At 42.2% G+C, this 144,025-nt stretch overlaps 1 protein-coding gene across 3 annotated transcripts; it reads right to left on the reverse strand.

Annotated features, from left to right (window-relative positions):
- Positions 1 to 15,074: 15,074 nt before the first annotated feature.
- On the reverse strand, positions 15,075 to 104,905 carry MYH11 (myosin heavy chain 11). Of its 3 annotated transcripts, XM_066576231.1 has the most exons (43): positions 104,800 to 104,905; positions 101,400 to 101,755; positions 90,639 to 90,795; positions 62,635 to 62,662; positions 53,452 to 53,554; positions 50,127 to 50,147; positions 47,426 to 47,518; positions 46,455 to 46,518; positions 45,101 to 45,199; positions 43,684 to 43,827; positions 42,910 to 43,005; positions 42,512 to 42,630; positions 41,332 to 41,484; positions 41,000 to 41,173; positions 40,735 to 40,908; positions 40,522 to 40,636; positions 40,159 to 40,352; positions 38,879 to 39,000; positions 38,301 to 38,370; positions 37,332 to 37,492; positions 35,843 to 35,951; positions 35,573 to 35,704; positions 35,241 to 35,447; positions 34,878 to 35,015; positions 34,665 to 34,788; positions 34,286 to 34,457; positions 33,794 to 34,006; positions 32,927 to 33,071; positions 32,635 to 32,841; positions 32,438 to 32,542; positions 31,663 to 31,815; positions 31,095 to 31,343; positions 30,798 to 31,010; positions 30,433 to 30,645; positions 30,064 to 30,225; positions 29,767 to 29,895; positions 29,587 to 29,675; positions 28,165 to 28,292; positions 27,886 to 28,090; positions 26,857 to 26,965; positions 26,485 to 26,657; positions 23,139 to 23,171; positions 15,945 to 16,080 (listed from the first exon to the last, which is right to left on the reverse strand). In XM_066576231.1, exons 2-42 carry the CDS (start codon positions 101,736 to 101,738, stop codon positions 23,147 to 23,149), a joined length of 5,826 nt encoding a protein of 1,941 aa, XP_066432328.1. In that variant the 5' UTR covers positions 101,739 to 101,755; positions 104,800 to 104,905; the 3' UTR covers positions 15,945 to 16,080; positions 23,139 to 23,146. The 3 variants fall into 3 exon arrangements, with proteins under 3 accessions (XP_066432326.1, XP_066432327.1, XP_066432328.1); XM_066576229.1 differs by lacking the exon at positions 23,139 to 23,171 and having other exon boundaries at positions 15,075 to 16,080; XM_066576230.1 differs by lacking the exons at positions 23,139 to 23,171; positions 50,127 to 50,147 and having other exon boundaries at positions 15,075 to 16,080.
- Between the last annotated feature and the right edge of the window lie 39,120 nt (positions 104,906 to 144,025).

Raw genomic sequence — 144,025 nt, forward strand, 5'->3', positions numbered from 1 at the left:
GCCAGAAGGGCAGTCTGGGTAAAGGAGTGGTTGGGGGACTTAACATCCAAAAACAAGCTGTGTACCCTACCCTTTCGGGGCGCACGCATTTTTGGACCGGACCTGGATCGCCTGCTGGAAAAAGCAGCTGACAAGAACCAGGGACTGCCAGCCATCAGACCGCCCAAGAGACCCTTCACTCCACGTCCCTCGTCTACATATGCTGGAAAAGGGAAGACCGGAAGATGGTCTTATCCGAAGGGTGGAAGGGGTAAGACTCTTATTGTTGTCCCTCAGCCCGCATCTTCGTGCCCGGTCGGCGGTAGACTGGCTCGTTTTGCCACTAGTTGGCGTAACATAACGACTAACGAGTGGGTGCTACACCTGGTGGCAGAACTAGAATCTCGCCCCCCTGACAGATTTATTGTAACCTCAATCCAGTCTCCAGGCCTAGAGCAGGCTCTGTTGAGAGGTGTACAGAACCTGCTGGATCTTGGCGCGGTTATCCCCGTCCCCAAGAAGGAACGGGGGAAGGGATTTTATTCCCCCCCCTTTTTCTGGTTCCCACCGCACAATAATTAACCTCAAAGAACTGAATAAATTCATTGAGTATAGGAAATTTAAAATGGAGACTATCAGAACTGCAACTCCCCTAATTGCCAGGGATAATGTAATGGCTACAATTGACCTAAAGGATGCTTACTTTCACATCCCTATTTACGCCAACTCGCAAAAGTTCCTGAGGTTTGCGCTGAGAATGGAAGGGGAAATCTGTCACTTTCAATTTATTTGCCTCCCATTTGGAATTTCCTCTGCTCCGCGGATTTTTTCCAAGGTGGTGATAGAAATGGTTGCCTTTTTGCGCAATCGTGGGATTATTATCGTCCCCTCCTTGGACGACTTCCTATTGGTGGCAGATTCCCCGACTATTCTGAGGTCACACTTGGGTTCCACTCTTCAACTGTTTAAGGACCTGGGTTGGATTATTAATGATTAGAGATGAGCGAACACGTTCGGCCCCGCCCCTTTTTCGCCCGAACACCGAACTTTGCGAACACTTCAGTGTTCGGGCGAAAAAGTTCGGGGGCCGCCGTGGCAGCGCGGGGGGGTGCGGCGGGGAGTGGGGGGGAGAGGGAGAGAGAGAGGGCTCCCCCCTGTTCCCCGCTACTGCCGCCCGCGCCGCCGCGCATCTCCCCGCCCCCCGGCGGCACCCGAACTTTTTCGCCCGAACACTGAAGTGTTCGGAAAGTTCGGTGTTCGGACGAAAAAGGGGCGGGGCCGAACGTGTTCGCTCATCTCTATTAATGATCTAAAATCCAACATGGAACCAGAAACCAGGAAAAAATTCCTGGGAGTCATTCTGGATTCCAGTCTCCAAAATTCGTCCCTTCCTCCTCTAAGGAAACAGCTTATTTTAGAGGAATGTTCCACTCTCTATAAAAAATCTAGAGTAACAGTAAGAGACGCAATGCGGGGGGGCGGAGCCTGACCGGAGATGTGAGCGGCCGCAATACAACACAGCTCCGACAGTAATCCGGAAAGTATCCTGACACCGGGACCCAGAACACAACAAAACGGCACTTAACATCAGGGGAGAGCAGCGGAGACTGACAGGAGCGGAGGCGGCATCAGCGGAGGTCATGGTACGCGGCAGAGACAGAGGAAAGGGGGAGGAAGCGAGTGGCCGGCAAAACCAAGATGGCGCCGGAGGGAGCCGAGGACACTCATACCGCGGCCCCTCGCAGGCAGCGCTGACACAGCAAGAAAACTGGCAAAGTATGCCAGGGGGGAGAGGGACAGAAACGAGGGAACATCAAGCCCCAGGCAGCAGAAGGGAGACATAGAGGAGCAGGAGGACCCACAAGCAGGCACACAAACTACAGGCACAGGAGGGGAGGAGGAAGTGCCATATACAGTAATACCAGCAGGAGAAAAGGGCAAAGACCCTAATGAATGTATGCAAGATGGCAGAAAAAACACCAGTGGTCATAATAAAAATGCACAAGACACAAACACTGCAAGAGACCCTAATAAATGCAGGCAAGATGGCGTAAATAACGCCAGTGGCCAACACAAAAGCGCACAAGATGGCATAAATACTGCAAGCGGCCCTAACAAATGCGCACAAGATGGCATAAATACTGCAAGCGGCCCTAACAAATGCGCACAAGATGGCATAAATAAAGCGAGTAGTCACAACAAATGCGCACAAGATGGCATAAATATGGCAAGTGGCTCTAACAAAGGCGCACAAGATGGCATAAATAATGCAAATGATCCACATAGATGCGGGCAAGATGATCCAAGCAGTGCAAGAGAGCCCACGCTGAAAGATATATTTGGCGAAATCACTAAATGCAGCGCATCTTTGAGAACCCTGAATACGCAAATGGGCTCAATGCAAACCAATGTGAATCTACTACGACACGATGTGCAAAAGATATCAGAGCGCCTAACAGAAACTGAACAACGCATAAGTGACGTGGAAGACGTGATACAGCCACTGCAGCGAGATATCGAAAGAAGTCTACATAATGCGCAAATCATGCAGAATAAAATAGACGATTTGGAGAATCGTTCAAGACGAAACAATGTGCGGATTGTGGGCCTCCCAGAGAAGGCGGAGGGGGGCAACCCCCCAGAATTCTTCGAAACCTGGCTGCCCGGGCTGTTTGGGAGACATACTTTTACAACAATGTTCGCAATCGAAAGGGCCCACCGCGTGCCTACACGACCCCTCCCCCCTGCACGGCCAATACTCATTAAGCTACTACACTTCAGAGACCGCGATGCAATACTTCAAAAAGCCCGTGAAAAGGGAGAAATCCGATTCAACGGAGCTAGAGTGTCTTTCTTCCCAGATTTTTCTACAGATCTACAAAAAAGGCGTGCAACATTCATCGAAATAAAGAGACGACTGAGAAACCTGCAAGTACCATATGCGATGCTATACCCCGCCAAACTGAGAGTTGCAGCACTAGGAATAACACACTTCTTTGACAACCCAAAAGAAGCTACCTCCTGGCTAGACCGCAACGAGGAGCGGATCCGAATGGGAAGATCACCACGTGAATCACCATGCAGAGAGGACAACACCTAAAGAAAACGCAAGTGCAAACGCCTATTCTGTGGGGACCGGGATCATAAAAGGAGCTTCTGAGAAGGGAAGTACAGACTGATTGTACCTGAAGAACAAGCCACATCTCCTAGGAGAATGGAGGACTGGTACCCCGATCCGATTGGAATACAACGGATTCGTGAGTTCTATGTTGGGATTGGTTTGTGTTTGGTCTCTCTCTCCTATGTTGGGGTAATGTTAAGTAATTTACGAGTAGAGGGGATAATGTTATACAGTAGGAATATTGTTCATAGAGGGGGGGGAGGGAATGGTAATACAAATGTACAGATGAGGTGTTCGGTGATAGTAACGGGAAAATGTAGAAGACAGGAGGACGAACAGATACGTATATGGTTAATGTGTAATAGATTAAAATTGTGTGGGTGTGGCTTCCCGCCGAGTCCGAGCATCACTATGCATTTGTATTTCCTAATTAATAGCAAGGTGCAGATGGCGGAGATCGTGATGTCAACGGATGAGGTGGGGAGAGACACTGACAAATATGTAATGGGTGGCGACTTGTGCAGTATTGGTACAGAGACGCGGACCCTCCCAGTGCGACTCACTCACACATATAGGGTCAGATGGAAGTCCCTAAAAAATATGAATCCTGGGGAATGTAATAAACAAAGAAAATGAGTGGAAAGGTTAGGATTATTTCATGGAATGTGAGAGGAATGGGCGACCCGCCCAAACGCTCAGCGATATTACAGATAATCAAAGAGCAAGGCCTGTCTATAGTCTGTCTGCAAGAAACTCATCTATCAAAAGAAACCGCAGATACATTTAAGGTAGGGGGGATGGGACTTAGTTTCCATTCCACACATACGAGATGTTCTAGGGGGGTCAGTATAGTAGTGCACAGAAATATACCATTTAAATGTTTCACACAGAAAATCGACCCAGAGGGCCGATTTATATGCCTACACTGTAAAATTTATAATTACACATGTGTTCTTATCTCAGTATACATCCCACCTCCATATAATAGCGCAGTAGTGCGACAGGCATTGGAATTTGCGGCGGAAACACCGGACATCCCAATCCTTATAATAGGTGACTTTAATTTGGTTATTAACCCCACACAGGACAGGTTGCGGGTGGAAAATATTAGTGGGGAAGGGGATTTGACACCGCTAGGCCGGCTATTAGACGAAATGTTATTGATAGATATATGGCGAACACGATACCCCACAAACAATACTCATGTTATTCGACCACATGTGAATCGTTATCCAGAATAGACCTAGCAGTGGGAAATACTAAATTATATAGTGATACAATATCAGTTGAATATCTACCAAGAGTAATATCGGACCACTCCATGCTAAGGTTGGACATACAACACTGTAATAATGATAGTTATATCCATAAAAGATGGAAATTAAATCCGCACTGGCTAAATATACTAAATAAAGAAAAAACCTAAAAACAACTCTAATGGAATATTTTGATTTAAATGAAGAAACAACAAATTCGACAGTTTGCTGGGAGGCCATGAAAGCATATATGAGGGGAGTATATATACAACCAATTACCCAGGCGAAGAATAGACATAGAGAAACGGGACAAAGGCTGCAGGAAAGTCTGAAAGAGACTGAGGCCAAATTTGTAAAAGAGGGTAACATAGCAGCGCTAAATATGTGGAAAAAGGCCCAAGAAGCACTCAATAAATATTCGTTAAAGACAGCGGCCACCAAGAATGGGTTCCGAAAACAGTCATACTATGAGGAGGGGGAAAGAACGGGACATATGCTAGCAGTTATTGCCGGGAGCAAAATAGCTCCACGTATATTATAGAACTAAAAAATAAGCAGGGCAACATTGTCAGGGATACACCCTCCATTAGGGAGACTGCCCGGGAGTTTTACTCCTCCCTGTACTCCTCCAGATTGGATAAATCAGCGGAACAGATTGAGGGGTATTTAACAGGAATAACAACACGTAAACTGACAGAAGAACAGAGGGAGTTTCTTGACGCACCATTGGATCTGGAGGAGATGCAAGAGGCAGTAAAGGATATGCAAAACAACAAGGCCCCGGGGGAAGATGGCTTCCCGATAGAATTTTATATGCAGTACGCGGATATTTTACTACCGCGTCTCCTGGACACAGTGGTGGAGGCAGAGAGACTAGGTGAATTACCGCAGACAATGAGAAAGGCAAAGAGAACAATCTTACTAAAACCAGAAAAGGACCCCCTGTTGATGGACTCGTATAGACCAATCTCGCTGTTGAATGCAGACGTTAAAATAATAGCTAAGGTCCTGGCAAATAGACTATCCAAAGTGGTGTCCACTTTGGTACACCCAGACCAGAGTGGGTTTATACCGGCGAGATCAACGGCAGCGAATATCCGTAGACTATTTCTAAATCTGCAAATACCGGTAGATAATCCCGGAGATAGAATTATATGCTCCTTAGATGCCGCTAAGGCATTTGATAGTGTCGAGTGGCAATACCTGTGGAAAGTATTAGAAAAAATGGGATGTTGACCGACATTTGTGCGATTGGTAAAACTGCTATATACTGGAGTAGGGGCGGATGTGTTCATCAACGGGGGGTCCTCGGATGCGTTCCCACTGTACAGGGGGACAAGACAGGGGTGTCCACTATCACCACTTCTGTTTGCTCTGGCAATAGAGCCCCTTGCATGCAGAATACGAGCGCACCAGGGAATAGTGGGCTTCCAAAGAGGAAATATGGAAGAAAAAAATCGCTCTATACGCAGACGATATACTGCTGTTTCTGGGGGATGCAGAAAAATCACTGGAACTAACTATGCAGATAATTAAGGAGTTTGGGGCCTTTTCGGGACTATCCATTAACTGGTCTAAATCGGTGATAATGCCAATAGATATCCCTGAAATGCAAATCACTAATAGAGAAATATCCATGAAATGTACCACAATATTCAAATATTTGGGAGTCAATATTACTAGAAAGGTCAGTGAATTTGGGAAAATAAATTTAGAACCACTCCTCACTAAATGGAAACAAAAACTTCATATATGGCGTAAACTTCCATTAACCGTTATAGGAAGGGTGAATCTTATAAAAATGATATGGATGCCGCAATTATTATATCTGATACATAATTCTCCCCACTGGATAATACAGAGATTTTTTTTATAAAGTCAATGGATTGTTTAGAGAGCTCATATGGGGAGGAAAGGCCCCTCGGATTAAACTGGAGGTGCTGTGCAACCCCAAAGAGAAGGGCGGTTTAGCCCTACCCAACCCAATGTCATACTTCGTGGCCTCCCAGCTGCAACATTTTAGGGGTTGGGAGACAGAAGAGACGCAGGATGCCAGCTTTAGGATCCTTAAGGGTTACTTCGCCGGGGCGCATCTATTTGAAACTCTAGAGCAAGGCGCATTTAAAAGAAATGGTCAGACTACCCCCACACTACTACTCATCCATAAAATATGGTGGAAGACCAGAACTATGTTAGGTATAACGAGTTGTACACAACACACCCCAATATGGAATAACCCATGTCTACCAGAAATTTACAAATTACAAGACTTCCAGGGATGGAAAGATAAGGGCATTACAAGAATAACCCAAATAGTAGAAGAAGGGGGAATGAAAACTTTTGAACAACTAAGGCAGAATCACGATATACCCAACAGTGAATTTTATAGGTATCTACGGCTCAGGCACGCACTGCAAGCGGAAATGGGCACAGCGGAAGTAACAGTGACAACAAATATAGTAGCAGATATAATAGGAAATGCTAACACCACGGCTGGGAAAATATCACAACTATACTGCTATGTACAAGACACTGTGAATGCACGTAACCCGATTCTAACCAAAGCAAAATGGGAGGCAGACATTGGCCCTATTGAGGAGTCGCACTGGGAGGAAATCCTACAAATGACACCTAGATTATCTCTGAGCGAATCGCACAGATTGTCACAACTATTTCTGATACATAGAGTGTACCGTACGCCGGCTTTCTTACACAGTATTGGAATAAGAACCTCTCCTATATGTGCGCGATGCAAGACCCACACGGCAGACCTAATCCATATGCTGTGGAGATGCCCAAAACTGCACAGATACTGGGCGGAAATACGGGATACAATAAATACAGTATTTGGTATAGACATGGACCTCACGCCATTTGTATGCATATTGGGCTATACACAGGATCTAGCACTGGATGAACACGAGAAGCTGGCGGTAGTCAGACTGTTATATCTGGCTAGAAAAACAATAACTCAGCACTGGCTGGATGAGGCCCCACCCACAATAGGTGAATTCAAGAATAAAGTTAACCAGATCCTCCCATGGGAAAAAAACATATATGTCAAACGCAAGACTGGCCAAAAATATTATGACATATGGCTAAGATGGCTACATGCCCAGGGCCAGATAGTGAGCTATGGAACAAATACATAGAGTGTGGTGTGGAAAGCCATGTGGGTCGGCATCTGCAAAACAGGGATTTAATTCAGTAAGAGAGGGGTAGAAATAAAAAGTCCCAAAAAAAGAAGTTATGTGCTATAAATAAGGTTTATTAAGCAAGAAAAAGACAAATAAAACAGTGATTTGATGAAAGTACATCAAAGGGGACACTATGTAGAGATGGGAAAGGCGTAGTACGGAGAGAGAGAGAGACCAAACAACTAAAAGAGATATCTATCCGCCATATGAACACAGCAAGATTAGCTTTATCTGTACCGGAATGATGAAAGAAAGGAAAACAGAAGAAGAAGACTACCATGGAGCTTAAAATGAACACGTAGGGTGCCCACCCACTAGCGTTTTTTTTCACTGCGAAATTCGCAGGTTTTTTTTTTCTGCAGGGGGTCTATGGGACTTGTAATGTAAAAATCGCGATATCGCGATTTTGCGCGATCGCGATTTTAGCTTTGCATGTCCCATAGCCCAAAGACCCCTGCAGAAAAAAAAACCGCTGCGAATTTCGCAGTAAAAAAACGCTAGTGGGTGGGCACCCCTATTGTGGAAACCCTCATTAACAGTTATGGCGCAGTCAAAATACAAGACAGAATGTGAAAATCTAGAGACTGTCTATACTGCGGACTGAATGTTGGGAGAGAGACCTAGGGGGGGAGGGAAAAGGGTGGACATGGGGGGGAAACCGTTTTGTACAAAAATGTTGAATGATATGCTTAAAGTATGTAAGGAAAAAGTTGAAAAATGTTTAATAAAAAAGCATTTAATCAAAAAAAAAGAGACGCAATGCGGATCCTGGGGCTAATGACTTCGTGTATTGGTGTGGTTCCCTGTGCCCAGTTCCATAGTCGCAGTCTCCAGTCACTAATCCTTCAGAATTGGGACAAGTTACAGTCCTCACTTGACCAGACGATCTCTATTTCTGCTAAAGCCAGATCTTCACTTCGCTGGTGGTTGTCATCGGACAACCTGTCACGGGCATCCGAATGGAACTTGGACTCTACAATAATAATCACAACAGATGCTAGCGCCAAAGGGTGGGGGGCCCACTTTGAAGGCAGTCATATACAGGGTACTTGGGACGCTCATGAGAGATCTGGTTCATCTAACTTTAGAGAACTTAATGCAGTGTGGAAATCCCTACGTAGCCTGCAATCGCTCTTAGGGATGAAGCATGTGAGGATCTTTTCAGATAATATGACGACAGTGTCACTCATTCGCCACCAGGGTACCACCAGGAATCCTCTACTGCAGCAGTTGGCAGGAAGGATCCTACAGTGGGCGGAACTCACAACCAAGTCACTGTCGGCCTTTCACATAAAAGGAGCCGAGAATTCAGCCGCGAACTTTCTAAGCAGGAAGAAAGTGGACCCAGGAGAGTGGGAACTCCATCCCGAGGTGTTCAGCCTGCTTGTGACGAAATAGGGGGTACCAGAAATAGACCTGTTTGTGTCAAGCGCAAATACCAAGTGCCGGCTTTTCTTTTCCCGAGGTGCAGAGAAACAGGCCTTGGGCACGGACGCTCTCTCTCACCCCTGGGTTTGGGACTTAGCGTACGCTTTTCCCCCTTTACCATTAATTCCGCTCCTACTAAGGAAATTACTGCGGTCAAGCCTCTCAGTAATTCTGGTAGCACCTTATTGGCCGAAAAGACCTTGGTTTCCCCTCCTGAGATCTCTGTCAGTAGGAGAGCCTTTCCACCTTCCACCAAGACCGGACCTATTGCTGCAGGGCCCTCTTCTTTACCCGGAGGTTCACAAGTTCAGGCTTACGGCCTGGATCTTGAACGGGTAAAATTCTTGGGGAAGGGTCTTTCTCCTAACGTAATTTCCACTATTAGCGAGATCCTTAAACCCTCGACAAAAAAGATCTATTCCAAAGTCTGGAAAAAATTCTCGGAGTGGATGGGCCAGGACATCCAGCAGTTAGATCAGCCAGACATCCGTAAAATCCTAGATTTTCTCCAGGCGGGCCTAGATAAAGGGTTGAGTCCGAATACCCTCAAAGTCCAAGTTCCGGCTTTGGGGGCATTCTTTGATCTCGCGCTTGCGGAGCACAGGTGGATTAGGAGATTTCTTAGAGGGGCAAGTAGATTGCATCCATTTACAAGGCTTACAGCACCCCCCTGGGATCTGACCATAATCCTTTAGGCCTTCTGCGATCCCCCATTTGAACCTATTAAAGATCTATCCATCGCCTTGCTGACGTATAAGGTAGCCCTCCTTGTGGCAGTCACGTCGGTGAGATGCGTGGGTGAAATCCAGGCCCTCAGACAAAATAGTATTTTCTTTAGACCTGTCCTTTCAGCCTAAAGTCTTGTCGGATTTCCACAGAGGCCAGCCAATAGTTATTCCAGCCATCTGCCAAGATTTCAAAAAAGAAAAGGAGCAGAAGCTCCATAATCTAGATGTCAAAAGAGCTGTACTAGCGTACCTTGAGGCAACGGAAAGTTTCAGAAAGACTGATAAACTTTTCGTTCAATTTCATGGGCAGGCCAAAGGAAGGGCCGCTTCTAAAGATGTGATCGCCCGGTGGCTCAGGAGAGCTGTCCAGGAGGCTTACAAGGCCAAGGGCATCCCTCCTCCAGAAGGATTCAAGGCCCACTCGACGAGAGCGGTGGCATCCTCTTGGGCAGAAAGAGCGCACGCGTCAATCGAGCAGATTTGTAACGCAGCCACGTGGACTTCTGGCCATACTTTTATTAAACACTACAGGCTGGACTTTAAATGTAGTCAGGACGCAACCTTTGGTAGGAAGGTACTCCAAGCAGTAATCCCTCCCTTAAAAAGCCCATGCCAGTTATTTGGTATTCCTCCAGATGTATGCTATCATGATGTCGAAGGGAAAACGGGAATTTTTCTTACCGATAATTCCCTTTCTTGAAGGCATCATGACAGCATACGGGCTTTTTCCCCCCCCCTACCGAAATGGTTACCCTTGTTTTGTCTAACACATGAGGTAATGTGTATGCTTATGTTTCTTTGTCTGAGGTGTGTGATGACAATAAAAACACACCTTCTGGTTAAGTATTCAGTCACTGTGGTTATTTGGAACGCACTGGTGTTTGGTGGGGGGGGGGGAGGTTTCTTTTATGCTCTGCCTTTTCCTGTCCCATCAGGTCAGCAGGTGAGCAACCTCCAGGTGTATGCTGTCATGATGCCTTCAAGAAAGGGAATTATCGGTAAGAAAAATTCCCGTTATTACATGGGATTGCACCCTAGAAGCTCCAAAATATTCACACCTATTCAGACTTGCTTCTCTGTAGTAATGTTGTCTCACTCTTAGGGCTCTTTCACACTTGTGTTTTTCTTGTGCGTTTGTTTTCACACATTATCGCTGCATTTCTTTCACGTGAATGTCAGTGGAACTTTCTAATGTTAAAAATGCATTGCAAGTTGGTGCTTTGCAATTTTTAACATTAGAAAGTCCCATTAACATTCGTGTAAAAAAAACACGCAAGAAAACCGCAAGTGTGCAAGAGCCTTTAGGGTGCCTTTACACTTGCGATGAAATCGCACAATTTCCCAGCGCTGCGAGAAATCGCTAAATTATGAAGCCAATGACTACATTCACATGGGCCATGTTTTAATGCTTGCGATACAAAATCGCATCATGTCCTATCTTTTTGCTATCCTGCCCATTGTTTCCAATTAGGTCTGCGGCAGCAGCGCCGGCCCCATTGAAATTGATGGAGCATGAATGCTAAAGGAATCGCCTGCTGCAGCTGTGGATCCTGATGTTCTCAATGGGGCCTCCCTGCAATGAGGATTTTGAAAGCTTGAAGTATAAGCCCTACCCTGAAAATAATCCCTGGCTGTAGAGAAAAAAAAATGCAATGCCTTAGAAGCACTGTCATTCCTGATGCGGCTTCTAGCAGGTTCCCGGCAATCTTCTTCAGCTTCTCTTCTGGCTGGGGATTGAAAAATCCCTGCCTCCTGAAAGTGCTGCCTCTAATTGGTTACAGCGCTCAGGTGACTTTTTTCCCCTACAGTTAGGAATTTTCAGCACCCTCCTCCACAATTCTCACCACGGGGAGTCCCCTGCCACTACTGTCACAGCAGTGGCAGAGGATCGAGCTAATCTCCCTTTGATTTTAATGAGGCCGGTTCTGCTGCTGCTGCCATTATTGAGGTTAATGGGAGAACATCAGGATCCACTGCTGCACCAGGGGATTCTCTCAGTGATCATGTCACATTGATTTCAAGGATGGTGCTGCTGCTGGCCCCATTGAAAAGGGGAAAGATCACTATCTCCTGCCGTGGCTGTGACAGCCACAGCAGGAGATTCCTTCAGCCCTGCTGGGATGGGAGGCTGTTTCCCTGCGAAAATGCCTCACATCCAGGGCTTCAGAAGGACTGCGAGAGCGATATCGCTTTCGCCAGTGTGCAGGAGCCCTTATTTGCTCAATATTTCTTCTGACATCAAAGACTACATCCACTCAACACACCAAGGAGGTCTCCAAGGATACCCAGCAAGGCTGAGCAACTGTGACCTCTTTGGAACAATTATTATGATGGACACAATAGAAGCAGCAGGTGGCCCTATTTTAGCATAAGTCCTGGTATAGCTTTGGATAAAAAGTGTTTTACAGGCCTAATATAACTATTCACACTTTTTTTGGGGGGGACACAACCCCTTTAAGCGGGAGTATTTAAGGAACAGCCTGTAGTGCATCATGTTCAAAGAGCGTTAGTGAATGCATAGGGAAGTAGAGCGAGAGCACACCTGTTGTGAGCAGGATTCATGGTTGGAGTAGGATCTGCTGAGGGTCTCTGACGGGGTGGCTGCTCGCTAACAGTGAGTCAGCTCTGGACTACTGTGACTGAACAGCCAAGCTGGAAGGAGCATCTATTAATCCAAGAGGCCCTGGATAATGCATGGGGTTGCAGATTGCTTCTAGACCATGTACTAAGTGATACGCAAATCCTGAGAACGGCTAATGCGAGTTTCTGTGCCTGCTGCCAAGCGGCTATTCCCATTACAATTAGCAACTGTTGGAGTTATGCATTTAGAGACTGTTCCCTTGCTCCTGATGACGCCAAACTTGAGTACCCTTTGAGACTTAAACTTCATAGTTACCCACAGTATTGTGGTTAGTGTCCCCAGAGACAAAACATATGCTTGTTGCTTCAACTCAAGTGAACTGCTGTTCAAGTTAAACCTTGCAAAGTCCACGTGAGTCACGGCACCATCCTCCAATGGGGCCCTGTAGTAAGGGTCATAATGTATTTGTGTACGTACTAATATTGATCATGAATTATAGATGTCCAGTTTTTAGACTTTATGAACTGGTTTTAACCCCTTAAATACAACTTACTCCACCTACAAAGGCAACCCCTTTCTACATAAAACCACCAGCCAGGTTGAGTGCACTAATTTAGTGGCACAAATCACAGCAAGACCAACACTTGTAACACCTATACCGCAAACCAATTAATCGACCCACATACCTCAGATGGGAGAGTTACCATCCTAAGCACATCAAAATGTCCATTGTCTACAGCCTGGCCATCAGATATTAACCGGATCTGATCCCACACAACAGATAGGGAGGAACATTTGCACAATCTCAAAAAGACATTTTTAAAATGCGGTCTTCCATCCCACCTCAATGACCAAATCATCAGAGCTACCAGGATACCCAGAAATCAACTACTCCAATACAAAAGAGAAGAGAAAGAAAAAACAGACCTACAATTCACAACTAGAGGTACTAAGGAAGACTGCAAAGAAACTCCATCATACCCTACACAAGGATGACCATCTGAAAACCATATTCCCGGACCCTCCCTTCCTATGTTACAGGCAACCACCTAATTTGAGGAATTTTATAATCAGGAGTGCATTGCCCTCGGACACACAATGGAACTTATCCATGTAATGTAAGGAGCTGCAAGACCTGCTCACATGTAGTGATTGCGAACAGGATACGGATTCCCAACACACAGCAGGACTATAAGATCCCTGGGACATTCACATGGTCCACGTCCAACGTTGTGTACCTGATCCGGTGCAGTAAATGTCCTGTTGGGGGAAGAGGGGGTTGTATCGGGGAAACAGGACAAAAACTGAGAGCCAGGATGAAATTTCATTGCCGCTCAATTGGAGAGGAAAAGATGGAATTTCCTGTGGCAAAACATTTTGGGTCACAGACATAGCATAGACCAGATGAGAGTTATCATACTGAAGGGCAACTTCAACTCGCAGTGTCACAGAAGAATTCGGGAGTATAAATTTATGGCCATGTAATACCCTCAAGAATGGAATGAATCTCAGCCCAGGATTCTTGCATAAGTGGAGAATATGAGAGGTCTGAAGCAGGTCAAGATGGGTGTCCTCTTCCCAATCATTGCTGGTTTGTTTTTTCATTAAAAATTTTGACATTTATTGTAAGAATGTTGCCATCCAATAATTGGTGCTGCAAAGATAGTGTTTCCATTCTTCTATGTGCAGTTTGTAAGTAGAGATAACAGACATAAAACTGCTCCATTCCTCAGCTCAGTAGACTATTTATCTCTTTGCTCAGATTGTCTGGTGTTATTTTAAGTCTCGAATTTTTGTGTGCAAACATTTATTTAGATCAACAGGGGTGTCCCCCCGCCCCTCTGCATTTGTATGGTTATATTTGTGTCCCATCCAAACCAATTTCATTTTAGCCTGATGAAGCATCGATAAGAAGAACCCGAAAGCTTGCTGTATCATGTAGTTTTGTTAGCCATTAAAAGGTATCATATCTACAAGATTACTTGGTTTCTCTTAACTTGAAATCACACAACTACTGGCTAGCACGGTACCAAACCTTTTTTTTCATATTGTAACACCCAAACATGGGTAATAATAGAGTGTGAGCTTGTAGCTTTGTGTCCATTTTAGAAGTTTGCATTTATTTCCAGCATTTGTCTCAGACACAATAGCATAGTTGACAATGGTATTTTTTTTTCATTAAGACCGTAAAATGAGCAGAAATGTTTAAATGGAGACCAAAGCCTGCAGCTTTGGTCTTTATTTTCGCAATGACAAACTATGGGTTGCAGAGAATGGCGCTAGATGGAACCAAACACCCAGGACAGAGCCTGAAATGCTATGTGAATTGAGCCTTAGTAGGCTTTTGTATTTTGTCCATGTAATGCCAGCAGAGTCACTAGAGAAATGTATAATGTTTGGATACTTCAGTGGCAAAAGAGGACCTGGCCGCCAAAGGACACAATGGCTGATACTGGCATGGATATCACACAACTGAAAGAAGCAGTGCAAAACCGAAAAACACAGAGGGAGCCTTTCGGGTCGCCAAGGGCCGTAAATGACTAAACTGCTAACAACAATGCTTTGTATATATGAAGCCCCCCAATGAAAAGCATTGGAAAAAGAAAAAAAAACTTCAGGACGCAAGATCAATTTGATGAAATGTATTCGTTAAAAAAGCCAAAAATGAAACATTTCAGAGGACAAACTACTTTGTGTTTAACCACGCCAGTGACACGCTCTCCTTTTTCCTTTTTGTGTTTGTCTCTTTCATGTAAATGTTATTTCACCAACTAGACCAACCAATAAAGTTTGCAATAAAACGGAATTTTATTAGAGAAGCCAAATCGAAAGTTATTGCATTTAAATAGACATTAGTAACACAAGGGGGTGGATTAAGAGTCCACTGCTGTTCAAACCAAGGAATCTCTCAAATAATCCTACCCCTAAGAATATAAGCAACTAATACAGAAGGTCGCTATGTAATCTTGTGCTGTATAATTTTGAGTGGATGTGGCTTTAGCTCGATCAGGGTGCACAAGTAAACAGTGTAATACATCTGATTTTATTTTAAAACAAATATTTAATACTGGTGAACAGAAAGGCACTTGGTGCATGAAAAAATAGGATCTCGAAAGAATACACAATAGGTTGCACACTGTATCATTAAAGGATGGAGAATTGAGAAAGCGAGAACATTTCCTTTAGTGTCAACCAGTAAGCAAAGGGGGTCAAATGGGTAATTTTAAACCTTACAGAAATCTCAACTGGATCTCACGAGTCGCACATTACCATCAATGTATCAATCTATACTGGGCAGACAATAGTTGGCTCTACTCAATGGTGATTAACAAGTTTAGCTCCTCTTCACTATTAGAAAGTACACCTTCATCTTAGACACCGAAATGCAAGTTTTTACAGGTGATAATCTCATGAATTCACTGTGACAGCTGTTGTGTGGAAGTAGAGGTCTTCATTTTAGGAGTGGTTGGACCTTCTGCATGGCTTCTGTGCTTCAGTAATCGGACGCCATGTTGGTGCATGTGCAATAGAGAGAATTTGCTTCATTGCCAGGGCAGCCTGGAACACTTGCAGGCATCTCATGGATTGAAGGGGGATAAATAAGGTTGTGATACAGTCCAAAGGCACGTGATGTGATAAGGAGTAGGATTATTCACTTGCTTTTGTTCCGTTATAATCTGCGTCTCGTGATTCGGCATCCTCCTCAGACCCGTCAGCTGCATTTTCTACAGCTCTTCTGTTTCCGGCAGATCGTCTAGGTGGGGCAAACGATGCGGGTTCATTCCCCCTCCTGCCAGATGCAAGAACAACTGTTAGACCTCTTTTATAATGGCAGATGGTCATTTTATTCTTTAGGTTTACCATATCTGGGTCACTGACCAGTAATCAAATATTTAAAGGGATGTCAAAATGTGTTCGTGGATTTTGCTGATCATAAAAAATATGGAGCCAATTAAAGGCTTGTGTGTATAATATCTTATATAAATCTGGCCATATACGGTTTTGGTGTACATTAACATTTTTTGTATTTCAAAAGGGTATTCCGGATTTTGCAAATAAAAGGTTATTCTTTGTATAATGAAAAGTTAGAGACTTCTCCAATATACTTTCAGTATCAATGCCTGGTAGTTTTCAAGATCATACTGTCATTCTGTAGGAGCCTCCATTGTTTTTCTAAATGCTAAAAATCTGTCCTGGCGAAGTGATGAACACATAAATCCTCAGCTTGGTACAAGACAGCTCTGATATCAGTACTGTAAGGCTTTGTTCAAACAGGTCTACCCATGTTGCGCCTGAGAAACTCTAAGTCTATGGGCATCCATCCCTGTGTTGTCCAATCTTCATATCAGATTCTCGATTGTGAACACAGTTGAGAATATGACATGCAGTGATTTTTTTGGCATAGGGACCACAAAGGGGTCTAGCCTCAGACTATAATGGGCCCACATACTGAACTTAGAATACACGGACAGCACACAGACCCAAAATACAGCTGTCTTAATTGACCTTTTCTGTAAGACCTCTTGCGTGTCCATCAGATGACCAAGACGCATTTTTCGAGATCTTTAAACTGAGAAACCGGTATGGAAAGCATATTGCAAAAAATTGAATACCTTTTCATTTTAAAAAGAAAACATTTGCTAAAACCGTAATTAGCCTTTTAAAAGACTCATTTGGTAGGCAAGTGGTCCTTATGAATGACCAAGGTTTGGCTTCTTTGGACCAGTTGAACAGGAAGATAACTGTTCACTGGGAAGGTACACCTGGCATTTCGAAAACAATGCCCTCTTGATTGAAACATCTTCCAAGGTGCTATATTTGATGGCTACATGTATGTGTAAAATCGTTATGTATCCATTATGAATATATTTTTTATGGTAGACATATCCTTTAAATATACGTATCTGTAATAGAGACAAAAGAAAACAGATACATTACATAAACATCATATGCGATTGTCCTGTAATAAGAAGTGGATTAGTGTGGAACTGAATGCATGGTGGACTATGACCGTATGTTATAATGATTTAGTCCAGTAAGTTACGGCCATGTCTCTAAATTCATGTTTTGCATGCATATGGTCTTTGACCTTAGTCATATTATTACATTGACCATGCAAAGTCTCTTTGATGCATTTAACAATACAAGCCTGAGTTGATGTAAAGGAGGGTGTACAGAGTTATTTGCAAGTGATCTTCCCAATTTGAAACTCGAACTCACATATACGGACACTCGAATACATAAATTTTATATCAATGGAAACAAACTAAAAAAATTTTGTTGCACAACATCAAAAATTCCACATCAGAGGTGATCAATGTGAGCCGCTTTGTCTCGACACATCAAGCCTGTAATCAAAGTTCCTGCCATACACATTGTAGCGTATCATGATTAATGTAATGGCTTCTGTGATGCGTCCTCACAGATCATGCATAATGAGTGGTAAGGGTGGTTGGTAGACCATTTTTTATCACGAGGCATAAGGTCCGGGAACGTGGAGACCAAGGAAGTTGTTCACCATCGTCACAACCTGCACGGCCAATACATCTGTTTGGTAGTTGCCTATTGAGCTACTTTCCAACTTCCTTGTGAAAATAGGGGGTGCCCTGGCCTGTTGGAAGATGAAACCTGGAATTTTCTGTTCCAGATATGGCAGAAGCCGTATCTGTAGCATGTCCAGGTGTGAGATCACTGTGATGAGTTGAGCATATGCTCCACATAGCCGTATAAGAAAAGGAATCCCACTGCACCACTTTCAATGCCCAATTATGGGTAAGAAATCTCTGCAAAGCCGATCAATAAAGGTGGACCAACCTTTGTATATCATTAAACTTTAAATGTGAAGAGGATCCGCAGCAGACCAGGAGATGATGTAAAAAGTGATCTTTTATTCCATTTCCATAAAAATAGGCGATACAAGCAGCGACGTTTCGACCATTGCTGGTCTTTATCATGCTTGATAAAGACCAGCCATGGTTGAACCGTTGCTCCACATAGCCGTGGGTTTTCCCTCGCCAAGATTCTGACATTGCTTTTGTTAACTCTGCCAAAAAGGTGGAAGGCGGCTCCATCACTAAACATTAAAAACTGGTTTCCATTAAAGGTTGCACACTCACAGAAAGAAGGTCACCGCACTTTGTCGTCCGGTTTCAGGGCCTGTTACACTTGCAACCAGTAGGGGTAACATTGAAAATGTTTATGCAGAATCTTCCAGACAGTCAGCTGCAGGATGTCTCTACTTGCTTTGACAGTGGATTTCTGAGGATTTCATATGAAACGCGTGAACACACTCCACTGTCTTCATGCTTACTAGTGGATGGCTGGATGAATTTTGCGTATAGATTCAACCTTTTTCCTTAAAATTGGAGTTCCACTTAGGAATTGTGTGCCAGCTGAGTGAATCTTCACCAAACTGTTCAAAAATGGTGTTGAACACCAAGAATAGTAGATGTGAAAATGAAGGACCAAAAAAACCTCATTACCAACCATTTGGTCTCATATCCCCCATCGTGAGGACAGCAGAAGATATTTTGGGTGTCATTTAGCAAAACTGTTTAAGACCGTCCTTGTTGCCCCATAGCAACCAATCACAGCAGCTTAAGTAAAAGCTGCACTGCCATTGGTTGCTATGGGGCAACAAGAACAGTCTGTTAGATAGTTTTGCCAAATGAAGATTTTTGTTTCCACTGATATCAAATTTATGTATATGAGGGTCATTAAACAGGAGTTCTGATTGTTTCAAATCTGGAAGATCATTTGTCATAACCCTGTACTTTATTCTTGATTATCACCCATTACCCAAAGCAAAGAGCAGCGCTCTCTCTCGAGGGCCCAGCCAGTTTATGCATACGACTGGGCTCACACAGGCAGATTCCAATTGCGGAATCAGTGATCAGCATCTGTGTGGAGGATCCACGGCAAAACGCAGGCGTTGAAAGGCATGCACTTTCGCTTTTCCACTCACACTCGCGGATACGAATTGCGTATTCCATGAGCGGAGGAAAAATTACAGCATGCTTTATTTTGCTGCAGACTCCACGCAGACAGCCTCCATTGAAATCAATAGAGGCCATCCAACCCGCGTCATCACTTAGCGACGGTGCAGGAAATACAAATAATGAAAAAAAACAAGAAAACTGTACTGCGCATGACTGATGGCGAGCTGTCACGATCATCCGTAATACAGGAAGATAAGGTATGCAGGGTCGCCGACGCGGGTTAACAGCCGGAATCAGCTGCGGGCCTCCCGTATGCAGAATCCGCTGCCTGGCTTACTACAGCTAACCCTGATTTCAAAAGGCAATACTTAATTACCCATGGTGCTACTGCTGGGTAAGTAAACTGCTAGGCCCCTTTGCAGACTACAAATGACTGCTAGGGTTCCAGCCGCAGAATGCTCTGTGATAAGCTTGTGGTCCTGTTACACCACCCAAAAAATGTAAACTCCTTTGATGCAATTTTTAAAATGCCTAACAAATATGTTTTATCCTTTATATATGTATAGACTGTTTTAAGAAACACACCCGATCCTTTAAAAGATTAATATAAAAATTGTATCAGAAATCAGGGTATCTTGATAATATCAATGTGTAATTGAAATAAGGGTAACCTAAAAAGACAGTTTTCCTAATATAAAATAAAGTCCAGTTAATGCTGACATATAGTGCTTATCATGCATGATGGACACATTCCACATGACAATGGAGAAATTGAAGTGTGTAAAGTTAGTTAAGTGCAATATAATGTCTACAGTATGTCCTTATGGGTGGAGAACGTTAGTTTTTTAAAATTCGCTCAGTCTTCTCTCATGAATTAGACTATATCCATACATAAATGTCCAAGCCTTCAGATTTTGCAGGAAAAGGGTGGATGTTTGAAGACACATTGTATGTTTCATACTGCCAAATGTTTGGTTTCCATTTTATTACATATATTTTTTTTTTATTGTATACCGTATATACCGCCGTATAAGACGACCTTTGAGCCCAGCAAAATCTTTGCAAAAGCCGGGGGTCGTCTTATACGGCGAGTACTAAAAATTCCTGCACTAAAAGCTGCAGTAGAATCAGCGGTCGGCGTACGGCAGAACTTACCATGCTGTACGGAGCCGGCTCGGGCACGAGAGAATGACAGTCAGCCCCCCCTGATGTTGCCGCGGAGGACTTCTGCTGACTCTTGTGCGCCGGCAGCCTCCTCATCCCCGCCCCTCGTCTGTAGTCTCAGCGCTTGACAGCTGGACTCTCCGCTCTGTGGGACCCCGCTGAGAGCGAAAACATCGCGGCAAGGAAGCGCAGGCGATGCGGACTAATGGTAAGTCTCCCCGGGGTCTTTGTGGAACTTCCGATGGGCGGGACGGGCGGGACGCTATCGGAGGTTGCTGGGTGACCGGAGTGGAGGGACCGCATATTACCGGCAGCAGTTTCTGCTTAGGTTAAGCAGCGCTGCTGATTAGAGCCACCTGATTGGTGCACACTGTGCAGTCACGTGGTGCCGAAGAGCCAATCAGGTGGCTCTAATCAGCAGCGCTGCTTAACCTAAGCAGAAACTGCTACCGGTAATATGCGGAGGGACCCATGGTGCTCCTGGTGACCCGCGGCGCTATAAGGTACCGTATTTGGACCCATAATGTATTTAGATGCATAGCAATATGGCAATAGTCTTAGAGACAGGGAGGGCTGGGCAGGCAGGGAGCTGAGCAATCCAAGCAGGCTTTGTATACAACAACCAGCCAATCGCCGGTAAGGTACCGTACATCGCTTGCTGTGATTGGCTGGTTGTTGTATACCACATACAGCACCACTATCTGTACCTGTTTATTCAGCATAGCACCATTATCCAGTACATATCATACAGTACAGTATACGGTACACATGTCCAACAGTCAAAACCCTGTCATGGCTCCAGATCCACCAGCAAGAAGAAAGAAGTATGAAGCCAGTTTCAAACTTAAAGTTGTAAAGTTTGCCATGGAACATAATAACTGCGCTGCTGCCAGACAATATGGAGTAACAGAGAAGATGGTTCGGGACTGGAAAGCAAATGAAAAAGCATTAATGAGTATGCCAAGGGGTAAGTGTGCATTAAGAAGAGGCACCCCACATTGGCCAGAACTTGAAAACCATGTAGAAGACATGGTGAATGAGCATCGCCAAAGCGGTTTTGTAGTGACCCGAAATAAAATACGTTTGTTTGCACTTCAGTGGGCCAAATCTAACCCAGATCACAGCAACAGATTTAAGGCCACTGCATCCTGGTGTACTAGATTCATGGGAAGGCATAATCTGGTACTGAGGCAAAAGACGAAAATTGCGCAAAAATTACCGCCAGAGCTTGATAGCAAAATAAATAGTTTCCATCAATACGTAATAAAGCAGCGCATTAAACATGGCTATGCGTTAAGTAATATTGGAAATATGGATGAAACTCCAATGAATTTTGATATGGTTGGAAATACAACTGTCCATCAAAAAGGTGAAAAAACAATTTTAATTAAAACAACAGGCCATGAGAAGTCCAGTTTTACGGTGGTACTAGGATGCACAGCTGATGGCGCCAAACTGAGACCAATGATTATTTTTAAAAGAAAAACAATGCCAAAACTCAAGTTCCCTGTTGGTTGTTTTGTACATGTGCATGAAAAAGGCTGGATGGATGAAGAAGTTGTACAGCTATGGCTTGATAACGTATGGAGCAGGCGACCAGGTGGACTTGTTCAAAAACGTAGTCTACTGGTGTGGGATATGTTCAGGGCTCATTTAACTCCCAGCACCAAGCAAAGGCTTGTAAGACTAAACACAGATATGGCAGTTATTCCTGCAGGATTGACATCGTTGGTACAGCCACTGGATGTGTGCCTAAACAAGCCATTTAAAGATCGCATTCGAGAACAGTGGAATGAATGGATGGTTAGCGGCGAAAAATCATTCACAAAAGGAGGAAACATGCGTGCGCCACAGTTGGATGTTTTGTGCGAGTTTGTCATAAAAGCCTGGAATGATATTGATGCAGAATCAGTAATCAAGTCTTTCAAGAAGTGTGGCATATCAAATTCATTAGATGGTATGGAGGACGACTACTTGTGGCAAGATGAAGATGAAGCCGAAGCTGAGACCACACCATCTGATACGGAATTCGATCCATACGATGACTGCCTCACAAATGTACCACAAGATGTCATTGATGTACTTATGGTATCAGATGACGAACAGGAGGATTTTGAAGGGTTTTAAAGGGAAACTCACGGCAGCAAAACCTGCAAAAATACCATACCTTGCAGTTATGGTGGGCGTTGCCAGGCACTTTCTATTCTTTGTTATCATCAGTTCCAGTTTGGTTGACAGGTTAGAAAACAAACAGCATGGCGGCTCCCATGGGTTTACTGTCCTATCCTTCCTTTCAGCTTTAGAGTGATTTATGAAAAGTTTACGTTAATCCACTTGCACTGTTTTATGTTTACCGTACATGTTTGATGACAAACAGCCTTATGTTTATAAGTGACAGTTTTCCTGCTAAGTACCTGCATGTCATAAGCATGTCAATTAAAATTACCACATTGAAATCAAATTTGATGTTTTTTGGTGCGCCTGGAAAGAGGGGTAGTCTTATACGGCGAGTATATCTCAAACTCTAGATTTTAACTGCAAAAGTTGGGGGTCGTCTTATACGCCCAGTCGTCTTATACGCCGGTATATACGGTACTTTGTTCTTGTTCTCAGTCCAGACATATGTTATGTGGTCTCTTAGATAGAATTTGAGACATTCAATGTGTCTTTAAAAAGGGGAAAAAATAGATTAAAAGTTAGAAATATGCCCATCTAAGACGAGCTGCAAAATTGAAGGCGTTGGTACCTGCTTAGTCATTGCGTAGTATCCTGTGTCCCTCTGAAACAGAAAGTCTGCAGCTGTTATACCAGCACACCATAACAAGATACATTAAAGTCAAAAAGGTGTCAACATAAGAATGGTATCTTTCCGATGTGGTGAACTCTTCAAAAAGTTAGTGTACCAAAAACATCTGACCTGTCATAGTAACTTGTTGGAAGCCTTGAACAGACAGGATGCTGTTGTAGACCCCCTACTAATCAATGGAGCTAATGGTGAGAACCATTCGACTGACTGTGCCCCTTTGGCTCTGATACAGTCTGACTCTCATTGGAGATCTGAGAAGGTCTGTGGTCCCTTCACGTCTAAAAGAGCTAAAAGGGGTGCGGTGCCAAGCTGAGAGCTTCTGCCTTTTCCTTTCAGTGATCGCTGGGGGCCAAAGTACTTGAACATCCATCAAAAGATCTAACATATCACCATGACATGTCAAAAGTCTTATAAAACCACAGTGATCATTTTAAAAGGCTATGCACACATCTGCATGCTTTTGTAATTGGTTTTCATTAAAAATTTCAGATTTGCTTTCTATGCTTCTATTGTTTTCCAAAGTACAGCAGACTGGAGGACTGAAATGTTAGCAAATTCTGTCAGAGTTAAGGCCTCTTTCACACGGAATATAAAATATTGCTACAAAAACACATGTATGTGTGGCTGCATCCGCATGGGCTACAAAATCTTGCTACAAAACATCGCTCATGTGGAAAAAAAACTCATTGGAAACCATGGGCTTCAGACTGCAGCAATGATTTTGTAGCCCATATGAATGAGGCCTAATTCAACATCTCTTCCCCTAGCCTGCTATCCTGTTGTGATCATGCATTCACTGCCTTTCCACTACACTATTACAGAGGGCTGTATGACAGTGCTGGGGGAATATGGAGGAAATCAGGAGGACAGAGAGCAGAGAAAGTTACAATTACAGAGGGTTGTAATTAACTCTGGGTAAATTTTCAACTCTTATTAGTAGTGAGGGCGAACAGACCAACAACTACTCAGAGTATGAGGGATCACTATATATTCTTGAGTGTGTTTGGTTATGCTACACAGAATCTAGAAGAAGGGGGGGGGGGGGGTGAACTGAGCTTGTGCAGATTCATATGAGAGACAAGCTGATCAATGCTGAGAATGCCCTGAGCCAGAAATTTGAATGCAGGAGAACATGTAAACCAAGTATGAGGCTTTCTAAATGCATGAGAAGGAAAACTCAATGCAAAAAAAAAAAACACACATAAGTGCATCATTTTTTTCTAAAGACACTTAAGCTATCCATTGATTTTTTTCGTGCCCAAAGGTTTCTATAGCTTTTAAGGAATAATGCTGTCTTCCAATAAATGGAATTTTCAAGGCTAACTAAAGTAATTTTTTTTGGATTTGTTGTTGTCCTAGACCAATCAATTGCCACAAGTCCGTATCTACTTGGATGTAAGAACTGAATTGATTTGAATAAGTCAGTCTCATGCTCTAGTCCCAAAGAAGTTCTCCAAGTTTACAACCAGCTCTTTTTCAACTAACATTGTGATCTTTCCAGTGTTATTGATGTTAATTAAGCAGTGACATCCGAAAAATTACTTTCTAGTTGCATGTAAATCTTTTGTATAATTTCTTTCAACAGACATTCTTCACTAGTTTTAAAGCTTAATGTCTTTACCATACAAGGTAATGTAAATGACAAGATGTTAGATAACTTTGGCACAGCATACTGGCAGGCTGAACTCCATGATAATGTGTTCTAATAAGGGAATTGAGTGGTCAAAGCTTGGAACAACAAATAAATATAGCCTTAAATACCTCACTGCTGATTATTTACTATGGGGAATCTTTCATCCCTGCTCCCATACTACTCATAAATGTGTCAAAGATAAATATTAATGTGTATCATTATTGTGGCATATCTCTACTGGATAACACAACACCAGCAAAGCTCATTATAGGGCACTCATTAACAAAAGAGTAATTTGAAGCTATTGTAGTTTAATGCAAAAGCGGCAACCTACATACCATCTGCCATTTATGATAATGCTGTATTGTTATATGGAAGAAGGGCCTAAGGGCGCCCACCCACCTACAGCTACAAGCACCGGCCACTACATGGGAGGTTGGCGCGGAGGCTTTTACTCCGACCTCTGTTGTTGCAGCGCTGTCATCAATAGTATTTCCACGGGAAACCTCTTTAAGGGCGCCCACCCACTGGCGTTTTTTTTTCCCTGCGAAATTCGCAGCATTTTTTTTCTGCAAGGGTCTATGGGACTTGTAATGTTAAAATCGCGATCGCGCAAAATCGCAATTTACCGCGAATCGCCGGCTACAACACAGAGGTCTCCTCGGAAGCTTCCGCTTCGACCCCAGTTATTGCGGCGCTGACAGCATGCATCCCGCACAGCTGATCAGTCGGGGTCCTGAGCAACGGACCTCAGCTGCTCAACTATTGATGGCCTATCCTGAGGATAGGTCAACAATGGTATTTCCATGGAAAATCCTCCTCTGGCAGCAGGAACGCATGGGCTGCTCTCTCTACCCCAGGCACATAAGTGTATTTTTTTGAATTTCCTTTGTTCCAGTCCCACCAACCACTTCACAGCCATGGTGACACCACAAAACGGCATGTCATTTCCATTCTTGGATAAATAGATATCGGGAGCAGTGCAACTATAGTAATTTTATACCAATTTCATTGTTGGGTGTCGTCCACCCCCGACCTTTCTAGATCTATTTCTATAAGTTTAGCCATGTTGTTGTCACACCCGTACCTCAAAGTGTGAACATGTATGCATTTTGGTCCGAGTTGACTGAAACTTAAATTATGAGCACCTTGTAGTAAAACTAAAAAGATATCTATAGGAAATGCTAGGAAAAGAACTTCAGCCATCTTTATTGATAGACTTCTCAATGAGGTTATTTTACACAGGAGTACCCAGATGCCAGTGAATCAGTATTATGAGTTTGACCAAAATCTCCACTGTTCTGAGATTTTACGTGAGGCCCAGTGTAGGGTGTGTGGGCATGAAAATCTCAAAAACTACTTTTAACCCGTCACTAAACTACACATTTCTCAGAAAGATCTGCCTCATTTGGAGGCCGTTTTTGTCAACAGGTTACAAATTAAGTCGTACAATCTTGTGTTGCTCCTTTTTTTTTCAACTCAGTTCCATGTACAACTCTTAACAGTGTCTTGCTTTAACTCTAAACTTCTATCATGCACTCAGTTTTGATCTGTTTCACATAGAAATCTTGACTGACCATCTGCAGTACCCGTTTTTCAGAATTCAATTTTCATATATATTTATTCTTTAGACCCAGCACATAATGACCTTACCGGAGTTTGTTTTTAAGTCCACCGAGCTCTCTGGTCAGTCCCTCATTACTCTCAGTGGCCTCATCCAGCTCTCTCTGCAATTTCCTGCGGCTCGCATTGAGACGTTGCGTTTCTTCTTCAGCCTCCTCCACCTGCCGCTTCAATTGCTTCTGCTTTACAGCTCCCTTTTCGGCCTAAGAAGAATACATATTATATATATAATTATTGCCTGCAGAACATGTTCCAACTTCTATATGAGGCTTATACAAAAGGCTCTACATAATATGGAAACTTAGATCGTAAACTTGCCTGGGTTACCCCAGGTGGAGTTGCAAAAGTGAAAAACGTAGCTCTGTGCTAGAAAGTATTGTCAAGGTGTTAAAATGATCTTACCTGCTCCTTGAACTGCTCAGCTTGCTTTCTTTCATCTTCAACTTGCATAAGAGCTTCTTTAAGCTTTTTGTCTTTTTGTTTTAATGATTTCAATGATGCCTGTTTGTCTCTGAAAATTGATGAAATAAACAACGATGGTAAATGTGCATAACACCGAGTCGGAGAGAAAAGGTCAATGGCTACTGTTACAGTTTTAGTCTACTAGGTGGTTGTAAAATAAACTACCTTTGCTAGAAAAGAATGCAGTCTCGGAACTTTATGGAATTAATACAAGTATATGTAGACTGAATGGTTCCTTTATTAGAGACACCAACCCTTTTCACAACTGCAGCTTCCCAGTATGAAAATTAGACACTTGACCCTGAAGTGCAGCATGAAATCAAGAGAGCAATTTTTGGGTGGATCAAGTAGAACAATTTCAATTGTAGAATGGTTATCGGTGCTAGACTAGCCGAGCCAGTATTTCAAACACAACCAATTTTTATGGTGTTTTCTTGTAGAATAGTGCAGAGAATATAAAGAGAATGGAGTGATCAAGGAACATACAGTGAAAAGGAATCGGGCCACGTAAGTAAACTTGGTAACAAAAGAACAAAAGGGGTCAGAGTGCCATTGATGTCTAACAGAAACAGAAAGACAAGACTCCAGTGGGCAAAATCTGAATCACTGAGCAGTGGAAAAACATTCCCTGGTCAGATGAATCCAGATTTCTGTTGCACAATGCACATGGGAGGTCAGAATTTGGCACAAGTAGCATGAATTGATGAACCCTTTCTGTCAGGTGGTAACCGTTCACGCTGGTGGAGGTGAAGTGTGAGAAACGATTTCTTGGCACATGGATCTCAATAGCTGTAGATGATCATCATGATAAATTGCTGCAGTTATAAAGCCCAAAGGAGATCCAACATGCTACTACGTAGGTGTCTCTATTAAAGTGGCAATTCAATCTATATGTGCCCTCATTTAAGAACACTGTGTGAGATTAAAAGGACACAGATATCCTTCAAAGATGATTGATAAACTGCATACCTGGCTTCTTGTTCTAACTGTTCCTCAAGCTGAGCGATCTTAGCTTCCATTGCAGAGATAGTGGACTTGAATTTGGACTTGACAGTGCCCTCCATTTCTTGCAGTTTGCTCTTGAGTTCTTTGTTCTGCCTCTCCAGCTGTTGACGGGCACTCTCGTTCTTCTGTGTGGTGCTGCGCTCAGCTGCCAGTTCATTGTTAAGTTGTTCTGTCTGTAAAGCAGATGGACAAGACTTATTAAAGCCAGTTCCACTATCATAATGTAAACCATAAGCCTGATACCTGCCTGCTGCACTGCTTTCCTCATTCTCTCACTCATGCCCTCAATGTTGCTCTGTTCCTCCTCCAATTCCTCCTCCAGCTGTGCGATTCTGGCTTCCAGCCGACGCTTGTCATCCAGGAGGGTGGATCTATTGGTGTAAAATTCATGATGTTGTAAAGTAAACGTATAGTAACACACAGGGTATTGTGATAAATTTAATGCAATGCAGCCTTTGGCTTTCCAACTATTGTAAAACAACAAACCCCAGGTTGTCTTAGCAGCACCAGGTAGTCAGGGTGTGCTGGAACTTGTAGTCTCACAACAGCTCTCGAACCACTGATATAGAACAGACACTAAAGAAATAAACCAGTAAGGCCAGTATTTTAGAGAGTATGGTGCAGTGACTGAGGTGCAGAGCCCACAGCTGAGGAGATGGCAATGTAGTTGTAAGGGATGTCACGGTGGCACTACCATCTCCTCTCCTGAGGGATGCATGCAACCCTTTGCCAAGGTCCTGGCAGGCCTCTCCAGGCAATGCTAGTCATGTGGTTACCCAAATAAATCTCTGTAGTGAAAGTTCTGTATTTGTCACAGGTGACGCCACTGTTCCATCCACTGCTGTAAACTCTGATGATGGTGCAATACATAGTCCACACACACAGGGCTGTACTTTAAATAGACTAAACCGGTAATGGTTGGTAAAGCCTTTCTTTACTGGAACATCCAACATGGATAATATACAACAGTCCTTGATATGGAGGATTGGTTCTGAGACAACTGCTAATTGCGAGGGGCATCTTGATGCATGCAGTCCACATTATCTTTAGGATCACTCTCCTAGACAACTTCTCTCTCGCACTCTCTCTACCGGCCAACACTCACTGTTTAGTTGTCTGACAAGGCACTTTCTCACTCCTTCCATGCCAGCTTTCAACCTCTATTCGAATTGGGGGTAAACGGGGTATTCTCCATTTGCAGCATATGGATAAATCACTCTGCTTCCTCCATATTGGATAGGCCTAGGTGGAGTTATCACTTGCTCACGGGTGGACTTCCAGACTCCATTGTTATCTGCCAGACGGCTTGACTCCTCACCCACTCAGAGTAGACTCCACCACTGTCTCCTTAGCAAGACGAACATACTGACAGACCGACTGACTTGCACACCTTGCAAACACATATCATTCATGCTCACATGACAACATAGTCTACACATAAACTGTTAAGTTTTCCAGACAGACCAAGACGTTAACCTCTTGCACGCTGCAGCTGTGCAATACACATAAATCACTGACAAGACAACTGCACAGTGCATCTATATTGAAAACAGGAGAGACATTTAGGGACACATAAATGATCAGTTATGGAAGGGCCAGATTTGTATACTTCAGGCCACCACAATGGTTTTATATTATTGGTTCTTCTTGAGGGTTTCCACTTACTTTCCTGATGCACTTCCTGCAAGTTCTTCCGCAAGTTCCTCCTTCTCCATCTCAGCTTGTTTTTTTGCTCTCTCAGCGGCAGCCAAATCCTTGAAGAGTAAACATCATCTGTGAAGCCCTGGGATTATTTCTTTCCTTTAGGGACTCATTTCCTTCCATAGAAATAATCTAATTTCTTACCTCTTGCAATTGCATGAGTTCAGCTTCTAAGCCCTTGGCCTTCTTCTCATTCTCTTTAGCAGTAGCAAAGATCTCCTCTCGCGCACCACGAGCATCATCAAGATCTCTCTGGAAGTCTTTCATCTGACCCTGAAATGTACATGTCGATTTTTATTTATGTATATTATTAACATAGGTAGTAAGATGTATTAATGTGGATATATAGAGATTTGTGACACGTTTTACATAGATAGCATGAAGAACCTATGTAAAGTATGTTTATTGCTTATTGCAAAGGTTCTATTTAATTTTACTGACCTGCAGCTTCCTCAGTTGTTTGATAGCTTCATCCCGGCCCTTGTTAGCAAAGTCAACTTGACCTTCCAAGTCTTTGAGGTCAACTTCTAATTTCTTCTTAGCTGCAGCTGCCAATGTCCTCTGCTTTCGTTCATCTTCCAGTTCTGTCTCATACTCATGAACCTTAGGAAAGTAAGAATAATCACTGAAGACTACTCTACTTTGGTAGTGATAGTCATTATATTGACAAGGCTCCAGAAATGCATTACTATTCTAGCCATATACTGTATGCTTCATCTGTTACATTTTTTATGCTTGACTTTGTGTAATTGCATCCATAATTTATGTACCGTATTTGATTGTTTTGCTTTCTAACCTAGTTCTCATTACCTGTTTGACCAGCTGCCTTCTCTTTTCCTCATTTTGCTCATCTCTAGCTTGTAAATCTCTTTCAAATTGTGCCTTGAGGGCCTGCATGTTGACTTCAAGTCTAAGTTTGGCATCTTCTGTTGCTTGAAGTTCATCTTCCAATTCCTCCAGCTGTGTCTTCATCTCTTCAACTTGTTGTTCAAGTGTTCGCTTGGATTTCTCCAAATCATGGACCTTAGTAGATAGAGAAAACAAATCTCTGTAATTTAATATCAGTGTTTCAAATCTTGAATTGAATAAATATGTATGTGTGTAGCTTGGAAGAGTGATAGTTCAGAACTTCTGTTTATTGGAAGCAACAAATATTTCAGCAATTTGTTACTTACATTCTTGCCTACATCATCTTTGGAGCTGACCAAGTCTTCCATTTCCGTCTTAAGTAGTTTATTAACTCTCTCAAGTTCTTCCTTGGATTGTAAGGCTTCATCGAGAGCTCTGGCAAGTGATAATGCTTTGGTTTCTTTTTCTCTGGCTTCTGCCTCAGCCCTGTCTCTCTCGTCTGCATATTTTGAGGATATGTTTTTCTCTTCTGCCAACATCTGCCAATAAAACATGAATAGTCAGCTTCCAATCTAAGAAATCATTACACCGTATAAATATCAGTCTGATGTACAGTGAAAAACCTGGTCAAACTTCTTCTGTTTCTTCTCTAAGTTGGAAACAAGCTGGCGCTGGTTTTCCAAGTCAACTACTAAGTCATCAAGCTCCTGCTGTAGGCGAGTCTTGGTCTTTTCCAGTTTGTCATAAGCAGCAGCTTTCTCTTCAAACTGTTGTGTTACGGACTCAATATCTCTCTGGAATTTTTTCTTGCCCTCTTCCATTGCTTCTATTGTGGCAGTAAATTCTTGCAGCTTCCTCTTGGAGTCTGTGAGCTGAAATGGGAAGAACAAGTAAATAATATTCAATGAACTCACTAACCACCCAAACCATGGCATTTTATGTATTAGTGTATACACATATGAATTTGAGTTATTAGCAAAGTAAAAGATACAACAAAGGCTTATATGCAGATACATGTTCTCCTTATGCTTTCAACCAACATCCAGTCAAAAGCATCAAATGAACCATACTGTTGCTTCTTGAATATACTTCTCTTATCCTTTTTCAGAATCTTGAGCTTGTGAGCATGTGTCAGGATGTGCTATATGTAATAGATACTAGTGCCTTATACACAGATTAGAGCGTCATTACCTGGACATTCAGTGTGGAGATGTGACGTTCAAGGTTCTGCTTGGCCTCTGCTTCCTCATCTAGTTGTTCCTGGAGGCTGTTGTTCTCTTCTTCTATTTGACGAAGCTTGGTGGCAACATTCAACTTCTGACGAGTCTCCTCTTGCAGCAATTCCTACAAAATAAAAGGATGTTAATCTATGTATACATAAAAGATCACTACAAGAAATATATTGAGGAATTTAGTAATAATTCGACATATTTAAAGGGGTTGTCCCGAGGCAGCAAGTGGGTCTATACACTTCTGCATGGCCATAATAATGCACTTTGTAATGTACATTGTGCATTAATTATGAGCCATACAGAAGTTATAAAAAGTTTTATACTTACCTGCTCCGTTGCTGGCGTCCTCATCTCCATGGTGCCGACTAATTTTCGCCCTCCGATGGCCAAATTAGCCGCGCTTGCGCAGTCCGGGTCTTCTCCTCTTCTCTATGGGGCTCCGTGTAGCTCCGTGTAGCTCCGCCCCGTCACGTGCCGATTCCAGCCAATCAGGAGGCTGGAATCGGCAATGGACCGCACAGAAGCCCTGCGGTCCATGGAGACAGAGGATCCCGGCGGCCATCTTCAGCAGGTGAGTATGAAGACGCCGGACCGCCGGGATTCAGGTAAGCGCTGTGCGGGTGGTTTTTTTAACCCCTGCATCGGGGTTGTCTCGCGCCGAACGGGGGGGGGGGGTTTAAAAAAAAAAAACCCGTTTCGGCGCGGGACAACCCCTTTAACACAAAATGACTTGCCTGACTGTCCTGGAGCTGTGATGATAAGCTTGCAACATCTTTGGAGAGTTTGATGGATTTTGTCTCTGCTTCTCCGAGTAGGACAGTGACACTTTCCAGTTCCACCTAGAGAGATAAGAAAACGCTAATCAGTAAAGCGGTGTCAACCATGAAGAATGCTGTCCAAAGCCAAGTCTAAACATGACAACATGCTATACCTGTACTCTGTGGGATTTTTCTGTCAGCTCATTTCTAGCCTTTTCTCCCTCGGCACACTTAGACTGCAGATCTTGCACCTGACCTTCAAGCTTTTTCTTCTTATGTTCTACATCTTGTTTGGCCTGATTTAGTGTTCTGATCTCTACGGTGAGCTCTGAGTTCTCCTTCTCCAAACCTTGTTTGCTTTTTTCCAAGTTGAGTTTTACCTTAACATTGGAACGATATTGTATTATTGAGTGTCTTACTAATACTACATTTTTGTATTAAATATAAATAATGAAGAATTCTTACCCTTTTTACTTGTTCCAGTTGTTCTGTTACCTCTTCAACAGCTTGAGTATGCTTCTGTCTCATCTCCTGGACTTGGGCTTCATGTGTTCTTGTCTCCTCTTCCAGTGCCCTCTTTAGTACTGTAACCTCCTGTTCTCTCTTCGCTCTGTGATGAAGTGGTATATTATGAAGCATTATATATACACACATAATATAATATAAATTACAATTATGAACACTAATCAACTAGAAGTGAATATTTACCTATGTCACTAGATCAGACAGACACAGATTTCTAGAAGGACTTACATGAAGAACTGTATCTTTATTGTGTGGATTGTTAGAGGAGCATATTTGCATATACGAAATTTCGACAATCTTGTATTTCAACAATGACAAAGCCATTTTTACTACTTAGAATTTCTGGGTATTAAACAAGTTTTTGCCAGGAGTAAAATGACCATTCAGGTATTAGACCAGTTCTTATGGGTCCATGGCCAGTGGGGGTTGCTGCTTGAATATTTACAACACTCCTTAAAGGCATATTCCAATAATAGACTTTTAGGGGATACAGTATGACATCTGATAGGGGTTCCACTGACCATTGGGGCTCCCAGCTATGAAAGAACAGAGTCATGTAACCTTTTATTCCAGTAGAACCAAGTTGTAAAGTGGATTATCATTATCCATTATAATGCAACACAACCCAGGGGTATCGCGTCGCTAGTAGTTGGCAAGAGGCCCATGACCTGTAACGTTGAGGGCCCAGTAAATACAGTTTGTCCTTTGAGCAGCTCCTGTTGAATCCCTCATTGTTATTCAACATTTGACCTCATTCTCTATTTTATGTAACAGATCATGTAAACATAGATTTGATGACACACTCACCGGAGTTCTTGTTGTGTTGCTGTGCTATCAAGTGTGTCTTCCAGCTCTGTCTTCAGTGCTTCCAACTCTTCACCCAAATCTCTCTTTTGCTTCTCAGCTTTGTTTCTTGCTGCTCTTTCGGATTCCAAGTCTTCTTGAAGGTCAGAAATATGAGCTTCCAACTCTCTAATTTTTTTCAAAGCATTATTTTTCTGGGCAGTTTCATCTTCCAACCTTCAAGTGAAAAAAAATGGAGGCAAATTGAAAACAAGTCAGGTTGTCAAGTACTTCAAGAAAGTGACATCTTCTTCATCTCAAATTTTTCTCATGCTGCAATTTATAGCTCTAATATTCATTATCTGCCATTACATCCTGCTATAAAAGGCCACGTTCTGGAAAACTCAATATTCTATAGCATTAACCCCTTACTATCAGCTCCCCTCATAATCTTTATACTGCAATCAGTTTGTCCATGAACTATCATCTTTATTGCTGTTGGTCAAAATGTGTCACCTGGCGAGAGCAGCCTGTAGCTCCTCTTCTTTCTTAGCTAATAATTGTTTGAGCTCTTCAATCTGTGCTTGCAGGTCAGCAAGTTGTTCATTAAGGTCACTAGAATCTCCTTCCAGCTTTCTCTTAGTCTTCTCAAGCTCTTGTCTGCTTTTCTCTTCTTTCTTTAGACGCACTACAGATAGGATAAAAAGGGGTCACATATGATGATGATGTTGAAATGTTGTTCCTCTTTTCTATCATGCTAGGGCTTATTTTGGGGTAGGTTTTATTTTCGGGGAACCATGGTATCATGTATGGATCCCAAGACATGTGTGCATCCCCTACAAGCCATCCTTAAATAGCAGCATATGTTCATTTTCTAATAGCCAAATATACTTACCTTCCAGTTCTGAGATCATAGATTCATGTTTATTTTTTAATTTCGTCAAGTTCTTTGCTTTTTCTTCTTCTTCCGCCAAATTGGACGTCAGGTCGTTTACTCTCTCCTCAAGCAACTTTCTCTCCTAGTTTAAAAAATATATTCACATGTATCTTCTTACTCAGGTAAAAAAGGACTTTTATACAGTATCATGTAAGCAATTTCTCTATATACCTTAGATAACTTGTTGTTCTGATCGTCCATTACAAGAACATCATCTTCCAATTTCTTTATCTTGGCTTCTGCTGTAACTTTCTCAAGCTGCAGTTTCTGTCTGGCTGCTTCCTCCTCTTCTAATTGTTCCTCCAGGTCCTGAAGTGGAAACCATAATTATAAATCACCATATACAGGTTTACTATTGAGAAAAATAACCAGAGGCTTCTCCCAAAACGAATTTTAACTACTACTAATTTGGAGGTACTATTGCCCCCAGTGAGTCAAGTGCACATATTTTCATCTTATACTTCTGTCCCTTAATAAAATCCCACTCAGATCTGGCAGACAGAAGATGACAGAACATGTTAAACGATATGGTACCTGCATCTGCTGCAACATCTTCTTCTTCTCTCCTTGTAGTTGTTGGGTCTGTTCCTCCTCTTCTTCTATTCTTGCTTCCATTTCATGTAGAATCTCTTCCAGTTCTTGTTTCTTGGCTTGCAATCGTATCCTCATCTCTTCTGCTTCAGCGTATAGCTCAGTCTCAGCCTGAAGTTGCTCTTGGAGTTGATTCTTCTCTTCTGTCAACTAGGTAAACCCAATATAACCATGATTACCGATTTGCCCCCGTACAGCATAGGTATCGTCTATGAAATTTGGATTGGCTAAGACTAAAATGATTCTGAAACAGGCATCATAAGGTTTCCATATACCTGCACATGCTTCATCTGAATCTCCTTCAATTCAATCTCTGTTCTGGCGAACCGCTCACTGACTCTTACAAGCTCGTCATCTTTGGCTTGCATTTCTTCTTCCTGACGGGTCACTTGCAGTAGAGGTTTCACCTGACAAGATAGTTACAATTAGCATGAGAAGTTTAAGCCATACGCCTTTAGTAATGCAAGAAAACAAGTCTACTGGAGCAGATGCATGTAATTGTGCAAATCACTGCTGTAGATCTAGTGAAGGTTTTAGAAGTTTACCTTAGTGAACAGTCTCCACCATTGCCAGTTCCTGAGCTTCAGATAAGCAGCACAGTTTCTTTGAATGACTTTCATAGCAGTTAGCTGCTGCTGTCTCTTTGCAAAAGCCCTGTGAGTATTGAGAATTCAAGACTTTAACATATATAAAAGCATAAATTCATAAAGTGAACAAATAGAGCAACACATCATCAATCACCGGGTGCTAAGCTTTTGGGAACCTGACTCCACGGCCTCTATCAGGTACAAACCAAACAATGAAGAAAGGAGGCAAGCTTGAGAAAAGCTCCATGGAGGAGCTGAACATTTTTCGAGTGACATGGGTGAATAAACCAAGTTTATGGCTTACAAACATCCGAGTCTTGCCTCCTATCTTCATGGTTTGTTCTATGAAGAACTTAATAGTACATGGGGTTTTCATCTATGAGACGTATGTGGCTTAATCTAACTCAAAACAGCATAAGAAAGTTTTCCTAATTGATGGCAAGCAGGAGAAAACAGGAAAATGTATATACAGTAGACAGGCCACAATAAAGGGCCATTTACAATAAACGATTATCGCCCAAAATTCGTTCAAACGACTGCGGATAAGCGATAATCGTTGCGTGTAAACACGCACATCATGCACTTTTCGTCTGAACGATAATTTTAAGGTGAGCAACCACAGAGAAAGATAAAGTATCTCTTAACAGACCACATTCTGTGTTCTCAGCGGGAGATTACATTGTATTCTGCTGACATTCCATGCGAGAACAATGCAGCTGTGCGCAGAGCCCAGCCCACATGCTGTGCTCTGCAAACAGCCCAAGAGGCTCTTTTACACGCAAATGAAGATGATAAATTCAATTGTTTGAAAGATTGCCTTTGCGTGTAAACAGATCTTAAAGGGGTTGTCCCGCGCCGAAACGGGTTTTTTTTTTTTTCAATAGCCCCCCCGTTCGGCGCGAGACAAACCTGATGCATGTGTTGAAAAAAAAAACGGATAGTACTTACCCGAATCCCCGCGCTCCGGTGACTTTTTACTTACCTTGCGAAGATGGCCACCGGGATCTTCACCCTCGGTGGACCGCAGGTCTTCTGTGCGGTCCATTGCCGATTCCAGCCTCCTGATTGGCTGGAATCGGCACACGTGACGGGGCGGAGCTACGAGGAGCAGCTCTCCAGCACGAGCAGCCCCATTCAACATGGAGAAGACCGGACTGCGCAAGCGTGTCTAATCGGGCGATTAGATGCTGAAAATTAGACGGCACCATGGAGACGAGGACGCTAGCAACGGAGCAGGTAAGTGAATAACTTCTGTTTGGCTCATAATTAATGCACAATGTACATTACAAAGTGCATTAATATGGCCATACAGAAGTGTATACCCCAACTTTGTTTCGCGGGACAACCCCTTTAAGGTAGAGGGAGCTGCTTCTCCAGCCTACACTTCAGCAGTCCATGGCTGGGGTCATTATTAAGTTTGGTACTGTATTCTAATACTGCTGCTTACTTTCTGGCAAGGAAACCACGACTTTGTGCTTGGAAAGCAATGATTACATCTGTGATCTTCAAGTCTCTTTCTTCTTCCAGGTGGGCAAGGACACCTGTCCTGAAGAATATTTTACTTTGGCCAACTCTGTACAGATTGGGGTCAAGTTCTAAGGCTTTGATCTAGTAAAAAAAACAACATTTTTTATATGCATCGATGCATCAATGAATACGTCTTTATATTAACCCTGTGAAGAATATGGTTGGCCGTGTCAAATTGAGGTTACTTGGGTCCACCAGAGAAAATAATTCTGACACCTTCCATCTATACAGAACATGTGGATGTCCACTTCTTAATTGCATTGCACTTCTTGATATTATCATTATACGCGCAAGGCATATAAAATCAATAAAATTCAATAGGTTGGCCGTAAATCCATTTCTAAATAACCTTTTCTGTGGCACAATTATTGTGCAAAATAACGTTAAAGGAGTGGTCTAGAGTTAGAAAAACATGCTTTGCTCTAAACACAGCACCACCCTCGTCAATAAAGTTGTGGGCGGTATTGCAGCTCAGATCCATTGAAGTGAATGGGAGAGGAGCTGCATTGTCAGACAAAACTGTGCTGTGTTTGGAAAAGAGCAGTCATGTTTTTCTAACCCTGGACAATCCCTTTACGTCTGGTGGTTTTGCATGATAATTGTTAGGTGTACACATGTACACTGAGGTATCACACACTATTGTGCCTGAAAGCCCTTTTGTACTTCCTACATTTAGACCTATTTCAGCTTCATTTGATTCATATGATCTTTGTGCACCTTTCCTTCTAACGGTCTGCGCACTGGAGATATTTATCAAAGGGAGTTCCTGACAGTTAATACACAAATACAAGTGTGTATTTGGATAAATATATATTAATATGCATACGCTATGTTGGAGTGGACCCATGTGGGCAATATAAGGACACAGTCACTAATGTATTTTACTTACCATGATCACACTGGCCTGTTTACCATCCATAAAGCCTTTAGGGATGGCTCCAGCAGCGAGGATTTCATATCTATAACACAGAATGCATGCATCAGAATGTTTGTTTTTTTTGGTAGAAGTGTGCTACTAACCCTTTCCAATCCACTGTCTGACATCTAAAGACATTCTGATTGAAGGCTGTACAGCTCCGATGTCGGAAGACGTCCGTCAGGGTATTCTTACTGTATATTACTGGCTGCTCTGTTATCAGGGGCCCCACCAGCATGTTAAATACTGCAGTACTGGCGCTAGCCAGCAGATGGCATTATTGTATAATGGCAGAAAGACAAAGCCCTCTAGGAAACCCTGAATCCAAAATTGGATTGAAAATGGTTAATACACACAGTCCATTTTAGCGGACTGTTAGTCTATATAAGCCTACTATATGTATGATCATAATTATCACATTACACATGCTGTTGCACTTAGGCCACAAATATACGGAGCCATAAAACCTTTTTAGTTATAATTTTGCTACAGGTCACTATTTTATTGATAGTATTTCATTTCTTATGCTCTTACGCTAGTAATGGATTTACCTTTGACGGAACTCCTGGAAAACTATTCTGTTGGGGAATCCTTGACGACAAATTCTGATTCCTTCTAAGACACCATTGCATCTCAACTGTTCCAGAACAAGATGGGCATCAAGTTTTCCTGACTAAAGAGAGAGTTATGATATTAGACTATAATATATAACATAACTGGATTTCTAGACCCACATTCTCTCGGACCTGTGTATGTGGAACATAAGCATAAATAAAGTATGTAGTTACAGCTAGGGAGGAGAGTAGCTGGCTCAATACCTGGGGGTACATGGGTTTTCTGTTTTAGAAATACTTTATTAGGGAGCTTTGAGTTAAAAGTGCGGTCCCCCTGTTAAGGACCCTCATTTACCAGACAAGGCTTTAAAGAGCATCTCTTGGCTCTTGAGGACCCTACATGTCTATGCATTTCATGAGCTATTTATTTCAATACAATTGTGCAATTCTTCGCTTCTCCTGTGGCGGTGCTACAGTGAAAGTGAACACCTGCTGCCAGATTCCCCCATCACAGGATTTACCAGGTTCCATCAAATCATAGCCGATTGCAGGACATGCCACGATTACCTTATCATCAGGAACCTGTCTAGCAAACAGGGATTGCCCAAAGTAGACAACCTCTTTAAAGCTATCTTCCAGTCCTGAACAAACAGATTGTCACACAGGTTTCTCTGACTGATATATATTGTGCAGTAGTATGCATTGGTAGTCTAATGACCCTTTTACACGGGGAAATCGTTCAAGCTCCCATAGGAATTTGGATGATAATGCATGGAGTGACTGAACAAAAATAGTTCAGTGTGAACAACTGTCCGTTTACTGTGAATGAAGGTGGGCAGGTGAACACTCCTCTACCAGCTCCACCTACATTTCTCTAAACGATGCCAGTGATACTCGCTCCTGTGTAATAGCACAGAAGCGAGTATCACTGGCAGAAGCTGCCAGGAATCTTTTGCCAGACAGCTTGTCCCATGTAAATGGGCCATTAGAAACTACATACTGCTTATGTGGGCAGCACTAGCCAATCAAAGCAGCGGGTAATCATGCATACTAATTCATAGTGTGCATCTGGTAGTGAGAACCGATGTGGCCATCTTTGTTCAGAACCAGAGGGTCACTTTAAGTCGCAGAATATCCAATAGTGTTTTAGAATATTGCATATTGCCAAAATTACATAGGTCTTCAATGCTCAACAGTGAAGAAGTTAAAAATATAGCTATAGGGGCTAAAATAACTTTTTTATATAGCTACAACTTTTCCAGCAAGCATAAATTTACCCGTTTTTCATGATTTGGAATGATACAACGAACAAAGTTTGGACTTGTGTTTCTTAGTGTTGTCATCAATTTGCCCAATTGCTCTTTGTAAAGTTGTCCCACAGTACGGAACATGCCTTTCTTGGTCTTTGAAGCACTTGGCATAGAACTTTCAGTCATTTTTGCCATCTGATCCAACCCCACAATACGGTCAACTAGGAAAAAAGACAGGACTGTAAGACTTATCCTGCTTTACATATTCCTAATGAATTGCTACAGTGGAAGATAATCTGTATAACTGGTCTACATTGTAGTTTCGGGTCACTGTATAAGTGAAAGGTAAACCGATCGAGCAACATGTATTGTGACAAAAACACGTCATACCATCTTTCCAGAGATCTGTAACAAATTTGTCTGATGACTGGTTCAACAATGCAGTTACATTGTCATTCAGGGGATCCATGTTCTTGGTTAGCCAAGCAGTTGCATCATAATCCACCTACAGGAAGCAAAGCGACATTTTGGTAAATATATACGGTTTGCAAATTAATAACAGATCTTTGCAGTGCAGCATATAATCCTGGAAATAAGTCATACCTTTCCAGCATAGTGAACAAGGGTGAAAATGGTTTTATCCTTCAGTTGCTTGGGCTTCTGGAATTTAATATGGTTCCCCTGTTCTTGTATCACTTTCTCCACAAATGAAACATCAGTGGCTTTAGGGAACCAACACTCTTCATCCAGAAGAGCCAAAACACCAGGTGGGTTATTCTACAAGTAGACGGGTTAAAAATGTAATCAACTACATGAAACCATCCATCTTCTGCTTTGAAAACTATACTTCATCTTACACATGACTTACAGGCCTCTCAATGAGCTCTATGCATGGTTGCAGATCTAGACCAAAGTCAATGAAGTTCCACTCAATGCCTTCTCTTTGGTATTCCTCCTGCTCCAGAATGAACATAGTGTGGTTGAACAGTTGCTGGAGTTTTTCATTGGTGTAGTTGATGCAGAGCTGCTCAAAGGAGTTGACCTAAAACGTTTAAATATAGTATTAAATGAAGGTAAAATTAAACATCCCTTTGAGTATCAAAATATTTGTCCTTCAAGTAATCCTTGACTGAAGCATTGGTCACATTTCTGTATTTCGAAACCATGTAAAGCATATTATCATTAGCTCATTTTGCTTACCGCGAATATTTCAAAACCAGCAATGTCAAGAATACCAAGGAAAGAAGCACCCTGTCTCTTCGTTTTATCAAGAGCTTTGTTGACCCGACTAAGCAGCCAAAGGAAGAGACGTTCATATGTTGCTTTAGCCAAAGCTTCAATTGCAAAGTCAGCCTAATTGTAGAAAAAAAACATTGAAGAATTAATAAGTTAATCAACCTCCCAAGAAAACAATATGCAAAAAGAATCAATCATAACAGAAGAACACCCTAATAATGGGAAAGTTAAGGTTTAAATATCTTAAGGTTTGGAAAACTATAGGATAAAGATATGTAAATAGTTTGAGGATAATCTTACAGTAAAATTCTTGCTTGTTAAGGCACATACATTGTGCTATTTTAAAACCGCATTATTCTACACCCTGTCCAATAGACAATTAACTTTTTGTGCTTGGGGGAAAATTGGACAGTAAATTAATTGTCTATTCTATGGTAGAGTAATGATCTGAATTTATTTTTGAGCAGAATGTAACTCGTATCCCTCAACGAAAGCTGAATGTGGCATGCAAGGCGCAAAAGGTTGGAAACTCTTGATTAATAGAGTTAAGGGCTGGCTCTCTGACAAGTGGAGACATTTTGTTCAAGGCGATAATCTTCAGTGTCATCTTTTCAGAACATTTTGATTATGTGGCTTCTCTCCAGTAAATTATGCTCCCAGATTTGGAAGGTGTTGCTTGAAGACATAGCAGAGCTTCTCATATTGCCTGGTAAGGTTTAATCCTGACTTACATATACTATAAACATGCCCAAACTAAAAAAAAAAAAAAAAAAAAAAAACTACTTTGATAAACTAAACTATTTTTATGAACGAAAAAACAAAAAAAATCTTTAGTGAATAAAATCTTATAAAAGTTTAAAGTGGCTGATTAATTCCCCCAATAAGTGAACATCTGAGGAAATATGACAGGCACTAATATAGATCAATTCAGTGGCTCCAGCTAAAAAAAGACCAAAAAAACGAAGATCAAAATCAAGAATATATTAGTGGCAGAATCAGGAGCTCTTCTCTCTAAGATTCACTCTACACTTAATCTTACATTTCTCTTTGCAGAACAGCACCAAACATTGCATAATTAAAATGTACTTTACTGACTACCATATAAGATTTATGCATCCCTAAGTGTAAATTATTGTAAACTTACCTGTTCCTTGGTTTGAGCTTTTTGCACAAGGTCTCTTCCCACTTTGATGCGAGGAGTAAGAATACATCTTGTAAAGTCTGTGACATTGATTCCCATAAGATGGCAACATTTCTGGGCAGCTGAAGATCAGAAAGGCATATCAAGTCACAAGTTGGTAGATAATTAGACCTGCTTTTCATTCACTGTAACGATTTTTTTACATTCAGTTCATTTTTTACTTTGTTTATGCTTTTGTCGACCAGAAATTCAACCCAGACAGGCTCAGAGTATTCTATACAAGGTATTATATTATATCCCATATATAATATAATTCATATTATATCTATATAGATCCTCTAAACATATTGCATATTTGAAACGCCGCAGAGAAGCAGATGTTTAGTTCAATTGTACCATACCGGTGTCATCTGGCATGGAGGCCTGGTCAGTGTTCCTTTCTTTCTTGAAGACAATGTTACCAAGCTGGAGGACCGATGATACCACCTTCATCATTGCTGTCGAATTGGGGGGAAAAAAGTCATACTATAATATGAATTTGTAATAAGCCAACAATTTTGCCAATCCATTATGTTTAGGACTATGAAACCAACCTCGAGTATCATGACAACTTGAGTAATACATGTATATAATCCTTGCTTTATCTTTTCTACATGCAGGATTAGGATATGGTAACACTGTGGTGAACCAGTTAGAAGTTTCATAATAGAGCTAGAAATTCCACACTTGCGGTCCATCACTTGTGCACCGAATTATATTACATTTTTCCTGCCGCCTCTTCAAGTTTTGCTATAGATCAGGTTTGAACTGCTGTACTTCGTTCTGATCATTGTATTAATAAGGATGAGGTTAAAGCCTACAATATTAAAAACGCCAACCTTGATATTAAGGGTGAGTGCTTCATATTCACAAGATTAGTTTAATTGCTGATTTTGAAGACTTCAAAGGCGAAAAACTTAATATAATTGCTACAAATTCTTATGTCAGGTTTAGCTCAAGATTTGGTGTGAATTTTGAAGCAGTTAGACAACTACATTACATTTCCTATAATGCCTCAGAGATGTGGCCTAATAGTCCTTGCAAGATCAAGGCGTTATAACACTTATAGTGCAGTACCTACAGTATTCTGTAAAGGAGTCAAGTCCTTAAAAGAAGTAGGTTGGGTGATCACTTACCTAACTGTTCCTCTTCATTGAATCCCATGATGTCCATGGCCTCCAAAGTTTCTTGAAACATGTCCCCATCATCCTGGGATGGGACGGGTACATAACCAAAGGAAAGGAAGGTGTAGTTTGAAAACCCTTCTAATAGTAACTCCTCTGAAAACAGAAACAGAGCAATGTATGTGTAAATAAACATATCTAGACTTTTATAGGAAACTGCTATTGTCAGAGTTTATTGTATTAGGTTGTTTTGTAGGATTTAGGACTTAAATTAAGGATGTTTATAATGAAGAGACTCTTCTTGCTGCTGTATGTGGCCCGGTCCTTTTTTCCAGATATGGGAAGTATAAGTTGTGCAGGGGTCTCAACTCTGAAGGTGCTATAACGTTATCAAATAAAAAGTAATTGAAGCCTTCCCTCCTACAAGGGATAGTAAGATCAGAGGGGTTATTCAAGCACCAAGCTCTTCCATCTCCATAATGGAAGTTGTGGTGGCATCTTTTCATTTTTTGCCTTTCATTTATGTGGGACCTGGATTTAAAAGGTTTCAGAAATGCAGGTATACAGAAATAGATGTATTGAATCCATTGTCATTTTTGTGAATGCAATCCTTTGACTAGGTCCATGTTCGTATGAGGATATCATTTGCTACATACTATTCTTTGTATGTAACCAGCAATTTGCTACCTGTGCTTGCCTTCTCTGATGGCAGATAGCATACCTTACCTTGCTGAAGTATACCTTTTTATATGTAGATAAAAGGATGTAGGGGATTTTTAATGGTCTACTGAATCATTGATAAATATATATTTTTTGGATATTGTGATTTGTAATGTTCTGTGGATACAGTGGCTGACCTTGTATGGGGTACCGCCTGTTAAGAAAATTGTAGATCAATGTATCAGTTAATTGTTTTTGTTATTAGATTGTAGACTAGGAAGATATAGCATCCTGTTAGCATAAGTAGTGAAGGGATTAAATGAAACCTTTTCTATATACCAGTGAATGGTAGGGGATAAAGGCAGACAGAAGATAAGACAGTCTCCCAACCCCGCCCCCTTTACTTACCTTCCCATTGCAATCATAGCGGTTTCTTTGTATATTATAGTTACACCTTAAAAGGTGTAACTTATGTTAAACATTTTTGTTTTACCCTATCATGTATTCTTATTAGTCTTGGAGGTATGTACTTTTCCTGTGATGTCATTCGTGGTATATAAACCACACACAACTTTGAACACATTAGAAATCATTTGATACCGCAATAAGGCTGGAGTGATTTGTATTTCTCCTATGGGCCCAGACTTCTACACGAGATCTGGGATTGTCTTCTCCTTGATAAACACAAATTCGTCTTACACCGCCTCACCAACATTCTTGATGAATAGGTCACAGCACTTCTTTTAATGGACAGATGCACACTACATACCCTTCCATGCGGGCTTAGCTCCTTGAATCAAATAGTAAAATATGTGGAAAGTCCTCTCCTCTTTAGCTTGCCGGATAGCACGAGATTTTTCAAGCAAATCTGTTTCATTATTAAAGAACCAAACATTGCATCAACAGAAAACCACTTTAAAAGATAACGATGGAAAACAAGTTGGATGTCAGTGCGTGTTTATACAGTGACACATGATGCCAAAATCCTATTAGCCCTTATATGGAATGGTCCGCTGGTATTTAACCTCTGCATCAAACATTTCAGTGCAATCCGTCCTGCATAGCAGCCAACATTCAGGGATAAGGGACTTATGTATAAGACTTTCAAACATAGAATAAGTAACACTTTCTTTGCGTAATGTTCGAGTTGGTTAAGTTAGCTTTCTCAGCAATTAAAGGGGTTTTCCAAATATTATAGGTGATGGCATATTGCTAGAATAAAGTATGCCATCAATTTTTGATCATGAAAGCCCAACTTCTGGGATCCCAACCAATCTAAAGGGAGTGCAGCTCTTTCAACATTTTTCCTTGCATGTCAGCCACCCACTGTGTCTGCAACCGCTTCATTTTGAGAGTTAGTGGGAAACCCTCCCTGAATATAATATAATGGCATATCCTAGTTATATGTTATAACATTATATAATGGGAATGCCCTATACGTCCACTCAGAAGCTGCATTAGGAGTATCAGTGTTCCTTTAACGTGTCACTGTTTCAACCCCCATCAAGGCTACATGTTCATTTCTGCATGCAATATCATACACAGGGGAGTACATTGGCTTAATGCAGCATTCAGGTGGGAATGGCACAGTATATGAAGAACTGTTGAGGACTTTTGGTTTACCAAGCAACATCTGCCAAATTATGAGTTGGAAAGACCAACTGCATGTGTGACATTCAGTGAATTGCAGTTTCTAGAGCCCTACCAAGACTGTTCCCGATTGCTGCCGACTAGGATTTTTAACTTTTATAGTCTTTTTAATAATAAAAAGTGTCAAAGTGTAACAAATTTAACCCCATTTTACTTTTTCTTTTAAATTAAAAGGACTGCCTAACACTTCAGATAAAAATCGGACAGTAAAATGGTAAATTATGTCATAAGAACTGAGATGTCCTGACAGGAAGATTTAATCCAAAGTAAAGACTCCTCTGGCTCAGGCAATAGTGAAGATAAGTACGTCTTGGAAATGAAGAAACTGAACATTTAGTGTCTTTGTAAACAGTGTCCACATTTCTAGATGTTTAGATATATCTGTCTTGTGGATATATTCCTTACTAAGACATTTAAATCCTGTCTGTTTATCCAACAGGCCGCATTCTTCTGTAACAGACTAAAAAGGATACAAGTTTCGATGTTTGCTCCAACAATGTATCCAGAAACATCAAAGTTGATACGAATAAATTTACCCTACACAAATAGGAAAAAAGTTATTACTATGCGTTTTATCCAAATTTATGTAGAGAAATACATATATAAATGTGATGTAAGCAGTACTATACTATGGTACCCTAAAACAGTTTTTCTCCAACTATAAGGCAGACTCACAAGTAAAAGGTACCCATACACCTTCAATAACTGCAAGCCGGCAGCTATTTCTCCTAGCTCCCCCATACAAATGAATACTGTTTGGCCGAGCACTCATCTGTCTTTATCTGCAGATAGTAAAGAAAGCCGCAGCCATCCACTTATGGTGACATCATAACTCCAGGGGGAATAAAAGGATCAGGCATTGGAATTCAATGGGGGAACTATACTCATGTGAAATCACTGGATGCAGATGACTTTTCACTAACATGCATAGGTGCCTTAAGGAAAAAAAAAAAATTAAATCTTTTAATTTGTATAGCACCCACATATTCTGCAGCGCTTTCAGATAATTTATTACCCCCCACCAAGCTGGGTACTCATTTTACCAACCTTGGAAGGATGGAAAGCTGTCAACCTTGAGCTGTCTACCCGAACCATCGGAGATTGAGTTAGCAACCTTCAGGTTGTGAGCGAGAGCTTAGGACTGCTTTACTGCTGCCTTAGCACTCTGCGCCACATGTATTGAAGAAGCCAAGTCACAGCCACACAGCTCTGATACTGGTTTATCTCCCCAGGAACAAAAAGATGAAGCAATGAAAAATCAACATCCCCAATCCTTATTTCCATTGACCCCATCTGTCAGAGGGAAAGTTGAGCTGCCCCCACACACATCAGATAGTTATCTGGCTCAACCATTATCAGCATGTTTAGAAGACTGAACACTAATGTGTATGGGGACAGCTCAATGGGGGCCTTTTTTAAAAGAAGATACTTGAATGATACTTACAAATCGGGATGAGTTGTCATTCTTCACAGTTTTGGCATTACCAAAAGCTTCAAGGATGGGATTAGCTTGTAGAAGCTGCTTTTCCAGCTCTCCCTGGAATTCATAGCAGCCATTGTTATGAACAGAAATAAATTTCAATTATATAGAATATATATTCATGCAATGTAGGTTAAGGTTGTAGCCTGAAATACCTAGAATATATGAATTTTAATGGCTGGTCAAAGGCCACTTACTCCTTTGAGGGAATTGCTTGATGTGCTGGTGAATTGCAATTAAGAACTCTATTGTAGCATGAAGTCTAGAGCGGCCGCTATAATACAGTAAGTGCTGTAATGTTCATAGATCAAAGACCAAGCGCAGCATCTGCTGAGTATCATTACTGAGATGCCCTGATTGGACTTGGCACAAGCCCACAGATGAAGGATTGGTATTCTCGGCAAAAGCAAATATCAGGCAAGTAACATCCAGGATCTTCATATCTTCTGACCTGTACATAACATTGGCCATGTTATGAGTTAATGCACATCACCAAGCTTTAAAGCAGCCCTGCTTAACCCTTCATTTGTCTGAATATTTGCTACTTCATGCCACATGATTGCTAATGCTAAATGCAATAATACTTAGCCTGCAACAGGAAAAAAAAAATCAATGCCTTTGAATATCATTGATTTTGCATGCACAGATACACAAGTGTTGTAAGAATAAGAATGTGTACACAGCACGCCATGCAATTTGAGGGAAAACTTAATTGAGAAATGTGCAGTAGGCAATGCTAAATAGGTAGTTTTTTAATGTGCATTTGGATTTTTTAAACATAGCGCTATCAATATAGAATGTAGAATAAACGGAGGTCTTTAACCATCATCCAAGAACCTGAATTGGTTGCCCCTTCCCCACTTTATTGTGCATAATGATACGGGTAATTCTCCTGCGCCATTATATTGCTACCTTTGAACTACAGTTCTCTATGGAACAATGAGGTATAGCTGCAGGGTTGCAGAGGGGACATATTTGGAATCACTAGTTCTGGGGACTCAGGCTGAAAGCTAAGCAGTCTTTTGAAGTTTGAGCTAAACATGCCTCGGGCGCAGGTTATAAGGTTGGCACTATTGTTATGTTCATGTTCCTATTATTGTCCTGTACATGTGACTATGTAGTATTTAATATGCTTATTGTATTATCGTCATCATTGTAAACATGACTAATACCATGGGATATCTCTTGCATACACACATCTCTATTTACATGTCATGCTGGATGCCTTCCTTTTTTGATGCATTATTTATTTTTCTTCTGGAACTCATCTCTTCTGTAATGTGATTTTTATAGAATTCTATTTAATAAAGTTTATTGAGGCTTTTGCGTGCTGACCTCTTTTTTGCCTCTCTTATGACTATGGAAACCTGCGTTGTGCAACCAAATGATCAATCCAGGCCAGACACTGAGTCACTGAAACTCATACTGGTTATTTTCCCATTTTGTCCCAGTCAGAGGAGGAATTAGAAAAGGTGCGAATGTCCCATAAGCAACAAGAAGCTTGTCCAATGAGTTGCACATGGCCAGAGGTCTCTAATTGGCATGAGTGCCTTAAATCCTAGTGTGTTTTTACCATTTAAAAAACACAAATGAGATGTAACTGTGGTCAGAATTGGTGTAATACTTTCATAATGTTCTGTTAACCCCTGCCAAGCATGAGAGAATTGCAAGAAATTTCCATTCCACATTAGCTTGAGCAGATATAGCGAATTGTGTGCATTATTCCCATAATACTAAGTGCAACTGAAATAGTGGGAACTAAGCAGGCAATCTGAACATCCCCCAAACCACAGATTAGGGGCTAAATGTACCTTCCACCTACTCATACAGTTGGAGGCTACTTCCAGTACAGAAGGACTGGAATGTTGATCTCCAGTAATGGGGAGAATGTCAAGCTGCACAGTCTGCTTGGCCAAGAATACAGAATTTATGTGCAGCCCAATCTATGGGCATGCTTAGCACCCACTAGTTTTACTCTCTAATGTCTATTTAAAGTACTTTCTTCCTATAATCAATGTAAGAGCTAAGAATCCTCACCCCAAAACTATATTTTAGTGTTATCTGCTAAATACATCAATATTCAAACAGCAAGCAGAGTATCATGCAATCATGCAGGCACATCAAAGTACCAATTTAGAAGGTGCATGCTATATTGCAATCACACTGCAAATTCACAGCAGGTCTATTAGAATTCGATTTCAGTTCGTTGACTCCAAATTCAAACTGATTGTTCTTTCAGGGCTGTCAAAAAATTTAACCAATGGCATCAAAAACACACAATAAATTTATGAGGTTTGACTTCCGATCAATGATTGCCACCAGCTGAATAAGCGGATATGTGCCAAAATGTGATATCACTAGGATAGCAATATTTTTCTTTAGATTGCAAATATACTAATGTCAATATGCTATTTTGCGGATTTTATTTTCTGTTTTCGGACAACGCAGCCAATTTGGTTGACAACCGGAGTTCAGTACAAGTCAAAGCTCATTCTTTATTTAACTACTGGTAGTTTGTGTCAAACACGAGTGCTATTGTTGCATTTCACTGTCTGATACAAAAGAACTCACCACCACCATCTCTACTCCACCACTGGGTGCAACAATAGCATGCAGATGACCACTCTGTGCTAACACACACACACTGCACAATCTATTTACTCACGTAAGCAAAAGATGGGCCTTGCTGTAGTTGAATAATGTGGTAAAACAAATGTCAGAAACAGAAATGGCATACAATACATTTTGTCCCTATTATAATAAAGGGCTGTCAGAAAGAATACAAGGCAAAAAGGGCAAATGGTCCCATTAACAGTCCAGTCTGGACAGCTGGGAATTCTGGAAACTATAGCATAAAAACTTTTAGTCAGTAGTAGATCACCAATAACCCTGTTTATTCTACTCACATTTGAAGGACTGTGGACATATTCAATTACAGTTGCAATTAATTCTTAAAGAGGTTGTCTTCTGAAGGTACATGGGCATCATAGAGCAGGGCTGCCCACTAAGAACCCAACTCCAAGATCCAGAATGGAGAGTCACTGACAATTAGTGGTTGTTACTCTAGTGGGCCCACCCTGAGCTTGCCTATATATCTAACAGTTGTGTATAAAATTGTGACGTGATCTCTTTAAAAGAGGTTGTCCAAGAATTTGTATTTTTTAATTAAAGGGAAAGTTACAAAATTAAAGAAAAAAAAAGAAGGTACCAGTTCGATCCCATATTACTCGGGTACTCCCTGCCAGGCCAGGTTTACTTGGCTGCAGCAGTGATGTGCCAATACATACACACCCAAAGACTGCTGCAGAGAACCATTTGCTTCACAAGTGTACTACACAAGAACAGAGGTCAGCTATTAGCTGCAGCAATGACATGTGTATACATCCATGCCACCAATACAGCCAAAGGGAAAAAAAGTGTCTTGGACAACCAATTTAACTGCAGACCACTCTGATGATGCAGAGATTCCTATTCTAGTCCATTGGTAAGCATAATTCTGCTGTCAGACCTCAAATTCTCTGTACGCCGGCAGGTTATTAAAGGAATGTGAAAATCTGCAATTTTAGATTTATGTAAGCGAAGGACTATGCATGCTGTTCGCTTTTGTATTCTTAGAGTGGCTGTAACATAAATCGGTGATAAGTCTTATTGGTGGTGGTCTTAACGCTGAGACTCCCACCAATACAAAGAACAGTTCCTTTTCACTGTAGCTTACTGCACCCCCCACAGTGAGGAGGAGATTGAATAGAGTCAGTCGCACATGCATGATGCCGCTTCACGAATTTTCATTGGGACTGTCCAAGATAGCCATGCACTTGTACTCTGCCATCTTAGTCAGCACCAGGGAAGAGAGTGGAGTTGTGCCTCCCATTTGCGACTGGCACTTCATTCAATCTTCACATCACTGTGGGTGGATGCAGTGAGGCATCAGTAAGAAGAGGGGGACAGAGGACCTCTATTCTTAGGATCGGTGGGGGCATCAGCAGCAAAACCTCCACTGATCAAACTTTTATCACCTATTCTATGGATAGGTAATAGTTTATTTTGGTATAACCCCTTTAGAAGGTGTTTGTCTAGTACTTGAAAAAAGGGTCTGCTGTTTTTCCAGAAACAGTGCCATGTCTGTCCATGGGCTGTGTCTGGCATTGCATCTCATCCCCATTCAATGGATGGAGTTGAACTGTAATATACAGCCACCGACAGATGTGGCAAAACAGAGCCTTTACTTTAGTCCTGGCCAAATCTCTTTAGGGCTATGTTCAAACTTATAGAATTTTGTTAGAGGATTCTTTCAAGATCCGCTAAATCCTAACATTCTGCAAGAAATACATGTAATGGGGTATTTTATCCCAGATTCATATACTTAGGAAAATATCCAAGCAAAATAAATAACATGCAGCAGATTTTAAACGCAAAAATAATGTTCATTAATTTGCCACTGAAAAGTCAGTTTAGTTCCATTAAACAACCATGGAAGTAGTACGCAGGTGAATTCTCTGGTCTATCCTTGCTGAAATTCAAGTCTCAGCTTTTAATTTCTATAATTATAGCAACTCTCCGGGTCTGGACAAGCAAAGATAGCCCCACCAGTTTCTATGTCGAGCACGAGTCTAAGACACTACACCTGCTTTGATTGACCATTGCTATCCACATGAGCATTACCGGCCAAGCAGATCAGTATGTAGTGTCCAAGGCTACCAAGGTCAGGAAGAGTATCATTTCTGCTTAGGTAGAGCACCTTGAATGGGTGAGGAGACTTACAAGACCATCCATGCTCTTCTGGGAAATATAAAATGTAAGGATGGAACATTACCTCTACAGCGCCACCTATTGGAAGGCAGCATTCCCTCAAGTCAATGTCAGACCTTTTAACAAGTCTTGTAACAATGACTGAGAATTGTGAGCCAAAGTCAGGATCTTTGGAGAAGATTCTGGCTTTGACTCACAATTCTCAGTCATTGTTACAAGACTTGTTAAGTCTGACATTGACTTGAAGGAATGCTGCCTTCCAATAGGTGGCGCTACAGGGGTATTCTTCATTCCAATCTGCTTGTTTCAACTACCAGTATATACTAGAGCACAATATGCATCAGGGAATCAGAAGCGGTTTGGCCATCTTTGCTTGTCCAGGACCAGAGGGTCACTTTAAGGGTGCCCACCCACTAGCGTTTTTTTACTGCGAAATTCGCAGCGTTTTTTTTTTTCTGCAGGGGTCTTTGGGCTATGGGACATGCAAAGCTAAAATCGCGATATCGCGGTAAATCGCGATTTTGCGCGATGGCGATTTTTACATTACAAGTCCCATAGACCCCCTGCAGAAAAAAACCCTGCGAATTTCGCAGTGAAAAAAAACGCCAGTGGGTGGGCGCCCTAACTGTCTAAAAAAAGAATCCACAACAGATTTGCTTATGTGAACATATCCTTGAAGTGGCTCTAATGGAGCTTTTTGCTTAGACATGTGTACTCTGTACTACTATATACCTCAATCCCTGTGCCAAAATAAATGGCAGCCATATTGATTGTCAACCTACATTTCCACAAACAAGTAAAGCTAAAAGGAATATTTAACAACTTGATGGAGTACTAGCATATAAAAAAGGGTATAGACACTGAAGAGTTTGTGCACTTCTCAATACCAATTGATACAATTTGTTACTGAGCCAAAATAAAGCACTGCCTGTATATTGCTTAGCCTCTCTGCAGACAGTTTAGAGTAAATAATGACATTTGATAGAAGAAATATTTTGCTTTACATTGTCAGTGGGACGCAATAGCTTGTAGAAGATCACTACACAAAGTATACTAAACAAAGTCTTAGCTATGCATAAACATGGACATTGAAATGTAGCTGTGTATCTTTACTATGTCAGTTACTTGGCGGGAGAACTAATGACTGGAGTCGCTGTGTTTTCTTTATAGGCTCCACCCTTGTGCAGAGTTTGTTGAGTGTTACCATATATCAGTAAATCAGTGATTATTACTGGACTTACAGTGATGCTGGTGTCTTTCTTTCCCTTGTGTGATGATGCAACCATGGCCAGGTACTGGATGACTTTTTTGGTATTCTCTGTCTTTCCAGCTCCAGATTCACCTCTGAATAAAAAAATAATAATCCAGCTTTAATCAGGACAGAGTAGCTATTGGAGAAGGTGCAGAGATGGTAGTAACATAACCAGACCATTCTACCACTAGGAAGATATTCGTATTATAAATGGCACATGATGAGCATTACAGATTTTGCATTGGGACTGGCTTTATTTAAAAGGGGTTCTCCAGCTTTAAAGTATTGATGGTTATCCTCAATAGTTCATCAACAGCAGATCAGTGGGGTCTGCCACCTGGGACCCCTGGTGATCAGCTGTGAGCTGGACCCATGCGTGACTGACTGAGCCAATTTTTGACAGTGGCAGACCATTCCAGCCACAGCAGCCAGGGTTGGTATTACAGCAAAGTTTCTATCCTCTTCAATGGGAATTTTGTATGTTGTACCAACTCCGAACAGTTATTATGCCACTTTATATATGGCACTTGGGAAACACTATATATGACAATATTTTATGGTGCAATTTTATGTTCGACTTTTTTTGGGGAGGCACTATCTGTATGGTGGTATTTATTGTTAGTCACCATCTATATGATGCAACTTCTATGGGGAACTTTGTGAAATACTATCTGTATTTTGGTGCTCCCGTATTTATTTTGGGCCACTTTGGAATGCACCATCTGCAGTTACTGACACTATGTAAAAGGCGTTATTATGGAGCACCGTCTGTGGGGTGCTTTGGGGGAGCATTGTGTTTATGGTGTCATTTACTGTGGAGCACTATCTTACAGTACTACAGTATTTGGGGCTACTGGGCAGCACAAAAAGCACAATAAAAGATGCGGTTAATGTATTGAGGGCAGAAAAAGTATTCAAGGGAGCAGCAGGATGGGGAATTCGCTTTGCTGTTGAGGGTGGGAATGTGTTGGGAGAAAGCAAGGAGCTAAAGTTGTTAGTTTAGAAAATTCCACAGAGGGTAGTCATGACTGGAAGAAGTTGTCATGGTGTTCCGGACCAGATAAAGTAGACTAGAAAAGAGTGTTATAGCGATTAGAGTCATTGGATTGGTCATCGAGTTTGAGTGGAGCAGTAGTGTGCATGCGCGACTGCTGCTCCATTCAGACTCATCCTTGGAAGATAAATTATCATTATGTTTGCATAGAAAGAGAATTGTGTGATAATTGGGTAGCGTAAAAGGCCCTTTGCTGAATATATTTAGGCTCAGTGCCTAAGGATGCATGAGCTGTAAATACAGCCCTAATGAGCACATTTTAAGCTAAACACAGGTGTAAACTGCTTTAGAAATGTGCATCGCCAACTTACTGTCTGCCATTACAGTCCATCACAGTTTCATTGGCTTGCCAATATTGCAGATATTACTTTACTTCCCAATTATATTGAATTTTAGTCATAATAATCAACATCTGCACTCATTAAATAAGTATTTCTAGGATGGAAGAGAAAGTTGCATAACAGTATCCAGACTAATTGCTTCCTATATAATTGAATCTCTGTTGGCAGCTACATACCGTCATTCATTTCATTTAGCTGCCTCTAAAACCTGCTAAATTGCTTAATACTACTACCGGATTATTAGACATTAAAATGAAGCGTCCTTCAGTCTTCCCGAGTCATATGGCTAAACCTGGGTAATCTTCTAATTAGTTTAGTAATAATTTATCTCAATTTCCTTTAGACTTGCTGTAGACTAGAATAGATAGCATACGGAAACCTTCTACCTCAAGCACACAAATTAAACAACAATTAACCCAAAGAGATCGCTTTGTAGCTAAAAGCACTAAAGATTTCATAGCAGCAAGACCTGGGATCATAGCTGAATCCCAGTCACCTGAATGGGACTTAGCTGCACTTAGCCCACAAGACAAACCCAAATGCCACAGCCTCCTCAAACAGCTGATGGACCCCACCATTCTCAGTATAGCTCATCAATACGTCAGATCTTGACACCCTCTTTATTAACAGCATGTAATAATTTGAAAAGTAGATTGAACTAAATAAGGTCTGAATTTATATCCACATAGCATGTTCGTGGTATGCCTAGTAACCCCCTAATGTGCAGGCCCAGAGTGGTAAAGGGCACCATTATCAATTGTAACCAGCAACTGATATTTATATACTAGTAATTATTAGGAAATTATATTATTACCAGTGTTTCTGGTACAGCTCTGCTACATGCACATCCCGTGCAGCTCTGCTACATGCACATCCCGTGCAGCTCTGCTACATGCACATCCCGTGCAGCTCTGCTACATGCACATCCCGTGCAGCTCTGCTACATGCACATCCCGTGCAGCTCTGCTACATGCACATCCCGTGCAGCTCTGCTACATGCACATCCCGTGCAGCTCTGCTACATGCACATCCCGTGCAGCTCTGCTACATGCACATCCCGTGCAGCTCTGCTACATACACATCTCGTGCAGCTCTGCTACATACACATCTCGTGCAGCTCTGCTACATACACATCTCGTGCAGCTCTGCTACATACACATCTCGTGCAGCTCTGCTACATACACATCTCGTGTAGCTCTGCTACATACACATCTCGTGCAGCTCTGCTACATACACATCTCGTGCAGCTCTGCTACATACACATCTCGTGCAGCTCTGCTACATACATTCTTCATACAACATGGATCAAAAGCAGCGCAGTAGAATCCTGCACGCACTGATCACCCCCTGGTCATGTGCCCCAAACTGCTCCCACACAGGTGACTGATCACATGATAGTGACATCACAGGTCCTGTAAGCACACGGCTGCTGTATATGTTCATTACTATTCCATCCCCTACAAACCCCCTGTGGCCTCAGTTGCTATGGAATACTATTGAACACCTAGCAGGACAGCAGCAGTGTGCCTACAGGACCTGCGAGGATGTCACTGTCATGTAATCAAGGGCGGAGCATGTAACTTACTCACTGGGGATGGCGGAACTTTGACATCACCATCATGTGATGAGGGGCGGAGTATGTAACGCACGCACAGACAGGTGGTCATTAGTATTTTGACTATGAGCCAGTTGAGTCTAACACCCAAGACTGTACTTAAATTTTAAACATTATAGCAGATTAATCTAAATTACCATTTCTGCCATTTACATTTATACGCACAAACGGGAACCCAAATCTAAACTACAGCGAGGATGGTGGTTGTTTTTTCACTGGGGTGTGGGGGGGGGGGGGGGCGAGGAGGGGGCTACTGACTCTTATGTCCAGTGCCCCTGAAACTAGCATCCAATAAGCAAAACTTGGTGCCTAGAACTATGAAATGACAACAACATTTCAGAGATTGCTGAACAGGCAATAAGATTTGGGCATCTTAAAGGGGAACCTGACAGGTACTTTTGCTGCCCTCACAGATTCCAGCAGACTGTTACTTATGGAGCAATGCTCTGTACTCTTCTTGCACTTCCATAGTTTAGCGACAGCTACTTGTATGACAGAAGTTGAACTTCCGCAGCCGGCTTGATACGCTGGCATATTCTTGAGGTTCTGCTTGTCCTGCCCACCTAGTACATGTGACATTTTTCTATTACACTGCAAACAGAAAAAAATGCCAATCACAGTGAGTGTGTCGTCACCTCATGAACATACCACATCTATTTCATGCCAGGCACTGTGGAAGCCAAACCTCTGTCATACAGGGAGCTGCAGGTAAACTATGTAAATGCATGAAGACTACAGAACATTGCTTCATACGTGACAAACTGCTGAAATGTCTACTTTACGTTACCCTCAGGGATGGCAACAAAGTACCCAACATGTTCCCTTTAAGACAATTTTATCTGGGCATTGTGTGATTGTATTTGGGCACTATAAAGTTACACCTTGGGGAAGGTAGAGTTGAGGAGGTTAGTAGAAGGTACATCACTGAGTAACAAACTACAAAAGCAAGAATCTTAAAACGGGTTTTCTAGGGAAATACTATTGATGACCCTATCCTCAAGATAGATCATCAAGAGTTGACCGGCTAGGGTCCTGAGTGGTAGATGCCAACCAATCAGCTGATCGAGCACTGCTGTCACCACACAAGGGCACAGAGCGGAAACTGCTGCTCAGACCCCAGTGTAGTGGCCAGCACTTGCAACTGCAAGTACAGCTCCCATTAATTTTAATAAGTGGCCTGCAGTTAGCACTGGCCACTAAATGCGGCACCAGATCAGCTGATCGGCCAGGGTCCAGAGCAGCAGACCCTAACTGATCAACTCTTGATGCATCTTGAGGATAGGATAGGATAGGATAGGATAGGATAGGATAGGATAGAGAGAGAGAGAGAGAGAGAGAGAGAGAGAGAGAGCCCCATGATGTGTGCCAGTTCCAGCCTCCTGATTGGCTGGAATCGGCACGTGACGGGGGCGGAGCTACGCGATGATGCGTACAAGGGGGCGGAGCCAAAATGCCGATGCTGCCGAGCGGAGCCGAAGGGAGAAGAAGGGAGAAGACGGATCTGCGCAAGCGCGTCTAAAAAGGCAAGAAGACACCGAAATTAGACGGAACCATGGCGACGGGGACGCTAGCAACGGAGCAGGTAAGTGAATAACTTCTGTATGGCTCATATTTAATGCATGATGTACATTACAAAGTGCATTAATATGGCCATACAGAAGTGTATAACCCCACTTGATTTCGCGAGACCACCCCTTTAATGTGACTATTGCGATGTTAAGCTTGCACTCACATGTAGCCGATTTGCTGCACACTTTGTTGCAGATCTGTGGGAGATTTCACTTCAATTTGAAATGAAAGGGTGAAATCTGCATCAAGCAAATGAGCTCCATGTGAACGAGCCCCGAGGATGATGCCAACTGCAGGATGTCAGAGATGGACTGATAACCAGCGTTTACAGTTTACAAAGACACGGATTCCCATCTACTCCGTAGGGCATCAAGTTGAGAACACATGCATCTTATATTCCTGCGTGTAATGGGTTCTATGTTACAGATATAAATAAAATCCTGGGCCAGACATTCCCAAAAACTGTACCTTGCAGCTAAACGTTTTCATTCTGCTCTTGTGTTTTGGAAAACTTTCATGGAGAAGACTGTATAGAGCGGTTTACTCTGGTTAAGAGGTTATAGTGTGGTCATAATGATGTTAAATTGCATTTCCTTTCTCCCAGGCTAAAAGTGCCTACTGTATCTCTTGGCATTTCTCAAAAATCCTTGGCTCTCTGGCCATATATGGCATTCTATCTTTCTAGCTGTCATACCAAGCTCCCAGGCATTATTTGCTGAATGATCTCACACACTATGATAGCTCTCAACATTTTCTGTGCTGGATGATCAGCAGCGCAAACAGAGAGGAGAATGGGAATTACTTGCCGATCCCATAATTTAGTCCTTCATTAATCACTTTAGGACCAGAGATTTATCAAAATCCAAGGTTGTCAGCAGCACTCAAAACTCAAGTCCATATGGTTGGAGCATGCAAAATTGCACGCCGGACTAGGATCCAAATCCTGTTGTGTAGAAGTTCAGAATAGAAGGTGTCCGGCAGCAAGTCAAGGCTAAAAAATGTTTTTTTATTCCTCCATATACAAATTGCAAAAAGATAGCAAAAGTGGCAACGTTTCAGCTCCAATATGGTAGACTTGAGAAAGGCTCCCATATTGGAGCTGAAACATTGCCACTTTTGATATCTTTTTGCTATTTGCATATGGAGGAATAAAAATCATTTTTTATCCTTGACTTGCTGCCGGACACCTTCTACCAGAGAATTTTTTTTTTTTAGTTTCCTGTGCCTGCCTTCCAAGAGCCATAACTTGATTTTTTCCATTGACCTAGCCGTATGAGGACGACTTCCATTTTTAACGGTACCCTGAGACCCATTTTTTTGTCGATTAGGATCTTTTTGCAAAAGTGAGCTGTAGTTTTTATTACCACCATTTTAGGTCTATCTCACATGAAAATATTAGCGCAGTGTTTTGCAAAATTTGCACATGCAATACGCAATGAATAGAACCCATTAATTTCAATGGGTTCATTCACATAAGCTTATTTGGCGCACACGCATTTCGTTTGCATGAAAAAAAAAATGCAGCATGCTTTATTTTCTTGCGCATTTGCGTACATTTTTAACTAATTAACCTAATTGTCCATTTCAATTAATGGGGGTAGGATTATGTTTTTTTCTGTGTGCAAATGTGCACATGCCAAAAATACACAATACCTACGCAAATATGCAGTGTAAGTGCGCTTACACCTGTGTTACACCAAGCTTGTTCAAATCTTTTAGGCGTTGGGATAAAACAAAATTTGCAATTCTGGCACTTTTTTTTCTTTTTACTTACTGAAATGTGTATAGCTAGCCTTATTCATTCTGCAGTTATCACACCTAAACCATTAACTCCTTAATGACGCGGCCCTTCCCCCCCCCCCCCCATTTTCATTTTTTCCTCTTACCTTTTAAAAAAATCGTAACTCCTTTATTTATCCATTAAAGTCGCTGTATGAGGGCTTGTTTTTTTGCGGCATGCGTTTTATTTTTCAGTGGTGCTATTTAATGTACCATATAATGTACTGAAAAACTTTTTAAAAAGTCTAAGTGCAGTAAAATGAAAAAAAAAAATTACATTCCGCCATCTTTCGGTGCATTTTGTTTCTACGGTGCACAAACTGCAACAAAAATGACCGGATAACTTTATTCTATGGGTCAGTATGATTGCTACAATACCAAACTTGTATAGTTTTTTTGCTGTACTACTTTTTTTTTTTTTTTTTTTTTAAAGACATTTAATTTGTTTAAATTAATTTTCTGCCGCCAACTTCTGCGCCCAATAACCTTTTTATTTTTCCCCATCAACGTAGTTTTGCAAGGGCTCATTTTTTTGCGAGATGTCCTGTAGTTTACGTTGGTACCATTTTGGAATACATACGACTTTTTGATTGCTTATTATTGTATTTTTTCCTTGAGACAGGGTGAGTGAAAAAGTGCATTTCTGGCGTTCCTTATTTTTTTTTCAGACGTTCACTCTGCAGAGTAAATAATGTACTACTTTGATAGATCGGACTTTTACGGACGCGGCGATACAAAATATGTAATTTTGTTTAACAGTTTACATTTTTTTTTATAGATATGGCAAAAGGGGGGTGATTTAAACTATTACCCTTTTTTTTTTTTACAATTAATAAGACTTTATTGATCGCATTTTTCCTTTTTTCCTGGAGGAACACAACTAGTGATGCTTTGATTGCTCCTGCAGTATGATGTAATGCCAAAGCATTACATCATACTGCAATCTGACAGGCAGTCTATCAAGCCACCCCACGGGGATGGCTTGATGACAGTCTGCTAAGGCAGCCCTGGGACCTTTCAGAAGGACCCTGGTTACCATGACACCCATACGGCTCCCTGCAATCTCAGGGAGAGGAGAGGGGGGCGCTGTATGGCACCCCTGAAAATCGGGGAATTTAAATGCTCCTGTCAGAATTGACAATGGCATTTAAAGGATTAATAGCTGCGACTGACCGCACAGCCGATTGCAGCTATTGCCCGCGGGTGTCAGCTGTAATAAAGAGCTGACGCCCGCGCCATATGAAGAGAGGTTGCCCCGCGATCTTGCTTTATACATAGAACGACGATACAAGCAGTCAAAAGACTGTCGGCGGTCGTTAAGGGGTTAAATATGCATGTCTGGTTTGTACAAAAACCCAAGTTAACATGCATGTGTATTGAGATGAACCCGGCTTTACAGTTCTTTTGGAGGAAAACAAAAGATTTGTCTCCAAAAAAGCAAACCTGATCAACGCATTTCCTCTACATTTTGCCCATACACCAACAACTGTCAGACAAGACCGTTTCCTTTGGCCAAGCATATATTCATGTGTATAGGGGAGCCAAGCTATCAGGTCTTTAGGAAGTTAAGCTACAGCCAGACAGCTCTGCAACTGGCATATCTCCTGGGGAACAGAGATGGGACATTGAAAATCAACACCCTCAACCTTCTTTCCCCGGTTATCATCCGTTGGGGAAGACTTGAACCATGATTATTGGAGGGGTCAGATGACTAAACTCTAATTTGTATGGGATGCCTTTATGACAGATGATGCCCAAGAAGCCTCATATCAGTCAGATCCCAAGAAAACATCAGGCTCTGCCAATGTCCTACATGCATGAAAACGGAGCAGATTTATGTCAGGACTTATTAATGAAAGGAGTTTTCCAGGACCTAAAAAAGAAAAAATGTTAAAAACTGGCTTAAGATGAAGGAAAATTGAACACTTGCCTTAGGCTACAGTGGCGATTCCTCCACGGCCACTGACGTCTGAGAGGTCATATGCACAATGAATGGCACGTGACCATGCACCGCTTCTGGGTTCTAGACAAAGGGCATCAGAGCTGCAGGACTGGATTGGGAGAGCCGGCATAAGAGAGTATTCAATTTTTCTTAAACTTAAGCGCAATTATTTTTTTTTAATGTCTCAGAGCACCCGTTGAAGTATCCCGAGCCATCTCTGCATCACTGGAAAAATAGGTTGTTTTGTTTAGGATTTACGAAGAGACAAAATTAGACTCCCAGAAACTCGCTTATTTGCTGTAGAATTAAGCTTTAATTATACAGTAAGAGGGAACCGTCCATAGAAAAGGGTCAGTAAATTAGGAGTGTGGTCCATCTCATGTAGGGTTCATTTATATTGCACTACTGTATGTTATAGACACGTAGAAAACACTTCCAATTGCCTGGGAATCAATTTCAGTTTCCATTAGAATAAAATGAATGACACAGAAATACTCTCAATAGGCTAGGTCTGTTCATGCAGTTCTACAAAGGCAATTCGGGTCTTGTATACAAGCATTTCTGGAAATCTGAAGAATATCTCATCCATATAAATATATGCAAATATATGTCTTACTGTAACAGGAATACTGTATGTTTTACTCAAGACCACTTGTGACTCCATTGTTCTACATTCGTGATATTCGTGTGTACAGAACTTGAAAATATTGGAGTATTTTCTGCACCACAGAACAGTTAATCTTAAACACTGAAATATTGTGTCATAGTACAACCAGAGAACTGCTTATATGCTGAAAATGATAGGGCTCTATGAATGTTCTCAAACCTTCTATATAAAATTTAGATCATATGACAATATGGACTGTACTTACGTGCACAGAATGGACTGATCTTCACGATCTGAAAAATAAAAAAGTATTAGGTATTAAAAGTATATATTGACCATTAGCAACCCATTTTATGCTGCAAGCAAAATCGATACGTAAACCAGATGCAAGAGGTCCATAGAACATCTATACTGACAGAAAAGGAAATATTCACTTGCTACCAGTTCCAGTCATATATTCACATACAGAGGTCATATTATAGCTAAAACCTCTGGACTAGGCAACAGTTACATGCAAGCAAACCCATCGGGGGAACGATGGGGAAGGTATGTAGAACCCATCCCCAGACTTTATAGGTCACCTACTTTTAAGCCCATAAACTTAGCTTATATGGCTAAAAGTAGGCGACAGATTCCCTTTAAGATCATTGGGATTTACTGCCAATTAAGGTGTAATCTGTTGTACATGGAGGATTCTTCTTTCCTATATGGCAAAGTTATAAATACAGTTGAAAAACTTTATTAAAAAAGTGCATCAGTTTCTAACAAAGCTGGACGAAAATGTCCAATATTAAGGCACTGAAAAGGGGTTTCTTGCCAATCTTGCGTCTCAATTACTGACAGTGACCCAGTCACCCAAAAAGCCATCACTTTATTCTGACCCACTAAAAGGAATTAAGTTCCTACGTACGAATGAGTTCCCTTTAGCCTACAATAACTGCTGCTATGACTATTACAGCTATAGTTAACTTTATGTCAATCCCAACTACAGTATATTACTAGCTTTGCCACTGACGTGTATTCAGCCTCATTCACATGGGCAGTAGCCCATGTTGGAAAGATTTTTACGTGGGTTTCATTAAAAATCCATGTCAAATATTATGACAGATTTTCATTACAAATGCTACAGATCTCCATGGCAGCCTTTTAATGGGGCTGAACCACATGTGGATTTTCCAATGCACGCTTTGATGGAATTTACAGAAAGGATATGTCAATTTTTACCCTCAATGCAGATTTCAAATCTGCACACAAAAAACCCAACTGTGGGATACTATACCGATGCAGATTATGAAATGGATCTCAGCACTGAATCCATGTAAGAATCCTGGTCAATAAAGGACTGTGTGAACAGGACCTTAGGGTTATGTCACCTGTCAGATTTGCCCATCGATTTCTGCTGCCGACGTGGCAGCCGATCAACAAGGATTAGCCCCATTATCATTCAGTGGAGCCAATCTGCTGTAAATAAATGTGCTGATGAGTTTAAAATTCATAGCGCAGATATTATTCAGTGTGGATTTTTTTTTGTTGCATGCAAATGGTATATTTGTTAAATGGAATGCCTAGGAGGCTCCGGGAAATGAGAGCTCCCAGACTCCGAAACGCTGGCAATATCCCAGGTACAACACATACTTGTCTCTCCCTGTTCCTGCATTTCACTCCACCTCCCAGGTGACACCATAAACAATCCCAATGCAGAGTGGCATTAGGCTGTTGTCTGGGGTGGCACCTGGGGACATTTCCTATATAAACTGGAGAAGTAGAAGGAAAAAAACTTTGTACTTTGCATGCCACTTTGTTTCTTTTTTTGGAGTCTTCCCAATGTCTGTTCTCAAAGTTGGCAAGTATTGCAAATAGAGTTCGAAACATCCCCATTAACTTGAATTGGATATGGAGTGGTAGCAAATTTGATGACAATTTAGGCGCAGAACCCACATCTAAATCCTCATCAAGGAATTAACAGCTGCCATTTTGGTTCTTATTTGGCCTCCTTAGAAGTAATATTTACTTGAGATTTTTCTTCCAGTTTTAATTGTAACTTTTTTTTTTGCAATTTAGAGTTGACCACTTCTGTACCTCTTCAGGGAACTTTATTGTTTTATATAAATACGGCTGAAATAAAAAGGACACTAATATACAGATGTTTAAATATATGCTGTAAGGGTCCATGACTTGAGCCAGCCGGATGGAAGTTTTAATTCTCCATGGGGGAGAAGATCCTGTGTTCTTCTTACTATTTTTATCCTACATTGTTTTGTTTTCTCATCCTGTTGAGCTGTGTCTGAAGATGGCTTTCATACTGTCACAGATAATGGTTTTGACATGGAAAAGTCCATTTATATTAGGAAATGTCATGTTTCTTTTGGACATGACCGACATGGCCAGAACAGTTTATTCTCATAATTACGGAGTAAGATGGTGTGTATATACACTTCAGCTTGTGTATCAATTGCAGAACCATTAAATTCAATTATTCACTTATAGATAATCCTGGAGTTTTGGACCATGTTAACACATCACACATCCGTTGTGGTTTGTATTTGGATTCCTTGTTAATAAAATACAGGAATACATCCCAAGAGAAGAGATCTCTTCCTAGTTTTCCCAGAACAATTGGAGACTGACGCAAGTATGTTGGAGCACGCTCAAAAAGGGGGTTCTTTGCTCTTAAGAATCTATTTGTTAGAAGGGTTAGCTAGTGATCAGCTAATCCTTCAGCTATGATCTGTGGGAAAACTAAGCAGCAAGTGCTCAGTTTCCCTACAGCACCACTGCAGGGGAAACTGAGTATTACAAGGTGCATACCAAAATCAAGGAACAGTTTGTGCGATACATGAATGTACTAGGTCATCCACAGTGAAAGATGCTGTTTGAAGCCACTTGACGCTCTACTATTTGATGGCTCTTCAAACTAAGAGACCTTTCTTTATTGTCTTTAAAATACTATAATAGGGAATTTGAAATTAAGGGGGAGTACTCCAGTAATTCAAAGGGAAAGTATTATGCTTCATAAAGCAATAACTTGTTTTACAAAGCAGCAGAGATGTATGTATGCTTTATGGATGCTTTGTTTTACTGGTCAGGCATGATCGTGAATGTTCACTTATCAGTAACAGCTAATGGAGCATAGTGCAAGGAGAAAAGGGTCCTAATGAGACTTCCCCTTGCTAGCTCAGTAAGCATCAATCGGCCACAATAAAAGTGGTCAACTTAATTCAACCTCTTTAAATGTCTAGCTAATGGAGCTTTAACATGGGACGATCTGTCGGAAAACAGTAGCCTGTGCTTTCCAGACCCATCTACCCTCATTCACAGTGAGCGGGCAGTTGATCCTTAGTGAACAACTCCCCGTTCACATGGAACAATCTATTAACTATAAATATATGTAGTTGTACAATACTCTATTAAGGTATTGAACAAGTCCACATTGTCAGGATTGTTCATCATAACTCAGTTACACTTTAACAAACATTTTGAAGATCTCCAGGTGTCTGTATATTGTATCCAAGATTATTGGTTTGAAGCCAGAACACCATATATGTGCATTCAATGTTATGTGGCACCATGCCCAGGAGTAGTACAGTGCATGTACCACTAGACAGAAAAAAAAATCCTTTGGATAATTAAATGGATGTCAGTGGTGTTCTAAAGTTTTTTAAAAGCTTTGTGTCACGGATACAGGGTTTTACGAGTCCAAAAGTCACCAACCTGTGACTAACAAAGGGGTAGAAAGCAAGGTTAACTTTTTTCCAGCTCCCTGGATTCTGCACTTGTGGAAAATTGAGTCAAATCCAATCCTGCATGGCCTAGCATGCCCAAACATACTTAGATACCACGACTAACCATTTGAAAGGTAGGTCAAACACACAACTATCACACTTTGGGTTTATGGATCACCAAAAAATAGTAAAGGAAGCTGACTAGATAAAGTTTAAAGCTTTATTCTAAAAAGGGTTAACAGTGCTTAGGTAAAAATATACAAAAGGAGATAAATACAGAAGGGTAAGGAGCATACATATACACAAAAAACAGTATGAAAATTTAAATATTAAAAAATAGAAAATACCAGTCTACAAATTGGTTTCAAATAGTCATGGGGAAATGAGTGCGGAATGGGGCATTTAGATGCCATTCCTGGGTCTGACTATTTTGGGAGGAGATCCCTGTTTGTTATAAAGCCTTCTCTAAGTCACACCTCTGTGTTCCCTTGTGACATCATTGATGGGTTGACAGTATATGGGCAGCTTTTTTGGATGGAGACCCAATTTAACATTTTGGTCATATTTCCCTAGGAGGTTTACCCAATAGGGAAACTATCACCACCATGTTTCATATCACAAGATTTACGTAAAAGATATACAATAGGTATCAATATACGTATAAGAATACGAAACATTATATGCGATTCTGTGGGTCCAACAGCAGTGGGAGAGAATGCACTGTGCCCATGGTATACTCATTGTTCTGCAAATATAACGGCTGTTGAGCTGCAGCCTTCGAATGACCCATACTTCCCATTATGAATTCTGATTTTGCTTAATAAAAGTATCATCTCTCCATGCCACAACATCTGGGTTTAGTATTGGACACAGAATGGTAGACAGTGGCGGAGGGATATAAACAATCGACATCTCCTTGTAACTTGGATATCACCACAACAAAGGACTTCTCTGCTGATCACAAAAAGCAGAAAGGGATATCAAAAGACCCCTCCAGTATAGCTGTGGAAGGCAGTGGAATGAATATTAATGAGCTCTGCTAGGCAGAAAATACACTTAAGGCCCATTTACACTGAATGAATGTCGGGCAAACAATGTCCGACACTTGTCCCTGTGTGAACTCACTCCCATGCTGCTGCACAGGAGCAAGTATTGCTGGCTCGCTCACAGAGTGAAGGGAGGGGGCTGGGGCGGCTGGAAGAGATTTCACTCCTCACTCTCCCCTGCCCCTCTCCATTCACTTAACACGGTGGCCGTTCAGTACTGAACAGCTGCTGTTTACACTGAACAAACATCGGGCATCGTTTGCTTGACATTTGTCCCGTGTAAATGGGCCTTTAAACATCTGCCTAGATCCACTCAACTTTCCAGAGACCAGAAGAGTGGCAGATGACGCAACAAGATGGGTGACGATCTACCATTATCACATCTCCTCAATGATTTCTTATGTTCTGTTTGTCACCCTGTCAATTAAAGTGCACCATATCACTTTCTGCATGCCATCACTTGAGTTCAAATAGTACCACAGAGTTACATACTAGATGCACCTTTATCATTATTGTAATGGTAATAAAACAAGACTGGTAATGCACTTCTCTATTCTCCCATTCAATTATGTTGTGCAAGAATCACAGAAGTCTAAAGATTGGAAAAATTACTGTTTTACTTCAAGTTTTAGATGAGTTTTAGGCAGCCCATGGAATCGCTAAGGTTCCATATTGTACATGTAATCTCCCCTAGAATCAATGATTTGGATAACAATACCTTCCTAGCACAACATCCAGTGGAACAAATCAGTTTTCCCCACTTTGAAGGTAAGGAAGAGAATTGTGTAGGGCAGTAGCAAATTTTAGAGTACATGGGATGCAAAGGAGAAATCTTGGAGTCAAACTCAAGGATCAGACAAGAGGAAAACAAAAGGAGAACTGAAGTCCCTACAACAAATCTGCCATATGTGAACTTAGCCCTTAGAGCCCTAGTACAAGCAAGTCATGATCAGAAAGGAAATCATGTTATGCAAGTGTCAATAGTCTCTTGTAGTCAGGCCCTCTAAACTTAGGTTCTTGCTTTGAAGTTTACAAATATTTGGCATTATGCATCTCCCTAAGCTTTTACATTTAGATTAGACTGAAATGATATGGTAAATGTAGATGTTGTGTTGCGAGTATAGTATATTAAATCCCTTTCATTATTATTTCATATCACGTCTTTATAAAGATTAGAAGGGGTAGACCAGCGTTTCACACTCCAGACTAAGGCCAGGCCCTGTGCTTGGCCAGCGTTCGCGCGTACCTGTATTTAATCCATATGCAGATGGTCTGGACGGCTCACGAGCGGAAATCACAATCGCTGTGACATTTCTTAATGGGTGCGGAATGCCGCGGATCGTCCGAGCGGGTGACAATTGCGTATTCTGCAATCCAAATCTGGTCGTGCGAGACCGGCCTAAGTAAACTATGCTCTGGCATCAGTACGACAAATGTATCGGGGTGCATGCCTCTTTGTTGCATCTGGCCTTTGTGTGCCAGACTAATGCCTACACAGCTACGAGCTGGGATAAATTCCAGCTATAATCTGCACCAGTTTCTTGTGTAAATCCTAGTAGATCTGACAAGCCACATGTGGCCATGCTCCACCCACTTTGAGTAAATAGAGATTGGCAGAAATGTCTAGAGTCATAATTTTGGCGTATGTGCAAAATCTATGACTTTTGTATATTAAAAGTCTGGCATAGAAATCTTCATACACATGCCCGAAGGAGTCTTGTAAGTCAGTCAGGTAAGACCTTCCATAGCTTTTTAAGGCTCTTTTATGGGGCAAAGAACAAACATTCTTTCCCAATCATCACTTTGTATAACTCTGGCCAACGATAGAACAAATCAAGACGTTTATTAGTGGTTCATCGCATCTTTTAGGGGAGCATAAAAAGCTGTGTAAATTGGTTCATATAAAACAATCCACTGCATGATAATCGCAGCATGTAATTTAAAAACTAAGGCGTGCTAATCAGCTTGCTATATCACCAATTGGCGCTTCTTACGGGTAAGTAATCTTCCTCTGTAAAAGGACCTTTAGTTTACATTTCTTTACAATGTTATAGGGGGAAAAAAAAAAGTTTGACCAATTCAAACTCAAAAATTCTCACAGGAGAATTTGTCCCATTCCCTCAGCCTTGTTGAAAGCATAAAGGCCAAAACTGCATGCGTGGTTTACGTGGCACACTGAGAAGGCCATATGGTATGCCCATTAAGAAAGCATATTCACCGCAGCCCTAGCCCAATATTGGAATATGTGCCTTTGCATAAACTCAAATACATGGATGAGCCGTAAGGGCCCATAGAATGGGCAGGAGTACATTTGTGCGTTTTGAGCAGTTTTTTCTGTATCCTTGATGCCTGTGTGCATCTCCTGCTCCACATGCTAGCAGTCCATAGATGTCACAGTGGATGATGCTGTGTCGTTTTCGGTTATCCAGTGATTCTTTGAGAACATCTACTTCTGTCCAATCTCAAGCCTAATCTAACATTTGTCACAAGGATGTAGTCTTTCTGGCAGCTTTACCATAAAAGGCTATTTCAGACAGAAATTGGGATCGGGCTCAGTTTTGTGAATTTCTACAACTAGTAATAAAGCCCTAAGAATAAAAAACTATTAAAATCCCTCAGCAGGAGCTGGCCTGCTTGTTGATAGTTTCCAGGAATGGCAGATTTTGGTACATCTAAACAAGGTTGGTGAGGTGTTGGAATGAAGTATGTAGATATTGGGTATGCATGTAGCATCCCCGTTTAGTGAATGCTTTGGGCCAGGCAGCAGTGCTGAGGGGGCTCCTGTGGCTTCTCCATAACTTTGTTCAGTCTATAGATTTATGCAGACATTTAAATTGATCCTGAAGCCCTCTAAGCACTTATGATTAAGCTAAAAGTTCTCACCAATCCTGTGCCACTAATGGCAATAAACACATTGTCATGATTTATTACAGCTGGCATTTTTTAGAGCATTTAGTGAAAGGATATTTATTGGGCTTAGTTAACCTCTAGCACCTCAAAGGATGTAATGATTGTTCATTTTGGATCAACTTTTCTTCTAAACACTATAGTTCTTGACATGCAAATAATGTCAGACCCTGGGAGCAGGACCTACATCCAATCTATTTATACCCAGGCATTGTCTTTGGCAAAAAGACAAGCCCAACTTCATATAAGTGCTCCATTGTGTGTAGGATGTTATTGGCTGCCCTCCCCACAGCAATAACTAATTAAATCCAAGTCTCCTTCATAAATGCCAATTATACTGTAACAAAGCTAACACGTCAACTAAACCAACTGCAAACCGCAATATCTAACATGAAATGAAAATACAAAATTATAATCTGCAGATGGATGTGATTCAGAGTGTGTAGTTAGAAAATTGAGAATTGAACACTTCATCCCCTGAGGTTAACTTTGATAGTGGATTTAAACATGTTTAATATGATCACACACAATCTGCATTATGTTACATATGTTAATGCTATCTTGACGTACTCCATTATATAAATGTTGACAATAGTTTTTATTAAGTGACCATTAAGTGTAAACTTTCTTGGCTAGATTTCCATTCTGACAGTCTTATTTGCATAGCCAAGGTTTTGTTATAATGATTAGAGTTGTGGTGATTAGATGAACGGTTTTGCCACCTGAGGCCCTAAAAGTGGTTCCATCCTTGATCTATAAAAAAAGCTCCCAGAGCCTACTTGTGTGATGGACCTCTTTCTGCTCACACAGAGCTTGTTGACCACTAGACATGTCTCTGATGCAATTGTAGAGATTTCGCACACAGATTGAGGCATGCGCATTATTGGAATACAAGAAGCTGGATGGTCGTAGCGATAAATTGCCACCTGGGCCGTTCTGACCAGATTGTTAGGAGATGTTGGGACCAGTGGATGCATGGGGGCACACAAGGGGACCAAGCTAAGGACAACCTCCACACAACACCAGTAGGGAGGATCGTCCGACAAGCACGAGCAGCTATAACCATTTCATTGTCCACCATCCATAGACAGGTGACACGATCGTTATAGGCTCCTGTATCGGTCTGAACCATTTTCAGGCACTTGGCTGAAGGACATTTGGCCTTGCAGTACCCACTACATGTACGGCCTTTGACACCCATCCAGTGTAACTTCAGTTTACATTGGTATTGTGAATGATGATACTGGACTGCTACGGAGTGAAACCGATTTGTCTTCAGCAACAAACCCAGGTTTACTTTGAGCAGTGATGGCTGTGTTTGTGTTTAGGGACCCAGGGGTGAGCGCCTCAATCCTGCCTTTGCTGTGGAGCGGCACACTGCCCCCACTGCTGGTGTGATGGTCTGGGAGGCCATCGCATACTACAGTCTGTCATCCCTAGTAGTGGTACAAGGAACAAGGATAGCTCAGCTATATATTGAGGACATCCTGCAGCCACCTGTGTTGCATCTCACGACAGGGCCCCCAGGAAGCATTTTCTAGCAAGATAATGCTCAGCCGCACACAACAAGGGTGTCACAAGAATGCCTCCACAACATTGTCACACTTCCGTGGCCTGCCCGGTCACCTGATTTACTGTCAACTTGTATAAGACCATCTGGGGCACCAACTTCAGCAGCTTACAAGTTTGCACAATCCAGAGGCCCAGTTACAACAAATGTGGACCAATATGGCACAAGATGCCATAGAGAACGTGTATGCCTCTATGCCCGCGCAACTGGGTACTAGAGCATACATTTAAGTGTTCCGTTTTCTGCAATAAATCTTTTGCTCTGATATTGTAACAACATATATAATCATTACAGTCACACATAAAATATTCATTCAAAAGGTTTTTAGGAGATACTGTCCTGGAATACCTCAAGGAAAATAGCCGTATAAGGCCGCCTGCACACGGGTGGAAATCCCCCGGCAGGATTATCCACGGGATTTTCGCCACTGAAAGCCTGCATAGGAATGTATTACAATACGCACTCCTTTGCAGACGGCCGCGGTTTGGCCACGTGAAATGTCGTGCGGCAAACAAACCGCGGCATGTCCTATTTCTGTGCGGGGCTCGCAGAGCCTCGCCCAGAAACGTCACTCACCCGGCCGCCGGCTCCGGTCTGCGCATGCGCCGGCAGCCGGCACATGAAAGAGCCGGGTCCGCCAGGCGCAGGCGAGTACGCGCTGCTCCCTGCAGGCTCTGGGGTCGGGTCCCGCGGTGAGAATTCTCGCCGCCGGATCCGACCCGCCCGTCTGCAGGCGGCCTAACTCGGTATAAGCACGGGTTTATGAGAGATCACTCCTGTCAAACCAATCTGATCAGCTTCTATGAGAAGGTACGTTCTAGACTGGACCAGGGAGTCACTGGATCTTGTGTATCTGGATTTGATGTTTTGTTTGATACTGTGCCGCATAAAAGGTTGGTATATAAAATGCAAATGCTTGGTCTGGGTGAGAATGTGTATAAGTGGGTATGTAACTGGCTCAATGATAGAAAGAGGGTGGTTATTAATGGTACTGTGAAAGTAGCTATAATATTTTCTATTCTCCATCTGGTCTTGCAACCCGCTCTTCTTCTCCATCCTTCCTTAGAAACAATTAGAACATCTAAATATGTGCTATCACAGAAATGCAAGGCCATTTACTGAGGTCTCATGAGAAACAGCTTCAAATAGGCCTGAGAGGAGTCTTGCTTCTTGAGAGATGTCACTGCTCTTGTTGAGTTTTTAGTAACCAATGGTAATAAAGAAATTCTAATAATTCTACCCTGGTTTCAAAAGTCTTTCTATAAAATACTTCTGCCAATTAATAAATAAGGCAACTTCCTATCACATTCAATGCTGTGTAGGTTTTGTAAGCTTCCTCAAGCCTTAACTCTTAATTTGGCCACCTGAAAACATACAAACTAGCGAATATTTGCGCTAACACTACATACTCTGATTGGGTCACCATTACCAGTGGGGGAACATCAGAACCCTATTTTTTAATGTATTAATGGCCTGATAGAAGGATTGTACAGTCAAATATCAATATTTGCAGAGGATACAAAACTATGTAAAGTAATTAACGCAAGGGAGGACAGAATGCAGTTGCAAGTAGATTTGCATACGTTGGGGACTTGGGTAAAAAAAGAGGCAGATGAGGTTTAACACTGATAAATGTAAGGTTCTGCACATGGCCAGAGGAAATATAGGTCACCATTACATACCAAATGGGAAATCCTGACATAGAAAAGGACTTTTAGTTAACTGTCAGCTTAACTGGAGCAACCAGTGTCAGGCAGCTGCTGCCAGGGCAAATAGGATCATGGGGTGCATCAAGAGATGTCTAGGGGCACATGACAAGAACATTGTTCTTCCTCTTTACAAGTCACTGGTCAGACTACACATGGAATATTGTGTACAGTTTTGGGCACCCGTACTCAGGGAGAACATTTCAGAGCTTGAGCGGGTAACAAAAGCCACCAACTAAAAGAAATGGAATGGGTGGACTAAGATACCCAGAGAGGTTATCAAAATTGAGGTTATTTAGTTTAAAAAAAAAAAGATGGTTTAGGGGCAACCTAATAACTATGTATAAATATATCAGGAGACAATACAGAGATCTCTCGCATCATCTGTTTATACCCAGGACTGTAACAAGGGGGCGCCCTCTATGTATAGAGAAAAGAAGGTTTCTATATCAACATAGAAGGAGGTTCTTTACTGTAAGGCTATGCAACTCTGCGCCTGAAAATTTGGGGATGACAAAATCGCTAGAAGAGTTTAAGAGGGGCCTGGATGCCTTTCATGAGTGTTATAATATTACATGTTATAGTCATTAATTACTTCAGAAGGTTTGTTAATCCAGGGATTATTCAGATTACTAGACCTAGGGTCAGAAAAAAAGAATTTTTGTTCCTTAAAAAAAAAAAAAAAAGGGGGGGGGGGGGGAAATTGGCTTCTTCCTGATTGGTTTTTTTTTGCCTTCCTTTGGATTAACATTGGGGGACAATAGGCTGAACTAAATGGTCATGTCTTTTTTTTCAGTCGGACATACTATACTATGATTCTGACAACTCCTCCTAAGTGCTTAACTTGTTTAAAAATAAGTGCACATTTACTTTAAGTCAGAGAAGCCAGATCTGCCTTCATCAGTTGCTTGCCAAGGCAGCTTAATTCAAGGACAGGCGGGGTATGAAGAGCACAGCTGTCCAGCTGTGTTCTGCATCCCTCACTCAGAGGGCTCAGCTGTATAACAGCCAGGCGCTCCGAGCAGAAAACAAGCAGTCCCGCTTGTCTTCTGCATCCCCCGCTTGAAGCGCTCCGTTGTATAACAGTCGGGCGCTCCAAGCAGAGAACATTGGATGCAGAAGACAAGTGGCCTCGGTTGTCTTCTGCATCCCCCGCTCGAAGCGCAAAGTGATCGCTCAACGTTTGAGCAATCACTTTGCGCTGAATGCAGACAGCGATTATCGCTCAAACGTCGCTCAAAATACATCTTTTGAGTGATAATCGTTCTGTCTAAACCAGGCTTAACTCCAGTCCAAAACCTCTTAACTTTATTGACACATTATAATGAACATAAAAGAAGTTCTAGAGAGGACAACATCCTCCGAATGTAAACAATTTAAATTTCAATTCACTAACAGTATACAGATTTTTTTCAAAATGGTGAAGAAATCCCTATTAGAAAGTTGTACAACTTTTCTTCATGCTATGATTAATCTTTATTTACATTAGATTAGAATACCCCTTTAAGGCCGGATGCAATCTTCCCATGTTTGCAAGCTTTGCCTGAGAAGCTTGTGCACAACTTGCATCAGGCAGCACATGGACACCCGTCTGTGTGCTGTCCAATTTACACAGACAACGCATAGATATGCATTAGCAAGTCCTGTTTCTCATCCATGATACAAACAAGGATAGAACATGTGATTTGTCAGTCTGCATAACCCCATACGCTTTACTGGGGCCACGTGCTGCCTGTGAGATAACACAGACCGCAAACAGCTCCAAATACACTAGTGTTCCAGAGGACTTAATAAAGGGTTTCCTTTCTAATTGTTTGCAGAAGCAATGAACCAACCCCTTATGGGCCATGTCATTTTAGGTCTTCAAGGTGACAATCTTCAGATTTTTCATCTTGTCATTCTAGAACTAAAATTTTTGTTTGCCCATCAATGCAGCAATTAGTGTTTTTTGCAGGGCATGGTGTAGCTTCTACACCTATTTTGTGGTACATATATGTAAATTATAAATTTTTTATTTAATTTGTTACATTTTTCCTTTTTTATGGTGCCCATTGCTGGCCTGCACTAAGAATAGGCCATTGGTATGCTCCAACAGGCTTTTCTAGGAGACAACCGTGGGGACCTTTATCTGGCCCCATACTGACTCAATAGTGATGGCATCCATGGTGCTAATGTCACTGGTGCTAATGTCACTAGGGCTAGTAATGACAGCTAAAAGGATTAACTGCTGTGTATTACAGCCACATGGTGATCACTTTGGCGCAGTCCCAGTGACCATATGTTCACTTTGACTTAAAAGTACCTAAAGATATCTCCAAATACCTGAGATCTTTGATCTGCAATTACATTGCCATGCGAGAAACTGCTAGAGGAGTTTCCCATGCATGATCTATCCTTACCACAGCCCATCAATGTTTGATTGTTGGCAAGCCTTGTGAGCTCCTTATCACCTTCATTGTTTATAGCGGTTCAGAGGCATTAAAGGGCGTTGTCTGCATGTTAAACAATTTATTTTTTTTAATGCATCCAAATCTGTTAAAATAATAAAAAAGGTACACTACTTACTCATTCTCTTTCCCAGTGATTCAGTGCTGGAGTCCACAGTCCTCCCGGTCTGGAACAGCTATCACCAGCCAATCAGAAGCCACAGTAGTCCAGTACCGTTCTGGCACCCAGCATTTGAGTAGTGGTGCCAGGACAACAGCATGTAACAACTGTGGCTTCTAATTGTCTGTAGCCATTCCAAAAGAAAGACTGGCTGAAGCGCTGGATTGCCGGGGAATAGGACAGGTAAGTACAATACTAAAAGCAGAGGTAGATTGCTTTTAGCATTTTTAAGATGTAAAACACCTGGACAACCCTATTAAGTGAATAAGATGTGCTACAGTACCAGGGATGGCCAACCCAATGGACAAACCGATGTGCCCGTGTTTATTGAGCACTATGGCCTCTTCATTGTGCTGATCGGTGGAGGTCTCCGAGGACTGGAGAACCCCCTAAAACTAAACAAGTAGACAGTAAGTAGTAATGGTAGTAAGAGTTCATGTACAGTATGAAGTCAGTATATAGCGACCTACAAATTTTCCATATAAATGTAAAAATATATGGGAAAAAAAAAAGGGAGCGAGAAGAATGTTAATGACTAAATGAAAGACAGTCTCTCAGCTGAAGATATTTTGTGTGTGGGCGTTGTGTGCAAATTGCGTGCAACAGGAAGAAAACAAACAAGAATGTGAACGGCCATAGTTTATTTTCCTTGGTCTGGAGTAAGCAGAGTTGGGCATGTCCGACATGTATATTTTAGGATAACTTGTTTGTTAATATAGAGTAGAACTGAAATCCTCTCTCTCCAGATCTGTAACCCTCTCACTTTATTGATTTTTGGATTTGGATAAGCTTTACAATGCCCTGCCTTTGCCAATATGCATATAAGGGAATGTCTATTCTTGAGCACTTTTTTTAGTCTAAAAAGATTAAAAATTCCTTGGCAATTTAATATCAGACCTCTAAATCATCTGCATAGACTTATGGGCCTTTTACATGGGCTGATTATCGCTCAGAATAGTTTAGATTCCCGTTCAGTTGATGCATGCATTTACATGGGAGTGTCGTTCAGTTCTACATGCAGAAAACTGAACGTGCCGTTCAGTGTAAACTGCGGTCATTCACTTTTGAAAGACTGTCTGCTTACTGCAAATGGAAGCGGGTGTGGTGTGAACTCCCTCCGGCCCACTCCACCTCCATGCCGGCAGCGCTGCGAGTGATACCAGTGATTCTAGATCCTGTACTGCTGGCATCAGCACAGCTTGCCCAACAGCTCATCCCGTGTAAGAGGACCAATAGAATTAAAGGGGTAGTCTGATAAAATTAAGTTATCCCTGCTTCACAGGATAGGGATAAGTATCTGATCAGTAGAACTCCAGCTGCTAGGACCCCGCCAATCACCAGAAAAAGGAGTCCCATGTACCCCCGAATTAATGAAGCAGTGGCAACTTATGGGCGTTGCTGATCTATTAATTTCAATGGGACTGCCTGAGACAGTTGAGCTGAAGCACTAGGTATTGGCAAGAGTCCCAATAGTCAAACCATCATTGATCAAATTGTTAATCTGTATCCTATGGATAGGGGAAAACGTCATTTTAGTAGAATATCCCTTTCAGTGATAGAACTGTGGCAGCTTGCAGCTGCCACAAGAGTGTCCAGCAGCTTCCTGCATGCATACATTTAAAGGGGCTCTTCCCAAGATATCGATTTATACAGAAGATAGGTGTTACGTATCAAATTGATGGGGGTCTGACCTGACTGGGACCCCAAGAACAAAGGTCCCTTTATGTGAGCCAGCAATCAACTCCCACGGATAAGTGGTAACGGTGTTCTCCCAAGATACCAATTTAAGAAAACATTATGCAGTAAGCGCCAAATAGTTGTGCCTGTAGACTAACAGAATGACATTAATCTGATCACTATTAAGACATTAAGAAATTAACTAGCATAGTATGTTTGACATAGATAGGACATGGTGTTAAAAGATGGACGTTCTCTTTAACACAAATCCTCACATTAGGTTAATCTGCACTTCTAGTCATGAGTATGCAAATATAGAAGAGCCCTAATATGCCACAGGAAATAAATTACTTGCAGCCTCCATATCAGCATATAAACAAACAGGATGTTCTAAAAGTCCCTTCAAAGACAATATAATCCAACGAACCGCATGTTAACCCTTTCCAATGCAATTTCCCTTATTTATTTTGGGTGGGAAATTGCGTTATGGATTACTTAGAATTACTTAGCAGAAACACAAACTGTCATACTTTTTTTAAAGCAATTTTCTTAAAATTAAAAATGTGAGTTATGAGTGTTTCACATCAGGATGATCACTTGTAAAACACCAGTGACCGTGTGCCAACTGTCTCCAACATGGTCTTCTCTTTATCCAAAAGAGTCAAATCTTTTGCATACAGAACTGCTTGTTTCCACCGCCTACTATTCTACCTAAGGGTTCTTTCACACGAGCGTATATCGCCCGCCGTTTTCACGGTCAGCCGATATACGCTACGATCTGAGGCATTGAATTTCAATGCATCAGATCACATGGCTGTATTCCCGCGACGTAAAAGCGCCCGGCCAGCCAATATTGCGCTGGGTGTTTTTACATCGGCCCCAAAAGATAGCCCCGAAACTATGTTTTGGGCCGGAATCCGTCGGCCACTGTATGGGCTCCTATGGGAACTAATGACAGTGGCCGGAGAAGGGAAGTGGGAGGGAGTTTAGCAGTGTGACTGCTAAACTCTCTCCCTCTTTTCTCCTCCCCTCTGACTGATTGCGGCGGGAATGGGTGAAAACAGCGACCGATATACACTCGTGTGACAGAGGCCTAAACCTGATATTTCCATCTGTTTGTGGTACTACTATGTCTGCTAGGCAGCACACTTGCAGTCTTGGGGTCAGAATTGACCAGAAGCTTTCCTTTACTTCCTATATTCAATCACTTGCACGTCTATGGCACCTGCACCTCAAAACACAGAATGTAATTATCTCTGAACTCACTTTCCTTTCCCCACAGTAAGCTTTTCCTGGTTACAGATTCTCTATAAACTTATATCACTTTCATCCACAAAGCTCTCCACAGTGCTGCACCTCCCTCCTCCATCTACCACCCTCCCTGTGCTCCATGTTCTGTTAGGATTCTAACATTAACATCCTCATCAAAGCCTCCCACTTCTGTCTCCAAGACTGTACTCCTGTTCCAGTTCTCCGGATTATCCAAATCCACTGCATGCTCTATTTGTTGTGGAAAAATCCACCCATGAATTTTGGTGCGGCTTTTCTCTACGGTGTGTGATCATAACCTCACTTGTAATCTTGAATGTGCAGTTAACAAACATGTCTGAGGGTATCAAAGTACATTGTAATCTGAATTACTACCAGGGCATTCTTCCCTTAGAAGTTATCAGATCTGGAGGAAACTTGTGTACAATAATTAAGGTTATCATCAGATTTCTGGGAACTTGTATGCGGTAATTCAGACCTATTTAAAAAAAAAAGCTTTACTATGATGCGGTGGTGCAGATGTTTTTCATTGTATAGATTGTTCCTGTAATTCCAGCTTCTAGATAAAGAACCATTGCATTATTGCCAGCTGTGTCTGCCTGAGGACATTACCAGATTTGGAAGAAAGATACTCTGTGTGTGGGGTTTTTTACTTTGTATTCATCAGCTGTAGAATAACTGGTCCGAAATAGACACACAACTATAAGGAATTCTAAGTGGTTAAAGCAGGCCCAACAGAAGGTCGTATATAAGCACAGTATGTATAGAATTCTTGCACAATAGTTTTGTCTTCGTATGTTCTCTTATACATACAGCAAGACATGGTTTTGTCTACAAGCAGTTCAAGAGACATTGCCCAAGATTGTTTCCCCACCTACAACTTGTACAGAACCTATTAAAGACATAAGTGTATGGGCAGTTGAGACTTGCATGAGAAAAAATGCCCCTTTGCAACTTTCTTCAACAGTTTCAGCATACTCACAAAATGGATGAAATTAAATACTATGGCACAGGTGAGAGCTATCCGTTCCCTGACCCACCAGTTTTAGGCTACAAGCCACTTAAGACTTGTGGTCTACAAGGTATTGGGAACTCAACAAAGGCTGGTGCAATGCTGCGACATCATTAAGTGCACTTGTGCCATACTACCCACAGGAGGACTTAACTCTGAGTCGTGGACATGAAGTCAGGTTTGGGTGGTGTTGGAGTTGGGAGAAATGTACTGACCAACTCTGGCTTCAAAAAAGTGGATTATACCCACCTGATAATCAGGTTTCCAGTAGTCTCCACGACAGCACCAATGAGATTGCCTCCTCCTGGTAGGACAGGAACATACTGAGAGGTTAAAAGCTCCCCCCCTTCCCCACTTTCCTCAGTGGATTCTAACGAATTGCCGGGGCAGGAGCTAAACTTAAATTTTTTCCCCTAACCGGGGTTTTTTAATTTTTAAATTTATTATTTTATTTTTCTAGGGCGGGAAAGGTACGGGTGCTGTCGTGGAGACTACTGGAAACCTGATTATCAGGTGGGTATAATCCACTTTTTCCCCCAGTCGTCTCCACGACAGCACCAATGAGACGTACCAACTAAAGTTTATTAGGGTGGGATCGCTGCCGAGAGGACTTTGCGGCCGAAGGCCATGTCCTCGTCCTGCTGCACTTTTACCCTATAGTGTTTAGTAAACGTGTGGGGTTTTTTCCAGACTGCGGCCTTGCAAATTTGCTCGACCGAGGCTGAACTGTGTTCGGCCCATGAGGACGCTACTGCCCTTGTGGAATGGGCTTTAAGCGCTAACGGGATCTCCTTCCCGAGGGCTTTATAGGATTCTATGATGGCCAGGCGGATCCACCTGGCTATGGAACTTTTCGCTGCTTTGCTACCCTTATTTGGGCCACCGAACTGGACGAACAGGTTGTCGTCCCGCCTCCAGTGGCTCGTTGTATCTATGTAGGTTAGGACTGCTCTCCTAACGTCCAGGCAGCTTAGGGTTCTTTCCTCCTCGTTTTTTGGGTGGCTGAAGAATGAGGGGATTATTATATCCTGGGACCTATGAAAATCTGACACTACTTTCGGCATAAAGGCCGGGTCTGTTTTAAATATTAGTTTGGTGTCTGTAATTTTCATAAACGGGTGGCGGATGGACAAGGCCTGTAGTTCACTAACCCGTCTTGCGGATGTAATGGCTACTAGGAAGATGGTCTTGATTGTCAGCATTCTTATAGGTAGCGCTTTGATCGGTTCGAATGGTACCGCTGTCATGGCCCCTAGAACCCAATTAAGGTTCCAGTCTGGGAACAGGTTTATGGGCCTAGGGCGTAATCTAGCTGCTGCTGTTAGGAACCTGTGGACCCATCTATCGTCTGCGAATTTTGTGTCGCAGATAGCGCTAAGGGCTGAAACCTGGACTTTTAGGGTGCTCGGGGAGAGGCCCATCTCTAAGCCCTCCTGCAGGAATTCTAAGATTAGCGGAGTGTCGGGGATAGAATCCCCGCGATCCCTTCCCTGTCTCCATGAGGAAAACTTTCTCCAGACCTTCTGGTAGATCAGGTGGGTCGTCTTTTTCCTACTGGACATTAGGGTTTCTACTACTTTCTCTGAGAATCCTTTCTTTCTTAGCGAGGATTCCTCAAGAGCCATGCCGTTAAATGGAGTTTGTCTAGGCCGGGGTGGTTCAGTGGCCCCTGCGATAGAAGATCCGTCCAGGTAGGCAAGGTGACTGGGTCCTGGACGCTCAGTGTTGTCAGAAGACCGAACCAGCTTCTTTTTGGCCAGAAGGGGGTCACTAGGATTAGCGTGCATCCCTGGGTTCTGAAGTGTTGTAAAACCCTGGGGATTAGTGGTATGGGAGGAAAGGCGTAGGCCAGTCCTTGTCCCCAGTCCTGGCCCAGGGCGTCTACCGCTATCGGACGATCTCCTGGCCGGAGGGAGAAAAAGTTGCCTACTTTCGTGTTCTCCCTGGTTGCGAAGAGGTCCAACTGTGGGGTCCCCCACCGGTTGGTTAAGATTCTGAATGCCTCTGGGGAGAGGGACCACTCTCCTGGGTCTATCTGCTTCCTGCTGAGGAAGTCTGCTTTTCCATTTAGTGTCCCCTTTAAGTGGGTTGCCGTGATCGAGAGGATCCGGCCCTCCGCCCAGTGAAAGATTTTCTGTGCGATGCTTTGCAGTGGGGGAGATCTTGTGCCCCCTTGGTGTCGTATGTGAGCGACCGCGGTGACATTGTCTGACAGTATTTTTATGTGATGGTTCTGTAGCGAGTTGCCCAACTGCTGTAGAACCTGCCAAACTGCCTGTAGTTCTCTGAAATTTGAGGATTGTTCTTTTATCCTCTGAGGCCAGGGACCCTGAAAGAATTGGTTCCCCACATGCGCTCCCCATCCACAGGCGCTTGCGTCTGTTGTGATGTGGATGGCTGGGTTTTGTAGCCAGTGAACCCCTCTCCGCAGGTTCTCTGGGGATGTCCACCAACGCAGGGATGTTTTTGCCCTGTTTGGGATGTACATCCTTGCCCCTAGCGAGGACTGCCTTTTGTCCCACGAGGATAGGACTACGGCCTGTAGGGCTCTGGTGTGGGCCTGGGCCCATGCTACTCCTGGGATGCATGATGTCAAGCTCCCCAGAAGAGACATTGCCTCCCGAATTGTGCAGAATCGTCTTCGTAGGAAGGTTTTGACTATTCTGCGGATTTTTTGTATTCTCTCCTCGGGTAGGTAGGAGCATTGCGATTCTGAGTCGAGAGTTATTCCCAGAAACGTCTTCTGCTTGCCGGGATCTAGGCTGGATTTTTCCCAGTTTATAATCCATCCCAATGATTGGAGAAGTTGTAGCACTGTCTCCAGATGTTTGGTTAGGAGTTTTTTGGACTCTGCTATTAATAGAATATCGTCCAGGTACGGTACTACTAGGATCGATTTTTCTCTCAGGTGGGCGGCTACCTCCGCCATAATCTTGGTAAAGATTCTGGGAGCTGAGGATATCCCGAAGGGCAGGCATCTGAACTGGTGGTGCTCTGTTCTTCCGCCCATGTCCACTGCGAACCGCAGGTATTTCTGTGAATCTTTGTGGATCGGGATGTGAAAATACGTGTCCTTCAGATCGATGGGACGCCATGTAGGCTCCTCTGGGGATCAACTTTATTGTCGAGGAGATGGTTTCCATTTTGAATCTCCTGTATCGGACGCAGGTGTTCAGGTCTTTCAGGTTTATTATCGTCCGGTGTTTCCCGCCGGGTTTTTTTACTAAAAAGAGCCTGGAGTAATAGCCCTGGGTTTCCTCGTTTCGCGGTACGGGAGATATTGCGTTTAACCGCTGCAAGTCGCGCACGCTTTGCCCTAGTAAATGTAGCTGTTTTTTTGGGGCTCGCGTGGTAATAAATTTCCTTCTGGGGATGGATACCAGCTCTATCTGGTATCCGTGCTGTAGGATCTTTGGGATCCATGGGCCCCCGCAGATTGCGGCCCATTGATCCACAAAGCTCCCCAGCCTTGCCCCTACGGGGATGGCGTCAGGGTCTTTGCTTCGGCTCCCCCTGATGGGGGTTGAAGAGGATATTCCTTCCTCTGCCCCCCTTGGGGTAACTCCAGCGGCCTGTCTTGCCCTTGCCTCGGTAGGCCTCGGGCTGCTGCATTGGGGCCCGGGGAAAGGTCTTCACTCTCTGTGGTTTTTCCTCAGGGAACCCTTTTTTCCTGTCGGCCGCCTTCTCTAGAATTTTATCTAGGTCCGGTCCGAATAGAAATTGGCCGTAGAATGGGAGGGCACACAATTTGTTTTTCGAGGCCAGGTCGCCTGACCATGACCTCAGCCATAACACCCTTCTGGCTGAGTTAGCGCGGGCTGTGGCTTTTGCTGAGAGTTTGACGGTCGCGTCCGCTAGGAAGTTAGTGGCCATGCGCAGGATGGGAAGGGAGTTAAGGATCTGATCCCTCGGCGTTTTGTTGGTCAGATGTAGTTCCAGCTGCTCTAACCATACCCCCAGGGTCCGCGCCACGCAGGTGGCTGCGATCCCTGGCCTAAGGATGTTTGCCGCTGCCTCCCATGATTTCTTTAGGAGTCCCTCTGCCTTGCGATCCATGGGGTCTTTTAGCTGTGCGGCATCCTCAAAGGGAAGAGTCGTCCTTTTGGCTACCTTGGCCACCGGGACGTCTACCTTAGGTATTTCGTCCCAGCTTGCGCAAGCTTCCTCCTCCAGGGGGTATCTCCTTTTTACGCCTCGAGCGGAGTAGGAACCTGCGTCTGGTTTACTCCACTCTCTCTGAATTATTTTAGAGATGTTTTTGTGGACCGGGAAGGTATGTTTGCGCCTCTCCCCAAGTCCACTGAATATCTCATCCTGTCGGGTCCGCGGCTCTCTGGGCTGTTCTATTTTTAACGTAGCCCTAACTGATTTAATTAGTTCCGTCAATTCATCTTGATGGAACAAATATTTCCTGTAGTCCTCCTCCTCTGAGGACTCTTCGGCCGCCTGCTCCTCTTGCTCTGATCCGATGGAGTTCTCGGAATCAGAAGACTCCTCGGGAACATATGCCTTTCTTTGGCGTTTCGCTGGCGGTGCCGGCAGTGACGTTAGAGCTGATTGAACCTCTTCCTTCACCAGCTTTCTAACGTCATCCAGGAATCCCCCCGATTCCTCTCTGACTAGCCTAGCCACGCATGCCTTGCATAGAGGCCTCTGATACGTGGCTGGCAGTCTCGTCCCGCATTCCACACACTTTCGCAGTTTTGTTCTGGGGGGGATGTCTTTTTTATCCCCCTGACAAACAAAGCATTTTTGCGGGTAAACATGCAATTTTTCCATACACAACATACTGGATATTTGCATTGTATTTTTGCCGCACTGGCTACTTACGGCCGCTGAGGCTGAGGTTTCAGCTGTCTCTGGGGCTGGAGCACTCATCTTTATACCAGTGCTGCAGACACCCTGCGACCTGTGATGCTGGTGTTCTGGCTTCTCTCAGGTTCCTATTTGAATTTTCGCGCTCCTGCGCTAAGCCCCGCCCCCTCCGCTCCTAATGCAGACGCGATGACGTCATCGCGCTGGACGTGAGATGCGGCGCCCCGCCCCCTGCCGTCAAAGGGCTTCCTGGAGCGCCGCGCTGTAATTTCTGCCGGAGGACGAGGGGAACTGAGGCTCCCGCTTTGAACCCCCCATGGGCCGCCGCGGGAGGAACCTGGCCCGGGGGTTACCACCCTGATGTGGCGTCCCGGGAGTCGTCTGGCTGCGAAGGGATGACAGGGTGAGCCACTGCCTTCCGATCCGCCTGTATGCTTTCGCTGGCTTCTCCACCAGCTCCTCTCATAGATCCTGCCTCCTGGCAGGACAGGAAGACACTGAGGAAAGTGGGGAAGGGGGGGAGCTTTTAACCTCTCAGTATGTTCCTGTCCTACCAGGAGGAGGCAATCTCATTGGTGCTGTCGTGGAGACGACTGGGGGAAATAAGCAGTATTACATATTAATATATAATATTGTAATGAAGCAGGATACCATTTTAATTCTGTAAATTTATTACTAACTATAGATAAACCATTTATGTAGGAATTTTAGTGTGGAAAAACAAGGGAGTCTAAAAAGAAAGTCCGGCTTACCAACTCCACAGCCTTGATTTACAGAGCAAGCCACCAGCTGGTAGAGGTCTGTAGTCGGAGCTGCTCTATGCATTTTGGGAATGGGATTAGGAGAGTATTCATTATTTTCTTGTGAACACTTACTGTTGGGGCACTAAGGGAAGTACTTGGTGTGGGGGCACTAAGATAGTGTTATTGCAGTGTGAGGGTAGTAAGGAGAGCACCAAGGGGGTAGTATTAGGCCGGCTTCACACGACCGGATTTCTATTGCAAAATCCGCGGTCGGTGTCTGCACAGAGGATCCGCAACAAATCGCATGCATTGAAAAGGTATGTAAAATTGCTTTTACCTTCACACTCGCTGAAATGAATTACGTATTCCGCGAGCAGAAGAAAAATCGCAGCATACTCTATTGTGCTGCGGACTCCGCGCAGATGGCCTCCATTGAAGTTAATGGAGGCCGTCCAACCAAAGCCCATCTGTGATGTGACATCACCTATGAATGACTGAAATGAAACTGTATAGTAGTAGCTTATACTGTCTGCAGAGTTCCTGTGCAGAACAGGAATCTATCACTATATGGTGGCAATATTGGTCTCTGTACAGTGGTTCATAAAACACCATAGTGGTATTTCAGCACTTTGTGATGGTAATGTGTGTCATGGTGTGGATCAGGAGGGTTGTCATGTCTCCTTAGGAAGAGCACCCACAAAGTGTGTGGAGACACCTGAGGGTGTGTGTGTGGGGGGGGGGGGGGAGAGGGGGGGGGGGGTCAGTGGGTCGAAGGATGATAGTCTCTGTCCAAGAAGAGCACCCAGAAGGGGTGGTAGGGACACCTAGAAGGTGAGTGAGGAGACTTATGCCTTATAAGTGCAAGCTCCTCTGGGTAATTTATGCAAATAAGGGAGATGAAACTAAAACCTCTGCAGCACCACCTATTGGATTGCAGCATTCCTTCAAATCAATGTAACTTTTTAACAAGTTTTAACGTGGGTCAGGAGGGGTGTCGTGTCTCCTTAAGGAGAATACCCAAAAAGTATGTGGGGGCACACCTGGGGGGTAGAGGTATTATTTGGTCCTTGTATAGTGGTACTGCATGTTAATTGTCTGTACATTAGAGAGCAGGCCATTCTGAGTCGAGGATGTGGCCATCTTTCTCTCGGAACACTGGCAACCACATCCTGTACGCAGAGTCTGCAATACTGTACACAACCTGCCCTGGTGTAGGGAGAGAACACTTGCTAACCACTCCGACTATTAGTAAGTGCTCCCTCCTGGCACCACAGCACTAAGACCAGCAAGTGCTGGCTGTACTGTACAGCAGTCGATGCCTGTCTCATAAAGACCTCTACTGCAAATGATAGACATTTAGATTACAATTTAGGCATAAGGCTTGTGTGCTCAAATATTCTCAGATTTGCCAGTGGGGGAACATAACATATGCTGCATATACTGGATTACTATGTATGCTATCCGATTGATCAGAGAGCTCCTTCTGGTTCTTATCCAACTTATCTCTTCGTAACACAAGAACAAGCTGTAGAAGTGGTTTGTAACAGGAAGACTCACTTGATCTTTCTGCAGTTACTCAGCAAACTGACAGCAGTTATAGTAAGAATAATAGAAACAGACACAAATAACATCCAGTCAATGGAAAACAGTTCTGCATGTTGTTTAGTCCTATCCAGCTCCTAAGCTACAAAAACTAAGTTAACGGCCCTTATTTTATTAGGTTTGCTTCACTTACATTATATTTAGAGCTTACAATTGACCCGGAGAATAATAATGAAACTTTAATTACATTCATATTGAATGAATAAGATAATACATTTATACATGTAATGAGAACAGTGATAGCACTGCATTCCTGTTATAGTCAGGCCTAGATTTCTATTAGAATAAAATTGGCTTCATGTGTCCTAACAAGATAAAGACTTAAGTGATATTGTTTCCGCAAATATTCTTTGTATAATGAAAAAAAAGGAACTTTATTTTCTGCATCAATTCCACCTAATTTTCAAGAGCCCTGCTTGCTGTCATTCAATGAAACAATAACACCCATTTAAATGGTCAATAAAAAAAGGGCCATACACAGAAAGAAAAAAAAAAGGAGTGGAAGAGTTTATAATCTAAAATATACAACAATAATTTATATCTTGGCTGAATAATCACTCATCCCACAGTTACAGATGAAGCAAAAAAATGATTTGACACTTAAGACAAATCTCAAAAATCCTAGAAACCACCACGTCAGATGTAGTACCTAGGGCCAGTGTAACACAGTGATCATACGCTAAGGGGTGTAGCTTTAGGCGGGCTGCACATGGCCGTGACGGGCTCTGCCGTCACGGCGCCCTCCAGAGACCCCAAACTTACCTGCGGATCCGGCGTCCTCGCTTCCGCATGATGCGCCGCAGCGTCATGTGACACGCCGGCCACGTCACATGACGCGGCGGCGGTAGGCGGGGAAGCGGTTTCAGGCTATCTTCCGCTGTGCTACAACGGAAGATAGCATGAACGCCCCGCTTCCATTGACTGCAATGGAAGCCGTCCGCGTGTACACCCGCGGCAAATAGAGCATGCTGCGGGTGAGGACGGGAGATTTCACGGGGCGGAATTCCGCGGTGGAATTCCGCACCGTGAGCCCTGAGCTATTAGGTTCAATAGAACCTAATAGCTGCGGGTAACGCAGCGGATTTCCGCCGCGAATTACGCGGCGGAAATCCGTCCATGGGAAGGAGGCCTTAAGGGGTACAGAGGTAGCAGTCGCTACCGGGCCCAAAGGCCCCTCTATCATAAAAGAAAGTACCAGTATAATAAATGGCACATGGGTGATTAGGGGAGCACATTACAGATTTTGCATTGGGGCCCCCCTATATATAGCATCTGCCTAATCTTTTAAGATTCTAGCAATGTCCCCTGCTAGTGTTGCATTGATAGATTTCTTAAGAGACCTTAGGATGCAGAGGAAAGATGTGGGAGGGGGGCCCATGCTGAACTTTTGCATCTGGGCCCCTGAGCCTTTAGCTAGCCTCTTGATAGGTCAAAATAAGCTCTCTGTACATTGAAGTAAAAGTCCAGCTATGCGGTGTTGGAAGAGTTTAAATCACATGACAAACATGTAATACACTAGACAATTAAGGAAAAATACTTCCTAGACAGATGTATAATGGAAGTCCATCACATAATGGTCACATCAAAGCTCCTTTTCCAGTAATGAACCTATGAAATATTCAAAGTACTATATTCATACATTCATCAAAGACGTCCATGGTAGTAATAATTAGCATCAAGAAATTCTCACATTAGATAATCCATAGTTAATAAAAACTTGCAGTAAATCATTGTGTTCCAGAAGAGTAAACAAGCGTCTCACATTGCAATTTTTATCTCGTGGGTCTAATACGACCATATGAAACATTAGTCCCAATAAAGCCAAGAATGCTATCTTCTCATAGGCACTCCGAGAAAATGCTCCCAAGAATTTATTATGTCTGTTTAACATCTACTCCCCACCAAAAAAGGCAATGGAGCTTAACAACCACCCCCGGCTTCATACTGTGCGACTTTTATATTTGGGAGAACATAGTTTTCTTGATGTTTCTACAGCCTTGTATGACATCGGGAACAATTCTCACATCCAGCATGGATAACTTACCATATATATCTATATATTTAGCAGCATGTAGAACCTCTAGTGCAACTTTTTAAAAGGGGTTATCCAGCCTTTTAAAATTGATGACCTATCCTTAAGATAGGCCATCTGTATATGATCAGCAGGGGTCAACCACTTGGGAACGGTCTCAATCAGCTGATTGCACTCATGCAAGCACAGCAGTCTCTTTAATGCTTATATCAGAGGATGAACCTGTTCGCACTCAGAAGACTATTATTATAGAGGCTGCTCTGAGTACTATAGGCTTGTTCCATTTACTTCAATAAGACACTCCTGTAGTACTCAGAACGGCCACTATAAATACGGCATTCTGATTATGAAATTTGAAGAGGCTACAGTGCTTAAGTGAGTGCCATGGCCCCTTCAAATCAGATCCTAAGTGGAAGACCTTCACCTATCAGATATTGATGGACTATCTGGAGGACAGGCCATAATTTTAAAAGGTTTTGGCCAACACATCGCATGATACCAATATTTTAGAAGCAGCCAATGATCTAGTATACCTGCATATAGAAGCAAAAGTGAGAAGCCCACCATTTCCCATCACAAACCTTTACAAAAACATCTACATTCAGATGTAGAACAAAACGGCCCAAATTTGGCTTTCCAAATCTTAATGCTAGTTGGCAGCTAAGTAGCAATATGTACACGGTACATGTCTAGTGGTATTAATTTTTTTCCGTAATCTATACAAGTCAACCAATGTAATCAATATCCTCTAATGTATAATATACATAGAAGTAAATATTTGACTTCACAACTAACCAGGAACATTGACATTTTACTAGGAAAGTACAAAAAAAGATATGGCCAAATATTGTGGATAATTCCGTCCAGGGCATATAATAGTTGAATCCATTTCTTGATGAGTGCATATTTTTGTATACTACAACCCTTATTATTGCCACATTCACTGAGCATCGGTATATAAAACATTTCGTTTGTAGAAATTAGATATATTCAAAACTAAGATAAATTGCCTAGAATGGGTATGTAGAACTCTTCGAAGACAAAAGGTGTAAACAATAGTTGTGATATAGGATGCAGTCACAACTGTCAATAACAGGATTATATTCTAGCTCTTTCACAACCAAAATTCAGGCTCTGTCCACGCCGACATTTTGCCCCTTCCATCAAAAGTTCTGATATTTTGTGATGGCAAGAATAGTGTAGTCTTTAGAACTTTACTTCTTGCCGACAAAAATACCAGAATTCTGATGGATCCTATTGACCCATGAAGAACTCCATCTGGATTTTTGAGGTCCATGAAAAAAAGTAAACCAATATAGTTGTCATAAATGGAAGCCAATACGGGGTAGGCCACGGAAAAGTACCCTGGCAGCACAACTTTCACTTTACCACTGAAGTATAAGAAATTAAAGCTGTGTTGCGCTCGTTTTAGTGAGCTTTTATAAGAGTGTGGTGCCGAGGTACTATTCCATGGCCCAGTCTGTATAAACAGTCTCAAAAATGGACTTAGGCCTTTACCCTCTAGACCTGACAAATGGTAGGGTGTACCCAATAGGCTTACCTTGTAACATACTCCTGTATGCATTGTCTGCTATTGCATAGATGTGGGGGGGCATTTCGTGTCTCTTCTTGCCTTTGTACATGTCAATGATCTTCTCTGAATAAATTGGAAGTGATTTGTAAGGGTTGACCACAACACAAAATAGACCGGAATATGTCTGTGAAATACAAAGAAGAGGAATAATCATTGAACAGGGTGAACGTACCCCGGCTACCACCCAGCATATACCAAACTGCCCCCTTCTGTGATTGCATAAACCTATGCAAATAGGAATATAAATATGGATGCATATACATATTCGCAAATAAGACTATAAACAATTCTATAAAAGCCATAAGTGGGTTTCTATACAAGTTATTCACATAGCTTTTTTTTTTATGAGGACAACCACTGGTGTGGTTAGAAGAATGGATCTATTATCTTACAGTTATCTTATTTGTATGGAACATATTAATGCATTGGTTAATGCAGCTTGTGGCACCTGACAAAAAAAAAACTTCACATAATAGAACAGAGATCTCAATTTGCATGTCCATATATGGCGAATAAAGCGTCTTGTTTGAAGCGTTGGTATGTATGGTTTGCTTGGTATTTAGGACCAGAAAGAACATAATTGGGAATATGTTTGTTGCTCAACAGCACATCTGTCAGTGTATGACAGATACTTTAATGTTCCCATTATCCTATGTAGCAAGGTTACATGCTGCTGCAGTCCAGTGATGCTGGGCTGTAATTTCTCATTACACTATGACTCTCCAGCATTAAACCAAGAAAGTTCATTTAAGACAGGAAAAAGTATTGCAGTATAACAAAAACCAAGCTACAATCTTAAAGGTTCTTAGATCTCTCCTGAAAGGTATATGCAACTACAGTGTCTAAGGTGTCAATAGTGATATAGCTCACTTCCAGAGTCAAACTGCCAATATATATTATTGCTGTCCCCTTATATAAACAGACATCTCTGAATCGTCTGGGGCCACGATTTGACTGCAACCTTTCCCCCCCTCAGTAGCTAAAGTGCAAAGCACTACCACCAGTGTAGTGGCCAGAATAAGCGTGGCCCCTCCATAAGTATGAGTGTATTTGTCTCGTGTTTACTGTCTTGTCAGTGTCTGTGTTGTATAAATATGATGTGTATTGCTCCTCTGCAGCACTGAATGGGTTAACGTCTGGGTTATGTCTGGAAATGCATCTTTTGTGTGTAACGTGACCTCGTGATATATATGTGCTTGCAAGGTGTGCAAGTGGTTGTTTGGGTTCGGTTCTGGACCTGGCAGCAGTTGGAATGAGTGGAGCTGCTAGAGACCCACACAGACACCTTCAGTCTGTGAGGGTCATGATAGGAGAAAGAGAAATAGAACCTCAGCTTTCCCTGGGCCCATTACACCCAGGAGATATTGGTGGGTTGCCCCCGCTGAAGTTCTGGAGAAGAGGAAGAGAGTGGTCCAGTCTTGCAGAATGGAATGTGTGCTGGACGTGAGTGCTGACCAGTAGGGAGTTGGAGAGGAGAAGAGGAGTTGTTCCGGGCCCATAGCCATACATATAACTGAGACTGTAGATTAGTGTACCTATGATTTCCTCCCTGTCGCACCACTTTGTGAAGCTTGTACTGAATATCCTGCTGCCGTGGATTACTTCTTGTTGAACTGTAACTAAGTTAATTCAAGTCAAGTGGCACTGCTGACCGTTCCCGGCTTTGTTAATTCCAAACTACTCTGTGCGTGTGGACCAATGCTTTCAACATCCGGATTCACCGCAGAGGAAGGAACGGTGGTATCACCTGTAACAAAAGACTACGGTAAACTGTAGCTAGGTTCACCGACCTTTTAATAGCCTGCCCTCGGCCACTTGGACGTATCCCTGGTTACCCTCTGAATGGGAGATGATAGTGCCACTGTGGCAAGGCCTAAATTCATCCCCAGCGTCTCCTAGGCTAGGGCCCGATCCTCGGTCGCTGCACCAGTCAGAACCATTATTGTTCAATCAGAGGTGTAAGTTGAAGCTTCTGGGTCCCAAAGCAAACTCTGTAACAGGACCCCCAACTATAATGCTTTATTCGTAGTACTAGGATCCAATATGGAGAAGAGGCTTTATGAGCCCCCTAAGGCTCCTTGGCCTGGGTGCAACCGCATCCCCTATAGTTACGCCCCTATCAGTTCAATAGCTGAATGGTGGAGTAGTGAATAGACTATATAATGATGATCTGGGGTTACATACAGTGTGGCGAGATACAAGCAGCTAAAAGATAAGGAATATTTTGTTATCCTCTGCACAGTAGAACCTAAAAGAAATTATCTCATTTCAAAAACCAAATTGTCTAAAAATATTAAGGAATTCTGAATTAAATTGAGAAAGTCTCTTATTCAGGACCCTCGTCTATTGGCTGGTAGTCCCAGAGCGTCCTTTACACAAAACAGAACTATTCATTTTAATGGCAACTATGTAGTGCTTTCTTTCCTCTGTGGGGGTGCTGCAGGAAAATTAGGAACTTGCTGCAGGTTTCCCCACAGATAACTCATCTCTGGGAACTCAAACATCGTGACACCTTGTGACTAGCGGGAGATTTTTCTTAAAAAAAAGGTTGGTCGAAATCAATCTCTCTAAGCAAGTCAAAGACAGGAGGTAAATATGTGGACAGCTCTCCCCCCCCCAACTTTTCTATAAAATGTGCCAATTTGGATCAATATATAATATGAGGCCTCCAGGCTCCAATCCACACATCTCAGCAGAGATCTCCAGTTGGAAACAGAATCAGACAAGTCAATGACCAACATATCTATCTGATCTCCATTTCATCTACTCTCAGGCATTGGATGGGATATCTTGTCTATGGTCAGCTTTAGCATGGCCTACATGGGCAGATATTTCAGTGAAGATGACCGGATGTGAGAGATGTGTCTGTCCCCAAACTACTGGGAACTATTAGAAAAGAGGACTGGAATGTGAAAAGTTGAAAACTCTCAGCATGCAGCAAAAAGTACTTTTGATGGTAAGACATTCCAATTAATGCCCTGAGAAAAATTATATCCCGTCTGATTCTCACTAATTTGTTGAACAGCTGGGCAGAATTATACTGTGCATGACAAATTGTAATGTTTTTTGACAGTGAGGCCGATAGACATATTCGACTGGCTTGTAGACTACTAGCAGCAACACTGAATAACTATATGACAGTGTTCTCTTTCTATACATCAAACACATACTCTCGCTTGTGTGTATATCTGTCATTAAGTCTTGTCTTGCTTTATAACAATGAGTTTTTGTTTCCTGTCATTTATTTATAACAAACACCACAACTAGCAAAGTCCTTATCTCCATCAGGAAATACAAGTTATGTCAGGGACCAATGGCATAGGAATAAGGGTGTTAACAGTCTCAAGAGGCTGAAGGACAGATGATTAATTAATTCCAGCAGACACAATATGTGTCGGTACCAATAAACACTTAAAAGAAAGAATTTTTGCAACTTGAACCTGCTGTCCAAACTGCAGGCATCATGTTATAGATCAGGAGGAGCTGAGCAGACTGATATATAGTTTTATGAGGAAAGATTCAGTATAACTTTTATTCATTTATATCTCCGCTCATTTTAAGCTGAACAGTCCAATGGGCGGAGCTATCAGTGACTCACAGCCTTCCCTGTATACACAGTCAGACACAGCTGTCAATCACTGAATAAAATATCCATCTGCTCGGCTCCTCCTGGTCTATAACATGGTGCCTACAGTTTGGAAAGCGTGTTCGAGTATACATACACCCAGCAATCCCCTTTTACCCCAGGCTCTCACTTAAGGCCTCCTGTCCATGGGCGATATGTCACTGTGATATGGGCGGCGATAATCCAGCCACGGGTAACACAGTGAACACTTTTCATAATTATGGAAAGCGCAGCCCGACGTCCACGAGCCGAGAATCATAGCAATTCTCCACTCACGGGATTAAACTCACGCATGCTGCGATTTGCCGCGGTCAGCCTATCTATTAGATAGGCTCATCGCAGAGACCCGTCAGTGCTCCCCCCTCCTACCCTGTGGTGGAATATTGCTAGCGATATTTCATCACGGCCGTGGACAGGCAGCCTAAAGGGGTATAATAACGAGTACTAACAATTGTGTATGGAAAGGATATACAATCAATATCTGGTGGGGTCTGATCTCTGGAACACCATCAATGTTTAGCCACTAGGGCCAAAGCATTTGAGTGGGGTTGCAACTAAATACCAGCCGAACACATGGACTGGTATGAATTTAAAAAAATGGGAGATTATAGCTCCTACATTCTAGGCACCGGTGGGCCTTCCTGAGGTAGGATCCTCATCATTTGTGCATCAATGGCATATAGTATTGTTCTTCTATTAGTGTTATTTTTTGTAATGTTCCTTTAACTCATGACTAGTTCCAGCAGTTTATACTGCCAAAAGTCATCCCTAGATCTGTCACTACAGGTTTTTGTGTAGGTCAGATGTCCAAATAGCGCTTTATGTGGATCAGTTGCATACCTAGGATTTGATTCATATAACATGCTATATGGACATATTTGAGAGTAACTTAAAGAGAAGAACCCTTAAAAAGTTTAAGTTTGTTCTTCTGAAACGCACAGCGCCATAACTAATGGATGATTTGGCCTGTGGCTATTAGAATTAGTAGATTGGTAGAGGTCACCATGGGGTTTTCTAGGGAAATAGGTCATCGATAGTTGAACTGCAAGGGTCTGCCACTCAGGGACCTGGCTAATCAGCTGTTCAGGTGTCCACTGCCAGCACCACTACACAGTGGTACAGAGCAGAAGCTGCTGCTCGGACCCCTGTGTAGCGGCCGGCATTTGCAATTGCAGGCAAATCAATGGGAGTTGCACCTGAAGGTTCAGGCACCGGCTATTACACAATGGGCGGAGTAACAGCTTCCGCTCCATGCCACTGTGTGTAGATGCGCTGACAGCAGACGGCCAACCAACTGATTGTTTGAGTTCCCAAGTGGCAGACCCTCACAAATAACTGTTTCTGAGGATAAGTCATCAATAGTATTTACCTGGAAACCCCCAGATGTGAACTCTATTTACATGTAGAATTATCTTAGGTCCTGTAATAATAGATCTTATCAATATATGCGTTTCATGTAATTCTTAGTGCTGCAGCTATGCCCTTCTTATAAAAACCTTTCATACTTCTTGTCCTGATCAAAGAAAAGAACAGAACTCATTTCATGGCCAATTAAGTTTTGTCTGGGGTGTGGGAAGATATTTCTTGAATTTAATTTCCAATTTGGACATAATATTGTACTTGATGAAGTGCCAGGCATGTCACCATATGCAGGAAGAACCAATTCTTCACTTAGGTGACTTGGCAGACTAGATATGCTCCTTCTGGCTATGGGAAATTCTGAACAGAGTCTTCATTCCTGAATATGGGTTACAGCTCACAGCATGTACAGCCTCAAGAGTCAAATATGCAATAATTATCTTTATATAAAATGGTCATTGTTATCAACACTAGATTACCTAATGAAGTAAAAATGACAAATTTTCCTGTTCCTAAAACCTCTTGCAGTAAGTTTACCAATGTATTCCAATCATTCTACTACTCCGACTATAAGAAAGGCCTTTCATTGTGTTCTCAAACTGAATGTATAAAGCATTTAAAGTTGTATGAGGGTCAAAGTTTATAATATGAAGTATAAGAATATATAGGCGAACAGGCAGTTTGTACTATATACGGTATTTGTTCAGTATGTCAGATTTGAAGATAATTACTTTCCGTGCCTAGCATTGCAACTCAGCCTTCTTCACTTCAATGTGGGTGAGCTGCTGCTCATGGACCAAGTGGTGCAGTTTGTGGGAAAAAGCATTATCCCAGACAACCCCTTTAATATTTTAATGGTATGATTGACGCCTTAATTATATTAGTTCAATTTATTACTGTTGGTGATGCTTCACGAGTGATATTGCTCACAAGTATACAGTACTGCTTCTCACTTCAACAGCTGGGACAAGTTTCTACCATAGAGCTGCTTTATCATCAGCAACTTAGAGTACTTTTACATAGGACAACAGTTGTCCCAGCGATCATCGCTTCATAAGGAGCACTGATCACACACTGAATGGAGGTGGAGCATGTGGCCTGCCTCCATTCAGAGTTAACAGGCAGTCGTTCATAAGTGGACCAATAGTCATTTTGTTTTTAGTTAAGCTAGATGAGCTATTCTCACTCGCCCTACCATTTCCTATATTTACATGGAACCAGTGTCTCGTGTAATAGCTCTTAAGTGATTACTTGCACAACTGTCTGCCTGTGTAAAAGTACTCTTAGGTTGCTTTTAAATGGAACGATCATTAAAAAAAACACAGTTAAAACGAGCAAAAGTGAACCAGTCATTGACCCATGTTTAGACTGAGCAACGAATGAGATTTGTTCACTTTTCATTCATTATTCAATTTACGCAGGCATAAAAACTATTGTTGGCTCATTCACTTTTCATTCAGGTTAAACAATCGGTCATTCGCTTATACAGTGAATGTGAGAGACTGAACGATGCTCCTTTGAACAAGCCAACAAGGTGTCTGTCTGAACAGGCTGCCCCGGAGTGTATGGGGTAACTGACATCACTCACTCTTTCAAACGTGAATCGGCTCATTTGAAAAGAAGCCTTAAATTGACTTCAATGGCAGACAACCGCAGGCACTATTTCAGACAATAGTTGTTCCTTTGAAGATGCACCAATAGTCTATTCCATTACAACCTTCCAAAACACTGTAGTACTATACAAAATATTACTGAACGTTTCAATGTTCTCCACATTTTTAGACACTGAAATGTATTTTATAGAGATGCTAGTGCTAAAAGTGCCTCTATAATCTGCCCATGCCAACTGGCATTGAACGACAATGAGTAGGTCAGACAGCGCTCTTTGCTTTTGTCTACACAGGCAGATTATCTGCAGTACGGGGATGAAGGATTTTTACTACAAGTAGCATGGGGATGAACAATATCATCGGTCAGTTGCGCTTCAACCCTGGTAGAGGGGCAACTGACCAACCAGTATTTTCATGCCCGCATAAACTAGCCATCGAATGAACATTTGTTCATTCATCACATGATCACTGGCCCTTTTATATGGCCTATTGAAGAGACTTTTGTGCCTGATAATCAAGCTGTGTAGAAGGCCCTTAAGGGATGTGTTATCAACTTTATAGCACTAAACATTGTGAGCTGCCACTTTTCATGCATTGTGTAGTTCATAACTACAAGGAGTAAACTGACCATAAATATCTTATGGCATATCTTAGGGATACTTAAATGACTGATAAGTGGTGTTCCCATCTCTAGGACCCCTACCTATAAGAATGGGATATTCTGCTTCCATGGTTGTCATATAGAGATGAGTGAGTATACTCCCTATGGCACATTACTCGAGCGAGTAGTGCCTTAGCCGAGTATCTCCCAGCTCGTCTCTAAAGATTCGGGGGCCGGCGGGGGGGGGGGGGGGGGGGGTGGAGAATGGGGGGGGGGGGGGAGATCTCTCTCTCCCCCCTCCTCGCTCCCTGCCGGCCCCCGAATCTTTAGAGACGAGCGGGGAGATACTCGGCTAAGGCACTACTCGCTCGAGTAATGTGCCTTAGCGAGTATACTCACTCATCTCTATTGTCATACAGTAATCAGTACAGTGTTTAGCTCCAAAGTCAATCAGCTGGATCTTTCAGTTTTGGCTATAAGGATACGTCCCCAAGCTGCATGAACTGTACATGGCCAAAATGCGGCCCACTCAGTGACCAATGATTAGAAAGTTTTACCAGTAAAATAGCTCGATTACCAGCAAAGTCTTACAACCACTGCAGATTTTTAGCCATATGCAGCTTGCAGTGTGGCATCATACCCTTAATGAACCATAACATTTGTTCAGAATACCATCTTAATTATTTTGGCAATTTTGCATAAAGTTCATGAATCAACAATGAGTATAACAATAGTAGCATCATCTTATGCAACAGGTAGATATGGGGAGGGGGGAATGGAGGGGAGGGGGTGGTTGAGTTAATTGCTAATTCTTAGTATCATTATGCTCTGCATACATTCTTGAAAAGGCGCCAACTGGGAAACTTGAAAGTCAGAAATAAAAGGGACTGTTGTTTTCTTACAGAGTACAGTTAATAGAGGATGATTCACCAAAATATTATTATGTACATAGGAGCATGTATTCATCCGACTGGTCTCAAATCTCATTTGATATAATTAGAAACATTTATACACTGCTAATTGGGAGCCATGTAATAGATCGATAAGAAATAACCCCTTAAGGACCAGACATTTTTCATAGACTTTTTTTTTTTATTACGGTCTTCCAAAAACCATACCTTTCTCTAAGGCAGTATTAACCCAGGACGGGTATGTACATTGCATCTATGTAGGTTTTATTCCGAACACCATTGTCCTGGGCTCATGCTGTCTGAGTTCGGGCAGCATGAACCAGTTTTTTGTTGCTTTTTCTTGGAGGGGGGGGGGGGGTTGCTGCAGGAATTACTATCTTTTAACTGTACCATTTAATGCACCATATTAGAGTGCAAGTATGTGCAGGGGCTGGCTCCATGACCACCATATTGCAGGACTTGAGCCCAGGCGCCAGCTCAATCGGTGAAGCTCCGCCTGTGCTTTGCAGCTGAAAAACGCAGCATGTACCAGCATTCTAGTTATGTATTGAAAGACTAAAATTTTTAAATGGGGTTATAGGTAAAGAAACCCAATTGTGCGATTGTTTTTGGATTTTGTTTTTCTAGCATTCATGGTACAGTAAAAATGACATGTCAACTATTCTTCGCATCGCTATCACAGCGATACCAAATTTATCTAGTTTAGTCTTAGTTTACATCTCCATATTCTAAGACAACATTTTTTGGTAGATGGGGTTGTGTGGGGGCTTACTTTTTTGCAGGGTGAGCTATAGTTTTTTTTTTATCAGTACCATTTTAGGGTACATACAACTTTTTGATCACCTTTTATTGAATTTTTTTGAGAGCTAGAGCGTCAAAAGAAAAATCTTGGTATAGTGCATTTCTTTTTTTCGGACTGTGCTCAGCATGCGAGATAAAGGGGATCTTAACAGTTTCATTAAAGATATACATGAATTTTTAGACCCCAAAATGCAATATTTGTTCGTATAAATTAGCTCTTTTAGAGGTTACATGATACTGTATGTCTCACGTTCATATTAAACTTCAACATGTAGACCCGGTATCAAGGATGCATGCTAGAATTCAGTTTTTACATATACTGAAATCAATCTCCTATACCCTAACGACCCCACATGCAGACTCTGAATCTGAACGCAGGAAAGTTCTATATATGAGCACAGTTTAATGTAAATAGCCTCCCCCACGCCAAAAAAGTGATGTCTAATGTTTTTCTTGTGGAGAGCAAAACGAGAGTGTGAGTCGTCTTATGGGCCATGCAACGCATACTAGGAAAAGCTATGAAAAGGAGTTCTGAACTCCAGTGCTGTGGTGGGGGATCTAGTAATATATATACCAGCACCAGGAAATGAGTCCTATTTTCAGTATTGGCCCTTCTACTAGATGTGTTGTTTCTTAGCTTTTGCCTGTTTCAAGATATCCCAAGATAAATGGTGCAAGTTTTCGGGAAAACAAATCCTGCATTACTCACAATGCCCAACAGAGTAACGCAAAGTGTTTCCCCCAAAGATGGTCATCGCACATTTAATTTGGGACCTATTCAGATAGGTGAAAAGGTAAAAACTAGAGATGAGCGAGCGTACTCGCTAAGGGCAATTCCTTGAGCGAGTATTGCCTCTTGCGAGTACCTGCCTGCTCATCTCAAAAGATTCGGGTGCGGGAATCTCTCTCTCCCTCCTCCCCCCGCTCACTCCCACAACTCACCGCTCACCCCGCCGGCACCCGAATCTTTTGAGGCGAGCGGGCAGAGTATTTGCCCTTAGCGGGTACGCTCACTCATCTCTAGTAAAAATATAGCTGTATGCCATTGATGACCCAAAGGCTGCTGATTAAGGGTTCTTTCCCACGAGCGGATATACGGTGACAGCGTTTTTATGGTTTCACTCCTGCTCCGTATAAGCGCCTGAATGGGTGTTTTTCCACGATTACGGTTAGCGTTTTCTCATCCATTCACACAACCATGAGCAGCATTTTTAGCGAAAAAAATATACCACACTGGATGCTGCAAAAAGCCTCCCCCTCCCTTCTCGTTCCCTGCTCCCATAGGAGTCTATAGGACCTGCTGGCGTATATTGGCCAAAACATAGTTCCAGAACTATGTTTTGGCAGAGCATATATGCGCCGGACGCATATATGTTCTTTTTTTTCGCGCTGCCGGTATATTTATGCGCCATACATTAGCCTGTGTGGAAGGCTGCATTGGAAACCAATGCTTCATATGGGTACTGTATATGCGCCCAGGTGTAAAAACCCACCGTATATGCGCTCATGGGAATACAGCTTAAGGGTGAGGAGGATATGTTTGTTTTTTTTAGTATGCAGCACTTTAGGATTAGAGTAAGCAATGAAAAAAATGAATATAATGGCATGTGCAGTAGACCATGTATCTTTTCTTTCTACCCAAATATAAAAGTTATGCAGGTCCAATAATCTCCACTGAATCACCAATGTGTTATTTTCTCCGTATGGCATAACCCCTGAAGCCTACATTTATTTAGAGATAACACCGTAAACCCCATCAATGCATGTGACAAAAGCAACAAAAAAATAAAAAATCAGTCCGAGTATCATACAGTGACTTACATAGATAAGGCCGGAAAAATATCTCTCTCTTAAATTGTGCAGTACAGATGCTTCATTTAGGCAAGTCAGCTCCGCCATGTCCTCCACCTTGGAGAATTTGGGGGGGTTCATCTTTTGGATATCATCCTTGCTTATGGTTGCTTTCTTTCCATTTTCATATTCAATGAGAACCTCATCACCTTTCTCTTCCTTGATACTTGCAGCTTCAAATCCATTTTTCTCAGAAGGGACCCAAACCAACTTTTTGGCTGTCCAATCTGCCTGGGCTGTAGGGCTGTTCATGAAGTTCTTGTCCAAAAATAGGAATTTCTCATCCTCGGATAGTGGTTTTTGAGACATTTTGACTTAAAGGTCACCTGTAAACCATAAAAAAAGAAAAGCTTAATAATGATATGAGGCTGCAAAAAAGCCAAAACAGTCAATATCTTTTTAATATATTCAAATTAACATTGCAAACTTGTCAAATTACACCAAAACTTTATTCCCTTTACTATACAAGTTAGACCAAAAACAGGTGCCTAGCAACAGTAAAGGAGTAACTAGGCGTCACAGTCATGTCCTTCCATTCCAACACTGATCTCCACCTAGTAGACTTGAAATTCTGAATTTTTACATGTCTGGTGAGTGAGGAAAGATGGGAATTTAAGCTTAAAAGTAGAGGAGGTGATTAGCAGAAACTAAAGTCTGGTTCTTGTGTGACACAATTACCCTGTAGGACCAGTTGATGCCAAGCATCTAGATTTGGTATGTTGAACTGTCTACAACAGGGTTTCTGAACTGCAGTCCTTAAGTACTCACATCAGGTCATGTTTTCAGGATTTCCTCAGTATTGCACAGGTGATGTAATTATTGTCAGTGCCTCAGGTGTTCTTACTATAGGATATCCTCATGTCATGTCCTGTTGGAGTTGGTCTACATGAACCATCATACAAACCTTGGAAACATCTTAGAAAGTGACATTGTTGATAGACAAGGCTTTCTAAACTAGGATTTACATTCTGAAAAGTGCTAATTTAGGAGGCAAAAACAGTCATCACAATGGCTCAGTACTAGTCAGCTTGCATGCAGCATGGTAGCTAAGTGGTTAGCATGGTAGCCTTGAAGCATAGAGGTCCAGGGTTCAAGTCTGACTGAGAGCAACATCTGCATGTTCTCCCTGTATTTGCATGGATGTAATCCCCTGCTAGAAAAACATAGGGGGATTAGATTATAAACTCCAAGGGGAACAGGAAGCTGTGTAAGTAAATATGAATAAGTAACAAAAATAACTTTTTTTTTTGAGGACCTAGCTCTGATTGTTACAATGTAGTTGGATGATGTAGTTTGACCATCTCCAGATCACAGCTGGATAAATGCAGAATAAATTAGAAAACAAGCAGCCACCATAGAGGATCTGGGATTCTGGGTTTAGAACCTGTGTCTTTTGTAGTTTTTTTTCAGTAATCCATTTCCACAATTCAAATTTTTCCAGGCATTCATTTCATTAGTGCAAGGAAGGAACTTATACTTGGAAAGCACCTTAGAATTACATGAAGTTCCCGACAAAGTACAGTTTACTGGATACTTTGATGTGACAATAATGGTGCAATCTGCAGAGAATCTGCAGAGGAAGAATGTAAAAACACAAGTAGAAGGCAAGTTAGTGACTCTGACATTGACCTGAGTATGGTGGCTTAGTGGTTAGCACTGTTACCTTGCACTGTTGAGGTTGTAGGTTCAAGTCTGATGGTGGGCAGTAAGTGCATGAAGGTTGTATGTTACCCCTCATTGTGTGTGGGGAGTGTTCTGGTTTCCATTTGTATGTGTTATGCAAATGAGTAAAATGGCTGTTCAACTATTGCCTAAATTGCTACTTTCACTGATAAAAAAGAGTGATGTAATTTGATAAATCTTTGCAAAAGCCCCCAAACCAGATTTGATATAAATAGGTTCAAAGTCATCAGTTTTCAACCAACAACGCATAATACTGGCTTTCTATAAAATAGACCCTAGTATGAATGATGACAATCTACTTACTACGCTGCAGAATCTAAATTAAAAGGCCTAGTACACACCCAGTTTTGTCTCAAACTACTAACATTTTTCTTTATCCGCATACTCTTTAGGCTAGGTTCACACTAGTGTTATATTTTTCCATTGACTGGCTCCATCATGGGAGCAGAACAAGAACAAAACCTGAAGTACCGGACTCCATGAACTGTTTGGGTTTCCATTATGCCCGCCAGTATTTTCCTGGACAAAATGGCGCAACGTGCTACACTATTTTGTCTGGCATTCTGTGCAGGATTTGCACTGGAGGCTTTGAATTGAGCCTCTGACATAAATGTGAATAGAGCTTTAGTTTAGCCTGATGTATGTATTCTTAAAGTCCATAACGGAAATGGGTAGATTTCAAAAAGATTTGATTTTCAGACATTTTTTAATAATTTGACAGCACTCAGTAAAAAAAAATACCTATACTCTAGGAAGTGAAGATGCACAAAATGTATTCCTTGCTTAGAATATTAAATATGAGCATATAAATAGGATAGTATAAATAGTTAAAGAATTATGCAGTCAGGAGCCATTTGCCCGCAGTGGTCCTTTGCTGATGTTGGTGCATGGGCCCATATAAGGTCATGTTACCCTGAAGACACGATTACTGTGATTCCTAACAAATACCTTTTAGGGAAAGAAGTCTGAAGAAACTAAAACGTCAAGTGGTAAAAGTGAGATTCAGAGCTATGCTTGCTATATATCACTGTTATTATGGCCAGCAGCCTGCTCTGCCATTGAAGAATTCTATATCTTGAGTAAGGATGCCCAATTCCCGGCTATGGCAAGGAAAGGGTTTATCAAATGCATAGAGTCAAACACTGAATGTACTTATTTTGTGATCCGGATACAAAATAACATGTATTTTGCATGCATTTTAATGCACAGATACATTGTAACAAGTACATCTGTACTTTATTATACACATTATTTACAACTTTCATATAACAGTAGAATAAACGTAAACATTAGTTAATGGGTTACATGTGTTGCAGCGCAACATACCATCATTACTAGATTGTATACAAAATGTACCTGTTCTTAGTTATCTCACATCATGCACTTTGACATTCATGACAGGAGCTGTCATTGTACTCTTCCACATGATGCACTGAACTTTTTTAACTGCAAGGTTAACCTGCCACAGAACGCCAAAGGATAACCCTCTGACATATGACACATCCAAGCGCTGGAAAGGTACTGGCCTGACACATTGCATGTTAACCTATTCACTGCCACAGAGTCACCCTCTTTACTTCTTACTCTCTATATATGTATCTATATACATCTGTACATTATTGTAATGTGTAACTAGAATAACAGAAGATATTGAAATCTTGGAGTAATAACAATAGCACCTACTTACAGATATCCAATTACTTAAGCAGAGGTTGAATTGAAGACAGAGACTGGAACCTGTGCAGCTCACAGCTGGGACAGTCCAAATTCTCCTTCAGTTTGCAGTCCCTCTATATAGACTGAGCCATCTCCACAGTGGGAGGGATGGAGTCTATGGAGAGCAGGAGGGAGGGGTTGGGAGCTCATCCTCTGTTCTTAGGTATGGGCTGTCTGGTGCACCTTAGTACAGTACTGATTTTACAGTAACCCCTGAACTGCCAGAATAGTGTTTAACCAAAGCCTGTGCTAGGGAAGAGTTTATACTATTGGCTTATCATTTTGCCAACTTGCTATGTGCATTTGATTGCTGCAAACTTTTTTGATCCAAATGTTTATATTGGAAAAAGTTCAAGTAACTTTAATGAAGTTTATATAAGCAAAGCTAAAAACAGACTGCATTCATATCTTGCTACATTATCTAATATGTTGTGCACAGAGAAAAATGTAGATATTGTGCCCACAGAGCAGTCCATGTATATATAAACACCAGCCCTCTTCTTGCTCCCAAACTTTAATGCAATCTAAATGAATTACAAAGTTGGATGCTACAGCTGTGTCCTTCCTTACCTTTTCTCTTGGCTCTACATATCCTGAGATGTAAACATATATTTATATGCAGCTTAACAGCATTTGTTTGGCACATTGGATATTTAGATTTTACAAGGGATATACACACATATATAACATCTCACTGTAATATGTATTGCATTATTTGTAACGAATGAGATGATGTTGTCGTCCACATCTGGATTGGAGCTCAGGGCCATCCTTCTCCCTAGTGGGGAGTGTATGATTCCCAGCCTCGCTCCGGGCTTCCCATGCATGTTCCTGAGAAAGGCAAAAAACTCTATGATGATATGACTCCATCTGCCCAAATAAGGAGACGGGAACTCTTTCTGCACTGTGTTCTTCTATGGTAGGGGCTGTCTGTTCTCAGGGTAGGGAAAGAGGAAAGAGGAGTCTTTTCAACTTCTAATGCCATAAATAAGGACAACTCCTCCATTTAACCCCTTTATTGCTTAACAGCTCTTAGAAAAAGTTGTATTCCTATGTGTAAACATGCAATTCCCTTGTTACCTACAGCACTTCTTCCAAGTCAGCACTTTGCAGCAATCTCTTGTTTAATACTTACAAGGGATTTTCCTTTGAACATTTGGCAGAACATAGTAGTTGTAAAATGTTAACAAAAGTTTGATAAGACAAAGAGCACTAACTGAAAGGTATATCCCATTTATAAATAAGAAGTATTTTTCTTAGAAGACTCTGAAAACTTATCAGCATTATAGATGAGCGAGCGTACTCGCTAAGGGCAAATACTCAAGCGAGTATTGCCTTTTGCTAGTACCTGCCCGCTCGTCTTAAAAGATTCGGGTGCCGGCGGGGGTGAGTGGTGAGTTGCCGGAGTGAGCAGGGGGTAGAGAGAGTCCCCCCCCCCCCCCCCCCCGTTCCTCCCCGCTCTCCTCGCTGCTCCCCGCCCCCTCTGGCACCCGAATCTTTTGAGATGAGCGGGCAGGTACTTGCAAAAGGCAATACTTGCTCGAGTATTTTCCCTTAACGAGTACGCTCGCTCATCTCTAATCAGCATCCTTCCAGATGTTTTATTTCATATTTGTAATATTAAGTAGGTTATGACCTTAAAGAAGTTTTCCAGGGAAATACTATTGATGACATATCCTCAGGATAGATCTTCAATAGTTGATCGGCTAGGGTCCATTGTTCGGGACCCCGGCCGATCAGCTGATTGGGTGCTCACTGTCAGCGCCACTACACACATGCTTAGGGCTTATTTAGACGACCGTATATCGGCTCGGTTTTCACGCCGAACCGATATACGGTGTCCTTGTCTGCAGGGGGGGGGAGGATGGAAAAGCCAGGAGCGGGAACTGAGCTCCTGCCCCTTGCCACTATTTGCAATGGGAGGGTGGAACGTGGGCGAAGCTAAGCGCCAGTACTTAGCCCTGCCCTCGTCTCGCCCCCTCCTATTGCAAATAGTGGAGAGAGGCGGAGAGGGGGCAGGAGATCAGTTCCTGCTCCTGGCTCTTCCATCCTCCTCCCCCTGCAGACAAAGACACTGTATATCGGCTCTGCGTGAAAACCGAGCCGATATACGGTCGTCTGAAATAGCCCTTATAAAGCAAATGCTCCAACCTCTATGTAGTAGCCAGCGCTTGAACCTTCAGGTATAAATTCCATTGATTTTAATGAGAGCTGCACCTGTAGTTATGCCGGTCACTACACAGGGGTTAGGACAGCAGCTTCTGCTTTGCACTCTTAGGGCGAGCACCCACTGGCGTTTTTTTACCTGCGTTTTGCGTTTTGCGTTTTTCCTGCACAGGCATAGAGATAACATGTGTTCCTGTCCACTGGCGTTTTTTTTGCGTTGCGTTTGCGTTTTTAACATAGGAACTGTCAGTTGCATATGTGTCCTTATTTTTCTCCATGGAAATTAATGGAAAAGCCGCGAAAACGCCGCAAAAACGCCGCGAAAAACGCCGCGAAAACCGCGCGGAAAAAACGCGGGAAACGCGGCGAAAACGCTGCGTTTTTTTCCCGCGGAGAACGCAAACGCCAGTGGGTGCTCGCCCTTATGCAGCGCTGGCTGGGACACCTGATCAGCTGATCACCTGGGGTCCCGAATGGCAGACAGTTGCTGACCAACTATTGATGACTTATCCTGAGGGAAAGTCATCAATAGTATTTCCCTGGAGAATTCTCTAAAAGAGATTGTCTGGAATTTTTTCTATTGATCGGCAAGGATCCACCACTCAGGATCCCTGCCTATCAGCTGATTCCCTGCACCACTGTCGCTGCGGAAAGCACAGAAAGCAGATCACGTGACCATTCTGCAGCAGCTCAGGGATTTTATTGCAGATGTAGTTCCCATTGAATTAAAAAAAAGCTGCGTCTGCAATACCAACCCAAGCCGCTGTCCTATGGTCAGTGTGAACTGCTGCATGCACTGTTCATAGTGACAGTGGCACTAGGAAGCAGCTGATCACCAGGGATCCCGATCAGCAGACCATACCAATCAACCATTGGTGATCTGTCCTGAGGACCAAATGGGGTCCCGAATGGTGGATCCCAGTGGAAAAAGTATTGATGACCCGAGGAACGCTATATTGCTCAAGTGCAAAAAAGTGCACCTTTGCTTTAAATAAGACCTGTCAACTCTCCTGACATGACTGTCACAGTAATTACCCGTATTCTCTATTAAAAAATAAATAAATAAAAAACACTTGAGGAAATCTTTTTCTGAAGCTTTGAATTATACTGTTCCACTGTTATTCCTCCTGAAAATATATGAATAAATTGGCAACTGCTTGTTAGCATACCTCTTTTGTCAAATTGAACCACAATGATGTAAAAATGAAGTAGTTAATGATAGAAGGCAATCAGAATTTTTCTCTTATTTAGGGTGGCTTCACTTTAGCGTATTTTTGTGCATACATAGGTGCGCATCTATGTGCACGTAAAAACACGCGTGTATGAAGGTCCGTGCATTGCCTTCAATGGAAACGCGTCTGCTGCCGGCGGCTCCACTGAAGGCGTTGGTCTGCCGGCACCCCTGAATTGTTTTTCAGGAAAGGGCTTCTAAAAAACAAGAAAGGGGAGCGTTTTTTATCACCATTTTTTCTTGTTTTTCAGGGAAGGGCTTATATTTAAAGCCCTTCCCTGAAGAGCAATTACAGGATGCCGGCAGCTGAATCCCCTACCGCAGCTGTCATCTGTGACAGCTGTGGTAGGGAATTCTTTATTCTCCGCAGGGATGAAGAATTCCTTTGCTGCATCTGTCATCTGCCACCCTTATCACAAGCTTTTGGACAATAAAGCTAAGACCTGAATGGCAGCTATGAGTATCTACTCTACTTTTTACTTACTTTAATTTTTAAAAATCTTTTTTAGTGGTTGTCACTCTGCCAAAATGACTCCAAACTGACCCCAAGCATCAACTTATCCACAAAGTCATCAGAGATGTGAAGAGCTAGAGCAGCAAGAAGAATGCTATTGCTGTGCCAGCAAGGTGAACATTAATGCTTCAAATGAAGGACCATTTATACAATATAGGTATTATGTCTAACTGCAAAAGGTTTTCCGAATCCTAATAAAATCTCTCTATAGGGTAGAAATGGCAAGGGAAAAAAACAACTGGATTATATACAGTAACTACCCTTAACATTCAGTGACACTGTTATCAATAGTAATTTTACTGTATAGCTAGTGATTGGTTCCCATGGTCATGAGAGATGACTTGGCGATGGACGATATATCATTTCGACATAGGGACAGTGCAGAATTTTCTAGGTAAGTATATTAAGAAGTTTTGTGTGTGTGCATGCATATAAAAAATAAGCTTGTATGCTAAAGCAACAACCATTGTATATGAATAGGATCTGTGTGCAGAGCGCAGCATGACATGTCTACACAGTGCTATATAAATAGTGAAGACTAACAATAATAACAATGTAATGCACAGAGACAAGCAAACAAACTACAGAATTGTATATTATGTAGTATATTGACATGCTTTGCAGAGCTTATTATTTTCCTCTGAGCCCCAGCTCTCGATTCACATAAGCATAAACAGATATCTCGTTTTGTGTTACTTTGCTTCAGAGATATTCAGAAATATGCTACAAGTGGACAATTTTAAAGAGACTCTGTCACTATCTTTTCACAGCCCTCCCTGAGAGCACCAAAGGGTAGTGACAGACACGCTGATTGCAGTGATGCTTGCTATAGTATCTGTGCAGTAGTTTGGGAGAAACTTGCATTTTATTAGTAATTGCCAGACACAAAGGAATAGTTCTCCATATTGATGAGCTGCAACTAGCCTCACCAACCCGACCCTCCGGACACTGATCCACAGCTATCTCTCTATGCACAGTAATAGGCAGGCAGCTGTCAATCAGTGACTGGAAGGTGGCTAAGACTAGCTGCAGCTCATGAGTACAAAGGGCTACTGTATGCCCTACTACTTATAAATTGCAAGTTTCTTACAAAGTATGGCCTCCTGCACACGGGCGGATTTTCATTGCAGAATCCGCAGTTAGTGTCCGCAGGGACGATCCGCAGCAAATGGCATGCATTGAAGATATGTAAAAATTGCTTTTTCCTTCACGCTTACAGAAACAAATTGTGATTTTCGCGAGCAGAGGAAAAAATTGCAGCATGCTCTATTCTGCTGTGGACTCTCCACGGATGGCCTCCATTGAAGTCAATGGAGGCCATCTGACCCACAGCCCATCTGGCTAGTGACAGCTCAGGAAATACAAATATTTTAAAAGAACCTGTACTGCGCATGACCAACGGCGAGCGTCCTTGGTCATCCACAATACAGGAGAAAGCAGGTATGCAGGGTTGCTGGCCGCGATCAGAGCTAGATTGCACTGCAGGTTCCCACATGTGGAATCCAACTTATTTGTGTGCAGCCGGCTTACCACACAGATCCACACAGCAGACATATCACTGTAATCAGCGAGCCTGTCACTAGCTTATGCTGCTCTCAGAAAGGGCTGTGAAAAGATGGTGACAGAGTCTCTTTAAGGCCTCCCTCACAAAGATGTTTTGTACAGCATTTAGCACTGCGCTAAGCACTGTACAATCCTTCTATTGATTTCAATGGGGCTGTTTACACAAGCGTCAAAACGTAGTGTCTTCAACGCTGCACTTTGACAGCAATGCATGTTCTATCTTTGGCCATTTTCAGCCCTGCATCGTCCATTGAAATGAATGGGCAGCGGTTTCATCGCTGCTGAAAATGTGGCACAACTGGGTACCTTGTTTTTGGCAGCGCTAAATGCCAACACTAGATGCACTACCAAAAAAAAAGAAATACTCACCTAACTGGTCCTGTCTGGTAGTCTCCAGGGCTCTGTGCAGGATCCCAGCCACTTGTCAAGCCATCAAGGTTTTTTTGCTAGAGACGGGGATTGAATTCCCCACCTTTCAGTGAGAGATTGCTCTGATTGGCTGAGCCAGCTGAGTGACAGCCTGCTCAGCCAATCACAGTCAGCGCTGGATGCACCAATCACAGTCATTGGTGCTTTGTCTATTAAATAAAGGCACACAAAGCATGGTTACTGACAAATCTGTTCTTCTCAAGAAATATTGGTTAGTGTGAACCATGCCATAATGTAAACAGCTTTCTGAAGGCCTCAAAGGCATGTTATAGAGAAGGAGGAAGCTGAAAAAGGCTGCTAAAATTAAAAGTTTGTATGTACGTCAATCCACAGTTATGTAAATTATATATATGAGGGAAAAATTCAGGATTGTAGCGATTCTTTCTAAGGGCTCGGTCAGACGAGCATGGTTTACACGCTGCTAAGCAATGTGTAAACCACGCTGCTGACATGCACGTGAACGAGATTATGCACATGAATGGGCTGCCCCTAGCTCTGCGGAGCATCCTGTTCACACGTCCGTGGTGCGGGCAGCCTGCTTCCACGGCTCCCACAGGAGCCTATGGACAGCACCCTAGACAGGGTCTGTGTGAGCGCTTCCATAGCAACCTATTGGTTGCTATAGAAGCGTGGTTTCTGCACTGCTGTTGCAGCATGTAAACCACGCTCATCTGACCGAGCCCTAAGAGTGGACATAGTAAGATAGTATGCGAGGCTGAAAAAAAGACAAATGTCCATCCAGTTCAGCCTGTCCCCCCCCCCCCTTTTGTTGATCCAGAGGAAGGCAAAAAAACACACAGTAAGGCTGAAGCCAATTTACCCCACCATGGGGGAAAAAGTTCCTTCCAACTCCATAATGGCAGTCAGACTAATCCCTGGATCAACACTCTTCAAAGAAGGTTCCCTCCTGACTCCAAGGCCAGCAGTCAGAAGATCCCTGGATCAACAAATCTTCTGACTATTTAATGTCTATATTCTGTAATGTCAAAGTGCTCTGAAAAGACATAGTCCCCTCTTAACCTCCTCTATGGAATTTGCCATCACCACGTCCTCAGGCAGACAGTTCTACAGTCTCACTGCTCTTACAGTAAAGAACCTCCTTCTGTGTTGGTGATTAAACCTTCTTTCCTCTAGACGTAAAGGATGCCCTCCTGTTACTGTCACAATCCTGGGTATAAATAGATCATGGGAAAGATCCTTGTATTGTCCCCTAATGTATTTATACGTAGTTATTTGGTCGCCCCTTAACCATCTTTTTTCTAGGGTGAATTTCTAGCCTCTCTGGGTATTCCAAGCCTTCCATTCCATTTATTAATTTAGTTGCCCTTCTTTGAGCCCCCTAAGCACTGCAATTTTTTTTGAGTACTAGTGTCCAGAATTGTACACAGTATTCCATGTGAGGCCTGACAAGTGCCTTATATAGCGGAAGAATAATGTTTTTGTCCCTCGCCCCTATACCTCTTTTAATGCACCCCAAGACTTTAGTTGCTTTTGCAGCAGCTGACTGGCATTGATTGCTCCAATTAAGTCTACAGTCAACTAGTACCCCCAGGTCTTTTGCCATATCACTTTTCCCTAGCAGTAACCCCCTTAGTGTATATTAAGATCACTCCAAGATCACCAGAGACAATATTGAAAGAAGTGAGAAGGAACTCAAGAGTAATAGCAAAAGACCTACAGGAGAATCTACAAACTGCAAAAGCCTCCATTTATCTGTCCACTATTAGAAAAACAATGAATAAGAATGATATTTATGGAAGGACACTGGGATAGAAGACACTGCTGTTCATTGCAGCCCATCCTGAATTTGCTAGAAACCAACTGAATGCTGAAAGATGCTTCCAGGAAAATGTTCTATGGGTAGATGAGACAAAAGTAAAACTTTTAGCACAAATGCATATGCACTATGTTTGGAGGAGAAAGAACACTGCACACTAAACCAAAACCAACTGTGCAATAAAGTGGAGGAAACATCACGGTTTGAGGGCAAAAACACATGGTCACATGCGCTCATACACTCCCCACTACCACAGCGTATTAGTGCATTAACTGTTTTTTTTTTTCTTTTGACTATTCAAACTCCATGCTAGTGCGCGCAAGTTTGAAAGAAGAAGATAGGTCCTGCCCTATCTTTTTCACATAAAGTTAATACTATATGTGAGGATGAATAGGGCAAGTCCTATCTTTTCTCACGCATAGTAAGCCCTGAGGCTGGTTTGCTACCTCATGACCTGGATACTTGCGATCATTGAGGAAACAATTAATTCTAAGGTGGTTCAAAACATTTTACAGGAGTACACAAGGGCAGCAGTCCATAGCCTCTAGCTGAAGTGACGGTTGGGTAATGCAACAAGACAATGACCAAACGCACACAAGTAAATCAACTACAGAATGGTTAAAAAAGATTTGTGTTTTGGAATGGCCAAGTCATAGTTCTGATATTAACCCTATTGAGAAGCTGTGGCATGACCAGAAGAAAGCTGTTCATAGAAGGCATCCCAGAAATATTGATGAACTGAAACACATTTGCAGGGAGGAATTGTTCAAAATTCATTCTAAACATAGCACAAATCTTATTTGCAGCTACAGAAAATGTTTAGTGGAGGTAATTGCTAGAGAGGTCTACAGGCTATTAAATGCAAGGGTTTACTCACCGTACTTTCTATCCCTGTACTGTGGATATCGGGTTAATGTGCTCAATAAAAACCATGAACAGTACAACTATGTGTGTTATTCGTTTAGTTAGATTGTATTTGTCTATAATTGCGACTTAGATAAAAATTAGACCACATTTTATTAGCAATCATGGCTGATAATTACAAAGGGTTGACTTACTCTTTCTTGCAACTATAACACAGGACAAATATGTTCTTGAGTATTGTTATGTATTAACCTCTTAATGCCACAGGACGTAAGTGATTGCTATTGTGAGTGACACTGCATTGCAGTATAGAAGTATCACTATTAGAGATGAGCGAGCGTACTCGGAAAAGCACTACTCGCTTGAGTAATTTGCTTTATCCGAGTATCGCTGTGCTCGTCCCTGAAGATTCGGGTGCCGCTGCGGCTGACAGGTGAGTCGCAGCGGGGAGCAGGGGAGAGCGGGCGGGAGAGAGGGAGAGAAAGATCTCCCCTCCGTTCCTCCCCGCTCTCCCCTGCAGCTCCCCGCTCCGTGCCGGCACCCGAATCTTCAGGGACGAGCACAGCGATACTCGGATAAAGCAAATTACTCGATCGAGTAGTGCTTTTCCGAGTACGCTCGCTCATCCCTAATCACTATGCATTATTATAGCGATCACAGCTTTTATGGTTCAAAATGTGTTTATTTGTTTTGTATACATGTATATAACGCATATAACACTAGAGGCCTCCAATCTAGGCCGTCTTATAATAATGTATTGTCTTGAGATTGCAAACAATGAACTGATTAGCACTTCTTTGCGTTTGGTTCTTGAACTCCATCTTCTGTCATAAACTAGCTTATGCCTTACGAACCGTTTCTAACAATTAACAAAGTCAAATGCGAGGTGCAATGCCCCTTTAGAAGGGACTCAAGATGTAAAGGAAAGAAAGAAAAGAGTACTTAGAGTTTATAGCTAGTGGGGATTGAGTTAGGGAATGTGGAAGAAGGGGGGGGGGGGGGGAGGGACCGACCTGCCTTGTCCTGCAAATCTCGTTCGCCCCGTCTGCATCCAGCTATGTTAGCATGGCATGATTCCGCGAGGGGGGGTATTGAGCCAGTCGGCACCCAATTGGACAACTCCGCCGACTCCCGCTGTGCTGTCCACACGCTCCACACCGCCTTGTATTTGTTACGTTGCATTTTATCTCTTGCACATAGCTCCTCCAGATAACCTATCCTATCTAGTGCTTCTAACCACATTAGTCTGGAGGGGGCCAGTGGGGTCTTCCATCTCCTTGGGATCACTTGACGTGTCGCTAATATGAAAAATCTTAGCAGCGATTTTTTTGGCCCTTGACAGGGACCCGGGGAACATCGACAGTAGTGCCACTTCCGGCGTCATTTGAATGGTCACCCTGCTAATCCAGGTGTGATCACAGCTTTTATGGTTCAAGTCCACTACACGGACATAGAAAATTTAAAAACTCAAATTTTGCACACTTTACCTGGTTTGTATAAAAAAATGAAACTTTTTAATTTTTTTTTTTTTTTTTTTTTAAACCTGCATATTTGTTATGAATTGATCTGTAATGACCAATCTAATAAATTGAACACACTGATCCTGCATGGCAAAAACCATAAATAAAACAAAACTAAACAAAAAACTGAGGCAAAATGCTTAGTTTGTTCATTTTGCCTCCCAAAAAATGCAATGAAAGTGATCAAAAAAGCCGTATGTACCCCAGAAGGGTACCAATAAAGACTACAGTTCTTCACCAAAAAAACAAGCCCTCACAGAGCTCTGTCGATGGAAAAAGTTATGGGACTTTGAATGCAGGGATGTGAAAAAAATAATGTCCAAAACAACGGGTTTCCAGGGTGCAAAAATGAAAAACCTAAAAAAAAATTGCAATTTTAGTATTGCTTAATTGTACAAGCCCGTGGGGAAAAAAATGATCATTTAAACTGCATGATTAACGTTATTAAAAAAAAAACAAAAAAAAACCGCTGCATTTGTGCTGTTTCCTCTCTGCCCTCCAAAAAATGAAATAAAAGTTTTACAATACCTTATATGTACCCCAAAATGGTACCAATAAAAACTACAGTTTGGTGACAAAAAAAGGTCCTCATATGGCCATGTCCATAGAAGAATAAAAAAATAATAGTTTTTAAAAAATGGAGATGAAAATCCCCCAAAAATCTGCTAGCTGCTATGACATATCCCATATATTGCACACATATAGGAGAAGATATCCTGCTTTACTATCTCTCTGCAGCATACCCTTAAATGTAACTGTATCATGTAGCACATTAAACAGCAGTATTGAACAGTGCATATTATGTTTTCAGTAGCTATGAGGTAGTGTAGTACCACAGAGTTGGGCACTCCAGCACTTGCTGTGCTGACTATAGCCTTACAATGAGGTTCTAATGTTCATCCTTCTTCACTGTAATGTGTGTTCTGGCAATATTCTTCAGCCCCCGCGGTTTACAGGTCACCTAGCAACAGTCAGGGGAGTGTTTAGCCTGGCTTATCAAGAATAGAGGATCTGGGATTGATAGTACAGATCCCCATCACAGTTTGAGCTAGCTTGGCAGTATAAAAGGTAGAGAGTGGGCGCAGTTAAGTAGTCTAGTCTGATCCAGGAGTCTAGTCTAGAGAAGCCTGAGATAGAGGTTGGGAAGGAACAAGGAGAAAGCCAGTGTGGTGGGAAGTTTAACATCTAAATTCTGAGTACTCAACAGCAAGAACGTTTTAGTAACCTAGGAAAGAGTGAAGAGGAGAGTAGAAGGAGATCTAAGTCAGCCATTTCTAGGCACCAAGCAGAAAGTAAAGCAAGTCAGTCAGAGTCAGACCCAGCCATGGAACAGAGCTAAAATGCAACGCACAGAGGATAAATGTATTTCCCTGTCTTAAGTCCCTGAGGATCTAGAGAAGTAATTAATGCCTGTAGCTGTAACCATTTTTACTAAAGTCTGTCAATGTAAACTGTATGCAACAAGTCAACTATCGCTCATCTGCTTTTGAAGAATAAAATAATTTTGGTTTACTTTACAATCCAACTCATGGAGTCACTTCCCACCATCTATTCCATCATCAACATCTGCACTGAGGTACCACACTAAGCACTCCAGGCAGGACAGAGGTTTATCCCCCCATTTTTTAAAAACTCTCTTTATTGTAATTTCCATAATAACAAAACAAATGTGAATCACTGCAATGTAACATATTAGTCGTGGTACATATTCACATATACAGAATCTACATCTTGTTTTCATTTCAAAAACATTATTGAACGGTTCCAGATTCTCATATATCATTCTTGTGTTGTTAACTATCTGATGGACACTAGTCCTACATGTGATACCAGCTCTGAGTTTATTGTTGACAAACAGAGAAAAGGGAATGAGTGAAACAATGAGCAAACAGTATATCTACAAAAATTTCAATCACTCCGTCCAGTGTCAGCTGTAAATCTGCTCACATGTCTAAATTGGAATAAAGAATTAAACAAAAGAGAAGAAAAAAAATCTTATCAACCACCGAACTTAACAACTGGCTAAATATAGGTGGAAAATTATTGATGTATCATCTTGTATCCTCCTAGTCCAATCTTTATTTACGTTATGGCTGTAACATTTCGAATTTCAAGGTTTTTACATCTCCCCTCAAGGACTTCTCATATACAGTTAGATGACACTAATTATGTTATTTTCAATTTCCCCAAGAGATCCGCACCATCTTGGATATGTTACCAGGTTGTGTTACTAAACGGCCTCATATATTCGATGATCTCATTTGGGTCTAGGAACTTTTCTATAAAAATCCGCCACTTTTAAAAAAACTTTGTGGCTTGAGACACTGCATACCTCTCAATCTCTAGCCTCTCCATTCGTAAAAGATATTTTAACTGTTGCAGGATCTCTGACACTGATGGGGTTTTGGCTTGCAGCCAGTTTGTCATCAAGCATCTCTTGCTTATTTAAAGAATAGTGTGTGTCATTTTAGAACCTTTTGCCTGTACACAGACAGAGTGAAATACACACTCTTGTGGTGTTAGCTGTATTGTCTGACCCCCAGTTACACGCACAAGTTCCTGAGTACCCTTCCAATTGCGGAATCCGTGGCAAAACGTGAGCATTGAAAAGTATGTAAAACCGCTGTTTCACTCCCACTTGCGGATACGAATTGTGTATTCCGAGAGTGGAGGGAAAAAAAAAACGCTGAATCCACGCGGACAGCATCCATTGAAGTTAGTTTAGGCCGACCAACCCACAGGCCATACGCAATTAACATTACATATTGGTCATGGGTACCCGCATCATCGCTATGTGGCAGTGGGGGAATTACAAACAATGGAAAAAAAAACTGTACTACACATGACTGATGGCAAACCACCACAGTGATCCGTAATATAAGAAAATAAGGTATGTGGGGTCATCGGCTGTGTTCACAGCCGGAATCCGCTGCGGGCCTCTCACACGCGGAATCCAGTCCGCCCGTGTGAGCCCGGCCTTACTTGAATAATCCGTTGTGACTTTGCAGTAGTTGTTCTGGGTTTGAAGAAAGCCATTTTTGAGATAAGAAGGTCTACTTTTCTCTGGGGGTTATTGGATCATAACTATTGAGATTAAAAATTGGTCTTCACTTGTGGATTTTTTTTGTGCAAAACAGCTGGCAACAGAAATACAAAATTATATTCTAACTGCTGCTATAGACTATATAACAGAAAAAGGAACAGGAGTGCCTTATCCTGTCTCAGGTGGTCTATGGCTGCTCCATGTAGCCCCGGCCCTCCCAGGCAGAGATGTGGCCTGTAGAGAGGGATGAGGATGTGGAGGAGAGCGCTGACTAGCACCTGTCAGCACTACAGAACTGAGATGTGTGTTCCCCCTGCATCGACCAAGAATCACGGCCATGGAAATTGGCACACAGCGCCATATTATTGAAGCTTCTGAGAGGCTGAAGGAAGGCTCTGCACACACACCCCACTCCACCCCTCGAGTCATGTAATGGTCACGCAGCTAGTGCAATACCACTATGAAGATTGGTCCTTCAATAGGAAAATGAGCGGAGATAAGCCTGCCCACCTTACCTTGTAGATAGTTGGTTAGGTTTTTTGTGTCACAACCCCTTAAAGGGAACCTGTATGCACTTTTGAAACCTACAAACCAACTTATAGCTGGTGGGGAGCTGGTGAGTATTAGGGCGGTTTCAGACGGGCACATGCACAAATATGTTCGCCAGTATGGAACATATTTTCGCATGAACAAAGTTAGGAGATAGCAAGAAACAGGCTGATACATCCCTGCCAGCAGATTGACTGGTTTTTTTTTGTGATCGAAATGCCCGTTCACACGCTCGCGTGTTACACCCTTCCTGTGGAACAGAAAGGCAATTATATGCAAAATTAGGGCCAGCCATGTTATTTTCCCTGTGCTGTACACAGGGTAACTCTCTCCCCCTCCCTTTTTTGAGCTTCCATAGAAGTCTATGGCAGCTTTCTGCGTAATACGGACAAAGATAGATCAGGTCCTATCTTTGCTCGGACGAAGATTTTGCGTGAAAAAAAAAACACATTCGTCTGAATGAATCTATTGAAATGGAAGACATTACTTCGTCACGTTATATGGGCGAGTTTTTTACGTGCGGAAATGCCTCCGCAAATACGTTATTATGAAACTACGTTAAAAACAGCTCCGCGGACCCCCCTCACTTTGTAGCCCCATAATGTAGTCTATGGGGCTCAAAGGTGCTGACAGGTTCCCTTTCAAGGCTCTCTACAGATCAAAGGTTGTATGAGACTAATATAGTCATATGCATGAGCCCTTGCTTCATGGGTGCATCAATAACGTATCTGAGAAATCAAAAAAAAGTCTTGATCGTGACTCCATACTAGGAAATCATAGGACAGTACTCATAGGAAAGAGGAAATCCTGCTACTGAAGAACACAATCACTTTTCCTAGCAAAAACACCTGGCTGCTCTCCGAGGCTTTTGGGAAAGGGGTTTTCCAGTTTTATATAAATAAGGTTTATTCATTGTATAAAGGCAGTTAAGCACCTCTGTGGTTTTAGAATGCCTTGCCATTTCTCTATTTATTGTCAGTGAATGCAATAGCTGAACCTTATTATTTCTAATTGCCAAAGACGCAAGACATGTAAAGAGGACTAAAGAGTGAAAATGATGCAATATTAACATAGTGGAGGGATACTTTTGCAAAGGTGACAACAGAAAGTGCAGCCATATCAGCTTCTCAAAAAAGTACCGTATATACCTGAGTATAAGCCGAGTTTTTCAGCACTTTTTTTTTGCAGAAAAAGTCCCCTTCGGCTTATACTCGAGTGAGGTAAAAAAAACAAAAAACACAATACTCATCTCCCAGCCGGCGTCTGTGTCCCCGGCGCGATGGTCTCCCCGGCAGTGTGGCATGCTAATTGAGAATTTTCCCCGCTATCATCTCCCTGCTCGGCTTTGAATTTCCCCGCCGTCAGCGCTGTGTAAGTAAGTGCTGTGATTGGATTGAGCGCCAGCCAATCACAGCTGTGATTGGTTTATCAAGCGCCGGCTGCGATTGGCTGACGCTAGATCCAATCACAGCACTTACTTACACAGCGCTGACGGCGTGGGAATTCAAAGCCGAGCAGGGAGATGACAGCAGGGAGAAGCAGCTTAACGCACTGCCGGGAAGACCATCGCGCTGGGGACACAGACGCCGGTTGGGAGGTGAGTATTGTAGTTTTTTTTTACCTACGGTAGTATATACTCGAGCATAGCTAGGCTTATACTCGAGTCAATAGGATTTACCATTTTTTTGTGGTGAAACTTATTGACTCGGCTTATACTTGGGTCGGCTAATACTCGAGCATATATGGTAAATTGTCATTCTATTAGTGTTTAAGCAATCTTTGACATCCATGTGGCAGTTATACATGAGTATACTTTTTTGTAACTGAATTGCAAAGTATAGTTAATAACTTTTATCAATGCAAGGGATTCCTGAGACAGCATTCATCAAAGCTGCACACCAAATGTAAAGCTCACAGTGAGAAAAGATACAATACATTTGGCTAATGATAACCTATGGACATGTCAATGTGTATCTTGAGTGTTTTTGACATATACACCACATATACTGTACATTACCTGTCAACAAAAACCAAGTGACGGCTTTACCATTTTCGAGCTAATTCAAAGGTATAGAAGCGTATATGATAAAGTATCCTTTTTTCATTAGAAGTATACATTTAAAGAGAATTTAACACATCTTTTTGCAACCGTGTCTGAGGGCAGCAAAAGGCAGTGACAGGATGCCTGATTACAGCGATATGTCTGCTGTATGTACTGTATCTGTAGAGTAGTTTGGAGAAAATTGGCTTTTATTAGCAGCAGCAGCCACACACAGAGAACTAGCTCTGAATACTTATGAGTTCCAGTTAGTTCCGCCCTCCTGTTGGGCTAACCATACTCACCCCTATGCACAGTTGTAGCGAGACAGCTGTCAATGAGTGGCCAGAAGAAGGTGGACTGGATGTGGCTAGTCCTATGGGTAGGTGGGGATGACCAGAACTAATGAACATAGAAAACTATTTCCTTTAGGCATATTTGGTATTTCAGCAGCACTTCAGTAGCGGTGAGCGATTCCTGCAACCTGATTGGTTGTTGGGTACACCCCCCCCCCCTCCCTTTGGAGATGTGCACGAGTGCTACTACCCGAGACCAGCGGTGGGTTAGGGTTTAGATTTAGGGTTAGGTTTAGAGTTAGGGTTAGGTTTAGGGTTAGAGTTTAGGGTTATGTTTAGGGTTAGGTTTAGGGTTTAGGGTTAGGGTTAGGGTTTGGGTTTAGGGTTTAGGGTTGGGGTTAGTTGCCGACCCTCCTACGGCCCTGCTGCTGCTTATTTAACGGGCCGCCCACTCGTGCACATCTCCAAAGGAGGGGGGGGGGTGTACCCAACAACCAATGAGGTCGCTGGAATCGCTCACTGCTACTGAAGTGCGGCTGAAATACCAAATATGCTTCCTGTAGTCCTCTATGTCTGGTTGCTACTAGTAAAATGTAAGTTTCTCCCAAACTACTGCACACATACAGACAGCAGACATCTCACTGATGTCACCATCTTCTGCTGCACTCAGAGAGGAAATCAAAAAGTTGGTTCTCTTTAAATTCAGCAGAAAAAAGATCCAAAGAAAATCAGATCCTCTATTGTTCCTATGGATAGAGGAGAAGTTGTATGGAGCTATGTCCAGTGCGCATGGGCAGCTCCATACAGGTCTGTAGATGACATGGAAACCTTTTAAATCCTATAAATCTATCTGTAGGGTTCGCTCTTGTGTGCCAAAGTGAATGTATGCTACTATATTAACCTCTTAACAATGAAGCCAATTTTGGATTTGAATGGGTTGTTTCTTCTCAAAACTCCTTCTCTGAGGATTCAGTGCTGATCCTCCCAGATTAGGCATCTGAAACTCCTGGCAATCCGTGAGAAGCTGCATGTAGCTGGGCTGTGGCACCAGATACTACTATATGTGGTATTACATGACATCCATTCAAATAAATTTGAATCCTGCACTGAGCAGGGGGTTGGCCCCGATGACCCTGGAGGTCCCTTCCAATTCTACCATTCTTTGAATCTATGGGTGGCTACATAATACACTCACCGAGTCCTCCACAACAGGAGCTGCAATTTGCAGTGGCTCTCAGCTGTGGCCTATAGATGGTGGTCCCAAGCCGGGAACCCCCCTCTATGATGTCCACATGCAATAATAAAATACATTTTGCAGCAAAGTTGCATATTCAGCAAGTTCTTAATTTTTGTCCATGACTACAATCACTCCTTTTATGTGTATAAACTATCACATAATAGATGAAGGAGGAAATGCCGAGAGAATATTCACTTTGCATTTCTTACAACTTGTTAGTGAATGGAAAGGGGGTGATGTATCAAAACTGGTGCAAAAAAAGTGATGTATAAATGCCCATGCAACCAACCAATCAGATCCTGCTTTCATTTTCCAAAGAGGTGGAATCTGATTGGTTGTTATGGCCAGGCACTCCACCTTTCCTTTGCATCAGTTTTGATATATCTCCACCTAAGTGTTTTATGATAACTTGAGCCTGCAGTCCCATGGCAGACATTTGATTCAACAAAGGTGCACCTCTGCTTTAAGGTTAAATTAGAGCTCCTAGGCCTTAAAAGAGTATTTTCATTTCAGACATTTATGGCATATCCACATGGTAATAGATGTGGATTGCGCTTCACGCATCTGTAGAATGAGGGGTATCCAACCCCATCCTGCCTCATCCCGTTCAGCTGGCTGCAGCATCCAGACTGCGGGAGGTATACCACATCCCCTAAACCAAACCCCTCTGTACTTCGCCTGATAACATGCTCCCTGTCCTACTGACTGCAATCCCTGCTAGCCATAACCAACCGCCCCCTGCAGTCATATCGATTCAGCCACTATATGGCTCAAGTTGACCATTGTATATGTGTATAACATCCCAGACTCTTCACCTCGCCTTACCATGCACATCTCCAGCCCCTTTACCTTCTGTATCACCCCATTATTTATAGTATGTAAGCTCATAGGAGCAGGACCCTCACCCCTACTGTTTCCATCAACTGATTACTAGTTGTAACTATGGTATTGTTTCTGTTCCCCCTGTCTTGTAAGCACTGTTGAATATGTTGGCTCTATATAAATAAAGATATTAATCCTGGATAACGCCTTGTAGAAAACAGCATAGCACAGGAAAAACCTGGCCACAGTGGCCAGCTATAGCAGTCCAGATGTGGCTGGTTGAGCTGTGGTGTGATGGGATCGGTGGCCTCTTGTTATACAGATAGTGGCAGGTCTCAGAAGTAGAACCCACATCTATCAGACATTTATGGTAATAATGTGAATATGCCATACGTGTCTGAGATAAGAAACCTCTTCAATGTAAAATTTGAATTTCACTCCCAAACTATCATGGACCATTTACAATAATGGTGCCTTCTTTTGTGGCACAGGAGTCTTTGGACTCCTCTAGCTCCCAGGTGCAACTACTAAGTCTGCAGCTACACACCTTTTATATATAGTATATATAACAAATCAAAGGAGCAGTAGTAGAAAACCCAGTCAGTATCCTGAGGGGTGACATATGTCAAGACTTGAATTGCGTGCAATTAATATTGTACCTGCGAAGTTGGCTTGGTTTTAAAGTGACAGTCACACAATATGTCGAAATGAAGTTTCTTGCAGAAAGCACTAAAGAGTTGCATGTCTCTGTTGTGATATACTGTGTAAGATATACAGTATATCTACTATTCTAATGTATGGGTGTGTATGTTTTGTCAACAGCAACATTGGTTCAATGCTGAAGTTAAAACTTGCGCAAATGATGAAATCCTATAAATGCTTCCATTGTGAGCAGCCCAGCCCTAATCTAGGGTTAAATCAACGTTGCTGTACCGGGAAAAAAAAAGTGAGAATACGTATGTCATTTTTAACGTTACTATGATAATGATAAAATGTCTTTTTGTTCACTTTAATAAGAAGTGATCCCAGTTTCCCAATGTTCCTTTAGTAGAAATAGTAAGCAGGCGAGGAGCAGTGAAGCAGAAGAGAGCTGTGCTTCCGACCTCTCTGACACTGGAGAGAATTCAGCAGAACTGCACATCTCTGCTCCTCATCAATGCCAAGCGAATGTAGAAAGAGACTGCAACTTTCAGCTTTCCAAGCCTTCTCAGTAAAACAACCTCTGACAACCTCCTGATCCAAGGGGACTCTGAGACATCCCAAAAAGGAAAGCAAGGATCCTCTAGGAATCCCATCAACATACCGGATATGAAATATAGAGACCAGCCTCATTGTAACATACTAAATATGGTGTCAAGTTAAAACCTAGAGGGCTATGGCACAATTCTCCTTCAGATGGCTGTGGTTGACTAAAATAGGCTGCATTGGGTTAACTAGTAAACAGGGACTGAACAAGAAAGAGTTCTTTAGGAAGGATACGGGACCAATTTCAAAGCACTCACTCCGAAGAGGCGTTCATTGACTTACAAACTGCCTGTTTAGAATTGTGACATTAACAGTCTTTGTGCCACTTTTAAAGCGCTATCATAAATCAGTGCCGGGATTATTCCATGCCCACTAGATAAAGTGTCTGTTCATATAAACCTGCAAATTGAAAAGTGTGAATTTTTAACCCTTTCCAATCCACTGACTAACGTCTCAAGACATTCTGGTTGAAGGCTGTACAGCTCTGATGTTAGAAGACGCCTGGCAGGGTATTCTTACTGTATATTTCTGGTCTCTCCAGCATGTCCCATACCGCAGTACTGGCTCTAGCCCGCAGATGGCGCCATTGTATAATGGCAGAAAGAGAAACCCCCTAGGAAACCCTGAATCCAAAATTGGATTGCAACGGGTTAAGGCATTATTGTTAGTCTACAGTACGCCTGAGACATCCATTGAGAGCATATCTGACGGAAACTTCAGACCTATACTATTAACCGATGACACTTAGGGCGGCTTCACATTAGCGTATGCATAATTGCGTGCTCATCAGAGCAATATATTCGCACCTTGAATGAGGCTTTTTTGCTTGCATGTCAGTGTATTTTACTGTACTTTCTGTGCACTCAAGTGCTGCACACAAAAACCATACAACCACCGGACCGTCCTGTGACATAACTAATTAGCCTAATATGTTCCAGAAGTGTTTTTTCACGCATCTGCCTGCACATCTTCCATGGACTTCACCTTTTCCCTGCAGCCGGAGTTCAGCCGCGTCCGGCCGTCAGTTCTCCTGAACTGCTTTGTGTAGTATTCAGCAGGCGGGGATTTAAAATCCCCGCCTGCTTAATGGGCTGCCTCTGATTGGTCACAGCCCTCAACAATCAGAGGCAACTCTCACTCACCCATTCATGAATTCATGAATGGGTGAGTGAGTGCTGCCTCTGATTGGCTGAGCGCAGGGACTAATCAGAGGCAGCTCTGAGCTATTGAATGACAGCTGAGAGCTGCCTCTGATTGGTCCCTGCACTCAGCCAATCAGAGGCAGCACTCACTCACCCATTCATGAATGGGTGAGTGAGAGCTGCCTCTGATTAGTGAGGGCTGGGACTTTAAATCCTCGCCTGCTGAATACTACACAAAGCAGTTCAGGAGAACTGCCGGCCGGACGCGGCTGAACTCCGGCTGCAGGGAAAAGGTGAGTATACTTTTTTTTTTTTTACACATTTTAGGATGGTTTTCAGGGAAGGGCTTATATTTTTAAGCCCTTCCCGAAAATTCATCCCGCGCTTGCCGGCAGTCCATTGCTTTCAATGGAGCCGGCTGTATTGCCGGCTCCATTGAATTCAATGGGCGAACATCGTTCTTCTATGCCACAGCTGTTACAGCTGTGGCAGAGGAGAAGGATCTTTAGTATATGTTCTCAATGGGGTCGGCGCTGCTGGCGCCGGCCCCATTGAGCGCATAAATAGAACACAACGAATCGCAGATCGCAAATAGGCGCGTTCTGCGATTCGTCGTGTCCTATAATTTATCGCACATCCGCATAAAAAGCGGACATGTGACCGATCCCATTGCGAAGCATTGGGTCTATATATGCGCGGATCGCATGCGCAAGTCGCGCGAAAAAACGCCCATCTGACCGAGGCCTTAGGGTGCATTTACACAGGCAAGTGAAATATCAGTTCAAAACTAGAGATGAGCGAACGTACTCGGATAAGCACTACTCGTCCGAGTAATGTGCCTTATCCGAGTACCGCTGTACTCGTCTTGAAAGATTCGGGGCGCTCTGCTGCTGACAGGTGAGTCGCAGCGGGGAGCGGGGCAGAGCGGGCGGGAGAGAAGGAGAGAAAGATCTCCCCTCCGTTCCTCCCCGCTCTCCCCTGCAGCTCCCCGCTCCGCAGCGCGTCCCGAATCTTTCAAGACGAGTACAGCGGTACTCGGATAAGGCACATTACTCGGACGAGTAGTGCTTATCCGAGTACGTTCGCTCATCTCTATTCAAAACCTGACGCACGTGCAAAGCAGTGATTTTCACGCAAGTGTCATGCATTGTGCAAGAAAATCGCATCAAACTCACATTGCTGCACTTGCGATTTTCACGTGCATGAAAATCACCCATTATTTCCTAAGGGACCAAAAATGCATCGCACTCGTATGTACATGCGAGTACAAAACAATTTTTTTTCTGCTCCCATAGAAAAGAATGGGCGATTCTTCAACAGAATTGCCTAAAAATAGGACATAATCCAACTTTTCTCTTGCATCACTCCTTGCAGCAATGTGAGAGAAAAAGTGGACATGGAAACGCAACCATTAAAACAGTGGGTTCTTTTCCTGTGCGACTTCTGTGCATCTGATAACGCACGGAAATCATGTGGGAAAATCGCCCGAGTAAATGCACCCTCGGTGTCATCTGGCAAACCATAAGCTGCCATTACAAAAACATTTACAGCATGGTTTGTTTTTTTTTTTGCTTTTACTTGATGTCTCTGTAATGAATAGTGCAACTTGCTGTGCTATTTCATGCAGAAGAACTCTGTCAATACTAATAGATATTCTAAGAACGGAGGCCAAATTGAATGGGTATCTATGTACCGTATGTGCCGAGAGCTTTGCCGATGCGGACTGTAAACATCCACTGCAGATGCAGTGTGAAAAGAGCTAAGGCCTCATGTCCACTTGCATGCACAAATACCACTGCTGAATCCCGCAGTGGAATCTGTGCGAGCCTGTGGCCATGGAGAGGGAAATACTTTTTTCTTACACCTTCTTTCTTCAGGCCGGCAGATGTGCTCAGCACGCCGGCAGCGTGCCGCGCGCAGGCGCCGTGCACAGCTTTTTTTTCCTTTTTTAATCTCCTGCTCTCCTACGTATCCGTGGCACAGCACAAAAACAGCTGCAGCTGTGCCGTAGATACGGATGGCATCCATTGACTTCAATGGAAGCCGCGGGAGCCATCAGTGCGGCAGATCCGCAGAAAAATGGAGCATGCTGTGATTTCTTCCCGTGCGTCATCACTTTCCAGGTGCGATGCACTGCGAGGTTTCCCCATTGAAAACAATGGGAGAAGTTCCACGATCCTCCAGGATCGCTACTTCCCCTAAGTGATGCAAGGTGGTTTTGAAATAAAAACGCCTCGCATCCAGAGGAACTCGCATGTTGGCGAGTGTGATATCAGGCTGTGGTGGTTTTACTGAGCTATTTTTTTTTTCTTCAGCTACCAAAATTATTTTTGCTGCATTTTATTTTTCCGTGACATATAGGGCTATTTTTTGGTATCTTTTTTTCAGACTTTTATGCTGTTTTTTAGCTCCCTTTGGTATTTGGTATTTAGCTCCCTTTGGCATATTTGGTATTGTCGCATCCGTAACAACGCGTACAATACATTGCACATGCTTTTAACTGTGCACAGAAAAAAGCGTTTAAAAAAACACTAAATACTGAGGCAAAATGCTAATTTTTAGCATTTTGCCTCCCTAAAAATGCAATAAAAGTGATAAAGCCACATATACCCCAAAATGGTACCAATAAAAACTACAGCTCGTCGCGCAAAAAATAAGCCCTCATAAAGCTCCGTACATAGAAAAATAAAAAAGTTACAGGCCTTTGAATGCAGCGATTTAGAAAAAAAAAGATTTATTGCAGAAAAGTGGAAAAACCTTTTAAAAAAAGTAAGAATTTTGGTGTCATTGTAATCGTACCGGCCCGGAGAAAAAATGCATTGTGTCCTTTATGCTGTATGATTAACGCTATAAAAAAAAATCTATGGCAGAATTGATGTGTTTTCTTTCCCTGTTATCATGAAAAAATAATAAAAGTTTTACAAAATAGTCTATGTACCCAAAAATGGCACCATCAAAAACTACAGTTCGCCACGCAAAAAACAAGCTCTTATACGGCCGCATCAACGGAAAAGTAAAAAGGTTTTGACTTTTGAAAAACGGAGAAGAAAATCCGCCAAATATCGTTGCGTCCTTTAGCCCAAAATAGGCCATGTCCTTAAGGGATTAAAGGGTTAATTTGCCCAATGAGATATCGGTGATCGCTGGTTTGCACAGTGTTTAGTGCCTACCCATGAGAAAATAAACCTTTTGAAATCAATGGGTTTTATTCCCCACATTATGTGCGTGGGAAATTCCCTTGCACATAATTGTGGCGTATCATGCTCATCCATTTAAGCTCTAAGTACAAGACATCAATATAGTGCACGAAGTGCCTTGTTGGACTGAGTTACAACAGCTTATTAGTGTGTAGACCCAGTTAAAATGTGATTGTTCCCAGTAAGAGAAACCAAGTAATCTTGTGGATATGATACCTTTTAATGGCTAACAAAAATATAGGATGTTAATGCAAGCTCTCTGACTTTTACTCTCAGTCCTTCATCAAGGCATAATGAAATGGATCCAAAGAGGCATGCATATTTATACACACATACTTATAACAAGGCACAGACATGGATGTGAATAATTTGCACTTAAAAAAAAAAAAGACAATGGTAAGGGAGTGAAGGTTTTATGTTCCCTAAGTTAGTAAATCCTAGCACAGAAATGTTATTCCATCTTCCTTATTAGCACAGAAATACAAACATCTGTAAGAAGTCACTGATAAGGGAGTGAAAGTTTTATGGTCCCTGAATTAGTGTTGGGGGTTTTCACCAGGCCACAGTGTTATTTGTGCTATAGATGTCTCATACTGCTTACTCACGCATGAATCCTCGTCAATAATTTAATCCTCTGTGGTTATTAATTTTTATTCCCAAATTCTTCTATGGCTTTGTGACTTGAAATTGCCTTTCAATATCATAACTTTCATATCTTCTATGTTGTGTCCATGACTAGAGAAATGCTCGGCCACAGGTAATTTTGTCTTTCTCTGTTTAATTGTGTGGCAATGAGATCTCATCCTGGCTCTCAGTTTTTGTCCTGTTTCCCCAACATAAAGCCCCCCAACAGGACATTTACTGCACAGGATCAGGTACACAACATCAGACGTGGAACATTTGAATGTCCCCGGGATCTTGTAGTCCTGCTGTGTGTTGGGGATCCGTAACCTGTCCATGGTCAGTACATGTGAGCAGGTGTTGCAGCTCTTTACATTATGAGGGTTAAAATTCTAAGTACAGCACCAATCGGCCCCACCCCACTTGCCCCGTTGCCGGCCGTAAGAATAGACACCACACAGAGGTCTGGTATAGTTTCTCACACGGGACATGGCTCTCGGCTGACGTCGACGTGCTTTATTACAGATTACATGAGATCTTATACCCTTGTCCCATCCCCACCAACAGGGGGTGATGGGCTCATAACCATATATGGGAAGTCCGGATTTTCGGACTGAGACAGTGAGAATCATATAACAGTCATGTACATTTGAACATCTTGATATCTTGTTCCAGCGCTTCTGGGAAATCGGCCAAGTACACGCGGCCTTGTGTCTGGTTCCGTATCTTCTCTGAATTTCTAGAACATCTCTCAGCCTTCTAAAGCCTTGGCATATCTGATTTAAGGCGACATATAAGTTTTTTTCATTTGGAATTGAATAAAACTTGCATATAGGTATAAAAGCATAAAAAACACATATGGCAATATATATATATACCCTCACAAACCCCCCTAAAAAACTTATATGGAGATCAAGTACCAGGCCTTGCACTCTTCCTCGGTCGTCTCTCCCTTGCGTCAGGGTTTCTCCACTGCCCGTAAGTCCCTACTCCTAAAGGGGAAGGGATCCCTACCTCACCTCAGAAGGAGGCCATGGATTCCCTGGGCTTATTTCCGGGCCTCCATACCCTCTATCTGTACAAGTTAACACCCCACAGGGTGTGCCCTCGCCGGAACCTAAGGTCTTCTGCACTTTCCCTAGGCAAATGGGAAGTCCACTGACAGTCCATCTTATGAGACTGAGGCAGACACAGTACTAGTCCATCTCTCCATTCTTCTGGTAACGTATCTGGTTGGCATTATCGGAACTGGCTCTTCATCTTTTTCAAACAAGGGAAATTTTGGTCACATTATCCAGTCCCTTACTCATACTCTTTGATCAAAGGGATAATACACAAACAAGAAATTACATACCCCACCTCTTTCTGCGAAAATCATATCCAGGGCCACTCTATTTTGGAACGCCATGGATGCAGTGGGCCCTAACTGGTCCGCTAACCCTTGTAAAGCATCTCTGGTGTAGTTTACAAACCTCTGCTGATTGTAATAGATATAATTCATCCAATCTACATTATTATTAACAGTGACAATAGCAAATAAGTACTCAAAACCTGCTTTAACCTGATCTCTAGAATTAAATTCATCTGGCACCCCCCTTGGCACTCCTATTACATCTATGTGTACATGTGGATCAAAGTTACCACCTGGAGTGTCAACGTCTCTCTTAGCACGATGCGGTGTTGGATTCTCACCCTCAGTGTAGTCTTATTGATTGTATTAATTTGTTCTGAAACAGGGGGCTAGTGTACAGTAGTCAAAGGTGTGTGTTAGAGGAATTGTACCACATTATAGCATTTAAAGGATATACAGGATCATTAGTTTTTGCAGTGCGAAGTGTGGATCCAAGTGGGCTTTCCTTCGAGCTTGACTGCAGTTTGGGTGGTGAACAACATCTGGTAAGGACATTCAAACAGGGTTTCTCTCTCAAACTTTTTCACATAGACCCTGTCACCTGGTTTCAGATTGTGACACTCATCTGTAGGACCTGGGAGAAAGCAGAGACTACAGAATACATTACTAACAATTAATTAACAAGAAAATCATTCCCCAAGCTCAGCTACTGTGGCCTGTATCCTCCTAAGAAAAAGAAAAACTAATGGAAGACACTCAATTCAAAATTTTACCATTTCCTTCATTGCCTTTTGTATCTACTTTCCCACTACTCCGCGGATGGTAGGGTGTGTGAAAAGCCTACAATATACCCAAAACAGACATGATGTGTTGCATTATTTCACCTGTGAAGTGTGTACCTTTGTTTGACTCAATCACTTCTGGTACCCCATATCTGCGGATTACCTCATTCATGAGCTTCTGTGCGGTTACCTGCTTATTTACTTTGGTAACAGAGTAGGCCTCCAACCTGAAAAGAAATCAACAACAAGCACATATTCATGCTTCCCAAGAAGTAGGAGCTGAGTGTAGCCAATTTGCAATCCCTGAAATGGGTAGAGTGGTCTAGGCAAGTGTTATGTGGCAAATTTTACTTCTGCCCTGTTGCTTACGGCAAAGATCATGCAAAATTGGACAAATGATGCAGCAGCTACAGAAAACCAAGGAGCCACCCGTCCTTGTTCAAGCGTCGTCATCATTGCTGCTTCGAGAGGTGTGTCTTTCCGTGCATCAGCTGGGCCATTATGAGGCACAGGGACTATGGTAAGCAAGTTCTGTTGACTGTTCACCATACGCCGTCCCTTTTTAGTCCATTTGTCTTTTTCTTCCTTGCTGGCTTGTAACTGTAAAGTCTTTAGCATATCAAAGTCCAATGTTTTTATCAAAGTCCAAGTTTTTTTATCAAAGTCCAAGTTTTTTATCAAAGTCCAAGTTTTTTATCAAAGTCCAAGTTTAGTCAAAGTCCAAAGTTATTGTTAAATTCTTCTTTTCTTCTTTCTTTCACGGCTTGAGGGCCGCTGCTTTTGCTGTGTGGCCTGTGATGGCGTTGCCTCTTGTTTCTCCATTGTAGGAATTGGTGTGAGCTTTCCACCTTGTCAGGTAGAAGTAGGGTCTCCGTGAGACTGCACCGCTGCAACATTTTTAATTGGCTGTCCTGCTGTGGTAACAAGCTGTCTGGCCTTCCATGTTGGGCCTTAATCATGAGCTATGCCAAATGCATACCGGGAGTCAGTGTAAATGTTTGCCGTCTTACCTTCCTCCACTCTACACGCCTCAGCGAGGGCTTTTAAATCCGCTTCTTGTACTGCGACATGCGGAGACATTCTGCTTTTAGGACATCTTGTTGTATAACCACTGTATATCCAGTGTGGAGTCGTCAATCACCCTGGGACCATCTATAAAAAACAACTCAAAATATGCATTATTAACAAGGGCTTTCAGTAACTTTTTAAAACTTAAATTTTCTTGTTGTATCAATGCTAGACAATCAGGCTGGTATTTTATTTCAAAAAGATTAGAACCTTGTTGCAAAAAATTAAAAAATTGAAAATGGCTTGCAAAAAAAATTTAAAAATGGCTGAATTTAAAAATGGCTGACTTGCAATACCTAGATCACCTATGCCTTCTCCTCCCCCCCTTTGAAACAGGGTACTCAATTAGAACAAGAGCACCCGGTTTCAAGGTAGTATAACATTGTAAAAAGATTTGATGGATGCAGATAAGGCCTGTAAAATGTTAGCACCAATAGCAGAAACATGAGTTACACCAGGGCAGAATAATCTACAAAACATCTACTAATATTGGAAATGTGATATCCCTTTAAGTGAATTCATTATTAGTCTGTTCCTGCCTGCAATATCTTATAAAATCTCAGACAGGAGAAAAAAAACAAAAAAAAAACAAAACAAACTTTTACTAGCTGCTCACCCCCTCCCTCGTCGAGAGGAGGGATGAAACATTACTACGTATTATTACATCATCTAGCTCCACCCCTTCGATATTGGCACATTGCGTCCGTCTTCTCAGCTCCACTTCAGCGTAACAGTCCAAGCATCCACATCTCCACCAAGCAAAGTCCCATGCATGGGGAGGACTTTTATCCCCAGTCAATTATCCACATCACACATTCCACCACAGCTTGAACACGGGTCACTAACTCTCATCCATCCATGCTCTCAAGTCTGCTCCGTCGCCCCCCATTGAAGGTGTACCAGTACACACAGATGCACGGACAAAAAAAGTTTGACAAACATACATACATCAGCTGAAAAACACCGAGGTGAGTGTTATTATAAAGTACATGATTCTATTGAGATGAGATTGTGAATGAGCGCTATCTTTGACAAATTATGTGAAAAAGTTTGCTGAGTGACTGAAATATTCTATATTTCTTATCTACTGAAGCTATTATATGCTGTATTAAACGCTGAAGTATTTAGTTTCTGTGACCCTGACTTTGGAGTGAATTCTGAAAGCTCCCACCATTTTAAAACATGTCTTATGTCTCCGCGACTATGAAACACAAACTGAATAAGTTTTAGCTTAAACTATTGCCTGCATTTTGAACTCATAATTAACACATATCCTGGGACCTTGCAACATTCATTTTCAACCCCTGTATAAGTAAGAATATACATTAGAAATTACTATATTTCCCTGCCTACTAAGACAGTATAACTAATTAAATTCATTTCAATTCATTGCAAGCAAGCCAAGATATTAACCAAGGTTGTTATTGATTTCCCTCTCGCTGTTATCTTCCTGACCTTGGAAGGCTACACAGAGACTCGCAGCTATATGTCAACAAGCCTCTTCTCCCCTACAAGCAAGCTGTTAACTATTTGCACTATTTGCACATACAGTATATATATATACACATATATATCCACCTAGTATGGATTATACATATTATCTATTATCTATCTTGTATTATACACATTTTCATCTCTCTTTGCCAAAAAATCACGTGCATTGTAACTTACTTATCGACTTGCTTGTTACTCATACTTCTCTCCCCTACCTAACTGCCAATATAACCTTCAATAGACACTCTCCTGACGCCCTCTTGATCACTTACTGTACTTTTCAACATTTCACTTACGGATACTTTCTTAAACAAATAATGTGTACATACGTAACTTTCTTTGACTATCTATCTCTCTGCTTCTAGCAAACCTTGGTCTTCCAAGGCACCTCTGGGTCCTAAAGACCTCCTCCCAGACACCATTTTGTAATCTGCCGTGCGGGTCGGTGTCACACATTTTCATTAGAGTTTTCTTACATTTTACAGATTCATCCACACGGCGGCAGCCCTTGAGGGGCTCTATCTTCTTTAATAAGATCTTACGCATATTACAACAACAAAAATAACACGCTCCATAGAATGCATCCCTCTTAATTCTCAAATTGTCAGCCCCTTATATACCGGCAGACAACCGACGGTCCCTTCTCCTTATGGAACCAGCCCCATAAAAATGCATCTCTCTGAAATCAAATCGTTAGCCCCATATATAAGGCAAAACAACCGAGAGTCCCTATTTCTATGAAAGTCTTATCTCACAAAATGCATCCCTCTCTGCTAAACCATTAACAACTAACTAAACTAAACTGAGGGTCCCTTCTCTTGTGAGATTAAATGAAAATAAAGAGAGAAAAAAAAATTCTGCAGATACAACAAACAATCTCCACTATTGCTAAAACACTACGGACTTCAAAGTACAAATAAACTACAGACTAATTTCTGGGTGAGCCATTGGTGCGCATATCACGGTCAGTGGTCCATGACGGCAAACCCGGAGCCCACACGAGTTACCGTGTAGAACTCTTAACCCAACCCGTCCGGTCACAAACCACAGATAGTCAGTCCTGCTGCAAGACTCTCAGCGTAAAACACAACATAAATATATGCTTGTCTTACCTGGAGTTCTTGTGAGTTGATCAGGCTCGGTTTGCAGCAGGACGGTTTCTCAGTAGCGTGGATCCGGGTGGAATGCGTTGTAAGCTCCGGTTTTGTCGCCGCACGTTCGGGCGCCATTTATGAGGGTTAAAATTCTAAGTACAGCACCAATCGGCCCCACCCCACTTGCCCCGTTGCCGGCCGTAAGAATAGACACCACACAGAGGTCTGGTATAGTTTCTCACACGGGACATGGCTCTCGGCTGACGTCGACGTGCTTTATTACAGATTACATGAGATCTTATACCCTTGTCCCATCTCCACCAACAGGGGGTGATGGGCTCATAACCATATATGGGAAGTCCGGATTTTCGGACTGAGACAGTGAGAATCATATAACAGTCATGTACATTTGAACATCTTGATATCTTGTTCCAGCGCTTCTGGGAAATCGGCCAAGTACACGCGGCCTTGTGTCTGGTTCCGTATCTTCTCTGAATTTCTAGAACATCTCTCAGCCTTCTAAAGCCTTGGCATATCTGATTTAAGGCGACATATACGTTTTTTTCATTTGGAATTGAATAAAACTTGCATATAGGTATAAAAGCATAAAAAACACATATGGCAATATATATATATACCCTCACAACATTACAGGGATAAGTTCCTTTTTGTGTGTCGGAGGGCAATGCACTCCTGACTATAAAGTTCCTCAAATTTGGGGGTTGTCTGTAACACAAAAAGGGAGGGTCCATGAATATGGTTTTCAGACGGTCATCTTTGTGTAGGGTATGATGGTAGGGTTTCTTTGTGGTTTTCCTTAGTATCTCCAGCTGTGGATTGTAGGTCGCTACTAGAGGTACACGATTGTTTCCTTCCTGGGTGTCCTGGTGGCTCTGGTGATTTGGTCATCAATTCAGGTGGGATGGTATCCCTGATTCAAAAATGTCCTATTAGGATGGTATAAATGTTCCTCTCTGTCCGCTGAGTTGGAGCAGATCCGGTTGCATCTAATGGCCTGGCTATAGATGATGGACTTTTTGATGTGTTTAGGATGCAAACTGTCCCATCTGAGGTATGTGGACCGATCAATCGGTTTTCGGTATAGGGATGTCTGTATTGAGTTGTTTGAAATTTTTATGGTGGTATCCAAAAAGTTGATTTCAGTATATGAGTAGCTTAATGTCAGGTTTATAGTGGGGTGGAATGCATTGAATTTCTCATGGAATTTTATTAGTTCTTGTTTGGAGTTGGTCCAGATGATTATGATGTCAGTAGGCCAATGGTTTGCTGGAGCAGGAGGCCAGAAAGTCACTTTCCCACTTTGCCATGAAAAGGTTGGCATATTGCAGTGGCATTTTACTGCCTGTGGTGGTTCCAGTGAGTTACAGGAATATCTCATTGCCAAAGGAGAAATAATTTTGTGTGAGGATGAATTTTATGAGTTGTAACACAGAATTAGGGGCAAAATCCAACAATGTGGGATGTTGGAATATAAGGATTCCACATCCATGGTGGCCAGGATGGTGCCATCGGGGAGAGGACCTATGGTTGATAGTTTGTTCAGTAGGTCCGTGGTGCCCTGCAAGTAGCTGGCTGTTTTCCTAACCAGTGGTTTGAGGACCCTTTCTACCCATTCTGAGATTCCTTCAGTGAGGGTTCCCACACCTGAAATAATCGGCCTTCCTTGGTTTGTTTGTGTAGTTTGGAAAGCATGTAGAATGTTCCAACCTTGGGGTTCTCCGGTATAATGTCCAAACGTTTTGTGGAGTTCACAGATAGGCTTCTGATGACCCTTTTCAATTCCCTCACATATTTTCAAGAAATTGACCCAGTTAAGGTTACTATTTAACGTTAAAGATAAGAACTGTTCCCTCTTGGAGTTGAACTATTCATCAAGTTCCAGTTCAGTAAAATTATATTTTTATAAAAAAATATTCTGGCTTCCATCTGTCAGCTGCTGCACCATCCTAAACCAATTGTCACACCAACACCCGCAACACTGGAACTAACCTTTAACTAAAGTAATGGAAAGGTAAATCTCCCAAGCTATGTTTAAATGTCCGTGAAATTTACCCGTTTGAGTTCTAACTACAAGAGCTGGAGAGTGGAAGTTGTTTGGCAATGCCAACACTGCACAGAAAACCCTTCTACTATTATATAGCCCATTCATAGTCAGAAAACAGATGAACTGTATACAAAGAGATGACTGTAAGGTATTATACATGATGTATTGTGTTCTTACAAGAAAGTCATGTAATCACTATTGGAGAGACTATATTTGTGGAATCTTCAGCTACATTGGCAGTTAAATGGAACCTGTCATGTCCCCACAGCACCATTATATATATAGCATCAAAGTCATACAGCCAAATGTTTTATTTAGCTCTATAGACTGGATTTTTGTACAATTATGAGCTGCTTAATTGCTCTTTATCATTATACAGAGATAAACATTTTAGTAGCTTTTATGTATAATATCAATTGTCATAAATGTCTGCAGAATATGTTTTTCTTGGCTCCGAACTATGAATTACTGCTCATCCTACAATGTTGTATTAAAAACGACACAATTCCCAAGGCTAGGTGAGAACTTTGCCTTAGCTGGCACCATTTGCTGACTGGAGGTGGGACACATTTCGAGGAAGCAGTCCATCCCTACAGTTTCCAATCTCCAATTTGTGAAAGATGAGTGTACCATTTCAATTTTGCACAGGCAAAAAATGGCTAAAAGGAGATATGTCAAGACTTATTTTTCATCTTTCAGTGGCTTTCCAAAAATGGCATGATCAGCTGGATTTGACCAATCAAGCCATACACTTGCAACTTCAACTGTGTTGGTCAAAAATACTCTGGCATGACTGATCAGATTTTGGAAACAAATTCCATCACTAATGAGTAATGATCATTCAACTTATTTTTGCAATGGATGGTCATCTGAAATGGCCCAAATCACCTATTTCAGGTGACTTAAAGTGTATGGTCACCTTTAGGCTGGCCAGAAACCTTGATGTCTAGTTGATAAGACAATGGCCAGCACCTTGCATCTTTGCTTCGTCTTGGTGCCAACACTGGGACATTTACATACTGTGTAACATATTGTAAGTCTGCCTGAGTGCTGATGATCCTATCTGATATGGATGGTATATGGATATCTTTGTATTCAGCATTTGAGTAGTCCACACAGTTCAGTTTACAATCAAATTACTTCACCACAGAAGCTTGCCATTGACTAACTGGAAGAAGTATCAGGAACGAAACTCAAAAAAATCCTCGTTAGTTGACCCTGGAGTTCTCATGGCATTAAAAATAGCGAAAATGCTTTCCTACAGCCCTCCTGCTGCCCCCTGTATTTTAATTGATAAGAAATACTCAGAAATGTCAGGAAAACAGATGTAATTTATAAGACAGAGGTCACAAATATGTCACACAATCCAAATTTAAACCTATTTACCAAAAAGAAGAACATAAACACAAAATCCACACTGACTTGTAAGCGGTTTAATAAAAAAAAACCTCTAATTTAAGAACACACATAAGCTCTTGTTTCAGTCTCTTACAACCTCATGCAAAACAACCCAATCCTATTTACAGTGAATATAAAAAGTCTACACACCCCTGTTATAATGCCAGGTTTTTGTCATGTAAAAAAATGCAACAAAGATGAATCATTTCAGATTTATTTCCACCTTCAATGTGACCCGTTATCTGTACAATTCCATTGGAAAACAAACTAAAATCTTTTAGCATAGGAAACAAAAATAATAAAACTAAAATAATATGGTTGCATAAGTGTGAACAGCCACTTGTATTTGGGGATGTGGTTGTGTTCAGAATTAGCCAATCGCATTTAAAGTGATTCTGATTTCCCCCATATAAAGTTCAGCTCTTCTGGTAGGATTTTTCTACCATTTTCTTAATTGGTCCGTAAAGTTCTTACAACACATCAAAGGGATCTGATTGTTGGAAGGTGTCAGTCAGGAGACGGGGATCAAAAAATTTCCAAGGCATTACATATATCATGGAACACAGTGAAGAAAAGAAATCAAGAAGTGAATTAAATTTGGCACAACAGTGACATTACCAAGAACTTGATGTCTATCAATAATTGATGAAAACACAAGAAAATTGCTCTGGGAGGCTGCCAAGAGGCCTACAGCAACATTAAAGGAGCTGCAAGAATTTTTACAAGTACCAGCTATGTAGTGTATGTGACAACTATCTCCAGTATTCTTCATATATCTGGGCTTTGAGGTAGGGGGACAAGATGGAAGCCTTTTCTAACAAAGAAAAACTACCAAGACTGCCCAAGTTTTTGCCAAAACCTGCATAAAGTCTGCAAAAAGTATGTGGGAGAATGTGTTCTGGTCTGATGAGACCAAGGTTGTACTTTTTTGGCCATAATTCTAAAAGGTATGTTTGGTGCAAAGCCAACATTGCACGTGTCTGTCACTTGGCAAATAGTGACTTTTATGCTCCCTTATTCACCAGCTTGTTAAGTTTGAGCATATTATTTCTGTGGAGATAGGAAGATAAGTGGCGGTCAGATATCATAGGTGATGGTTATCTCTTTACATACACATTGGTTTGCCAGTGAACCCCATAGAAAAATCTAACATGTCTAATTAAATGTTTATAGACAGCTTTAGATGACACTATTGAAGAGCTATGTGTAGTAACATTTTTCCAACAATTACAAGACAGCTTTGATTTTCCAATACAGTTTTTATATGTGTCTGCTAAGGTGGCCATACACATTAGATGAATGACCACCTAACATGGATGTGGGTGTCGTTTATGGAGGTAAATTTATCCACACTAGTAGATATTAAGAGAATGAGCGGTCAGGCATGTTGCAATTCAACATACACATTAGATAGTTGTTGGCCGGATGATCATTTGGCCCATAGCTATCGCTCCAACTCCCGCATCCACCCTGACAGTTATTGTGGAGTTCTCCTGGCATATGTACTACTCTCCTGTTACTCTGATAACCTGAACCTGTTCTGATCTGATTACCTGTATACCTGTTCTGTTTTTATACATGTTTTCCCTTTCTGTTCTGTTATACTGATCTGATTATTTATGTTCCCGTGAACCTGAATTCTGACCTCGGCTTGCCTATTTGACTAGCCATTTGCCTGCCATCTTCTACCTTGTTGTCCTCCTAGTTTTGACTCTGTTCTGTACCTGACCTTGATTCTCGTATATTGCTTGGCTCTGACGTTTTTCTCTTACTTCCCAGTACTGACCCCTGGCTTGTTTAACTCTGTTACCCGTTCACTCCCCCAAGCAGTGGCTACTCTGTGGATACAACCAGGGGATTGTAGCAGCAAAGGCCAGTCTCTCTAAAAGGGGCTAAAGGGTGAAAACCTGCAGTCTCTAGGAGCCGCTAACCAGAGTAGCCCACATAAAGACTGTGGTTGCACATTTGCTGACAGCTTGTTCCTCCCTCAATGGAAATATTACAAGGGTATGTTCATGTATTTTTATTATCAGGGGAGAAATTGGAGGACCACATACACATTAAATGGTTAGCCAAAACTGGGTCTCCAAAAAGTCTGTGAATAATATCCCATATGGATGGGCAGGTTTAGAGTGATTACGGTAAGTCTTGGTAATACTTCCTTTAAAACATACAATAAACTATTGCTTTATTTTAGCCAACAAAAACAAAACGTGGCCCTGGGCTACAAGGGTTATTTGAGGCTTAGATTAGGGCCACATCTGTGGAACACTACGTCAGGAGATTGTACAAGGATATATTTATGTATAACATAAATAAGCACTGTAGACATAGCAGCCTCTAAACAGCTCGAGGGGTCTATTGCATTCATAAAAATAAACAACAGACGGGCAAAAAAGTTAATGATTCGTTTGTAAAAGAATTTGTAGAAGATGCAAAAAGGAATACAACACAAGGTAAAATATTTTCTGGATACTTTTCGCACTCTATTTTGTTGAAGTTTGTTTTTTCTTTAATAAGAGAAGTATTTTTTACAAAAAGCAGTGGCAAAAACAGTACATGTACAATTTCTCTTTGCAGTGGTGACTCCTTAGGATATCATTGTTTGATTGGTGGGGGACAGAAGCTCAGAACCCCTACAATTAGCATAATGAAATGGCTAGTGGTGCTTCACCTTGTTGACCGTCAGGGGTCTCAAGTTTCAGGTCTCCACTAGAGATGAGCGAGCACGCTCGGTAAAGGCAGATACTCGAGCGATCAAATGCAGGGGGGGGGGGGGGAGAGTGAGAGAGATCTCTCCCCCCCCCCCTCTGCTCGCCACCCCGCATTTGCTCGGACGAGTATGCAGTTACTCGAGAAGAGCGATGCTCGCTTGAGTATCTGCCTTTACCAAGCGTGCTCGCTCATCTCTAGTCTCCACCAATTAAACATTGATGGTCTTTTGTAGGGATGACCAATCAATATTAAAGTAATTTTAACAAAAAAATATAAAAGATGTTTAATATTTAAAGGCTATCTAAATTAAAGGGGTAGCGCCAAGGTATAACAATATCCCCAATCCATTCCATTGATTTCAATGGCAATCCTGAAGACTGCATTTTCAAGCTTTCCAACTGAAATGAATGGAGCAATGATGCAATTGCACAACCTTCTCTTCAGCAATGCAGGGACTTTTGGGACCACCATTCTCAGGATGGGTAGAGCTTCCAGCGGTCAGATCCCCACTGATCATAAAGTTATCCCCTATATAGGGGATAATGTTATATATTGGCATAACCCCTATAATTTTGTTCTGTTAAAGGACATTTATTGTTACACTGTACTCCATAACTCCTTAAACGGTTATGTAAAAGTACAATCTTAAAGGTGCAGAAAAGGGACATTACTGTGAATTTTATGTCTTGGTTCTGTTCATTGCCCTTATATGCTAGAGTTAATATATGACTTTTTTTTACAAGTTCTTGGACATCTCTCCATTAGTTTCATGTGTCCTTAAAAACAATGCAACAACAATGCTAGTAAAAGTGCTTACAAACTAACACATGGTTTCTATAATACTTGTTTGTACATTCCAAAAATGAAGTGTGCTGAATATAGTATATGCCCCAGAAGAGTTACCAGGATGGTGAGCATTCTGCAAACCATGCCCTATGAGGAACAGGTAAAGGATCTGGGAATGTTTAGCTTGCAAAAAAGAAGGCTGAGAGGAGACTTAAAGGGGTTGTCTCGCGAAAGCAAGTGGGGTTATACACTTCTGTATGGCCATATTAATGCACTTTGTAATGTACATCGTGCATTAAATATGAGCCATACAGAAGTTATTCACTTACCTGCTCCGTTGCTAGCGTCCACGTCTCCATGGCTCCGTCTAATTTTGCTGTCTTCTTGCTTTTTTAGATGCGCTTACGCTGTGCGGTCTTCTCCCCTTCTGCTCGGTCCAGGCACGAGCGGCGTTCTGGCTCCGCCCCCTTCTGCGCGTCATCGCGTAGCTCCGCCCCGTCACATGTGCCGATTCCAGCCAATCAGGAGGCTGGAATCGGCAATGGAACGCACAGAGCCCATGGTGCACCATGGGAGAAGACCCGCGGTGCACCATGGGAGAAAACCGCAGTGCATCCCTGGGAAAGGACCGGCGGCTATCTTTGGGAGAAGATTTTTTAAAGTCCCTATTTCATCAGATCGGTGAGTAGCAAGCGGTTTAAAAACCGCTTTAATTTGCTATTTTATGCCGGGGGGGGGGGGGGGGGTGACAGGGGGAATGGGGGAATGGGGGAATGGGGGAATGTAAAATTTTGAAGTTTGCCGCAAGACAACTCCTTTAATAGCTGTCTACAAATATCTGAAGGGCTGTCACAGTGCAGAGGGATCAGCCCTATTCTCATTTGTACAAGGAAAGACTAGAAGCGATGGGATGAAACTGAAAGGGAGGAGACACAGATTAGATATTAGAAAAAAACTTTCTGACCGTGAGGGTAATCAATGAGTGGAACAGGCTACCATGGGAAGTGGTGAGTTCTCCTTCAATGAAAGTTTTCAAACAGAGTCTGGACAGACGTCTGTCTGGGATTGTTTATTGAATCCTGTATTGAGCTGAGCGTCGGACCTGATGAACATGGAGGTCACTTCCAACATGATTCTATGATAAGTTGTGCATTTCGTAATTACCGATGTACCAACATTTTTCTGGATTCTTAATGCATTAAGATGACTTTCTGTGCAACAATTTTACTGCCCTTTCAGTAGCTTTTCAATAGTTCTTGTTGTGCTAAGATGGCAATAGTTTTTCAATGACTTAAAGGGGTTGTCTCACGAAAGCAAGTGGGTCTATGCACTTCTGTATGGCCATATTAATGCACTTTGTAATATACATCGTGCATTAAATATGAGCCATACAGAAGTTATTCACTTACCTGCTCCGTTGCTAGCGTCCCCGTTGCCATGGTTCCGTCTAACTTCCGTGTCTTCTTGCTTTTTTAGACGCGCTTGCGCAGATGGATCTTCTCCCTTCGGCTGGTCTTGGAAGCATCGGCGTTTTGGCTCCGCCCCCTTGTACGCGTCATCGCGTAGCTCCGCCCCCGTCACGGGCCGATTCCAGCCAATCAGGAGGCTGGAACCGGCACACGTTATGGGGCAGAGCTACGCGATGACGCGTACAAGGGGGCGGAGCCAAAACGCCGATGCTTCCAAGACCAGCCGAAGGGAGAAGATCCATCTGCGCAAGCGCGTCTAAAAAAGCAAGAAGACACCGAAGTTAGACGGAACCATGGCAACGGGGACGCTAGCAACGGAGCAGGTAAGTGAATAACTTCTGTATGGCTCATATTTAATGCACGATGTATATTACAAAGTGCATTAATATGGCCATACAGAAGTGCATAGACCCACTTGCTTTCGTGAGACAACCCCTTTAAAGAGTGTTTTCTGATACTAAACTATTGATGACCTGTCATTAGGATAGGTCATCAATAGTTGATCGGTGGAGGTCTCCCGCTCAGGATCCCTGATGATCAACTGCAGCCTATTCTCAGGCTTGTGACATGAAGTCCATCAGTCACACGGGCCAAAAGCAGCTCAGTACAATTAAAGCTGCAATACCAGACACAGCCACTATACAATGTACGACACAAAGCCTGACATGGACTGAAGTGACAGCGGTGCTCACCTGAGTGCCACTGTCTCTTCAAGCAGATG

This window comes from Eleutherodactylus coqui, chromosome 8, assembly GCF_035609145.1.
Source record: "Eleutherodactylus coqui strain aEleCoq1 chromosome 8, aEleCoq1.hap1, whole genome shotgun sequence".
NCBI lineage: Eukaryota > Metazoa > Chordata > Amphibia > Anura > Eleutherodactylidae > Eleutherodactylus > Eleutherodactylus coqui.

What these genes read in the sequence shown, in the direction of transcription:
- MYH11 (XM_066576229.1), bottom strand. Translation starts at nt 101,738, where the DNA reads ATGTCTCAAAAACCACTATCCGAGGATGAGAAATTCCTATTTTTGGAC. An exon ending in CTGGTTTTGAAATATTCGCG is followed by an intron (nt 41,174 to 41,331) that starts GTAAGCAAAATG and finishes TAAACGTTTTAG; the next exon opens with GTCAACTCCTTTGAGCAGCT. An exon ending in AACAGGCCAGTGTGATCATG is followed by an intron (nt 37,493 to 38,300) that starts GTAAGTAAAATA and finishes TTTTTTTACTAG; the next exon opens with ATCAAAGCCTTAGAACTTGA.